General features: G+C 34.0%; 5 protein-coding genes, 1 long non-coding RNA gene and 1 pseudogene across 6 annotated transcripts; 5 read left to right on the forward strand and 2 right to left on the reverse strand.

The window, feature by feature from the left end:
* Window positions 1-4,528: 4,528 nt before the first annotated feature.
* Window positions 4,529-5,845, reverse strand: LOC115950113. Its single transcript, XM_031067362.1, has one exon. The coding sequence runs from the start codon at window positions 5,843-5,845 to the stop codon at window positions 4,529-4,531; it is 1,317 nt and encodes a 438-aa protein (XP_030923222.1).
* A 21,789-nt stretch (window positions 5,846-27,634) lies between these two features.
* LOC115995124 lies at window positions 27,635-34,179 on the forward strand. Its single transcript, XM_031119560.1, has 4 exons — window positions 27,635-28,188; window positions 29,312-30,833; window positions 32,060-33,207; window positions 33,621-34,179. The coding sequence occupies exons 1-4, from the start codon at window positions 27,807-27,809 to the stop codon at window positions 33,740-33,742; spliced, it is 3,174 nt and encodes a 1,057-aa protein (XP_030975420.1). The 5' UTR covers window positions 27,635-27,806; the 3' UTR covers window positions 33,743-34,179.
* A 4,191-nt stretch (window positions 34,180-38,370) lies between these two features.
* LOC115995202 (probable mediator of RNA polymerase II transcription subunit 26c) lies at window positions 38,371-41,607 on the reverse strand. The gene is made up of 9 exons (XM_031119663.1): window positions 40,692-41,607; window positions 40,544-40,612; window positions 40,371-40,453; window positions 40,195-40,268; window positions 40,026-40,075; window positions 39,703-39,736; window positions 39,484-39,602; window positions 39,116-39,206; window positions 38,371-39,013 (listed from the first exon to the last, which is right to left on the reverse strand). The coding sequence occupies exons 1-9, from the start codon at window positions 41,103-41,105 to the stop codon at window positions 38,895-38,897; spliced, it is 1,053 nt and encodes a 350-aa protein (XP_030975523.1). The 5' UTR covers window positions 41,106-41,607; the 3' UTR covers window positions 38,371-38,894.
* Window positions 41,608-55,077: 13,470 nt separating this feature from the next.
* Window positions 55,078-63,345, forward strand: LOC115950114 (annotated as a pseudogene).
* A 6,869-nt stretch (window positions 63,346-70,214) lies between these two features.
* Window positions 70,215-71,653, forward strand: LOC115993938. The gene is made up of 3 exons (XR_004093100.1): window positions 70,215-70,257; window positions 70,388-70,476; window positions 71,469-71,653. It is a non-coding gene; the product is annotated as an uncharacterized LOC115993938 (long non-coding RNA).
* Window positions 71,654-74,108: 2,455 nt separating this feature from the next.
* On the forward strand, window positions 74,109-74,909 carry LOC115950115. Its single transcript, XM_031067363.1, has 2 exons — window positions 74,109-74,361; window positions 74,485-74,909. The coding sequence occupies exons 1-2, from the start codon at window positions 74,109-74,111 to the stop codon at window positions 74,907-74,909; spliced, it is 678 nt and encodes a 225-aa protein (XP_030923223.1).
* Window positions 74,910-92,454: 17,545 nt separating this feature from the next.
* LOC115995009 (monooxygenase 2-like) lies at window positions 92,455-96,750 on the forward strand. Its single transcript, XM_031119404.1, has 5 exons — window positions 92,455-92,764; window positions 93,919-93,981; window positions 94,079-94,259; window positions 95,021-95,246; window positions 95,878-96,750. The coding sequence occupies exons 1-5, from the start codon at window positions 92,547-92,549 to the stop codon at window positions 96,453-96,455; spliced, it is 1,266 nt and encodes a 421-aa protein (XP_030975264.1). The 5' UTR covers window positions 92,455-92,546; the 3' UTR covers window positions 96,456-96,750.
* The last annotated feature ends 47,429 nt before the right edge of the window (window positions 96,751-144,179 follow it).

The following is a 144,179-nucleotide window of genomic DNA, read 5'->3' on the forward strand; positions in this document are numbered from 1 at the left end:
TGGAGGGTTACCTTAGTTGCTGGAATACGTGCTTGAGCTGTCTTCATCATATTAGAGGAGAAGCTTCTCCTCGGATCACCTTCCGTTCGTCCCTCATTTATAAGTCTTTCAGTGGAGAATCCTGATAACCACTTGCTTCTCCTCGAATAATTCAGCTGTCCCGGACAAAAGCCCAAGGCCCAACATGTCATTCTGGGCCTTCATCCCTACATTTATATTTATAACATAAGGAACTTTATTGTAGCCCAGTCTGCAAGTATTAAATATAAATAAAAAGAGAAAAAAAAAATGTATTACCCAAATCTATGTCTTGTTGAATATGCGGCTAATGTGCCTTTGACATTTTTTAGAGCTCCCACATTTTTACACATTAGCATTATTTTTTTATTTTTTTATTTTTTTGAAAACAAGGCATTCATTCATTCACTAACATGTAAAAAATCTTGGTACAAAGCCTCCACCGCAGGTGGTGGTGAGTCCTCTAACCAATAGACTACATCACTAATATTTTTTGCATACTTTGCTAAAGAATGCGCAACCATATTCCCCCCTCTCTTAATACAACTTATTGAAACCAGCTGCATCCCATTTAGATAAGCACAAATATCCTCATATACATGCCCAAGCAAGGAATTATGGTAAGACAAACCTGAGATGGCTTTCATTACTGTGCTGTTATCACCCTCAATTACAAGCTCTGAAAATCCAGCTTCTAAGGCAAAAACAACTGCTTGTCGACACGCCAAAGCTTCTGCCTCTTCACTATTTCTCACATAGGGCCCTTTAGCTGACATTCCAGCCATTACTTGCCCTTGTACATTTCGGATTATTGCTCCAATACCAGAACTTTGCTGCTCCGTGAACACAGCTGCGTCAAAATTCAACTTATACATAGTCTGAGGTGGAGGCTTCCAATGGTGTCCGTTTGAAGTTGTATTCGAAACAAACAGCTGCTCCTGCGCCTTTCTGAACTCGTCCAGGTAGTCTGTTGCACGTCTGTTCAGCCAGCAAGGATTCTTTATCTGTCCTCCATGCACCATCGTGTTCCTCTGATTCCACACAGTCCAAGCTTGCACCACAAAAAGCTCTAGCCCAGCTGCATCAAGTCTATTCATCAAAGCCTCAAAAAGCTGCATAAAATCATGAAAGTTAGTAGCACATTTTTGCATCATAGTGGAACTGCCAGCCCACACATCTTGGGCTGCTGGACATTCCCAAAGAGCATGAATCACGGTCTCTGGAGCTCGCTGACAGCAAAGGCAGAAATTCTCTCTGATAATATTTCTTTTGGCCAAATTTACTCGGGTTGGCAGTATCTCATGACAAGCCCTCCACACAAATACCTTCACTTTGTTAGGCACCCTTACTCTCCACAATTTCTTCCATAGTTGCTGCCCAGAACTTGTTGAACTTTCAGCCCATTCTCTAAGCACTTTTCTAGCCACATGATACCCGGATCTAACAGTGTAAACACCTTCTTTATTATGCAACCACACCACAACATCATTCACACGCCTATGGCTTAAGGGAATTTTACATATCGCCTCCGCATCCTCTCTATTAAATAGTGTCATGATGGTATCTCTCCTCCACCCATGTAATTCCAAATCTATAAGATCCGAAACCCTCCAATCCTCCACACCCTCATGAACCGGATGCAGCACCCTATTTGATGGGTAATTAGGAATCCATTTATCCATCAAAGCTTTTATAGATTCACCATTTCCCACACGCCAACAAGATCCACTTCTCAAAATTGGCATGGCAGCCATAATGCTTCTCCATACATACGAACAATTGGGAGACGCAGCAGCATCCAAAAAGTGGCATCTCGGAAAGTATCTAGCTTTGAAACATTTGAATAAGAGAGAATTTTGGTCCTGCATTAACCTCCAGCCTTGTTTAGCTAGCATAACATGATTGAACAACCTTAAATCCCGAAATCCCATCCCTCCATCCGCCTTTGGTTGAGTTAGGCTACCCCAATTCTTCCAATGAATCTTTCTTCCATTACCCACTTGTCCCCACCAAAATCTAGCACACAAAGCATTCAGTTCCTCACACAATTTAACTGGCAACTGGAAAACCCCCATTGTATATGTAGGAATTGCTTGTATAACTGCCTTTATTAATACTTCCTTGCTTGCTCTTGACAACATCATGCCCTTCCACCCTTGTAATTTTTTCCAAACTCTATCCTTTAGATAGGAAAAAGTTTGATACTTTGCCCTTCCCACCAGTGTAGGTAGCCCCAAATATGATTCAAATCTGTCCACCACCTTCACCCCTAACAATGACACAATCTCTGCTTTTTTCCCTTCTTGAGTGTTACTGCTGAAATAGATCGAGGATTTCTCCATATTAATGCATTGACTAGAAGCATTAGCATATGTCTGTAAAACTTCATTAATCACTCCAACCTCTCCACTAGTAGCTCGACAAAAAATTATTGAATCATCAACAAACATTAAATTTGATACTCTAGGCGCCCTACGACATATAGAAGCTCCCCTGATACGCCCCTCCAGCTCTGCTTTCTCTAATAATGAAGTGAAGCCTTCTGCACATAATAAGAACAGGTATGGGGAAAGGGGATCCCCTTGCCGGATTCCTCTAGTTGGCCGGATATCTCCATATTCTTTTCCATTAATGAGAATGGAAAATGAGGGAGTAGTTACACACCCCATCACCCACTGAATCCATATGTCTGGAAATCCCAATTTAATCATCATGCCTTCTAGAAAATTCCACTCAACACGGTCATATGCTTTACTGATGTCAAGCTTTAATGCCAATGATCCTGTTTTTCCTTTTTTTCGAGAATGCATAGAATGTAAAACTTCATAAGCCACCAGCACATTGTCAGTAATAAGCCTTCCAGGCACAAAAGCACTCTGTGTAGGAGATATAACAAATGGCAGAATCTGTTTCAACCTGTTAGCCAGAACTTTGGAAATAATTTTATAAATTACATTGCACAAGCTAATTGGCCTAAAATCAGACATTCTCTCAGGAGATTTAATTTTAGGTATCAGAACAATATTAGTGTGGTTTATATCAGGCCCCATAACACCAGAATGTAAATAGTCTAACACTGCACTAACTACATTATCACCCACTATATGCCAAAACTTTTGGTAGAAAAGAGCATTCATACCATCAAGTCCAGGCGCCTTTGTTGGTCCCATTTGGAAAACCGCTATCTTAATTTCCTCAGCAGTAAAATCACTGGACAATATCTGTTCCATATCTGGGGTCACCTTATGCTCCACTGTGCTAAGACAATCAACAACCTGAGTACAAGTACCTGCATGAAACAAGTTCTCAAAATAATTTATTGCTACCTGAGAAATATCTTCCACCTCCTCCACCCAATCTCCATCAGAATTTTTTACACCCTGAATATAGTTTCTCCTCCGCCGTTGTGACGCTTTAGAGTGAAAAAATTTTGTATTCTTGTCTCCATACTTAAGCCAAGAAACTCTAGATCTCTGTGCCCAAAAAATCTCCTGCTTCATCAGTAAATCATCCAACTCCTTGCTCACCTCCAAGAATTCTACCCTTGAAGCTTCCGTGGTCACCACCATGTTCAAATTTTCCAATCTTTTTTGGAGCTGTTTGATGTCTTCATTGTTCGGCCTAGCCTTAGAAGATCCCCAAGCTCGTAAGTGATCCCCACAATTTTGAATTTTGTGCTTGATATCTACCAACCCGTGCCCTCCATTATGCTCCAACGTCCATGCTTCTTTAACAATAGCCTCACATTCCTCCCAAAGCAACCATGTTTCCTCAAACTTAAAACCTCTCCTTCCTTGTCTACTATTCTTCTCAAATTTCTGTGTGTGGAGAACAATTGGCAAGTGGTTTGAAGCATGAGGGGCCAAATGCACCACTGAACTCAACTGAAATTTTTCTCTCCATTCCCTCGTTGCAACAGCTCTGTCTAACCGGATTCTGGTGTTTGCCTCTCCTGGTCGCTTATTATTCCAAGTATAAGGATATCCCTTAAAGCCCAAATCCTCCAAATGACACTCCTCCATTGCAGCCTGAAAATCTTCAACTTGGCTTACTTGTGCTGGCCGTTTACTGAGCTTTTCAGAAGATTGGAGAAAAGCATTAAAATCTCCGATACATAACCAAGGACCCTCTACAAAAGACTTTAAATGGTTTAGTAACTCCCAAGACTTATGTTTTTGCTGCGCTTCCGGCCATCCATAAAAGCATGTCAGCCACCACTCAAACCCGTCTTCCTCCTTCACTTTTGTCAGCACATGATTATTGGTGAAATTGATCAAGTCCATCCTAATATCATCCTTCCACAATAAAGCCAACCCTCCACCCGAATCAGGTTTCTTCACAATGATTTTATTTTGATAAGGCAATTCACCATACAAATTTTCAAAACCCTCCTTATCTAGTCGTGTTTCCATAAGAAAACACACATTGGGAGCTTGTTCCCTCACAATCTTGCGAAGGCTACGACCTGTCCAAGGGTTCCCAAGTCCTTGGCAGTTCCAACTTAGCAGCTTCATTGCCTTCGGCAAGGGTGGTCAGCCACCCCCGCCGATTCGCCGTCATTAATTCGACATAGTTTCTCCCGCTTCACTCTCTGTGCTTCCCCTTCTTCATCTGACATAGCAGCCTCTGTTTTAGTAAAGCTTCCTCTCTTTCCAAGCAATGAAGAATCCGTGGGCCTTATAATACTTCCAAGCCCATAATCCATCCTCATAATCCTGGTCCACGTTGACTTCAGTTTAGGCTGTGCTGTTCCATGTAGATTCGGCCCAATCTGCTCATCCACTATAATAGCATTATCTCTATCTGATTGTGACTTTGGACTCTCATCAGCTATTGCCATGGTTGTAGTTATAGAATTATTATCCATGTCCACCACTTCTTTATTCCCAGTAGCACTCCTCTGCTGAATATTCGGGTTCATCTCATGCACTTCAACATTATCCACATGATTTGAAGTATCCACTCCTAACTTCTCGGACTCCACCACCTGAATATCGGTATCCACTCCATGATTTTCGTTTGTACTCCTCATCCAGTCGTGCAAGTCAGGCTCCACCGTACTCCGTCGTGGCGGTGATCTTTGCCGGCCTCCAGTAGCCTTTAGCCAATCTCCATATTGGTAGTCTACCTCCCCCCCCTGTTTTTCTGCTACAAAATGGCTTGCACAGTGACGTAAGTCATGCCCAAGAATACCACAGTAATAACAAAAAACTGGTAACCTTTCATATTTAAATTTTACCCAAGTGCGTTCTCCATCTGAATCTTCAATGAATCCTCCCCGCCTCAATGGTTTAGAAACCGGTATTGCAACCCTCACCCTCATAAAATAATTCGGTGTATCATGTCCCCTCTGTTTCTCCACATCTTCCACCATACCCAGTCTACTGCCAACCGCTACTGCCACTTGTGAAGACACCATATCAAATGGAGCCCCCCAAATTTGGATCCATAAGGATGCATGATCTAATTTGACATTACTCGCAGTCATCCCTTTATGCCATCGCTTGAGTAGAAGCAATTGGTTATCAAAACTCCACGATCCCCCTTTCAATACACGGTTTAAATCAAAATCTGTTTGGAACTTGAACTGGAACAAATTTGATCCAACCTCAACAATCTTCAATTCAGTATTCATGCCCCATGCTTTCCGTATTGTACTCATAGCTGCCCTTTTGTTAAAAGCCCTGCACGTCAAAAATTTTCCAATGAGACTCAAATTGCAGCTCTCAATCTCGGCTAATCTACCCTCATTAGATATCACAATAATCTCTTCTTCCTCAGATGTTAGTTTCATGTTTTCCATGCTATCAATCACGTCGTCAGCCATTAGGAATCGAATAAAAAATTGTAAAAGCAAGCCCTCAGTGTTAAAACTGAGGGAGGGAGAGTCTCGTTTTTACAAAACGAGAGAGAGAAGCTCCTACGTGAGAGGAGAGGCTAGGGTTTTGTGGCTCAGGTTAATTGTCTATATTATTATTAAACATTTATTACTTGTCATACCATTATTTAAATAAACAAAAAACAAAAATTTTGATTAGAAATTTAATTAAAAAAAAAAAAAAAAAACACTCTCTTTCTCCCTAAAAACAAAACCTGATCAAAAACTCTCTTTCTAATGCACTCCCATCTCTTCTAATACAACATCAACTACCAAAGAATTTTTTCTCAAAAAAAAAAACACCTACCAAAGATTAAAGAAAATCACTGCATAAACAATATACCAAGGATGGAAGAAAATCAGCCACCAAAGATTAAAGAAAATTGGCCAACCCCCACCGCATATACCAATGTCAACCATGATTAAACCATTATCAATATCATCCATATAATCTAACTATAGATCCAAATAACTTAACCATCACAATATAAGAAACTTACATCAGAAACCCCATCGAAAACCCGTATCAAAATCCACGATCAAACCAAAGATCCAAGCCCATATCAGAACCTCCATTAAAAGTCCAGATCTAATTTGCGAGGAAGACTTGGGCAAAGATTGAATCGTTAGTTGCCAATAAAATAAAGCATATAAACAAAGAAGAATCACATGAAGGAAGTACTACTGCCTGAACCTTACTAATCAAATTGTGAATACATCTATTCGAAAGATCAAGAGACGAAACACTCTCCAATTGATGGTCACCCTCATGGATACTGCCTGGATTATCCTTTCCATACACTCCTCCACAAAAACCCAATGCCCATGAATCAAATTTAGCGGTGAAACACAAGTTGTAAATTTCAAGTCTTTATATATATAAGAGAGAGTCCAAAGCGGAGTCTTTTTTTTTTTCTTAACCCTAAAGTGTTTTTTTTTTTTTTTTTAAGGGATAAAACCATTTTTCGTCCCTACATTTTCACACGATTCTCACTTTGGTCCCTAACTTTTCTTTTAGCACTTTTAGTCCCTATCCTGAAAAACACATCTCGTTTTAGTCCCTGACGTTACATCAAAGACGAAAATTGCACAGCTGGCAAACGGAAAAAATTAAAAATATTAAAATAATGCACCCTGTGTCCACGTGGCTTTCCACGTCAGCCTCTAAATTAAAAAAAATTAATTTATTAATTTTAACTAAATAAAAAAAATTAAAAACAAAAATAAAAACCAAACCCAGCAAGAATAACAAATTTCAAACCCAGCAAATTTAAAACCCAAAAAATTAAATTCAAACCCATATTCCGAAAATCTGTATTTGATTTTTGTGTTTGATGTTTTGTGTAAATTTTAACTAAATGGAAAAAAAAAAAAAAAAAAAAAAAAAAAAAAAGGAAAAAACTGAAATAAAAATAAAAACCCAGAAAAGTAAGAAAATTCAAAATCCCAGAAAATTCATACCACTATCACTACCAAACCTCCATACCCAAACCATTGACTTGATTCATTACTTTAAACCCAGTACTCAATTAAACTTAAACCTACCCAAAAAGACTCAAAAATCTTTCCTTTTTTCTCATATCATTGCTTTCACTTTCCTCCCTTTTCTCAGCAACCAAACAAAGATAACATGACTCAACATAACAAAACAAAAAAGCAAGAAAAACAAATGCGAGAGACGAACCAACAACCACCGAACAACCAACATCCTCGGAGCTCACTTCTTTTCTCTTCTTCCTACCACCGCCACTCTGTTCCGTCACCGTCGATTCCTCGGCCGACCCATCATGGTTCCCGAAGCTCTCAACAAACCCATTTGGTTTTCAGAGACCCACGCAAGACCCAAGATCCATACCCTTCAATTCTACCAAGCCACAAACCCACCATCTAAACTAATCCAACCCGACCACCATCAAATCTAACCCAGCCAACCCATCAAATCCAACCAACCCACAGCGAGCCAAGACCACCCATGGCAAGCCACGACCACCCCACCCACGGCGACCCACGACAAGCCACGACCACCTCACCCACAGCGACCCACAACTACCCATGAGTAGACACTAGACCACGACGATCTGAATCCCACCGGACCATGGCGATTTGAATCCCACCTACCCAAAGCCTCCACGCCGATCTGTGCCACGTCGATCTGAGGCCCAAAAGCCAATATTGAAAGAGAGGAGAAGCTTTCAAGGTGAGGGGAGAGAGCGTGGGAGAAAGAGAGAAACTCTGAAAGTGAGAGGAAGAGAGAGAGTGAGATTAAAAAGTAATTTTCTGGGTTTGTTCTTGTTCTTGTTCTCTTTTTGGGTTTTGAATTTTTTGGGTTTTTGAATTTTCTTACTTTTCTAGGTTTCTATTTTTATTTCAGTTTTTTTTTCTTTTTTTTCATTTAGTTAAAATTTACAAATTAATTTTTTGTTTTTAAAAAATGACGTGGCATTTGTGGGTATTATTTTAATATTTTTAATTTTTTCCGTTTGCCAGCTGTGCAATTTTCGTTTCTGATGTAACATCAGGGACTAAAACGAGACGCATTTTTCAGGATAGGGACTAAAAGCGGTGAAAAAAAAAAGTGGTGAAAAAAAAAAGTTAAGGACCAAAGTGAGAATCGTGTGAAAATATAGGGACGAAAAAAGGTTTTATCCCTTTTTTTAATGAGTCTTTTTTTTTTGAATTAAATCAAATTAAAAAATATAAATAAAAAATGCTGATGTAGAAAATTGTAGAGAGATCAGAGGCTTCAGTATATATATATATATATATATATATATTGATAATACTAACGGTCATATTATGAACTTTCTAAAAATAAGTAAGGTCAAACATAAGTCATTAATGCCTTTATATATATTTTTATAAAAGTCATTAAGCTCTCTCTCTCTCTCTCTCTCTCTCTCTCTCTCTCTCTCTCTCTCTCTCTCTCTCTCTCTCTCTCTCTCTCTCTCTCTCTTTTTGAGCTAACCTCCTCCTCCACTGACCCACTCAAGTCACTGGAGCTACACGTTAATTTTAGCTAGTTAAATTCAGAAATATAATTTAGTTTTAGATATAAGTCTAACACTGATTAAGGCCAAAAATATTAAATTTTTTTACTGGTTAGAGTCCTCTGTCACTTAACAATGAAATGGGGGTGTTCTAGTCTGAATGAAAATTTGATCAAAATTTAGAGAATTGAAGCTCAGTAAGAATTGGGTCAACGTTAATTGTTATGATGATTTTAGAGTTGCATTGTTTAAGAAATAAGAGGCACACATAGGATATGGCACAACAGCTTCTTTATTTTGGATATACGAAAGGCCATGATGATCAATAGAAAATAGTGTGGAAGATATAAAAGGAAAAATTTCTCGATCAAAATACTCCTCCACGCAAAATGCATTTCCTGTGGTTTTAATTGTGGTAGTCAGTAAATAAAGGGAGAGAGTATGAGTAATTTTGGAAAGTTAAAATGAGGAAAATCATAGCCATGCCTAAATCATAGGGGAAATTATAGTGTACTTCCGGAGTACCATAAATGCGTATTCTCTCCTCTCACATAAATGGTGAGTCCTACTAATTAAATTTATGGTGGGACTCATCATTTATGTGAGAAGGGGGAGCACGCATTTTTAGTACTTTGGGAGTACTTAATAATTTTCCAAATCATAGATGTCTTTGATCTCTTTAAATTAGAGAAAATGAATAAAAGTTGCTTTAAGGCCACTGTGATTGAGTCTACCTCCTCGAGCTCCTTCTTATTCATGCAACAATATCACAATTGGCCCATCAAAGAGGGTGGCATCAAATTTGCAGTTTTTTTCCCCTCTTCTTCTCATCGTTTAGATGACTGTAAATGTAATAAATAGGGAGAGAGAGAGAGAGAGAAATGCTACTATTAATTATGCAAGATGAGGTGGAAAGAGGTGATTTTTAACCATTAGATCTGATAAAAATCAATGGTCATAAAAATGTGTAACTTTTATGAAGTTACACCAAGTGTAACTTGAATTCTTCTCATGTATAATTTAGGTTAAACATTGAAACTCTCTAAAACATCAGTAAGTTTCAAAACTATTGAGTCTTGGTTTTCAAAAAAAAAAACTATTGAGTCTTGACTAGTATTTTTTTTTTTTTTTTTTTGAGAAACAAAGTATTGTCTAGTACTTCTATTGTTATGTGCAAGGAATAGGATGAAATAAATTATATATTTTTTTTTAAAAGGAAATAAAATAAATTATACTTGGACAATACAGCAATAATGAGTAATTTTCCATTTTGGATTTTTGGTCACTAAGAATCATGTGCCTTGTTTCCTAAGCCCTCGTTTGGATGAAGGGAATGGAATGGAATGGAATGAAAATGAATAAAAATAATATTTTTAGAATATTTTTCTCTTCTCTTATTTGGGAGTTTTAATTGAGAGAATAGAAAGTTCATTCCCTTATTTGGAAATTTAAGTGGAAGGGAATGGAATGAGTAGGAGAGAACATTCATTCCTCTCTATTCCTTTAAAACCTCAAATTTTCATTCCTCCCCGAAGTTTGGAGGAATAGGAGGGAATGAACCTAGATTTAATGAATTTTTTATTAAAACTCCCAAAATACCCCTATATATTCAACATTTTATTTTAAAATAGGAGTCTAATAGTAATATTGTCATAAAATGATTTTATTCCACTCTCTCTATATTACTCCCAAACAAGATTACTTACATTCCATTCATTTTCATTCTGTTCCATTCTTTTATTTTATAACATCCAATCAAGGTTACTTAATTCCATTCCATTATTTTCCATTCATTTCCCTTACTTAAATACATTTCATTCTATTTCCTTATGATCATTCCATTAAATTCCATTTTATTTCCTTATGAAGTCCTAAACGAAACCTAAGGCTTCGTTTAGGACTTCATAAGAGAAGGGAATGGAATGGAATGAAATGAAATAATCATAAAGGAATAGAAAGGAATGAAATGGAATAAAATGTATTTAAATAAGGGAAATGAATGGAAAAGAATAAAATTAATTAATCTTGATTGGATATTTTAAAATTAAGGAATGGAAATGAATGAAAATGAATGGAATGTAAGTAATCTTGTTTAGAAGTAACATAGAGGAAATGAAATGGAATCATTTTATAATAATATTACTATTAGACCCCTATTTTAAAATAAAAGGTTGAATATATAAGGGTATTTTGAGAGATTTAGTAAAAAAATCATTAAATCTAATTCCATTACCTCCTATTCCTTCCAATTTCGGAGGGAATGAAAATTTGAGATTTTAAGGGAATAAGAGGAATGAGTGTTCCCTCCTACCCATTTCATTCTCTCCCACTTAAACTCCTAAACAAATGGATGGACTTTCCATTCCTTCCATTAAAACTCCTAAATAAGGGAATGGAAGAATATTCTAAAATTATTCTTTTCATTCCTTTCTATTCCATTTCATTCCCTCCTCCCAAACTAGGCATAAGTGAATTACTAGTTTATTAGTACTAGATTGACTATTGCCACACAATAATTAATCACATGCATACCCTTAACTCGAGGACAATAAAATTGCATTAATTTCAATCTATTTTTTGTCCCCCCCCCCCCCCCGAGTGCATGATTGATGACAATTGACAATTAGGGTCCGTTTGGATACAGCTGAAAATTGAAAACTAAAACTGAAAACTGAAAAACACTGTAGCAAAATAATTTTTAAATGTGTAAATAGTACCGTGAGACCCATTTTTAATGAAAAAGTTGCTGAAAAGTGAAATTTGTGGGTCCGTGAATAGTACATGATGTGCACTGATTGGCTGAAAAAAATTTGAAAAGTCCAACTTTGTGGCTACTGTTCATTGAACAGTGCATGAACAGTAGCCGCAAGTCTCAAAAACGCGTGGAAAAAAAAAAGGAAAAACGCAGACGCAAACATTTCAGCCGAATCCAAACGTAACCTTAGAACTTGAGGACAATAAAATTGCATCAATGAAAAACTTTATTTTCCTTTTTTTTTTTATTATGTGAACTTTATCTTCCTTTAAGAGTTTGGAATCCATCTTGTCAAAAAAAAAAAGTTTGAAATCCATACCTTTTTTTTTCTTGTTTTTGTTTTTTAACTTATGAAAAATGAGGGAAACAAATTCACAAGCGACGGAACAATTCATAAATTGTTGTAAACATTTTATGTTTTATAAATTACAGAATAGTCAAACATAAAATACTGTAAAGAATCACATTTTATTTCAAGCCCATTTATGTACTACGATCCTTCTTAAGGCTTTAAGAATAAGATACGTTTAATTGGGCCCAGATAATTTCTTTCTTTTTCTTTTTTCATTTTTTTTTTAAAGATAGTTTATTTGGATGGGAATTATTGCTGAAGAATAACTATATTCTTGTTTGCCTGACCTGGAAACATCGGTCTCTCCACTTCATGTTTTAAACATTTTTTTTTCTTCTTTTGGTTGTCACTTGACATTCTACAAAAGAATATGAAGTAATTAAAAAAAAAGATGCGAACATTTCATTTTCTTTTACGTGGCTATAAAGGGAAGTGGATATATAAAAGGCTTTTTTCTTTTTCTTTTTTTTCTTTCAAGTTTATAGATATAAAAGGAGTTTTATATTGTCCTTTTTTGTACAATACTACAGCTAACTCACTAATGAGGAAGTGTTACTGATGTAACAGATTATTAGTAGTAGGTAAAAAAATGATATTAATGATAAACCGAGATAAGAATTAGTAAATATTTGCCAACTTAATTATGGTGAAAATTGTTGTGGAATTTTTTGTGTGTGTAACATTACTCAGACTCACTAAAATAATGAAGAGAAAAACTATAGATACAAAAATTTCTACTGAAATTTGAAAACTATTGATGTGGCATATTGTTAGTAGAAAGTAAAAAAAAAAAAAAAATGATATTATTGGTAGACCCAAATAAAAACTAGTAAAAACTTATCAACTCAATTATTGTAAAAAAATGTTATTAATTTTTTTAGTGTATTGCTCAGAAATGAATGATATGTTTGCATCTCTCTCTCAATATGTTTGCATAATTTTCTTCTAGTTTTCTTCTACTTTCTTTTTATTGTACCCTAACGAGAAAGAAGAAAGAAGGCTAAACCACACATGACAAAAATGTAATGACATGTTGGAAAGCAATAATTCTAAAAATGGGTTGACATGTCGATAGCAATAATTCTATTACTATTAACAATTTCTTTTCCACAGCTTTTGAGATGGTATGTTGTAATTGGTTATATTAAAAAAAATTAATAATAAACTCATATAAAAGTTATATGAGAGAGAGAGAGAGAACGGTGGAGGGTGAAAGAATTTAATGACTTTTTGTTTATTTTTAGAAGAGAATTTAATGACTTGATGATATGACATTAGTCTTTCTTTAATTTAATGACTTTTTGTTTATTTTTAGAAGAGAATTTAATGACTTGATAATATAACATTAGTCTTTCTTTAACTCTTATGGAGTTACACTAGGTGTAAGTTGAACCTCCTCTCTCTTTCTTATGGAGTTACACTAGGTATAAGTTGAACTAGGGATGGCAATGGGGCGGGGCGGGGCCGAAGGATGAGATCTTCGCCCCTGTCCCGCATGGATTTTTCTTGCCCCATCCCCGCCCCGCCCCGCATGACGGGGAAAATTTCTTACCCCATCCCCGTCCCTTAAGGCCCCGCGAAGACCAGCGAAACCCCGCCCAATACCGTAAAACTTTATTTCTTGTTAATTTTCCCTACAACTATTACCATTTTTTCAAATAAAATGACATGTTTCAATAAAAAAAATATACTTGAAATTATAAATAAATTTATCCTATCAAATCAAACTAATTTTTAGCAAAAACTAAATAATATTATCTAAATGTTTAACAAGACAATATCACAACAAAAATCTCATAACATGATAAAATAAAATTTTAACAAGCTTAAAGAAACAGTGTTGTTAAGCAGCCAAATGCCCACACAAAATTACAAAAACAATGACACAGACACATTTAGAGCCACAGAGCCGTAACTCATTAAAAAAAATTATATTATGTTCATGATGAAAAGTAAGTTGAGAAAGACCGTATGAATCATGAATGAAATCATCAATTCAATAGTATATAAATTTGTTTCCAATAAAGACAAAAAAAGAAGAAGTTAAAATTGGTACCTTATTTCCAACTTTGCTAGAGAGAAAAAAGAGATAGAGCCACGTTAGGTAGAATAAAATAAGCTGATGATATTTTTGTTTAAATAGTAGGGTTTTAGGGTACAATAAAATTACAATTTAACCCTTATTAATGCGGAGCGGGGCGGGAATGGGGCGGGGCGGGTTTAAAAAGTGTAAACCCATCCCCGCTCCGCCCCGTGGTGTGGGTCTAAAATCTCACCCCATCCCTGCCCCACCACCTTTGCGGGGCGGGGAAAACCCGCACGGGGCGAAGCGGGGAGGGGCGGGTCAAGCGGGGCGGGGAAAAATTGCCATCCCTAAGTTGAATCTCTCTCTCTCTCTCTCTCTCTCTCTCTCTCTCTCTCTCTCTCTCTCTCTCTCTCTCTCTCTCTCTCTCTCTCCTCTCTCTCTCTCTCTCTCTCTCCATGAACTCCTCTAATGGACACACATGACTCAGTCCCCAAAAAAAAAAAAAAAGTCATCGAATTGGCTTTTTTAAATTCTTATATTTACTCTACTTTTCCTAACATTTTTCAATCTTGTAATCCATCAAGTGGTTCACCAAATAATTAATTGGCGTTCAAATTGTTGCCAAATGATTTCGAATAATCATTGTACATGCAATCAGTTAGAATGTAATTAGTCTCTTCATCATGATGGTTATAACCATTGTGGACCATCTTGTTTGTTTAAATTCCTTCCTTCATATTTCTAGACCAGTTCCTTTAAGAAATTGATTGTTCCTTTACATGCTCTTTTGGGTCTTCAATAAACGCCACTTTATAGGAAAGTTAGAGTAAATTTAAGAAACAAGGAATTAGGTACTGGCGTTCAGGCTTTTAGGCTAAAAAGGTTAAGGTGTTATCTAGTTGTCACAGGAACACCATTACAATTTACAATTTATATATGGTACCTTGGAACACCTTTTTTATTTTGGGTTATGGCAGGAAGAGGTTCTATTTGGGATTGTGAGTTATGTGCGTCCATTGGTGGAGTTCACGGAGGTCTAGGTAGAGAGAGAGAGAGAGAGAGAGAGAGAGTTTAATGAGATTTTTTTTTTTTTTTTTTTTTTTTTTTTTTTTTTTTTTTTTTTTTTTTCAGAAAGAGAATTTAATGACTTAATGACATAACACTAGTCTTTTTTTAACCATTAGATTTAATGGAAATCAATGGTTTAAAAAAAGGTTTAACTCTTATGAAGTTGCACTAATTGTAACTTGAACCTATCTCATATATATATAGACAAAACTTAGGTACAATACTTTAGGTGCTGTTCCTTAGGTTCTTATCTTAAGATTCAGACCTGTGGCTACTTAACTAAAAAAAAAACACTTTCATCCATGAGAAAAAATTCACATAGTAGAATTTTAAAAGAGGAACCTAAAAAACAGCACCTAAGTACTATAACTAAGTCTTGCTATATATATATATATATATATATGTATATTCTTTTCTTTTTTTGTCTTTAACATTGTTCTTTAAAAACAATACTAGTAAAAGAATTATATAGCTTTGTAGGTTGAAGCCATAATTTAAATGAAACTACAAGTTGTGATTTTGTAATTGGTAGACATAGCAAAACGGGTTAGAATTTGCTCCCAACCTAACTTGAACTCAAACTTTTTGACATGAAGCAAAATGGGTTGACCCATCACCCAACCCTTTTTTTGCACGTCAACCTGAGTCGACCCATGACTCGAACCATTTTAGGAAACTATTTTTTTGGTTAAAAAAAAATTAATTAAGACAATATTGGTTCAATTATTTGTTGTGAGCTTTAAGGAGACAATTGAGACCTTTACATAACTGTATGCATATGATTTTTTTTTTTTTTTTTTTTGAAGAAGAAGAAGAAGAATGGTTGAGGCATTCTGTAATGAGTAAAGATTTTTAGATACAAATAATAAAGTACATGTCAAGATAACTTGGTTACTTTAGAGTTAAAAACATACATTTAAAATTATAGACATATATAAGAAACATTCATAAATATGAAAAGAGTGAACCCAAAGTATCAATGAAATTAGCATAAATACTTATACCTATTTTTTAACAATTCATGTCCAAAATAAACAGCTTTTCAAAATAAATTATGATATTTCTTGGAGTATTTGTTGCTTAACAATGACATGATAGTCATAAAAGAGACCATGTATAAATAAATAAACAATCAAACTTTAATGTATATTCTAAAATTGAAATAGAGTGTCAATCACAATTGATAATAGATTATAAAATTAGTTTTCAAGATTGTAAAAGTAGTAATTTTGTTTTATGTTTTAGGATGTTGATATTGTGTAGAAATGAAACTTGTTTATTTGTTTTGCTTATCTTTTATGCTTTTTTTTTTTTTTTTGGTTAGTAACGTTGGGATTTGTATAATTTTAAAATTATTAAACAAGTATTAATTTGTTTAGTTAAGCTCATTTTTTTATATGAGTGGTGAGTTCAAAGTAATATAATGTATTTTACATCAAGTAATTTTTTACATGGCTTTTCAAATGGCAAATACATTTTGTTTTCTTAAAAAAAAAATTATATGAAAAATACAGGTTAACCCAACCTGAAACCCGATTGACTTGACCCAACCTGCCCGTTTGCCACGTCTAGTACTTGGTAGTAAACTAGAAATCTATATATCACTATGTGAATCAAAACAGAGTAAATGTAAATAACTTTTAGATCAATCGAATTGACTATGGCTAGTTCTTTTTATATTATTATTTACCACTAGTAATTAGCCTGTGCGATGCACACAAAATGTTATATTAAATTTTTAATTATACATCAAATATGACATGAAATTATATTCAATATTGCATACAAAGCCACGTGGATTGCATTGGTATCATGTATTCCAAAGACGAATGAAAGAATTGCATTGTCTAAAATACCAAATTAATATTTAAATAGAAACTTTGCAAACATATGATGCTGAAATAGTTTATATCTCTTCAATTGGTTCAAACTCCTAAAAAGACATATGATAAAAGATAGCATATAACTAAAGAGTATTATAAAATACTTGAAATTTGTAACAACTGTTCATAAGCTCACTACATTGTAAGTGACTACTAAATAACCATTCTAAGAGCACATGCTAGTATATCATCCTAGGTTTGTAGACTTTTGTATAGCCCTTAATATTAAAGTGTTGAAACCCTTAAATTCCTTTTATCGAAACTTTCAATTCCAATTATACCACGTATTTCTTTGAAGTGATTAAAACCCACCATGGCCTTTGCAGGGAGGGAAATCACCAAATATACATGGATAACAAAGAAATTTGGTTTCCAAGACTATGCCTATATGGATTGAGGGGGGAAAGAGGGAGAGTGAAAGGAAGTAGAGTAGAGTTAGCTAAAAATAGGATAAAACTCACTTGGTATGGTATTTCCTCGTATAAAGTTCCAAATCTACACTTAGAAAATCCCATCTATAAAATTAAAAGATAGTACCAATCAATTAAGAAAGTATTGTTATAATCGCAGTATGAAATCAACACATCTTTTGTAAAAACTAATAACCAAGTATTTAGTCAAACATTTAGAGGACACTTCGACTTTTCCCAAGTAAATAAGTGGAGCATGCTCTAATATGCCAAGATAATGAGGGCAAAGGAAAAAAAAGTTTGGACTGATATAATAAATGAATTAACAATATGTGGCCGAAAAGTTAAACTATATAATGATATGCAAAAGCTAAGCTGAACGGTAAATAACTATATTCTACAAGATTCTAAATTCTTGGATGTCTTCATATAGAAGCATCTTCGTAATTTTTTTAAGAAAACAAATGAATCAATGGTTCAAAAATAGAAAATTATGTATCAAATAATTCGAGTATAAAATTCAAAGAAAAAGGCATAGAAACTAAAGATTTGGTTTGAGAATAAACAAATAAACTAAATAGTTTAAAAAAAAATTGTTTTTAATAGAAAACAACTCTTCTTAACTGAAATTTGGAACAAATTTTACCTGGATTGATAAATACATGATAATTATAAATTCCAGATTATTATTCCAAAGGTAAACTTATAGGTGCAAATTTGCCAAACAGGAAACATTCATCTGAAAGATCAATATACAGATCAATTAGACAAAAACAATAGAAATATTATGCTTAACATTAAGAGGGAAAAAAAAGGGCCAGAGTGGACAATCTTGGTGTCTTTGAGTGCATTGATATCCACCAGCCATGAACTTGAAGGGGAAGTATATCTAATCCATCAACAAAAATGGGAAGAGATGAGGAGTTGAAACATTCAATTGGATAACGATTTAAGACTATAACTGAAGAAGAGAACCAAAAGGTTAGAGTAAATCTCAAACGACAACCAAGTTTTAACTTTTAATTACCCATATGAAGGAAATCTTAAAATCCCAAAAGAAACGGCAATAAGTATAATTTAGAGCCGATTTTTTTTTTGGAGATTTTCAACATGAATTCAGCACAGGCCTTTGTGGGTGTTATTTTGGATGAGTATAATTTGTAATGATCTCTCTCCTCTCACGAAGGGAAACACGACCTAATGTGGATTTGCCTAAAAAAAAACGTGTGGATCCCATATTTACTTTGATTCAAAGTTTGCCAAAAATCTATTCAAAAAGTTGTTACTTTCTGGCAAAAGCTGGAAAAAAAGTAAGCAGTAAAAAAGAAATTAAAAATAAAATAAAAAACAGAGTAACACAATCACGATGGAAAGGAAATTAATGATTCGAATATTCCCCTCCCTTTTTCTTTTAGGACCAAAAAAAAAACCAACACTAACTTATTCAAAAGAAGTTTAATAAATTTAAAGTATATATATTTCATATAAGGACCATTTCTTTAGGAAGAATAATGGAATCACAAAACTGTAAAGTCTGTAATGCACTCAGCTAACTGCCATAACTCATAAGCAGGACTTGATTGAATTAGGTAATAGTAAATAATAGTTCTCCATGCTACAATCTTAAAATTGGGTCCCAAATCCAAAGGCATCAATCCACACCCATGTGGTACTTTGATTGTCCAAATCATTTAAGGGTTGGAGATCTTTAAAATCTTCTTCTTCTGTTTCTTTTATCTTAACCAAATAAATTAATGTCCAAACACTGGTTGTGGCCCACAACAAGAAGAAAGATATGAGCCAAGTGACTTTTTGTGTAAAGAATGCCAACTGCAAAATTATTCTTGTATTATAATACAATCAAACATGTCGCCTAAAAAAACAAAACAAGATATTCATTTTTGGCGTGTCACTTTGTTGAAATTTATCGCCTGCCACTTGTGTTTGATTGTATATCAAATCAGAAACAAAGGAAATCAAACAATCAGGGCATGTATAAAATGAGATGAATGTGCATGATTGGGATTGCGATTGTGCTAATGAAGAGTATTCATCCTTTATCTAACAATTGGACTCCACAATTTTGCTTACATTTCCTCCCACAAGTCTTATCATTTTCCAAATGAGTCAATCATAGAAAGGTAAGTTATTCAAAGTGCATATGCAGAAAATTGGAAAATAGGGTAAGTTACACTTGTCATATTTAAAACATGACATGCGTGTTTTTTAATGAAATCTTTAATTTCTTTTATATTGAAAAAAAATAAAATTATTGAGAAATTAAGTACAAAATCAATCATAGATAATTTTCAGCATATAAAAGAACATTGAGTACTATTTTGAGCGATTATAAATGATTAAATTAAAATGTAATAAGAAAGAATTATTTTCAGTCTTATATAATATAGACTAATTTTATTTTTCGTTTATTTATTTTATTTTTTACTTTTAATATATTTGCTTTTCTTAAATAATCAAAATACTTTTGGTTCATGTTTTGAACCCAAAAAAAAAAAAAAATCTCAATTTCATTCATATCCTAAACAATCTCAAACTTAGCAGAGTAGTAGTAAATTAGGGACTTAGATTGAGTCTAGTGTCCAGTTGCACTAGACCCAACTCAACCCTTCTCCTTAAACCAATACTCTAGCTGGTCCAAAATAAAATCAACAAGTTCCTTTGCGATGATGAATCAAATCCAAAGGCCTTTATCAGAAAGCAATGGTTAACAATTCTGGTCCCTTTGATCACGCATCGCATCACATCACATGGCAGGTTTGTTTGGACTGGTGACAGTTCTGGTCCCAAGAGATATCTTGCACGTTTTAGTGATGAACTTTGGACTGGTGACACAAAAATAAATTCATTTTTGAAAATTTTGGTAAAATTTTAAAGCAAGTTTGGTATGCACAATCCAACATTTTTTGTGAGCAATTATGTCAGATTAATGTAGGGTGGTATTGGTCGATATCAACGTGAAACAAGGAGCAAAAAATCAAAGATCCCAATCCAATCGTAAGAACTTGGAAAAATAAAAGATGGAGCGGTACATGAAACTTATGGGCCTCATTGTGATAGTGAGTAACGTCGAGCCCACCACATTTAATATGTCCCTCATGAAATGTTGACACGTTAGAGCATCTCCAACAGCTTTTCCAAGTTTTTGTACTGTTTAGAAAATGAACAGTGACATTTAGGTTTTACCTATCTACTTTTTCAAATACACTTCTAACAGATTCTCTATCTCATTCTCTATCTCATTTAAATATTATTTTTTCATTCATTATTTATTCTTTTTTTAACAACTACACATCTTCCAATATTTTTTTATACAACACATCATTATTATAATAGAAAAAAAATATATTTGAAGAATGAACAGTAGCCCATCAGACTTGATGGGCTACTGTTCATTAGCCAAAAAAAAAAATCATGTTTGCCGAAACTATTGGAGCATCTACAGTGCACCTCATTCTCCAAATTTTAGCTACTAGAGCCAGATGCCCAAACCGTTGGAGATGCTCTTAGTCATTAGAATTTGGCTTTTTTAAAAAAATAAATAAATAAATAAAATTTGGCTTTTTAAATTATTCCCAAAAAAAAAAAAAAAAGGGCTTCTCAAAGGAAGATATATGATCCTTATTAATACTTGTAAGGGTGAGTTATTGTTTTTGCTTTTTTCCCCCTTTTTTAAAGAGGAATCATACAAAGTATTTCAACATAAAAAAGTGATGGATTTGTTGGAATTCACAAAATCTAAATCTACTAGATTTGAAGAGCATACTTTCTAGACTTCAAATTAACTAATTGGATTGATTGGGGCATTCTAAAGGTTAAGTTAGTGAGTGTTTGGATCCGGCGTTTGCCTTTTTTTTTTTTTCTTTTTTTTTTTTCACTCGTTTTCTACTTTTTGAGACAAATAACACTATTCATCATTGTTCACAACACTGTTCACGGGACCCATGGTCACTTTATTCAGAAAAAATATTAAAAATTAGTCCCACGGTACTATTCATACATTTAAAAATTATTTTCCTACAGTGTTTTTAGTTTTTAGTTTTTAGTTTCAGCAAAAATAAGTTGTATCCAAATAGACCCTTAGTGAAAAGAATTTTAGAATTGAATTACAGAGCAATTGAGGTTTAGGAAAATCATACCTTTGTTTGTTTGTTTGTTTGTTTGTTTGTTTTTTTTTTTTTTGGGCTTAGAAGGGGTATTTATAGGTTTTTATTAAGTAGGGGTTGATGATTAGTTTCCTCTAAGTGAGAGAAACCTAACAACACGTCATCCTCTCAAGTCGGCTAAAGGGACAAGTTGTTAGACACCCCCCCCCCCTTTAAAACCACATTGTAAGGTAATGACTTATACCACTGCATTCAATACAAAGGGTGAAGAGGTAGTGGTTGGCTGAGCAGATAATAAAGTTCATATGATCGATCAATCACATTTCTCAAGCGCTCTTATTGAGATTAAGGGAGTTTTGTTATTGAGGAAGGGGCATTATCCGTGAAAGTTAGCTAATGCTTCCCTAAGATTCAACGATCCCTTTCTTTAAACATTTATACTTATGATATGATCAGCACCCAAAGTATGTTGATTGGCTAGATGAATGGGGTTACCACATAGTTGTGGTTATGGACCAAGCAAATTTTTAGACGAGATCAAGGTGGTTGATATCGTACCGGTACATATACTGATATCGAAATGCTAATGTTTCATACCGGTTTCAATATCGACCGGTACATAAATTTTTTTTTTTTTTTTTTAGTTTTGTAATTTTTGAATTTTTTTTAAAAGCAGAACGGTAACTTATTAGTATTATTTGTTTTCTTAGTATGCAATGAACAATTAAGTTTTCTATTTTTTATTTTGTGTTTTTTTTTTCTTTTAATTGATGCTAAAGTCTAAAACCATGAATAATTTATTCTGAATTGAGGTAAAATTTTATATTTATTTTAATATATGTATACACACACACACAAACGCATACATATGTGTGTGTGTATATATATATATATATATAAAATAATGGTAAACTCGAAGCAGTACACCGGTATTAACCAGTACCAAAATATATCGTTCCACTAGTCAAATCAATATAGCCTCCGGTACGAGATTGACTCCCTTGGACAAGATGCTAACTCAGATCGTGTTCGAGGGCAGGTTGGGCTTGGACCTTGAGGACATTTCCCCCTCCAATATCCTTTTATAATCTATAAAAGATAAAATTGATAAAGTGTATGTCCAACAAAAAAATTTCCTTCTCTTTTTATATTTGCTATCTAGTCTCACTCAATATCTAATATGTTATTGTGAGAGACCAGGAAAATTAGGCCTCTTAAAAAAGAGAGTGATTTTTGGAGTGCTTTTTAGGGCACCTCTTTTTTTGGGTAAGTGATATGGAATCGCCACTTGTTTTTTATAAAAAAAATAAGAAAAACTAAATACATGACTAAATTATTCTCTTCATTGATTGAATAAAAAAAATACATATTTGGAAAATTGAAAAATTACATGGCTTTAAGTCCTAGTTACATAATACCAAAATACATGGTTTTTTGTCCTAGTTACATTCTACCCAAAATAAAAAGTAAAGACAAGGCTAGATCTACTTAGCCAAAGATCTAAATCTAGAGATTAGGTTACGGAATGGGAAGGTGTTAGGCACCCATTCCTGCCAAACAGAGTCTAGTCTTCTAGACTCTTGTGACCAATGTACCTTTTTATGCATGTCATGAATGATATGTTGAACATGTGACACCAAAATTAAATCACACAAATTATTTATGAGTGAAGTCTCTTCTTTTGAAAAGAATTAGATCTGTTTTTGATTGGTAAAAAAAAAATGGATTTTGATTTGTCAAAATACTAGATCTATTTTGTGGTATGTGGAGAAAAGTGGTTTTTGGAGATAAAAAATTTCAAATCTGTGTTTATTACATAAAATAAAGTCTTTTGATTTGAAAAATATCAAATCTATTTTTAAGAACTAAAAAAAAATGGTTTTTTGATTTATAAAAGATGAGATCTATTTTATGATAATAAAAAAAAGGGTTTTTGACAATAGAAAAATTAGATCTATTTTTATATGTTTAAAAGAATGAAAAAAAAGATTTTTTAAGAAGAGAGTTTTACTCATAATTTAAATTCATGCAACATGAATTAAATAAACCAAACACAGACACAATCATGTTTTATCATTTTCTTTATTTCAAAAATCTGCATGCGTTAAAAAAAAAAATTCAAATCTGTATCTAAGGAAGATAGAAGTCATTTTTTTTATTGAAAAATGTTCGGATTTGCATCTAATGAAGACACAAACCAGTTTTGATTAAGAAAAATCCAAATCTACATCTAAGGAAGATGCAGATCCATTTTATTTTGAAAAAAAATTCAGATCTACATCTGAGGAAGATGCAAATCTATTTTATTGTGAAGAAAAAATTAGATCTACATCTAAGGAAGATGCAGATCTATTTTATTTTGAAGAAAAATTCAGTTCTACATCTAAGGAAGATGCATATCTGTTTTATTTTAAGAAAAATAGTTAATTACATGTAGATCTTTAAAACTAAGAAACAGATTATAGCAATAATAAAGGAATCAAGAAAATATTTTCAAAAACTAAATTAATAAGGTAGAATATGAATATTTAAAACAAGTTACATCTAAGGAAGATGCATATCTGTTTTATTTTTAAGAAAAATAGTTAATTACATGAAAATCTTTAAAACTAAGAAACAGATTATAGCAATAATAAAGGAATCAAGAAAATATTTTCAAAAACTAAATTAATAAGGTAGAATACGAATATTTAAAACAAGTAGACATGCATCATCATGATAAGAGAAGCATAAAAACAAAAGGATTAAAAAGCAACCTTTTGCATGGAGCGCTTCTTGTCCTTGAGAGGATGTTTTAGGGTTCAAAGAAATTTATTCAATTATCTTTGAAACCTAAAAAGCCTAGCTTCAACAGAAAATCAGAGAGGGGATAAAAAAATATAAGTAATTTGAAAGCCTAAAACATATACCTCTTAAAGCATAAAAAAAGGTGCTAAATTATGAGATTTAGTCTCTATTTATAGAGGCAAGAAGACTATAAAAAATAGGAACAGACGATTAGGATGTGAATCCGGACACATCCTTTTGCGAAAAAGATCGAAAAAGGTGTGCCTTATCGTCACTTGAAGGTCGTTGGGCCAAAGCCCAAAAGGGGAAAATTTGGCCCTTTAAGAGTGCTGTTTAGCACTCCAAAAGTGCTGAATTGGCTCTTGGACACCAAACACTCTTTCGTGTTCGGGTGCCGTTTTGATTCCTCTTCTAGGGTTTTTTGACAGGTCCTTGCACTTAGACACGTTTTCATTCTCTGTCTATGATTTTTTTATCTCTTTTCTGGATAATTCAGGCTTTTTAAAGAACAACTATCTTGTAGATAAATACCCTAAAATAAATCTTGATAAAGTTCAGATTATCCACAATTTTATTATTATCCAATCATCCATTTTATTCCTATGCATGCATCCTTGTTTTAAACACTAATTATCAACCAATCACAAAATTATTTAATTAATTTTAATTGTTTAACAAATCAGAATTAATTTAAATTAATTATGTGTGGTTGACTCTACCTAAACACAATGCATGTTGACCATGCAAACTTAATCATGCGATATCTTTCGATCTGGTGGTCTGATTTGGAAACCAGACATATCGTTGTGATTGTTAGAACTTCCAAGATCATTTTTATTATATGCAATGAATGAATTGATGTATATAATGTAAAGAACAAATTGATACAGGTAATGCAAAAACAAATGAATGTATGTAATGCAATCATAATTTTTAGGGTACGTGGATGGTCATTCAAGTCATTCTCCTTGATTAAATCATGGGTGCAAAATTGAATGTCTACAATTATGTTCCCATATTGTAAACAAAAATGACAGTTTTTTGTTGGTTTTAGTTGTACTGATAGGTGGTAAAGTTTCTATCCCACCATTTATCAATATTTGCTTGCTTTTTTGTTTCCTTTTTTTTTTAATTGATGGTATGTGTAGGGATAAGGGCCCAAGATCGTATACTGGGCCTTGGGTTTTATCCGAGAATCTAGATAGGTCCGAAGAGGAGCAAATAATTATTAGATATTCCCAGTTCAGGTCTCATAAGTAGGGGGCAAATGAAATGTTGTCCGAGGAGGAGCTCCTCCTCGAACTTGATGAATATAGTTCAAAGTATGTAATCCGGCAATTAAAATGATCTTCCAAGAAACTCCAATGATAGGGACATGCTTCATGAACATACGAGAAAGAAGGAGACCTAGAAATATCTAAGGGAAAACTGCCACCACCGTATTAAATGCACTGGAACGACTTTTTTGGCTGCATTTATGTGGAGATGACATCTAAACAATGCTACCTTGGCTACCACAACTCACAGAGAACCAGAAAGGGTATCTGATGAGATAGGTACTCAAGTGAAGACTCGGATGATCAACAGGTGTAGGATGAGGATGGTCCGGAGGAGGATATATAATGTAAAGGACTCTTCGTGAAGAGGGGGATAGGAAAAAGATAGAGAGAACACTGTAGCAATCTAAATTGTCTCTGTATCCAACTGCGATCAATATATATAATTGTGACCTCCTCGGACTAAAAGTCCATTGATATCAATACCTCTTATTTGTGCTTGATTGTCATTTAATTCAATACTAGCCGTTGTTCAACTCATTAGAGCCTAGTTCTTTGACCCACTCTCTACAAATTTATTGTATTGGGCTCATTAAGCCGAGATCCCATACACTTTGAGCTTGGACCACAAATCGGGACTCTACAGTATGTATATTTTGACTAAATTTGCCCAATTTCTTAAATGAGTTAAAATCTCCATCAAAATTTTACTTTACTTCCTAACATTGGGTACAAAAAAAAATATCATAGACGTAAGATTAAATCTTGCCTTTATTTGTTTATTGGTAGACTCGGACTAGCCCCACGTTACTAAAATGTAAATAAGGATGGTGATCTCATAAAAGCTAAAGGTTTTTTTTGATGGGGACATAAAAGCTAAAGTTGTTTTGAAAGTAGAACACTCTTTGGATGAGCTTGAAATTTACATTTATGAAATTTATCTAAGAAAAAGAAGTAATATTTATTACTAAAAAAAAAAAAGTAGTAATTGTTACTAAAAGTTAAAATATTTGAACAACTTCTTTCATAACTATAAAAACTTCATCTTTGAAGAAGAAGAAGAAAAAAAAAAGGTTTGATCATTTGGGTTTTTACCCATGCCACCAATAGAATTTCTTCTCTAATAAACAGTACCTAGTCACGACACCACAAATATGCCTCGCATTGGCCCAATACTAATTTTAGGGTGAGTAGGCTAGCTTTTGTCATTAGGTTGCATGGAAAAACGTAATGGGCTCGGGCCAACCAGTTTCAGCCCTGGCCAGTAGGGCTGGGCTTGGGGAATACATTGGCACTTGGCATAAACTTGATTCCCCAATCTTCATTCTTCATTCCCTTTTATAGCTGTGTTTGTAACATGGTTCGCAATGTTATATTTGGGGAAATATAACAATATTTTTAACATCTCAAAATAATTATTATCAGAAAACCTTCTTAGTATTTTTAATATTTCAATTAATTTTTCATTAGTTACACAAATCTGTTCTAGGCATTCAGCTTATCCCGTCCCAGGATTCAAAACTTGAATCATGGAACATTTTATGGTAAGGTGCTAATGGAAACAACTAACTTATCACATAATTACAACACAAAAGTTTTCATACTTTTTCATGATTGTGTAGGTGGTATTTGGTGATTGATGTTAATAAAACAAGCGTGAGGCCATCTGGGCACTAATGGGACTGGTCATTACTTGAATTCACAACTCTTAAACTCGTAAATGTGATGGGTCATAAGATCATTCTATCACTGAATCATCTCTCCCCATGTGATATTAGTAATATTCCATAAAGTAAAGTAAAGTTCGATAGAAAAAAGATGGGCATTCTAACTCCTGAGCCAGAGTTTAGAACCCTATCTTTACATGTACATTAGTATTTTCCTATATTTGAATGGAGGGAGAGGAAAGAAAATGAGAAATGAAATTGTTTTAAATATAAAATGGGCCTCTCCTCCAGTATAGCAAAGTTGTTAAACCCCATTATAGTTAAAACATTTGGTCCCTGGGCCCAATTTATCACACACACTGAACGCGTGTGCACTGCACGTGCGTTAGGGTTTTAGGTAACCTCCATCTTCTCCACCTAAACCCTGTCAGAGTCTCTCATTCAAATCCCAAAAACCCAGCAGTTCCTTCTCATATCACCATGAAATGATAAAGACCCATTTCTCATCTCACACCCAAAACCCTAAATTCCAAACCCAAACCCCAAATTCCTCTATCTTTCTCACTCCACCGCCATGAGACCTCCATTACTTTCTCCAAAAACCCTCTTACTCTTCACTTCCTCTAATTCGTCTGCACTACTTGTAAAGATCTCTCATTTCTCAACCTCTCAATCTTCATCATCGCATTACTCGTCCCAGTCCAATTTCTCTGCAAGACGCCACGACGAGGAGTCTCGAAATGTGAGGGTCTCAGTGTGGTGGGACTTTGAGAACTGCAATTTGCCAGCTGGAGTTAACGTCTTCAAGGTTGCGCATACGATAACCGCGGCGGTGAGGACTAATGGGATAAAGGGTCCTGTTACGATCACTGCATTTGGAGATGTTTTGCAGCTCTCAAGGTCTAACCAGGAGGCGCTGTCATCTACTGGGATCAATCTCACGCACATTCCCAACGGTTTGGTGCTTTGATTTCTTTAGATAATGTGGTGGATTGAGTTCTTGTAGAGATTTTTGGGATTGTTGTTGATTAGTGATTGAGTTTAAGTATGTGGGATAATGTTGAATTTTTATTGAATGGGCTCACTTTGTGAAGTTCTTATATCGTGAGGAAAATAGTATGCTTTTTTTCTGATGATATGGTGTTAGTGTATGAAACTAGAATTGGAGTTAATGTTAAGTTAGAAATTTGCAGAGATGCTTTAGAATCTAAAAGCTTTCAGCTAAGTATGGACTAAAATTGAGTACATGACAGTATGAGGGAGACTAGCTTGAGGTAATTTGGTCATGGGTAGAGGAGAGTGATTAATTCACTTATGAGAAAGAGTTAGTTGATTCAAGTTGAGGGAAAGAGAAAAGCATAGAAGAAGACCTAACGTAACATGAGTAGAACTAGTTAAAAGGACATGTCAATTAAGAATGTGATAGAGAGTATGAATTCTGATAGAATAGAGAAAAGAAAATGTGGCTGATCTTGACTAGTTTGTTGAAAATCCATAGCCAACCCCAAAGTTTTGGAACTAAGGTTTAATTGTTGTTGTTGTAGTATTAGCTAAACGTGTCTGCAGAAGGATTATATTTGGAGTTTCAGCTGATATTGAAATGAAGTAGCCACACCCATACATATATGCATAGTGGTAAAGGAAGAGCAAATCATTCATAACTTATTAAGAACCACTCATATAATAAATTTGAACCCTTGCAACTCAATATTCTTCAATTTTGGTAAAATATTGGAAAATTTTATATCCAATTTAAATTATAAAATTTTCCTTACACCTAATAAACACAGCAATGAGATGTAAAATTTTGATTATATTGTTATCTGTACCATAAGTTTCATTGTCAAATATGAAGGTAGTAGTATATTATTCTTAGCTAGGAAAATGAGAATTAATTTATTGATGATGTATTTGTTCCAAATCTTTTCTCTCTGTTGAATTTTAAAATATTTTATGCATGTCTTTTTAGTGGATGAGCAGGAGATATATTGTTATCAGTATCATAAGTTTCACTTCAATGACATTTTAGTACATCCTAGTCCAAATAATTTATGTTCATCTTTACATATATGGATGCAGGTGGAAAGAACAGTGCCGACAGGTCTCTTCTTGTAGATCTCATGTATTGGGTTTCGCAAAATCCTCCACCAGCACATCTCTTTTTAATTTCGGGCGACAGGGACTTTGCTAGCATTTTACACAGGTTAAGAATGAACAACTACAATATACTGCTTGCAAGTCCAGAAAGTGCTCCCAGTGTTCTCTGTAGCGCTGCAAGTATCATGTGGCATTGGCATGCTTTGATTAGAGGGGAAACCCTTACTGGGAAGCACTTTAACCAACCCCCAGATGGTCCATATGGTTCTTGGTATGGCCACTCTAAGGTGCGTCTTGAAGATCCCTTCTCAGTTACCGAGCAACCTGCATGCTCACGGGCAGAGGACTTGCCTGAACCTAGTTCAGATTCTAAGCCTCGTCTTGTTCCAAAGACAGTGATGAAGCTGATTCGTCATATATTGAATTCTCACCCCAAAGGAATCTCCATTACTGAACTTCGTTCTGAGTTGGGAAAAAGTAATGTGAGCATTGACAGAGATTTGTATGGATATAAAAAGTTTTCTCGCTTTCTTCTGTCAATGCCACACATTTTAAAGCTTCAGTCTGGGGGTGATGGTCAGTTTGTTGTGCATGGTCTCACCCCTAAAATTCATGAACCATTTGAGTGCAATCCAGTTGTGTTGACTGGACCTGTTATTAATAACGGAATCCAGGACCCCATTGCAACTTCAAAGTCAAATGGCGAGGACAAATCTATTGCTGGAGGTGTAAATGGGAAGCCAGCATTTCCTCATTCCTCTGAATCAAATGTGAAGGAGGCTTCTAAAAAAAAGCAAGAGCCTTCTTCACTTGACAGATCTATTACAGGAGCTGAGGGGATGTCACCATTGCCTCCATCCCCTGACCTAAACACGGGGGAGCTGCAGCAGCATTCTCCATTGGATGAGAAGGTTGTTGAGAGTGAGGGTCATTTGCCTTCTGTGGTAGATCAGGATTCTGCTTCTGAAGTGGGTTTGTTCAGAAGAGTCTGGAGAAAATATTTTGGCAGTAGTGATGGTGGTTCCAAGAATAAAAGTCAAAGCACTACAGAAAAATGCTCTACTTCTGGTGTTAGCTCTGAGGAAAAAAGTCAAAGCACTACTGAACAGCATTCTGCTTCTTTAAATAGCTCAGAAAAGGCAAAACTTGAGGAGAAACATGCAAAATCAACAAGTCAGGATGCTAATCCAATATGCCAGGTGCCACATTCTTCTGCCAATAATGATTCAGATATGGACAGCAAAACTGCTATAGGTTCTGAAGCATACGGTGATACATCAAGAACAAATCCAGGTTTCTTCAACAAGATTGTAAATTGGTGTAAATTTTGGAGAACTGACCAAAATTCTGATATATTGAGTGATCAATCCAGCCAAAAACTGGACCAGATAAATGATTATTCCAAAAAGCATGAGTTATTTTCTGAGGATTCTTTTTGGAGTGACATGGAATCTTTTATGGGAACACCCAATGCTTCAGTTATTGTCTCCCACTCACGGACCAGGTTTTATGCATTCACTTATTTTTCTTTGTTTTTATGCAGTTTTCTTCCTCATGCTGCTGATGACAACATTTTATCCAGCTTCGGCTGCTGTGTAGTTTAAATATTTGGTTTTGTTCTTCGTTTTCTTATCATTGGCATAATATGAACTAGTCAAGAGAAAATGAGAGAGAGAGAGAGAGAGAGAGAGAGAGTTCAAATTAAACTACATATAGTGACTAAATATATCAGATGCTTGGTCCTTCCGTTGGGATTTGTTTACAAGATTTTTTTTTCTTCATATAGATTTGAGTTGAGGTGCATTAGATGGAATGATAGTTAACAAAAGGTTTACAACTCCTGCCTTTGAGTATAGAAAGTTCTCTTAAATAATTAGGATATAAAAGAATTACAATTGAAAAGAGAGTAGTCTATAAAATCTACAATGAGATGCATATTTTTTTTTTCATGATCAGTATCAATGAGATGCGTACTAATTCAGAGATTAAAAACAATGATCTCAAATACAAGGATTTCGGTTCAATAACCAAGACCCCCACCCCCCCTCACTAAATGTGTGATTGTTTCCCTTCCTTCCATAATATCCACATTAAATAAAGAGGGCTACATTCCAAGCAAATCAACTACCTTGTTTGATGAACCAATTCCTCCATCCCACAAGTGGGTCCACTACTCTTTAAGGCATCACCCAGTGAACCCCAAACACAGAATAAATGTAAGACTACAACTTATGAGCAACTGCACAATGCATTATTAAGTGATCCACATTTCCACCACTACATTTGTGTGGGTTTTCTTATCATTTCACAGATCAATTTTTTTCCCATCTATGCAAAGAAAGCAACTTCTGAAGCCTTGAATCACCAAATACTCTTCCAAGGAAAGCTCATTACATTGGAACCTCTTAGAGCCTCAAAAATAACTATGATGTGAGGGTTTTCATTTATCATGTTCTGGCCAATTTGGTTTTCTCAACAAAACTGCAACTTTTGGTGTAGTTTGTATCACTTGATGATCTAAATACAGATCTCAGCTGATTGATGTTAATTCTGAAATTGATATTTATTCTTTTGTGTTCAATGATATTGTTGAACCTAAAAGTGCTCCAACCTTACTATTTCCTTAAATGCTATGCTATGACAACTTCTTCTGGTGTTTAAACTTGGTAATTTTCTTGCATTTAATTTACCATTTGCTAATATTATTCTGCTATATGTGATTTGTGTCAGGGAAGAGATGGCACAAAATCTGCAAAATGAAGGGCCTCTGTCTCATAGATCTCTAACTGAAAGTGACCTCCTTCACTTGGTGGATTTGTTAATATCTGAGAGGAAATGGGTGGTGGAATGCCCCTCTCAGACATCACCTTTTAAACTCACTTCTTCCATTGGAAAGAGTGCTATGATTCAATCTCGCAGATCAAATGGGTTGAGCTCAATATTTTCGGGCACATCACCAAAACATGATGGAGAGTTAAAGTATCAAAATATTCTTCATACTGGAGTTTCTCCACTCATCACTAACAAGAAACCTTCTGTCCGGTCTAGAAGTGATATATTAGCTGATTGTCAGAAGCTTGTGACTGAGATATTAAAGGAGTATCCAGAGGGATATGACATGGGCTCCTTCAGAAAACTATTCCTTGAGAGGTATGGCTATCCTCTTGACTTACAAAAGATTGGATACCATAAGCTGGGCTCCCTGTTCCAGATAATGCCCGGGGTGAAAATAGAGTCCTCTTATATCTTTCCATCTGGTAAAGCCTCAAATCGTTCTGGCCTGGAAATTGGTGTTCATGATGGTCAAGAAAATAATGCTAGTCATTCAGTCACTACTTCAGATAGTGAATTGTCTGATGCAGCAAAGAAGGATGATGATTTTGACTCTCCGTGGGAAGAATTAGGGCCTGTTGCCAATGCAAGTTCTGCAAGAAATGACATGGAATCCATATTAATGAGGAAAGCCATAGAACAAACAGGGAGGCCAAAATATCCTGATTATGAACCTTCTGTCTCAGATGATGACTTTTCTGATTCAGAAGAGGAGACCTCTACTGCAATAAGTAGGCCAGAAGGGCAAGTGAAGAAAATAAACGATGAAGATAGCTCACTACTGCAAATCCTTGATTCATGGTACAGCACTAAGGAAGGTGACATTAGAAAGAGCAAGTTAGAGAATGTTGATGGCATGGTTGATTGTTCAGCAGATGGTTTGAAGTCATCTGGTTCATCTACAGTTGGAACCAACAGTGAAACTTATGCAGGAAACTACGTAAAGAAGAAAAAACCTCAGAGGACCTATTCTTTTGTTTCTGATCCAGTTGATACTAACAAGGACAAGCTAATTGATGGAATATTGGGTTGCCTGAAGAAATCAGGTGAGTCAAGGATGCAGAGCTGAAGGGTTGTAAAAGCAAAAACAAGGATATGATGCATCCTAGGTGTTCAATTTGAATGTTAGAAAAGTATGATTTTTAGGCTATTGAGAAAGTTATATTAGAATTAGATGGGTCATAATCCTCATTATACATCATGCATGTTGCAGATGTATTATTTTATTAAGATTTTTGATCCTAATAAGGTAAGAGGTGCAATGTGAGATCATTGGTGATACAAAGAAGTAGATTTTTGCCTTAAATCAAGGTTAGGAATGACATTAGAGAAGTGTGTCATACCTTGATTACTTTTAATCCATATCCACCACTTCCATACTGTCCGTATGCAAAGAACCCTAAGCCTTTTCATATGCCTCTAATCTAAAGCATTCTCTTCATTCTTTTTGATTGACCAGGTATGGTCTGCCCAACACAATTCCTTTCAGGTAATATCACAGGCAACTCAAATCTCACTAATGCCTACTTACACGAGTGTCAAGGCATGACTTTAATATGGAGGCAATTTCATCATCAGTAACTCATCATTTACATTTAGTTGATCATCCTGTCAAGTAGGATTGCTGCATATGTTGGACTGGTATGGTTTTTGGAGCAAAACTTTGCCTCATGCATGACATTCTCCTTTCATTCAAGGAATTGCACTAGTTCATGCATTGACTTTATTTTTCCTCCACATTTTCAAGTATTATTTTTTCCCCTCTGAATTTATTAACCGATTGATGTTGGCGTTATGGCATATATAAGTTATAGGAAAATTATTGAATACTTCAGGAGTATCATAAATGCGTATTCCTCCCTCTCACATAAATTATGAGCCCACTATAAATTTAATTAGTGAGACCCATAATTATGTGAAATGAGAGAGTATATATTTATGGTACTCCAGGAATATTCAATAATTACCCTAAAGTTATAACCCATGCATTATAATGAAATTTGGTATCCATAAGTACATGGAGTAATTTTCTTCTCCCCTTCCTCCCCTCCCTTTCTATTCTTGAATTTACCTTTTAAGTTATTGGTGCTGATCTTCATATATTGCACCAAAGGGCTATATTAGCTCTTTCTTATTTTAATTCTATTTATGAATGCCTGCTATGCTTTCACATCAAGTTCTTGCTGTTATTTACTTATTTCAAAAGCAAACTCGAAAATTTGGGCAAATGGTGTTGATCATTAAACATTAGGGCGGACACTTTTTTTTTTTTTTCCTTTTTTTGTGTGGCAATAAGTTGAGATGCAAACATTTTCACAATTTTTCTTTTCAAAATTTGCTAAGATGACATATTATGATTGGATCTAATAAAAATGATGTTTACCTAATCACAATTTGCAATGTCAACAATTGTGATAATTGATTGCAAAAAAATTGTGCTTTTAGCATTAATCTTTCTTTCAACCAAGTGTTAAGTGACTCCAATGTAGACTCATATCAATCTCTTAAATAACTAATTTATTTTTAAAAAGAAAAAAAGAAAAGAAAAGAAAGTTTGTAATTCTCTCTCTAAAGTCTTACCCTACCAACTCAAGTTATTCAACCCAAATTGTGGATTTCCTAATTTCTAGCTAGTAATTACTAAATTTGTAGCTGTTCTTTCCCTGCTTTTCTCCCAAAATTTTCTTATGTTCTTTCGAATGAAGAATAAAGAAAGAAAGAAAAAAGAAATAAAAAATAGAGATGTTGGAAATAGTAATCTGCAAAGAAATTGTAGTGACGAAAGTTGTATTTGTGTTGTTGAAAACGTCAATTTAACTTTTACTTCTCTATTCCGCTCGCTGTCTTTTCTTTTCTTTTCTTTTTTCCTGCCATTATTGGATGTATGTACTAACAATTCCCCCCCCCCCCCCTTTTCCCCCACTAGTAATAGTAAATGGATTGGTAAAAAAAAAATCGATTTTTTTTTTTTTATTGTCCATTTGTATTTGTAATTCTCTCTCTCTCTCTCTCTCTCTCTCTCTCTCTCTCTTCATAATATTTGGTAAGAGAAATTATTTTTATTGATTTATTCAGCTTAAAAAATTAGTTGGACAGAAAAAATACAATTGTACCTGAAAAGATATATATATATATATTTTAAGTTGTACGTAAATAAATAACTTAATTTCAACTTACAATAAAATTAAACATTTGTTCATTATTCATATGTTGATTGAATATAACGGCAAAAATTCGTATCCACTTCAAATATGTAGATTAAAATTTTCATATATTTTGATTCGCAATTTAAATTACTTTGATCATGAAAAAAAAATTCATATTACTCTTTTTCTAGTATCCCAATCCAAGTTAATATTTCATTTATAAACAGAAAGTATATTTTTCTAGATGATAATAAAAAAGAACCAATTTCTATGATAAATGAATGTTAATATAGGTTTGGCTCACTTCCAATTTTGCATGCAATATGTATTCTAAAATTACCAATTGTCAGTCTTGTGTCCCCATACAATATACAGAAGTACTAGATAGAAGCTTCACTTCTAAATATAAATATTTAACTCAAGAGAATTCAATTTATTTCAATTTGTAATAATAAAATAACCCTATTGCCCAAATGAGGTAATACTTGCACTCATCAAAACCCTCATTTTCAACGGATGTAACTTAGCATGTCTAGTTAGAAAAATCAAGCAATATCAACGGAGTAATTTTTTTTTATAGCAAAACTTGCATTAAAGTGATTTAAAATGAATTTATTTTCATTACCTTATTTTATTTAAAAAAATTATTATAAAATTCAAAATAAATCAACAATTTTGTAGTTCAGTAAAATTACTTGATCTTCCCTAATCCCCATGAAAAAAATATATCAAATCCCCCCTCCTCTAAACTTTTGTAAGGTTAAGATATAAAAATAAATAAACTTAGATAAATTGATAATAATAAACTAACAGTATAATCTCAATAATACAAATTTGATAAATATATATATATATATTTATATATTTTTTTGGAAGCAAAATTGATCGAAATTCAAATGGCCTAACACATAAACATCCACTAGACACCTAATCACGTGAGCTCATGAAGGTTAAGCAAATGCAATAATGTATTGTTGTCACTTTGGGAGAGCTGTCTTTTAATATCATGCGTCAGCCTCAAATATTCTCTCTCTCTTAGCTGTGCGTGCTTTTCCATTTCAAGCTTTCAAGGATCTTAACAAATCCAAGACCTGGTGCAAAAAAAAAAAACAAAAAAAAACAAATCCAAGACCCCTTCTGTGATATCACCCTTTTAAATAAACACTTTTTTTTTTTTTATCATAACCATTAACCAACCGGCCTCTTTTGACTTTTTAAACTTCAATCTCAATTTCTTGGAACCTTCACTCCCAATATTATAAACTTTATTAAATAAATAAATCAAATACTAACTTATACTAATTGAAGCCAGAGCAGCTCCAACCAAACCCCATTACACAAACCAAGGATTGGGATCCGGTGTAATTGCTAAATGCAATTCACCAAGTCCTTCACCTTCTTTTTTTTTTTTTTTTTTTAATTACTTTTTTTACTTTTTTATCTTTACTTTTTTACTTTTTCTCATTTTTTATATTTAATGGTTGAGATTTAAAGTTACATTTTTGCAACTTTAAATCTCAACCATCCATACCAATTGCATGCACCTTAGGTATTGCAGCTAATTTCAATCCAACCAAGCCCCACCACCAACACCCAAAACCTTGACCCTTCACTTGCTATAAAGGTCAATTGACTTATGGGTTGGCACCATTTGTATCATCACTCATCCCATGTGAGCTGCAAGAGACTAAATTCATTGGGTACCAAAAAAAAAAAAAAAACCAATAGACAGATCTTCCATCTTATCCATTCCGGATTATGTGGTAGTTATCCAGACTTTGCGTAAAGATGCTCTTTTTGTATCATATCTGTAGCAAATAATTATTAAGTACTCTTATAATATTATAAATGTGTATTCTCTTTTCTCACATTATTGTTAATCATACTAATTAAATTTATGATGAAATCCACAATTCATATGAAAGAAAGAATTATGCATTTATAATATTTCCAAAATATTCAATAATTTTCCCTTTTGTAGCCTAATAATATTAAAGTTCTATCCACACTATTATGAGGGATTTTTTTTTTCTTTTCTTTTCCAAAAAAAAAAAAAAAGCTTCATTTTCTGGTTTTCACTCTTTACTGCCCCTCCCAATCCAAATTAAAAGGAAAAGAATTTTTTTTTAAGGGAATATAAAAATTATGTATAAAAATTATCCCAACCCATATAATATATATTCATCCTGATATTTTTGGTTGAAGGAATGATAAAGTAAAGGATGGATAATATTGAAAAGATGGAAAAATGAAAGGAATATAATATTTTTATTTATTTTTTCTTTTATATGTTTGATAAGAATGATAAAAAGAGTGAAAGCATGAAAGAATCTATCGTTTGGTTGAAAGAAAAAAGGAAAAGATTAGAATTATAATTTGTACAAAATATTATTACGTCCTTATTATATAATTTTATTTAATAAAAAAATAAAACGTTATAACCCAAAAATACAAGATCAAAAACCAAAGCTGACCCTGAAAAAAAATAAAAAATAAGAGTAAAAGAAGGTAAAATGGATTTCAACGTCTCCTATGAAACCCATAGAAGCTTGGCAAGTAGAGCTCGCATCATTCAAATGGTCAATGCAAATGACAACAAGGCGAAGCAAAATGACCCGACCTGATGACAGTAGAGAATGAGGACCATTATTTGTGTCCCCTTTTGCACTCAGTTCAAACAGACAAAAAATGTTAACTTCCTCACTTTACCACTTTCCATCCTCTCTCATTTCTATTCAACCAAATGAGAAAAAAGGCCCCCATCTCATCTATCCTTCATTTAACTTTTCTATCATCTCTTTCACACCAACCAAAAACAGTCTAAATATATGCCATACTTTGTTCTTCGATTAGATTTATCCGCGTGACTATAATTATACACAAGAATGGGTATTGACTAATAATTCAATATATCACATGATTATGTTGCATTGATCAATAAGCCGAATTGTTGAGCTATATTGATCAATAACTTACAGGTCAAATTTAACTAAGGAACTTATGATACAACACCATAAAAGACTAGTCATTAAGGGTTTTTTTTTTTTAATTTTTTTTTTTAAATTTTAAATCGATATAACAAGATTTGAAAATTTAAACTCAGTGACATTTTGTACCCAACAAAACAAACGTGCTTGCTACCAAGTTGCGCTATATCCCTTTTTCAATGCTCCAATAGCCACACTAATGAATTATCCACCTACAAACTCACCCAATTTTACAACATGCTTTAATGTCAACATATAATTGGATTTCAACACTAACACAAGAGACCACCTCTTGCACTTGCTGAAAAAGTGAATTTAGTGCGCCAATAATTGACACTTAAGATTGTTGTGGATTTGGGCGTGAGTGTATGTGCCCCACTAGAGTTTCCCGCTATTGAAAACCTAAAAACTTTTTAACACTTTGAAATCAGTATTCCCAAATAAGTCATTTTAATTTTTGTTATTAAGTAAATTAACAAAAAAAAAGTGTTATTGTTTTTGTTTTCTTAACTCCAAAAAACAATGTAAGAGGCACAACCGGTTTTGGCCTTTCCGGCCTCCATCATGTACCCTTTAGTATGTATGATTTGCCGTATTCAGTCACCAGTGCCTCCCGTGAGAACCGCCACCACTACCACCTTTGTTCTTTCCAAAGAAGGCATTCTTGGGTTTTGGGATCTCATGGATGTCCATCACCTGAATCGTTCTTTGCCTTTTGGCTTCACCAAAGTAAAACACACAAACACAAACAGCTTCAGCATAAGCCCAAATTGATGAATCCAGTAAAATTAGAGTAGAAGCAGAAAAGAAAATAAGTGAACCATTTTCAGCTTCCTTGTAATTCTCTTGAAGCCTTTTTCTTGCTGAAGCCAGTTTTTCAGAGTCAACATCCTTTTGTTGTTCTCTTTGTCTCTGCAAAATCCCAATGAAGTGATTCAAATTCAGTTAAATAACATTCACAATCCATTTGGTTGGCAAGAAATTAAAAATATCTCAAACTTCACACTATTAGGGAGCATCATGGGAAAACTTACACCTCCCATTCAATTAAGCTAAACTAAACTATTTGATGCAATTGAGTTTAGTTTCTCATATTTTTGGAATCAAATTCTTCAAAAACTAATTTTCTTACTCCAAATGATAATCAACCAAACATTAGAGCTAGAGACTCTTAATTTGGTATTCATACATTTTGATGTGCTGAGGCAGATACAGGTGCTGCTCTAGCAGGAGGAGCTTCTTTCCGAGGAATCACTTTCGGCTTTGGCTCAGATTCTGAATTATACTTATCTGACCCAGAACTCCCATCTGTGCAAGCAAGTTGGATCATTCAAACTCCAAACAAACACACACACACACACACACACAAAGCTCAAAAGTTGAACTTGGAATCTGATTCTACACTCACTGTGTGGATTTGGAGAGTATGCAAAATCAGGAACCTACAAAAGAACAGAATATTAGAAACCTCTAAAACGAAACCCATTTTCCAACAGTTTTTTTTTCCTCCCAGACAAAGCAAATTAGTTGGTTCGAAAATCACAAAAATAAAGAACAAAACTTAAATTCAGTTCCTTAGATGCTATACGTTACGTTCCCCAATTAATTGTCCTTTAAAATATAACAATGTTTGAACTGCAATGACAAATGCAGCAAGTGTTTGAATTTAACTGGGAAACCGTACAACACCTAAACAAACTGTTCCTACAAAAAATGAAAGATTTCTTCAACCTGGTGATAACCATTTTGAGTAACTTTCTGCTGAGGTGAGTCTCCATCAGCTGCCAACAACAACAATTACCAATTTTAACTTACTTTCTATAATGCAATTTGCACTCATTTACTTACCCAAAGGAGAAACTGAAATTAACTTCATTCCAAATAGTACAAAGAGTGTTACCCATTAAAGCAGAGGAAGTGTGTTCCCCAGGTTGATTCAACTTCACCCATTCATCCACAATATCCTTCCACTTCCTAACAACACAAAAACAAAAATAAACCAATTCAGCAAAAACCCATTATTCTTCACATCTCATTATCCAATGACTTGAAAAATTTTTGGTTATTCTTCAAGACCTGACTAGCAGCTTCACCAATCTCCTCACATCATTCGATGAATTCTTTCTCAATCGATTCACATGCCTCCCTATATCAGTCTCCTAAAATAGAAAATTAAAATAATTACAAATCTAACACTAAAAAAATTGAAAAGATAAAAAAGATAAAGAATGTTACATAATGAAATTTACCTTTAGCTCTTGGAATGTAATATCCATATCAGCTAGAGTTTGAAGCAATTCAACCAACGATTCCTCAGTCTGTTACACACAATTAAAACATTAAAAACAAAAGCAAAAAATAAACATACTAAATTTAAATAAATAAATATAACCAAACCTGTTGAGGATCTTCGAGATGTTCTTTAATTTCGAGAATCCTCTTTTGCTGATCTTCGAACAAACCACAATACGGATCCAAATCCTCGCTGCCGTCGTCATCTCTCACCGCCGCCGCCGCCGCCGTCGTCTCTGTCTCCGTCGTCGTCTTCGCTTCATTACCAATACTATTACTATTCTGTTGTCTCCGATTGAGATTAACGGCGTTACCGTTATCACCGTCATCTTCATCGCAATTCTGACAGCGAGACTGAAACGACGCCGTCGCAGCGTAGAGCCTCTCAACGATCCCATCTCTCCGTTGCTTCAACTCGCTACCATAATCCATAGACGCCACCGAAATCGCCGTCTCTATAAACGTCCACACATCCACACCTGAACTCTCTAGAATCGTTCTGAAATCATCTATATCCATTGTTTTTTTTTTTTTTTTAATTTATAAACTGGATCTGAAACGAAACGATATCGTATTGAGGATAGAGAACATAGATCTAGGTTTGTGTAAGGAAGAGCTGAACTGGGTTCTGGAGCTTCAACGAGATTGATTGATAGATTTTTTTTTTTTGCAGGTGTGAAAGGGTTTTTTGTGAGTTGGGGACAAATTGGGGTATATTCCACAAATGAAAGTGTTTGAAGATTGTGTTTTGTTTTTGTGTGAATGTGTTTTCTTTTGCTTCTTTTTTTTTAGGTTGACCTATGAAGCGGTCATTGTTTTGGTTTGGGTTTGGCTATTGGTTTTAGTTTTTCTAAAATTCTCAATGGGTGTCACAGAAGAAGCTGGGTTTGAGAGATGGACAGACAGAATGAAAGGGAGAGAGAGAGTGAATGATGGGGGGTTGGGGTTTACTTTAGCTTTTTGATGGGTGAATGAATAGTTATGGTAGAAATGATGTGTTGGGAATGTGGGCTTGTGGGGGTTTCGAGTTCCACGGACCAAGCTGCGTTTGACACCCGTTTTTTTCGTTTTTTATTTTGAATTATGTATATTTACTTTTTTTTAAGAACAAATAAGTCTACAACACGTGTTTTTACTTTTGCCATATGTTCGAATCGTGTTGGTTCTATTGCATTCGAGTGCTTGAACCAAGTTTAAGTCTAAGCATGCTTTTGTCCACCTTAGGTAGAAAGTAATAAATAAAACAATTTGGAAAAGATTGACTAGAAAATGAATCACTCCAATTAAATTTCGGATTTCCTTTCATTTTTAGTCTGATATGCATCACATGTCATTTATTTGATTTTTAATTACAAGAATTAAAACATTTAAAAAAAAAATAGAAAAAAAATTGGAGAATTTAATGGGAGGAGATCTCATCCCAAGACAAAATAAGTGACAAGTGTATCACAATACACTTTTGATGTGATGATCACTTCACAAATATAAGTGCTTATAAAGAATGGAGACAAAAACCGAAATTCAGGTTTCCAAAACGGAATTTCTCACACACACACATATATATATAATATATAATATATAAATGACACGCGTGTCTCTTATCTTGTCCTAACATTTAAAAAAAGAAAAACAATTATCTATACCAAAATCAATTAGTGGCCAATAATAAACAAAAATTATCCTGGAAGAGAAGCAATATAGTCAAGTTCTATATATATATTTATTTTGTAATACTTTTCATGTCTATTGACATTTTCTATATTAGTTAGTGCATTATAAAAGTGGTATTAGCTGCGGAAGAGCTAAAGGTGATGTCATATCACAATGGCTCATGTCAATTCTTGTCAAAATTATTGTGTGCTTAACAATAACGTTTAGTTATCCCCTCCAATATTAATCCAAATAGGATTTCTTTTGGCTTTGTGATTATCCAATGACTAGTGAGTAGTGACAATCTCTAACACCCGCATTAGGTTGTCCGTACTCTGTATGATAAAATATTAAAAACTCATTTTAATTTCATTCTATTTTTAAACTGTAAATGGGAGCAAGTAAGTATGTGATTTGGTTTTTTTATTATTATTTCCTAATGAGTTGATTAGCTCCAGTTTCACCATTTCTAGCTAAAACATTGTATTCAGAATCTAGTGAGTGAAACTCACGTAACACGTGTTGCTATCTTTTAGGGAATTCATCAAATTTCACTCCTAAACCCTTTTTTTTTTTTTTTTTGGGCTGAATACTCCTCAACTTTGACATAGTGTCAATTTAATCATTTCATTGGATTTTCAATATGAACAATTATAACTCCTTACCTAGAGGTTCAACCACGTGATATGTACATGACACTGGCAGTAATGGTGTTTTCAATATTATAGGTAATATGGTTGAATTATTTGCAAATCATGTGATTAAGAGCATCTCCGACAAGTTCTCTACCCCCAAAATTTGGAGAATAAATCCACAAAAGTTGCTCCAACATCTCTAAATCACTATTCATTAAGAAAAAATTGTTTGCTAATGAATAGTGGTTCTCTTCGTTTGATGACATACTATTCATTAGCAAAACAATTTATGAGAATAAAAAATTCAACCAATCATGGTTGCACCAAGTAGCTTCACCAACTTACATAAATATTTTTGATAAAAACTGTTTTTTTATTTTTGAAAGGGATAAAAACAGCTTTTAGATAGAGACATCAATTTATTTGTTCTTATCAGTTTCTTTAAATAAAATAACAATAAGTGTTTTAGCAAAACATATCTAAGTTTCAGTTGATAAAGACAACAACTTATTTATTCTTATAAATTTCTTTAAATAAAGTAACAATAAGTACCCATTTGGATACATCCGATAAGTTGTGTTTTGGCGTTTTCAACACTGGAACCGGTGTTGTCAGTGGGTCCCGTGCACTGTTCATGGGACCTATAAGTTGTCTAATTCAGCAAATTTTTCTTCAAAATTGGGTTCCACAGTACTATTCACATATTTAAAAATTATTTTGCTACAGTATTTTCAGTTTTCAACAATAAGCGATATCTAAACAGACCCTAAGTGTTTTTAACAAAACATGCAACATGCATCTAAATTTTAGTTAATACTTAATAGACAAAACAACTTATTTTTTCTTATCAATTTCTTTTGATGAAGTAACCATAAATGTTTAAACAAAACATGGAACATACATCTAAGTTTTAGAAATTTAATTCCTGTCCCAACTAAAAATCTATTATCAAAAATTTTATACTATAAAGAAGCAAAACAAGGGACACCTATTTATGTTCTTGGTTTCTCTTAGGTAAGTTTTTTTATTATTTTTCTAAATTCTCAACTTTGAACTATTTTGTGTGTTTTAGGTTTTGGTTATTCTATGTATTTAGTTTGTAAGTGTTTTGTTTTTTTCAATTGACTATCACTATGAAAAATCTTGTTCAAAACATGTCTTTCATGTGCTGTAATGCAATTTGATTTCAAGTTACTTTTAATTATTGATTGTTAAGATTTTATCATTATTTATCTATTTTTATATTTTAACATTATATTTGTGCTTTATGTTTTTTTTTTTTTTTTTTTTTTGAGGAACTTTTTTTAATTTCTTAGTATGCGGAATTCCTCCTATATCCTTTTAGATCATATAATTTAAGGTAAGATTCCTATGAAATTTTCATAACTGTATTTTTTTTTAAAGTCGAACTAAATTCAATTTAGAATTCCTGATATATCAATTTACATTATAGATAATATTTTGGTAAATTAGATCCACCGATCCAAATTCTTATGTAAGTCTATATTTACTTAACTTTTTTCTTTTTTTTTTTAGTTTGGAATTTTGGATATTTTTTCATTAATGAATTGGGATTTTGGCTTAATTTTGTTTTCAAATGTTTTAATTATTAAATTTATTATTTTTTCATGTATAATATTAATATATATGTTTGTAAAGGCTAAAGCACAATATAATTAAAGGCATTACTCAAGTTGTATAGGTTAGAGTGTTAACCATTTAAATAAAATCAATACTGAAATAGATGATTGAAATACCAAAATAAGACTTAAATATGAAATTTGTTTTTGGTGTACAAATACAATTGATTTTTTAATCTTAAGTTTGGAATTAATTATTTTAGCAAAACCTTATTTATGCAAGTATTAGAAAAGATTATTTAACTGCTTGAGTTCAAATCACCCTCTTCATTAATAAATAAGGAATTATAAAATAAAAAAAATAGAAATTTTTTTATTGATTATTTTAATTAGAGATATTATCTAAAAGGAAAAATATACAAATTATGCATTTTATTATTATTATTATTATTATTATTATTATTATTATTCATTTAGTTGAAAACGAGCTCTAAAATTATGTAATAGTAACTCATTTGGTTATTATGGGGCCCAATAGTTTGTGGCCCTGGCCCATTTATTCATTGGGGTTTAAGGCCCGAGCCGAGAAGGGTTATAGTTCAGGATCGATAATACAAGTACAAAATAGCCTTGGGACACAGTCGAGGACGATTCAGTCCTCGACATGTCCGAGATCTCACAGGAAGGAAGGGCAAAAATGGTATAGAAAACAGCTTGGGAAAAAATCTAAAATAAAATATCTGTGTCAATAGAAAATGGTACGCTGGAAAGTATAATGACCAGGGAAAGTTGCCCTTATTGCTATTCAATACTCTGCACTTGACAGAGTCATACTCTCCAGCTTTTACAACCACCCCCAACCACTTTGGGTATGGGCTGATGGGACAAGTATCAGTCTTGGAATGCCGATCCTACACGTGGACGAAGGATAAGGAACACAGGCTAGTATAAAAGGAAAAGTAAGCAATCCAGAGAAGAGGCTGGAAAAAATGGCAAAAAACTAGAGCCTCCCAGCCCACCTCCAGGAGAAAGACTCCTAGGGAGAAAATGACTTAATCATGTATGAATATCACGAAAAACCCACCGTTTGGTGATTATGGGGCCCAATAGTTTGTGGCTCTGGCCCATTTATTCATTGGGGTCTAAGGCCCGACCCGAGAAGGGTTATAGCTCAGGATCAATAATACAAGTACAAAATAGCCTTGGGACACAGCCGAGGACGATTCACCTCAGCATGTCCGAGATCTCACAGGAAGGAAGGGTAAAAATGGTATAGAAAACAGCTTGGGAAAAAATCTAAAATAAAATATCTGTGTCAATAGAAAAGGGTACGCTGGAAAGTATAACGACTAGGGAAAGCTGCCCTTATTGCCATTCAATACTCTGCACCTGACAAAGTCATACTCTCCAGCTTTTACAATCACCCCCAACCACTCTGGGTATGGGCTGATGGGACAAGTATCAGTCTTTGAATGCCGATCCTACACATGGATGAAGGATAAGGAACACAGGCTAGTATAAAAGGAAAAGTAAGTAATCCAGAGAAGAGGCTGGAAAAAATGGCTAAAAACCAGAGCCTCCCAGCCCACCTTCAGGAGAAAGACTCCTAGGGCGAAAATGACTTAATCATGTATGAATACCACAAAAAACCCACCGTTTGGTGACTGAGGTCTAGCCTTTTAAACCCACGCTCTACAAATGATATTTTTTGGGCTTTTTTACGTATGAACCCAACACTATTACAGGTCGTTACGAATCGTGTCCTTACAGTTATTATTTCTCAAAAACACACACACACACACACACACACACATATATATATATATATATATATATATATATTTCCCCCTCTTTTAGGTAGGAGTATTTTTAAAGCTTCTCTAATTCCCATCATTCATTCACATTCACTGAATAAAATATTAGAATTAATTTGTAGGGAAAATAAAAATAAAAATTCTTATTCTTAATAAGGGTTTATGATGATAAAAAAATTGCCACAAATTTTAAATCTTATAAGTTGGAAACTAATTAGGTGTACCGTTCTTGTCCAAAAAAAGTGCAACGTTTGGAACGTTACTTCCACTACCTAAGTCATGTGTCATGCATGACTTTGTGAGGAATGTCATTGTTATTTACATACAGAAATGGTGGTATACTAGTGGGTGTCTCTTAACTCTTCTCCTTTCTCTTTCAATCATTCTTCTTGTGTTTGCTCTTGTACGTAGTAATAAACATCAACACGATCGAGTACAAAAATGTTTGGAGCATGGAGGCGCAATATTATTACTAATGTATAACACCCATCAAACCGGTCACCGTGGTATGTACTCGATCTATTTCTTGCATTATCATAACTGGAAGAAGGAAAAAATAAAGTCATGGTCAATTAATTATGAGTTTATGACAACAATAAGAAGACCATACCCTGATGTAGACAACAGGGTTGATTACTTGATGAACAATATGTCTGTGTTATATATATATATATATATATATATATATATATATATATATATTGTTCCTGAATAATATTTTGTACTTAATTTATTGAGGAACAAAAAACAAAGGGACCCGATCGAAAGGTAGATTGAAGAATGGACAACAAACCAATATGTTTGTATTTGATTGAGAGAAAAGAAAAGAAAGTTGGAAAGGTAAGGGATGGAAGGCTGTTTAGTCTTTCCTGTAATTGATAGAAAATAGTTGGGAAGCATGTGAAGGAAACTTCATTGAGTTCATTCCATTTCCAATTCCAACCAAGCCAAGCCCTACTTTTCTTATTTTACTACTTTCTTTTATATATATATATATATATATATATACAAAAGGCCTAATTAGCGTGTCATGAAATTAATTTGTACAAAATGTACTTTTCAATTTATTACTAGTTCATTATCACTGGTAGTTTCTGTACCCTTTGATTGACTCCAGAAATGTGATTAGTTGAACCACAATTTGGATAGTCATCATAAAAATGAATGCAATCTTCAAATTAAAAAATTCTTCTCTACTAGTACAATTGATTCTTGAAAAAAAATACCTTACTAGATTCTCAAAAAAGGAAAAATACCTTACTAGGGTGAAAAAAAAAAGTACTACATGAGAACCCAAAAAAGTAAGAACAAAGCATAAATACTAAAAAAAATGTTGCTTAAGGCTGGAGTTAGCAATCAACCAGATGGTGTAACAACAATAAAAATCAACTGCAAGTATGTCACCGCAATCCAAAAGCAATAAAAACATTAATAAAAGTACTCAAAAATTTGGTGATGAAGTTAAAAACTTTTGAATAACTTTTTGAAAGACAAACCATTTTGGGGTAATCACACCCAAAAGAAATTTTAGTATAAAAGAAATAGTTATAATAATCTAAACTTACAAAAAATTTGTAATCCAAAAGCAATAAAAGCAATAATGGTAAACAAAGAGTTGGTGATGAAATGAAAATCTTTTGAATAACTTTTTTAAAGACAAAAACAACTTTGGGGATAATCAACCCCAAAAGAAATTTTAATATAAAAGAAATAGTTACAATAATCTAAACTTAAAAAATATTTGTAATGCCAAAGCAATAAAAGACAACAAAAGCAATACTCGTAAGCAAAGAGTTGGTGATGAAATAAACTTTCGAATAACTTTTCAAAAGCAAAACCATTTTGGGGCTAATCAATTTTGTAAAGTTGTGATATTCAACTATATTTTGTTAGCTTTAATTTCGTGTCAAATTTGATTGTATTCCATCAATTTTTCCCCTGTATGTTTGTGGGATTTAATGTAAGGGTTGAGTGTGAGTGTTTGGTGAAGATTTGTGAAAATAGTGAAATTCGCAACTAAATCATGACTAGCTCGCGAGTGAACAACTCGCAAAAGGTCACGTGAGAAGCACATTATGGAAACTAAATAGTCAAGTGCCAGGAGGCATTTTGGGAGTCATTTTGCAACTGGACCAAGTCGAAAGTGACCCACGAAACTCTTTGTTTGGCTGTTTTTTAAATGTGCTTTCCTCACTTCTTTACTCGCATTATATAAGCCCTCATTACTCATGAAATGGTAAGAAGACTTTCAAATAGAAAACCCTAGAAATACAATTGAGAGTTAAAGATTGTAAACCCACAATTATCTACACAATTTCTATTAGTTTTCCTCTACTCCTACCTCTCTAATTACAAATCCTTGAAAGGTTTTTAGCCCAAATACTTACCCCACCCAATCTAAGTATTGAGAGAAGTTTGGTGCGTGTGGGAAGCACTGGAAGAAGTCATTGATTGGTGGATGCAATTTGGAACTAATTGTGAGATCCAGGTAACTAGTGAAGACATGATTTGGTGAAGTCCGTTGGAAGCTGGAACTCGAAGGGTTCAAGTATATTAGGTAGATTAGGCTTGGAGGGTCTTTTTGATATCCTTATATTCCAACTTTATTCACTAGTGGATCATTTCGGCTTAGAGGGTTGTGGAGGGTTTTTCGCTGAAAACTTCAGTTTTCTCTTTGATAACATGTCTTCATGTTATCTTGTGTTTACATCTCTTTTCTCTTACTCTTTGTGCTTTACATTTATTGTTTATTGTTTATGTTTATACACTAGAAAGTAGTTCCAATTTATTGCATTTGATTTACTCTTATTCCGCACTTAGTTAAGTAGAATAAAAGCAATTCAACCGCTAGTTTAAATTGGGGGTCTAAACAAGCAATAGTAGTTTTATTATTGAAACCTCAGCAACACAAGCCATTTGCCTCCCACCATAGTGGTTTTAGAACTCAAATTCTTCTATGAAACCCCCTTCATAAACAAACTCATCCGCAACTTCTAACACTCATGTACATTAAAGAACTCTTTGGAGGAACACATAAAAGAACTTATTGTAAAAGGTATGTAAATATGTGGTCTGAATGAGAAACTTTGTAAGGAACTCAAAAGGAGAGTACTTGAGGGAGAAGGTTTTCTAAAGTTTTGGCTCAAGAAAATCAGGCTCTCACATGGATAGTAGTATGACAACCCCTCTCCTCTAAAATTCGTGCAACAATTATTTCAGCAAAAGTAGGTTAAAATGTGGGTTCAACAATATCAGTTTACTATTATTGCAATTTTGCTCAAGAGCTGGTTGAGCAAACTTTTTGTTTGAGTTTCAATTCAGTCGAGTAAATGTCAAGTGAGAGTCACATGAACTTTTTGTTTTTTTGAGTTCACTTGAACAAGTCTTTTGATTCTTGATTTCTTCAAGTTGCTTCTTGACTCAACTCAATTAAATTATTGGCAAAACTACACTATTGGTCTCTAAAGTTTACTTGATGTGCACAATTGGTCCCTTAAGTTTCAAGTTTCAACCGAGTGCTATTAGTTCCTCAAGTTTCAAAACTGAGCACTATTAATCCTTTATTAACTACCATTAATATTATTGTCTATGCAGCTAACAGAATAGTGATGTGACTTTTTTAAACTAATGTGGTATTTATTTTTATTTATAAAAAAAATTAGACATACCATAAACCCATAAAAGAAAATATCTAACCCAGTTCAAGTGGGCCAAATCAGATCAAAAGTCCGAATAAAATTAACGAGACCCCAACACCGTCGTCCTCCTCCACGCAATGCTACCTTCCTCTGCTGGCGACAACATCTTCTCCCCCGAGCCTTAGCAACATCATCATCCTCCACATCCATTTTGATTCATGGTTGAGCTCACACAGCAAAAGAACTAAGGGCAATTGGTCAAAAGGCTATAAATTTAATTGACCTTCAACAAGGGAATCTCCATGAATAACCCTCCATCAACTACTGCCTTATCCAATACAATGAAAGTCTTCTCTACAAAATTCACCTCCAATTATAGTTGGTGCCACAAGAAATCGAAAGCACATATGTACATAGCAAGTACAATCAAAATGGAACAAACCCAACTGAATAATCTACAAAACCCATGTCCAGAAATCATCAATCGAAAAATGCAACAACAGATTGAGTTGGTGCACATAAAAATCATATGTTGCACAACCAATATTAGTATCATGGTGCTCTAGAAATTTCCTCATTAACACTCATATCACCAAAAGAGTGTTTCCTATCATGTCCCAACTGCCTAGTGACAACACAAACTAGATGGGTTGGCCAAAGATGAGAGGGGAGGTGCAAAGCAATGGCTCTGCGAAGATGCGAGCACAACCATGAATCAAAGTGATTGTCAAGGATGACGGCGCTGCTGTCACGTGGAGAAGGACGATGGTTTTGGACTATCACTCTCTTGTGTTAGTTTTAGATTGATAATTTTTGTTTGATTTGGGTATTAACTCATTTGAACTAGGTCAATTATTATTTGCTATTATGAGTTTATGACATGTATAGTTTTTAAATAAAAATAAATAGCAAATATCAATTAAAACAATGTCACGTCACTATTTCATTAGTCATATAAGCAATAATACTAACGGAAGTTAACAAAGGATTAACAATGTTTAGTTTTGAAATTTGAGGGATTAATAGCATTCAATTAAAACTTAAGAGACTAACTGCGCACGTCAAGTAAACTTCAAGGACTATCATTGTAGTTTTGCCTAAATTATTTGAATAGAACTCTCATAAACACTTATTTTAACATAGAAATTAACCAACATAACTTAAAACCTAACAACTACAAACCCCAAAATAAACCCCCTATATATATTTATGAGAGGAAGCCGGGGTAGGAGCCCAACTCCAAATAAGTGTTGGGAGATGCATAATCTTGACACTTGAGGTGGGTTTGTGGTATTGCTGAACTGTTGAACGGATATAAAAAAGTCAAATGAAAACCACTTCCGTTGATTGGTAAGATGAAACAAATAAAGGTTGTAGCTAATTCCATTGTGTATCGTACTTTTAGTCAATAAAAGAAAATGTTGGTAAGAGGATAGCTGTCCATTTGCTTTGAAATGGAAATGATTCATCAATTTCATGATAGTATTTTGTTTTTCATAAAGTAAAATGTGTGTGTATATATACATATACAATTTTTATATATATATAAAAGCCACATCAATTAAGATTTTATTTATTTATTTATTATTATTTTCTTTCAAATAGAATTCTACTTTAATTTAATCTAGATATATATGTATGTAAAATTTCCTCATAGAAACTTGAACCTTGACTTTTACCTCTACACCCCATAAGAACTTACACTTCTGGAGTGATCATTGCTCTACCACACCAAGAGTGCACGGTGGTAGATTCCATTTATTAGATATAATTTTTTTTTTTTTTTTTTAGCGTGCTTTTGGATTGGGCATTTTGCCCAATCCATGCATTTGCTTTTTTTAGTGGGTCTCATAGGTACTGTTTACGTACCTACAAAAGTTAGCAAAATACAGATTTCTAGGTAAATTTGGGTTTCACAGTACTATTTACACATTTAAAAATTATTTTGCTACAATGTTTTTAGTAATAAGTTTTCAGTTTTCAACAAATAAGCAATATCTAAACACACCCTTAATGTGACACTAAAAAGTGAATACCATCTTCATCACTTTGAAAAGGACCATCTCTATTTTAAAAGTAGATGAGGATAATTATTTTCTTGACTAGAAAGCTCACAAATTTAAGAGTCAATGAGGATTAGATAATCTTAATGAGAACTAAGTATATACATGACTTTCAACATTAAATCTGCCTAGACAATCTTAATCAAAGGAATTTCTAGGACATCATATTTCCAATTAATGGACGTTGAACAAAGAACAAAGTGTTCAAGTTAATACAAGCGATGAGGAATCAAAAGAGATCATGAAGCATGAGAGATGCCTTTGTATTATAGTCATGAAGATAGATCGTATAACATTTTGGAATATTGACTTGCAATTTGCGTTGTAGCTAATCTGATACGAAAATGCTAGAATATTTTTTCTTGCAATTTGCCCATGAAGAGCCTTTGTTGAATTAAATCTTCCGTTCAGCCTAGCTTATCGACGTATTTGAACTCCAAATTGGTGCTATAGGACTTGCAAGATCTTGACTCTTGAGGTGCATTTGCAATATGTTGCTTGAAAAAATATAAAACCTAAAACGTAGTCCATGCTATGATTTGCTAGTTGGAGGAGACCAAGTTACCATCTTATTAATTGATTACTTAGAAAATACTTAAAAACCTTGTAGTAAAAAATTGAAATAAAATCCAAATGGGTATTGAGAGAATTGCTCCATCATACATCCTAGTTTTTATGGCGCCCAAAAGAAAAATAAGAAGAATAAAGTTTAGTTACAAAATTAATTGTAATCTTAGGCTATGACCTTACTTAATATCTTTTTATTGAAAGTGAATTTTAACAAATTTATCGTTAAATTACATTTTTTTTCTTATATTCTTCATACTTGCAAAATTTCTACAAAATTAAAAATCAATAAATCGTTTAGACTACAAGTTTTTGTACTTTAAAATTATGTATAAAATATAAATTTATAGATCATAATAAATAATATGCGATTGACACAAAATTTGACATATGTATTAAGAGCGTAAAAAATATGCAATTCAATAGTTAGATTTATATGTAGTAATATTTATTTTATTGAGTAGAGTTGTAATTTAAGGTTACAACTAATTTTATAACTAAACTTTGACCAAATAACAATTATTAAGATGAAAATGAGACTTAAAGAGTGATCTGTCTTTGACTAGGAAAAAATATCTATTGCCTACACCAAAAATGTCGTACTAGGATTTGGTTTTGGGGGAAGAATGTTCTTTACAAGCCCCATCCAAGCAAACATTTTAATTCAATTAATTGTTGGAGCATTCTTTTCTGATATTCTCCTCAACATAGAAGCGGATTCAGCCTTTTGAGGAAAAACTTTTTCCCATTTCCTCTGCCATGCTTGCATGAGATGCTATAATATATGAGCACTGTTTGTTACACACGTGAGTTTTATAACTAAAGATGTGGGCCGCTTCAACCAAGACTTCAAGTTTGAAATCATAATTAAGTTGAACCCAGGTTTTTTTTTTGTTTTTTTTTTTTTTTTATTTTGGTTATAAAACACCAATGTTAAATATAGTAATTAAGAACTTGCATCCAATGCCAAAATAAATAAATAAAGAAGTTGCTATTTGGTAACCTTTGACTGATGCCTATGTTTAAACATAATACCGACTGGGTGCTTTTATTGGTGATTATATTCTCCAAGCATTTGGAACTTTGAATGGAGCATAGTGAAAAGAATATTGTTCTGAGTGTTTTTCTATTTTTTATATATATAAAATGAATATTATGGCTCAACTGAATAAGAAAGATTTATTCGGATGGAAATATCAAATACCTGTTGAAGATTAAGTATCTTTCTCTGCGTACATGCAAAGGAGAGGGGATATATACTCCTAATTGGTTGCGAGCATGATGCTTACATCAAGAATTTGCAGGCTTCTCAAAAAAAAAAAAAAAAAGAATTTGCATTAGCACAAAGCCAAAGCATGAAAGCAAACAGACACGCGTACGGATATTTATTATACCATGATTACCTCAATTAAAATTTTAAATATTGAACTGCCATGTCACAAAAAAAAATAAAAACATTATTTTTACACTAATTTTAATAATTTTGTTTTATAAAATTACACTTTGTCCCCCTTATAATATTATTAATTCTTTTAAGAGTAACGTTACAAGTCTACAACCAAAAATTTATTTGCAACATTTTTACAAATGATAGAGGTACAATTTAATTCTTACTGATTTGTATTTGGTTCATCACTTATATTATCTTTTTGCTTACTAATAGCTACTCACTATATCAACAATTTGTAAAAAAAAGTTTATAGCTCTAGCATATTCTCATTTTAAAGGCCATAAAAAAAATTTATATATATATTTAAAAGGGTAAGTGTAAGACTATGTGTTTATTAAATTATGAGAAATGCTAACAGATGCCCTCAGGACAATGGTTAACAATTTATTTAAAGAAAGTTTTTATGGGAAAAAAAAAACAATTAATGTTTTGACAACTTTTTTTTTTTTCTATAAAAGTGGTGTCAAAATTTTCATAAAATAAATTATTAATTATTGCCTTAAGGACACTCGTTAGTATAACCCTTAAATTATATATAGAACGCAAGTTTCTATTTGTAAATTAAAAGGTATACAGTTATAACTATAGTGTCACATTTTTTTGAAGAAATTATTCCATACACCTTCCTCAAACACCTTCCTACGCCGTACACCTTTAAAATTTTTTTAGGCTACTTTCAAATAATCACTTCCAGAACTTACAATGAGTCATTTCCAATTTCTTTTTGCCCCTTGGTGGTTCCCCAACCTTCTAACATGCCATTTAAACTTGTTTGCCTTTTTAGTTTATATATACACCCTTCAAATTAGGTTTTCAATTTCAAACTCAGCAGAATTATATTACTAGTGACTTTTCATTTTACTTTAAGGATTATAGAGTCAACTACTTTTCATTTGGTGGGCAAGAAGAAAGTTATTCCATAGTAATTCGCGTTTCAGTTAAAAGTTTTGATCTAGAGTTAAAATTTTCTTGGTAAAGATAAAAGATTTTAATAAAATGTCATGGTTATTCACGATCTTCAATGGTTGCAAAATTAATATACGTAATCCATTGAGACCCTCAATGTACTGTGTTTGAGGCACTGTGCGATAAAGATGGAGGAAGAGGATGTAGTGATTGTAGGGGTAGGGATAGCTAGTTTAGCAACTGCTGTAGCCTTGAAGAGAGTCGGAATTCGAGCTTTGGTGATAGAAAAATCAGAAGGGCTGCGTGCCACTGGTGCAACATTAAGTCTTTACCTTAATGCTTGGTCTGCTATGGATGCCCTTGGTGTCTCTCACAAGCTTATTAATCTTTATGCTCCTTGCAAAAGGTAATGTTAGAATTCTTTCAATCTTTTTCTTTTTACAATGACTATATTTGTCATCCTGAGAAGAGTTTGTGTGAGTTTATGCTCCCAATAACTTTGGTTTTTGTTATTAATTCGTTATATAGTTGTTAATGCTAAAACTTAGATATAATTCCTTAAGTGTTGTGCTTTAGGTTCCTTAACTAAATTCAACCACATAGTTCTTTTCTAATAACAATTAAATTAAACAATGAAGATTGTAGCTCATTGGTCAATGAAACCACTTTATTGAATTTATAATAAGGGAATTTAGGGATAACACCTAATTAAGAAACTATATCTATGTTTTACCTTATTTGTTATTCTTAGAAGATCTTTGAGATCAAATGTTAAAACACATTTAGCTGACATGTGTATGTAGAACAAATTTTGGAACTTTGAACAGTTAGCATTTTCTGCAGCAAGCTAGGTGCATGCATTTCATAAAGTGGAAATCTTGGACAGAAACAATCATACACCACATTGATAATTTGTTGTAACACAGACAAGGTTGTCATAGTAAGTTTGGGTACTTCATCATCAAGATGTAGTTGACTTCTTTGATTTGAGTATCATATAGAGTAGAAATGATAATAGGGTTACTACTAATTTTATTATAAGAGTCTATAAAACTATGTATCAACTTTAAACCCAAAACAAAAAGTAATTAAGAAAATTATTTACGATGCTGCTGATTATTTTGCTAGAACAAAATCTAAGGTCAATCTTAGGTTGAGCAGAGTACGTATAGTGAACTATGTAATCACGAAAATTAGAACAACTAGTCGCTAACCCGTGTGATGCACGGGATAGTTAAATAAAAATAAAAAAGTATTTATTTTGCTTAAAGTTCTATGACTTGACTTAAAAAAAAAAAAAAAAAAAATTGTATCACTTGAAAATGAATGAAAATAAGTAATTTTTTGTTCAATATAATGGTTTAGAAAAATTCTTTTTCTTTTATATCATTGGTTTCACATAATACATCCCGGCATGGGCTATTCTATGGTGACGACTTCACATAATACTCAACTGCAATTAAATCTAATATCTATTACCAATCTAATATATGTTATCTTGATAGTAGATCTACAAATTGCATTATCATATTCTTAAAGCTTGCCACATCATTATTATTATCTATATATAATATAAAAATGAAGTTTTTGACTTTTTGTGAGACTTACGTTAGAATTAAGATTAAAAAATAATTATTTTTTTTTTTAATTAGACCTCACGTTAGAATTTTTTTTTAAAAAAAAAAAAAAAAAAAAAAAAAGGACTCACTTTAGGATTCAAAAAAAAAAAAAAGACTATAGGATTAAGGAAAAAAGAGAGAGAGACTCCTGTTAGGACTCTCTCTTCCCTCCTCAAATTTTCTGCAATTTGGTACTATAAAATCAAAAGAATTAAATCAAATTAAAAAATATAAATAAAAAATGTTGATGTGGAAAAATTGTAGAGAGGTTAACCAAAAGTCAAAGGCTTCGGTTTTATATATATAATATTAACCCGTGCGATGCACGGTATAATTTAATAAAAAAAATATATTTTTTGCTTGAAGAGATAGTGACTTAAAAATGAATGATAATAAGTAATTCAATTTATATATAAAAGTTCATAATATATATATATATATATATATATATATATATATATATATACAAACTTCACCTCACAATACCAATTGAGAATACACTTTGATCATCAAATATAATTATATAAGAATTGCATTTAGAGAGAGATTATGATGACTACACTAAGGACAACATTTTTATAAAGGAATTTATGCTTGGAAGAGCATAATATTTACTTCAATGATGCAATCATTCTTTTGAAAATATGTAAGAGGCTCACCAAAATAGAAAGTGGCACACAAAAATAAACAACAATTTCATATCAAAAGATGCAATACAAGCACACAACAATAACTGCAAGAAATTGATCATGCAAGAATACATATATTTCACTGGACTTCCACTTAAAGTTGAACTTACCACAAATCCTAGTATCAAGATTTTTAGATTCTTGTAAAGTAAGACCAATATCAGTTAACCAAAAAAATATTGTAGGGAATGAAATCATAAATTTAAGAGACATAAGTTATCCTACAATTGTATTATGACTATTTGATAATTTAGTAAGAGCTAAAACAATAATATAGAAAATTAAATAACCTCAATTTTCATCAATCAAATTTTGTCAAAAGCATAAACGGATAACAAACCAAATCTAAGTCCACCACTTCATAAAATGGGAACTAATACACACCAACTTTTCCAACTTCAACACAAAACTATCAAAAGCATAGATTATTTTGTATGAGCAATACACACATAAGTAGTAGTTATTATTCTATAATGTAAATGCTACAAACTAACTAAATAAATTATGAGATATGTAAAAGTAGACCAAAATTTTTTGTTTAGTAGGTTGCTTTATCTCTTGACATAAAGAATATACTTTTATATATATATATATATATATATATATATATAACAATTAGAGTTAACTTGCACAATTGCTGATTTTTTTTTTTTGAGGGAGAACAATGGCTGAACTTATGCTTCAGATATTACTCACACTTCATAAATTAAGATTTGAAAAACTTCCAACAATATCCAAAAAATATAATAATAATAGTTCTTCATATATTAATTCTTTCATATAATACCTTTATAACTCCTGCACAATCAGTGTTCTTCAAAAGAATGAGCCCTCTAAAAAAATAAAGAGAAAAAGAAAGCTTACCTCAAGGAACACTACCAAAATCATTACATTGGAAAGCAAAGGTCGGCAACCGTGGAGAAAATCATGCATTGAAAACCAAAGATTTATTGAATCAAGACCGTGATATTATTGAATCAAAACTTTGTCACAAATTACAAAAAGAGATATGTCCTTAGGATTAATACCATTGCGTCTGACATTGGAAAAAGAGTTAAAATTAGTATCTTTAATTTACTTCTACCTGAGAGTCTTTAATCACATGAACATAACCCGCCAGGCAGCATCTTTCAGAGTTAAGGAAATTGATAACAACTGCAAAATCTCCTTCAACCTCAGTCACATTAGTGTCAATCTTCAGAGCAAAGACAATGGCTCCCTTCAGGGTTTTGAGTTTAGGGTTATAAAATAGAGTCGGGGGTTTCACCGTTTAAGTATGAATTATTTTTGTTATTTAAATAATAAATATATAAGGTATAAAATCTAAAATAAAAAGAAAAAGAAAATAATGGTGACATGGAAAATTGTGAGATCTTTAGAGGTTTCAGTTATATATATATATATATAGATATAGATTATTACATTAATGCTGCAGGTATCCTATGTCTTACCTCTAGAGATTATGAAATAATAGAATGGGTTTGAACTATATTCAAAATAGCAGTTCATGTAGGTCTTAGTTTAAATCTTCATTAATTTGAGAAAAATAAATAAAATTATGCGTTTGATCTCTAAAATTCAGATCAAATTCTTCTATTTTAGTACCTGAAATTTAAGAAGTTCATTTCCATTTATCAAGTTAGTCCTTCTATAGTTTTCTGTATTCTAAATGCCCTTTTGTGCTTGCACACATACTTACATGTGTGTAAATATATATATATATATACACACAAATACTACTTAACCTTTTTTTTTTCTAAATTTAAATTGTGTAACCTTGTTCATATTATAATAGGGCATACATAACAAATGTCGATACTGGAGCAACTCATGAAGTCTCTTTCACCGGAGCTGATAGGTGCAAGACCATTTTGTGATTTTTTTACCAGACCATTTTTACAATAATATATATATATATATATATATATATATATATATATTTTCAAGACCAAGGAAGTTTAGGTATTTGTAATTTATTCAAATGTTTTTTCTACTTTCTGATATATAGAAGTGGAGCAGTACTTAGAGTGGTGCACCGTAAAGCCTTATTGGAAGCTTTGGCAAAGGAATTGCCAATGGATACCATCCGTTTCTCTTCCAAACTCACCTCCATGAGAACCAAAGCACAGAAAGGGTCATCGATTGATCTCATTCAAATGGAAGATGGAACCACTATCAGAGCAAAAGTAACTACCACTAACTTGTCAGTTCAACTTTCAAATACCTAATGCAAATATTACAGTAGTTAGAAACAAAAAAGAAAAAAGAAAAAGTCTAACATAGTACCTAGCACCATGAAAAGGATTATTTTATTTTATTTTATTAGAGACAACAAGAAATATGCTGTGACCTGGTTGAATGAATAGAAATAACTAGTCGTATTAGAGACGACAACCCTCCAAGAACAAATAGAAAAGAAAGGAATTCTGTAAATATTATCAGCTTGCCTCTTATTCCATAACTCTTAGTTTAAATACATCAACCACGACTAACTCAAATAAAAGGATAACCACAATTAAAAAGACAACAACCAACCTAATAGCTAAGTCTATCCAAGATAATAGGATGAGTCTTATCTCCAGGAAGTTTATTGATAACAACAACTAATGACAACATCCTAATTCAAATACGAAACTATCAATTAATTCAAATATGACACTTGAGGCATTTATCTTCAGCTGCTTTGCTTTATCTTCGGCCACTTCTAGAGTCCAACTTCAGTTGCATCACTTGTTCCCTTAGCTTCCACGTGTGTTGCAGACATAGCAAAATATCAGTTGAATTATAAGAGTCTCTTGACTCTTATGTGTATGTTAATTAATGAGATGCATTTTTTATTGCTACCATATATCTATGAATAACTAAGGTGGACTTTATCAAAAAGTTAAGAGATTAAAGTTTCAAAATTTTTTACAATTATTAACGTAGTTGAGATTGGTGCATAATGAAAATAGTATCAATAGTAGTTCTATATAAAAGTGATATTGTTTTAAACACACCTTGCCATTGGATTGTGAAAAATGTTGTGAAATATGTTATGTTCCTATTTCCATAGTTATTAAACAAAATTTTGCATTGAATATGAATATCTTTTGGTCATTGGTTTAATCAATAGATTATTATTGAAAATACATATTATATTAAAACATTAATTCAAATCTAAATTTGATGAATTATATTAATTTATTTCTTCATCGTGTTGCATTTTAAAAATAATCAAAATATAATGTCCCAAAAAAATTTGGTAAGCCAAAAATATGTATATTTGATTGATTGTGTGGATATAAATTTTCGGGTTTATTTGTATGTAACATAGTAATATTTCTAATTCTATATACATATAAGTGCCCATTGGCTGTTTGTTCTTTCCTTTTTGTCTCAATTGATTTTTTTTTTTAATTAACAAAATTAGTTTTTTTCATAAAAATAATAAACTAATTTTTGTCTTTTTATTAATATATAAATATATATATATATATATTTATATAAAAGTAAATAAGCTACTGAAAACTAAAAGGTTTCAAACAGAAACATAATATATAAAATTTTTAACTTGAAAAATTCTCAGAAAGTTGAAAGTTGTATTATATTAATACGTGTTAGTATAAACTTATTTAGTTGATCTTACAGAATATTTTATAAATGGTTAATTATTACTTCACATCAAACAATGTACACTCTTTTATACCATAGTGTGCGCACGGTTGGATTTGAAGTAATCATTCATTCCTCTTTACAAATACAAGTAATTCTTGGTTTCTAGTATTTTAGTAAAACTATTTATCTATCCCATATTAGCATATTCTCTGAGTTGTTATACTTTCTCATTACCTTTACTTTTTTCCAATTTGGAAATCAATCAAAGGCTTTGATAGGGTGTGACGGGGTACACTCAGTGGTGGCAGCAAGTTGTTTAGGACTCACTGTGCCTATCAATTCAGGCAGATGGGCAGTGCGTGGGTTGGCTAGGTTTCCTCAAGGTCATGAGTTAAACCATGACTTCCAACAATTTGTAACTGCTGGTGCCAAAAGGGCTGGCTTTGTTCCTCTCAATGATAAAGAGCTTTATTGGTTTCTCACAGGCAAAGCTACTTGGATAGGTATGCCTTTCTTAAAGCTATATATGATTTCTATATTAAAAGATAAGCAAAAATTCAAAACTGACTCTCTAACTTTCAGTATTTTTCATTTCAGCCCTCTAACTTTCAATTTTGTCATTTCAGTCCTCTAATTTTCAATTGTTATCAATTCGGTACTCCATTAGACCTTAGTTACTTGCTGTCGTTAAGTGAGCCAAAACGACGTCTTTTTTTTTTCTTTTTCTTTTTTTTTTTTAATTTCGGAATTAAAAGAAAACAAAAAAAAATTGTTATTAAAATTTTAAAAAAAAAAAAAAACATTTAGGTGATGGAGACTGAGATGAAACGAAATATTGAAATCGAGACCAAGATATTCCCATTACCTGAAATCAAAAACAAAGAAATATTGAAAGAGACCGAGATGAAACCGAGTTGCAGAGATTGAAACCGAGACCGAGATATTGAGATTGAGACAGAGATGAAGGTGATGGAGTTCTGTAACTGAAGGGTGTTGCAAGAGGGAGCTTTGGAGACTCATTAGTGTCCGATTCCATTGCCATGGATGGAGCGGGCACAAGAGCTTCAAGCAAAGAGTAGAAGCCATTGCCTTCAGTTTCAGGTGCCATAGCTTCAATATAAGGTGGAGGAGAAGCATATTCTGGAGAAAGAGTTGTCTGATCCATATTCAGGAGCCAAGGGCTCTTCTTCCCCTAAATGTTTTTTTATTTTTTTAATAATAGTTTTTTAATTTTCTTTTCATTCCGAAAATTTAAAATAAAAAAAAAAATAAAAAAATAAAAAAAATAAAAACCGACATCGTTTTGGCTCACTTAACAGTAGCAGGTAACTGAACTCTAACAGAGTATTGAATTAACAATAATTGAAAGTTAGAAAACTGAAATGACAAAACTGAAAGTTAAAAGACTAAAATGAAAAATGCTGAAAGTTAGAGAGTTAGTTTTAGATTTTTGCATAAAAGATAAGTTGGGAGAAACTGGTTGATAAACCAGTTACACATGTTGCGCTAATCTAAAATGAATTTTAAACTAATAAATCTTGCACTTCTCGGATAAATTAATAATTAAATGAAATTTTTTTTTCAAGACAATGAACTTTATAATCATGTATGAATTTTGATTTTAGAGTGATTTAACTTGTACACCAATTTTAATTTACTGGTGAATGTAATATCCATGTGTTACATCTATTTATTATAAAATAAAGTCAATAATGGTGCTTTTAGGTGTTAACACTGACAGCTTACATTATATTGTGATGTCTATACAATTGTTTGATAGTAAGCTGAAGCATTCCATAGCATCAATTTAATTTCAAGCTTAACACCACACTCAAGTTCGTAACTAAAATCTTTTATGTAATGAGTAAGTGTAATTTCTGTATTTCTCATCTAAAAATGTACAGATGAGGCATTTATATATAAGCTTAAAGACCTAGACAATGAGTTTGGGGCCTTGGGCCCATAATACATTCTTACTTGTTCTAACATTTTGCATTGTAGGTAAAGACATGGCAAGGGACCCGAAAGTGATCAAAAAGAAGTGATTGATAAGTTTGCCCAAGACTTGCCTCAATTGTACACAGTGATAGTGCAGCACTCTGACCTTTCCACTATAACATGGGCTCCACTATTGCATAGATTTCCATGGGATATCATATTTGGAAATGTAAGCAAGGGCAATATTATAGTGGCAGGAGATGCCATGCACCCTATGACTCCTGATCTAGGCCAAAATGAATGTGCAGCATTGGAAGATGCTGTTGTTTTGGGCCAGCAATTTGGGGAATTGATTGCTCAAAGATCAAGGCTTGTGCCATTAGAGGTGGCCCAAGCTTTAACAAAATATGCTCAGAAAAGGAGGTGGCGCGCAGCTGGGTTAATTGTTACCTCATATTTGTCAGGGTGGGTGCAATTAGGTGGGTCTGGATGGTTCATGAAATTTTTAAGGGATGTGTTGTACTCTAGGCTTCTTCAAAATAAGGCATTGGATGTTATACATTATGATTGTGGGAAGCTGCCTTGTGTTGTGTCTCCTCATGCGGTGAACTGAAAAACCAAGTTTTTCTTGGTGAGATAATTAAGCCTTTACATGAGTTTTGTACTCTATTTAGCCTTGCTAGATTGATTTACTCTATTAGACTAATTAAGTGTGCGTTTGGAATGCACGTTTTCCATGCGTTCTTGCGTTTGCTGAAAAACAATGGGTCTCATCACTGTTTACAGGACTCGCAAGTATTTTTTTTTTTTTAAAAAAAACTTTAAAACTGAGTCTCACGGCACTATTCATGCATTTAAATACTAAGATGAATAAGCTGAAAATAGAGTAAGCCTATTCTAATACTAAGCTGCCTTATTGTCACAACAAATTAAGGTGGATGCTGTAAGACAAAATTCAGAGTGCAGCGGAAACAAAATAACATAGACATACCTTCAGCCATAGTTGTTTAAATGTTTAGAGAAAAAGAAGACTCACTATATGATAATAGTGTTTATAAAAGGTGTCTTCTAGTCTATGACCTTTACTTTACATATATCCTTTTAATTGAGACAGGCTATATACATAGGCTAGACTAGGGACCCTTTTAAATGAAGATTTCCATAACTCTCCTTCCATCAAGGAGCTTAAAAGTTGTAACTTCATGGTATTTATTAACCAAATGGGTTACACCATTTGAGAGTTACCAAAGGATGTTACATCTAACATGTAACTTTCACAAATAGGAAACTTAAGACATGAAATAAGAAACTTAAGACATGAGTTTCATCTTCACTCAAATGTGGGCCACATAAAATTCTCTTTAAGGAGATATAATCCTACAGTTGTCTCTGTCATTTTGTAGTGAATTTTTCCATCTAGGTGTTCATTGTTTTGGCTTAATTTTTCTGGGTTTATGTCATCATGCAATGTTATGATGTTATTTTGTGGTGAAAATGGTGTGTTGTTGCTATGTTAAGTATGTTTCATGGATGTTTAGGCAAAATTAAAAAAAAAAACCTTTGTATACACTTAGTGTTATGTGAAAAATATAGCTATATGATATGGTGTGTTGGCAGTTGGCACTATGTAGGATTGTTTGCAATGATGTTGAACTGTGTGAGGTGTGCGATTTTTGATTTTGGTATAACATCAAAGAATGGGTATATGATCAAAGAATGTGGGATTTTTGATTTGGGTATAACATCAAAGAATGTGCTCAATGATTTCTTTCTTGTGTTCTTTCAATTTATTATTTTAGATGCAATAAATTTTTTGCTATTCTTGATCAATGAAAAGTTCTGTCATTTGTATTAGGATTTTTTTGCTATTTTTGCTAGGTATAACATCTGAATGGACAGAATGTATTTGTATTGGAATGTATTGGGAATTTTCTATTTGTAGGAATTTGTTGTGTGGTTTTCTTGTAATAGAAGTTCTTGTGGTCTCCGTAATTTGTGTAGGGAAGTTTACATTTTTGTTGTCTCTGTATTTTGTTATGTTGCACAAAACCATAAACAGAAGCACACAAAAAGGATTTCTTGAGGTCATTTTAATGAGATTAAGCTACATGTCAAATTAAGTATTTATGTATAATCATGTACTATTGTTATAATTCTAAGTGTTTTAAGTTTTGATATAAATGTTAGTTTGGGAATTTTTTGTGTGAAGGGAAGTATATATATATTTTTTCTAATTTTATGGAGTTACGTAGGGACACAAAGTTACGTAGAGACCTAACATATTTCACGGGTATCATGAACAGGGATATAGAAATTGACTCACAATTTTTGGGAACGTCTCAAAATACTCCTGTGTCAGTTTCTGATTCTCCACCTCCACCTCTACCTCAAGTTGAAAATGTCTCTTCTACAAAAGGAAAACGGTGCTCTAACTCTAATGTAGGGGAAGATAAACTCCTAGTGGCAGCATGGCTCAATACTAGTGTTGATGCCATAAACAGTAATGAATAAACACAAAATACCTTTCGTCAAAAATTTTAGTTATGCTTCATGCAGTACAATACATCCGGTACCACACGTATTGTTATCTCCTTGCTAAGTCGTTGGGGAGCGATTAGTGAAAAGACAAATAAGTTTGCTAGGTATACGGCTTAAATTAACGCACATCATCAAAGTGGTATAACCGAAGAAGATAAGGTATAAATTATATTGCAATAGTGTCAATAATTTGAAGATATTAATCATGTTATATTTCTTTTAATTTTTTTTTTCGATTACCAATGCGAATGCTTTGTATTTAGAGAAGCACAAGAAACCCTTTTTTCTTGACCATTGTTGACTCATGTTAAAGGACCAACCAAAGTTTGCCAATCCTAACAATGCTAAATCAAGATCATCCATGCCTCCAACTTCGGAGTCAATATCTATTGGCGAAGGGGATTGTGGGTCCAAACTTGGTGACACTTCCAATTTTGAAAGACCTATTGGTAGGTAGGCCGAAAAGGCCATCCGAAAGAACAAAGCCACCGGAAAAGATGTAGGGAAATATTTGACCAAGAAATTGAAATTGATTGAGGATGTAACTCGGTTGGAAGAGGAAAAAATGTTTATTGAGAGGGAAAAACTGCGATTGAGAAGGAAAGCAGGGAAGAAAAACTTAAGATTGAGAAGAAAAGAATCATGATTGAGAAAAAAAAATTTGAGATGATAGAAAGGTTAGAGGCGGAGAGAATCATGATGATAGATACAAGTGGCTTGACCGGAGCACAAAAAGCTTTTTATGAACAACTCCAAGAGGAAATCTTGGCAAGAAAAAGTTCACGTAATTAATGGGTTTGATTGTATTTTGGATGTAGTTTAGGCTTTTATGTATTTTGTAGTGGCTTATGTAGGCCTTTATGTATTTTGGTAATAACTTATGTATATTGTAGTGGCTTATGTCACTTGACTTTAATCTTAAACTAGATGTATGTGTTTGTGTTGTGACTGGAAGTGCAATCTAACAAAGACTTTGAAGTGCAATCTTTTTTATCTTTTTTTAAGTTCCATTCGGTCTTGTGATAGGCATTGATATAATTCTTTGATCTAATGAAACTATTATTTGAGCCATTATGAGTGTTACAGCCACTATAAGTGTCTATTATATATCTTGCTGTTACAGCCACTATGAGTATCTTTGATCCAATTATTTCTATTCATTGAACATTCCTAGTATCATATTCTTGGTTTTGAGATGACAAGTCTTAGAATAAATATATGAACAATGAGCATTCATAGTATTTCCAAGTTGTTTTTTTTTAGATGTATGTGTTTGTGTTGTGACTTGTGCGTGAATTGGTTATATTCATTTTGTTATGGCTTATGTCACTTGACTTTAATCTTGCATCTATAGTAATAATTGCTTTCCAATTGTCTTGAAGGTTGCATCCATGAATCACTATTTGTTTCACAAGTTCCTTCTTGATGACTCAGATAAAGATGTGATAATCGAAGAACTTGTTATGGAAACATCACAACCTAAACGTCGTCGTTCTATCCGACGTAATCATTTGGTAGGCCATGAGAGGTTTTTTCTTGATTATTTTGCTCCCATATCAATATATCCACCTGCTTTATTTTGTAGGAGGTTTCGAATGAAATGTTCTCTTTTTCTTCGTATTCAATCTAAGGTAGAAGCTCATGACTCTTACTTTGTCCAAAAAAGAAATCACTACAAGAAAACTAAGCAATTGCGGCGGGTGCAAAAACCGCCGCTATATGTTGCCTATTGTGGTGCTTTTTTGGCCTGCCGCTGTACATGAGATCTATTGCGGCGTTCCATATGCCCGCCGCAATAGCTCTAGTATTTTGCAGCATACTACAGCGGTGGGCTGATGACTCGCCGCAATAGACCTGTTTTAGCGGCACTCAACTTAGATATAGCAACGGGTCAATGAACCGCCACAATAGCTCAAGTATTTTGCGGCAGACTATAGCGGCGGGCGAATGACCCGCCGCAATAGACCTATTTTAGCGGCATTAATCTTAGATATAGCGGTTGTACTCCTTTTTGCGGCGGGTAGGACCGCTGCAATAGACATTTAAATTTCCCTCTATTTTTTCGTCTTCCCATTTAAAGATCAAATTGTAAATTACACCCGATTGGTATGAAAATTGGCATGCATGTTAAGAACACATAGAAAGTGTGATCCAACGGTTGGATTTTCAAAATTTAAATTCAACAATAAGTTATTGGTTGGTGTAACATTTTTTAGAGTTACATCAAGTGTAACTAGAACCAAACGATATATTTTTTAATTCGATGTGAATTTTGACAAATGTACCGTTAGATTACATTATCTTTATATATTTTTCATGCATACAAAATTTCAAGGTGATCAAAGATTAATAGTTATGTCATCAATCAATTGTTTAAATTCAAGTTTTTGTAATTTAAAATAACGCATAAAAGATGAGTTTAAAGATCAAATGGTGAATTACACCCGATTGGCATTAAAATTGGCATGCGTGTTAAAAACAAATAGAAAATATGATCCAATGGTTGGATTTTCAAAATATGAATTCAAAAATAAGTTATTGGTTGGTGTAACATTTTTTAGAGTTACATCAAGTGTAACTTGAACCCAACGCTATATTTCTTAATTCGATGTAAATTTTGACAAATCTACTATTAGATTACATTATCTTCATATATTTTTCAAGCATACAAAATTTCAATGTGATCAAAAATTAATAGTCATGTCAACAATCAATTGTTTAAATTCAAGTTTTTGTAATTTAAAATAACGCATAAAAGATGAGTTTAAAGATCAAATGGTAAATTACACCCGATTGGCATGAAAATTGACATGCATGTTAATAGCAAATAGAAAATGTGATCCAACGGTTGGATTTTCAAAATATGAATTCAACAATAAGTTATTGGTTCGTGTGACATTTTTTAGAGTTACATCAAGTGTAACTTGAATCCAACCCTATATTTCTTAATTTGATGTGAATTTTGACAAATCTACTGTTGGATTACATTATCTTCATATATTTTTCATGCTTAAAAAATTTCACGGTGATCAAAGACTAATAGCTATGTCATCAATCAATTGTTTTAATTCAAGTTTTCATAGTTTAAAATAAGGCATAAAAGATGAGTTTAAAGATCAAAGGGTAAATTACATCCAATTGGCAAGAGAATTGACATGCATGTTAAGAGCAAATAGAAGATGTGATCCAACGATTGGATATTTAAAATATGAATTCAACAATAAGTTATTGGTTCGTGTGACATTTTTTAGAGTTACATCAAGTGTAACTTGAACCCAACCCTATATTTCTTAATTTGATGTGAATTTTGACAAATCTATCGTTGGATTACATTATCTTCATATATTTTTCATTCTTAAAAAATTTCACGGTGATCAAAGATTAATAGTCATGTCATCAATTAATTGTTTTAATTCAAGTTTTCGTAGTTTAAAATAAGGCATAAAAGATAAGTTTAAAGATCAAAGGGTAAATTACATCCAATTGGCAAGAAAATTGACATGCATGTTAAGAGCAAATAGAAAATGTGATCCAACGGTTGGATTTTCAAAATATGAATTCAAAAATAAGTTATTAGTTGGTGTAAAATTTTTTAGAGTTACATCAAGTGAAACTTGAACCCAATCCTATATTTCTTAATTCAATGTGAATTTTGACAAATCTTCCATTAGATTACATTATCTTCAATGTGAATTTCTAAGGTTTTTTTTTTTTTTTTTTTTTTTTTTTTTTTTTTTTTTTTTTTTTTTTTACGTGAGTCTTTCTTTTTACTTTTCTTTGTATTGAAACTTAAAGTGAGTCCTTTTTTTATACATTAAAAAAATCTAATGTGAGGTCTAAAAAAAAGAAAAATTTATAATTATTTTTTGAATACAATACCCAGCCAGCAGCCACCTCAAAACATTTCAACCCAAGCATTTCAGTCAAAAAAAAAAAAAAAAAAAAACCATCTGGACCAAAAAAACCCAAACAAAAAAACCTTCACCGATGAGCTCCGTTGAGCCAACCGTCGCCGATGAAGTTCAACAGTGACGCTTCGGCAAGCTAAATCATCGCCGTTAAGCTTCATCGGCGAGCTAACGCTCAACGGCAACGCTTCAACGTCGCGATCGGTGAGCTGAAGAGTCGCGAATGCGACGCTTCGCTTGCCGACCGTGACGCTGAATCATCGCCATTGAGCTTCATCGGTGAGCTGACGCTCAACGGCGACGCTTCAGCATCGCGAACACGACGCTTAGCTCGCCGGTTCGCGACGCTTCGCTCACCGATCGCGACGCTGAAGCGTTGTTGTTGAGCTTCATCAACGAGCTGAAGCTAAACGACGACGCTTCAGCGTCGCGATCGCAACGCTCAGCTCACCATTGAGCTTCATCGGCGAGCTGAAGCTCAACGGTGACGTCGATCGTGACGCTCAGCTTGCCGTTGAGCTTCGTCGGCGAGCTGAAGCTCAACGACGACACTTCAGCATCGCGTACGCGACACTCAGCTCGCCGATCGCGACGCTGAAGCGTTGCTGTTGGTTTGTTGAATTGATTTTTTAGCTTGTTCGTGCTGGTTCAGATTTCCTGGTTTCGTTTAGTTTTGATTATTATTATTTTTTTTTTTTTGGATTTGAATTTTAGGGTATTGGAAAAAGATTACTGGAGGAGTATCCAGATTTATGCCACGCTTTTTTGAATTTGTTGTAAGTATTCTATTCTATTCTATTCCTAACTTTCTTTCTTAATTCTTGTTTGTTTTAGGCATTTTTATTTTTAAATATGTTTAGGTAAATGTAATATATTTGATTGAGTTTTTATTTTTACGGTTTCTGTTCAATGTGTTTCTTTTTTTCTTTTCTTTTTTTTGATAAACTGTTAAATGTATTGTTGATATGTATAATTTTCATAATTGGAGAACACCACTTTTGGATGGTGTACTTAGTTATTTGCCTTGTCCAACTGAAGTCAGTAGCTATGCTCTTGGCCAAAGTAAGAATGAAGAGAAGGTATTGGGTTGATGAAAATAAATTTTTGTTCTGAATCTTCTGTACTTTCATCTCTTATCTAAAAAATATTTTGTACAATCATCTGTTTTATAACCTGACTGGGGAATTGATATATTTTATTCTCGTAAAGGTCACATTGTCTGGAACTCCAGATGGGCCTCTTGTGGTGTTAGCTTTTAAATTGGAGGAAGGGTGCTTTGGTCAGTTGACATATCTGAGGTATGCCTGTCTAAGAGGTATATTTTCATTTTCTTGATAGTCCAACTATCTTATTATTTTATTCATGTAGTGGCAATGTTAGTACTCAGACATGTAGATGAGCCATTATACTAACTTGGTTTTTTATTGTATTTTAAATGAAGAATCTATGAATGTGTCATTCGGAAGGGTGATTTTATACATAACATAAATACAAGAAAGAAGGCTAAGGTCAGTTCAAGATGTGTAATTTATTAGCTTGTTTATTTCCGGTTGAAGTTTCGCTTATGGGCTTGAGATCTTTTGTTTTGAGTTATCCTGTTAATTAATCCATTTAGCATCTTTTAGTGTCATTTGAAAGAAGATAATATGCAAATGTCAACAAATTTTTGTTTCTCAAAACTTATCCTTCTATAATGTGTTCCTGCCTGAAAATATTGCAATTTGTAACCTTCTATGGTACACCATATAAAAATAATTTTTGGAAAAACTTGAATCACATTGAGTGGTGAATATGATGCTCCTCCTCCCCTTGTAAGAGGAAGGTGGAAGGTTAGGTCATGGTTCAGAACCCATCAGTTTCATGTGTAACTTACCAATCAAAAATGAATTTTCAAATTGGACATCAATTTTGGGACATCCCTGTTGGAACATCTTAAAATTGGAAAAGGGACTAACATTTTGACAGAGGAAGTGTATGGGATAGACTGGTTTTGCATATGTTATGATCGTTTCAATATGTACTGCAAGGTGACCAAGCTTCTATTTTTATCTGATTGCAATGCTTGTTATTATGGTTCAATATGGTAAGACATGTTGTATGTGTGTTATGCACTTGTGCTTTTATGAATGATATAATCTGGACAATTACATCCATTAAATTTTGAAAAATAGTTATATTTTGTTAATGAATTTTCCGGCATGCCCATTTTATCATGCTATCAGCGCTTTGATACTAATTGAATTTCTAAATTAAATTTAATAGTTAAGGATATATTATCTTCCTGGTACAGATTCCTCGCTTGGTTTGGATGCATTCTGATGAGATGGAGGTTAGTTTTGCTTTGACATTCATCTTAGTAATTAATTCTAATGATATGATTGGGATTTTTTTATACATGAAATCAAATTTTGCGAACCAACTATCTCTACAATGTCTTCTACTTGTCCCCATGCTGTGGCTTAGGTGGTAAAGGGGTAGGGGTGAAGTTGGGGTAGGTTGCACTCTAATCTTTTAGAACAAAATAATATTTGTGTTAAATTAATAGATTGGGGTTTCAAGTCATATGTTTTCTATCCAAACTAATTTACTCTTTTTCTTCTTCCTTCTTGGCTTTTTGTTGTTGATTTTCTTTTTTATATCTATAGGATATTCAAGAGGCACATGCTGGGCAAATAGTTGTTGTATTTGGTGTGGATTGTGCATCAGGTCCCACTTATACCTTTGCACTTGTGTACACAATAATTTATGTTTCTGTGTTGTTTTCCATAATTGTCTGAATAGAATGGGGGTCGAAGTGAGAAGTGAGGAGCTAGTGCAAGTTGAAGTTTCTAAAAGTGAGAGGAAAATATCAAAATGGACATTCAAGCCCATGACCTCTAAGTAAAATGACATTCCCTATAGTTTGCAACTGAGATGTCTAGGGTTCGAGTCTCCCTTCCCCGACTTGAAATGTATGAAAATAATAATGGTTTTCAAAATGGGTATAATTACTTAGACTGCTAATATTTGAGATGAGGGCATGAGGCTTTGAAACCTGATGATTATGACTTTTTTTTTTTCTAGTTGCTTTTTTCTTTTTCTTTTATGATTTTTCTCAACTTATGCATTTTTTGTGTGATTAGGATATACATTTACTGATGGGTTAGTTAAATCCACAATGACTTCTATGAATGTCCCTAAACCAATGATGTCTTTAGCCGTTCAACCAGTTTCAAAAGATTCAGGAGGACAAGTGAGTGGTTTGTTTAAGTGTGCCTATATGTGTGCATGTTGTATTTGTTAGTGTCCAATGTTACATGACAATCTTCTTGTTTTCTTTTTTGATAGTTTTCAAAGGCTTTGAATCATTTTCAGAGAGAGGATCCTACTTTGTGTAAGTATAAGTTTTCATGTAGATTGTTAGATTTGGTTCTCCATTGGGAAAAACTAGACTTTGTTTAAGTTACTTATAACCATGACTTGGTGCAGAAACCTTAGCTATTACTTAGTCCTAAAATTTTTTCTTTGCTTGATTAGTAATGTGGGACTATATGTCTTTCAAGATGAATATCTTAGGACTTTATATATTTACACTATACTAGTTGGAAAATAGTATTGGCAAGTTTGTCTGCTTTGCAATTTGTTTTCTTTTGCGTAAAAGAAATTAACAGTTTTTATGTATCAAAATTTTTAAATCACAGTTGTGTGTTGCCTAAGTGCTTAAGGACATTTCAAAAGTTTTAGATTATTACTGTCTTCTGTGATATTTTGCATTTAATTTCATAATTAGATATCAAGGTAAGATTATGTAGACCTGTCTTGGCTTCTGTCTTTCATCATAATTGTTGGCCTTTCTCCCTGAGTACACCACCGTTGTACTTAGTTTTGTTTTTTTTAATAAAATTTTTGTATAAAAAAAAGAAAAGAAAAATTGTTGGCCAACTTATGCTTGAATTATATGGAACTCAAAGCACCTTGTTATTTAAGGATGCTTTCTACGTGACTAAAGGTTGAGGGTAAACTTACAAGTTTGACATGGATATGCTACAGATTACACAAGGGATTTCCCTTTTGTTAAAATGAATTTTATTTCATAATCTTTAAAAACAATATAAGATATGTTGTTTTGAGAACATTTTAGAATTTTATTTCACACTTTAGAATTTTGATTATAGTATTAGATTAATTTCAGCGATTGTTTTATTCAAATGAACACATCTTTTTTTTGTTAATTTTAAGATGGTGGTTATAGACAATGTTATGTATTTGATAATATATTTCTATGTTAATATTACATTAGTTTCAAGACATTTGTGGTTTTAATTAATTACATTTGTGGTATTGTGTTAGTAGAGCTAAAACTATTACAGGTCCTTTGTAATAGGTTTGTGAACCATTTATTTACTAGCAAACAGCAGTTTTAAAACCCATTGAAAAAAAAAAAAAAACCTATAGCGGCGGTCAAAGACCGCCGCTAAAGGTTCACATTTTACGTTTTAAATAAATACCTATAGCGGCGCTTATCGCCTGCCGCTAAAGGTTGAAACATATAGCGGCGAGCATGCACTCGTCGCTAAAAGTACATATAGCTGTTTTGATCGATTGTCTATAGTGGCGCTCTTTGCCCACCGCTAAAAGTCAATCCCACAAATTCTAAAGACGTATTGTGGCAGTTTTATGCCCGCCGCAATAAACCTTCACCCGCCGCTAAAAGGTACATCTATAGCGGTGCTTTTTGCGACCGCCACAATCTACCTATAATGGCACTGCAGCACCGACGGGACGGCCCGCTGCAATAGCACCCACCGCTATAGGTCGAATGTACCTTTAGCGGTGGTTTTTGGGGCTTTAGCGGCGGTTCTGGACCGCCGCAATAGCCGTTTTTCTTGTAGTGAATAGTGTCAAAAAACTTGGTTTATCTTCATTACAAAAGATAATTGCTGCACTTAGAATGCTTACGTATGGAGTATCAGGTGATTTGATAGATAAATATGTGCAGATTGAAGAAACTATTGCATTAGAAAGTTTGAAAAAATTTGTTACTGCAGTAATTGATGTTTTCTCTGAGGAATACTTGAGAAAGCTAAACAATGAAGACATTGCTAGACTGTTATCTCACGGCGAACACCGAGGTTTTCCAGATATGTTAGGTTCAATTGATTGCATGCATTGGAAGTGGAAAAATTGTCCATCTGCATGGAAAGGTCAATATTGTGGTCATATTCATGAGCTTACTATTATTTTGGAGGCAGTAGCATCATATGATCTTTGGATATGACATGCATTTTTGGGGTTACCTGAGTCAAATAATGACATTAATGTGTTAGAACGATCTCATGTATTTAATGAACTTGCTGAAGGACGTGCTCCTACAGTACATTACTTAATCAATAGTCATGACTACACAATGAGATATTACCTTGCTGATGGCATATATCTAAAGTGGGCAACATTTGTAAAAATAATCCCAGCTCCACAAGGACAGAGGTATAAATTATTTGCAGCAGCCCAAGAGGCGTGTAAGAAGGATGTTGAGCGTGCATTTGGAGTGCTTCAAGCACGTTTCGCAACTGTCCATGGACCTGCACAATTTTTCCATCTTGAAACATTCCAAAAGATCATAAAAGCGTGCATAATTCTCCACAACATGATTGTTGAAGATGAGTGGGAAGATGAGCGGGATGATAATGAAGTGGTAGACTTGGATTATGAACAAAATGATGGAGTGGATAATCCTCCTCTGCAAGTTTAACATGAACAAAGTGATGAATTTTTGTCATACATTAAGAGGCATGGACGCATTAGAGACCGAGAAATTCATTTTCAACTCTAGCCGGACCTTATTGAACATTTATGGCAATTGCAAGGTGAGTTGTAGGAACTTTCTTTTTTGTATGTTGAGAAGCATGAGTTATAGGAACTTGTGCAAGTGTGTGAGTTTTATTGTAATTTGGTTTGAGTTATGTATGTGAGTAAATCTATGGACTACATTGTTTCTGCTATATATGTGTTCTATTTTATATGTTTTCTTATAAAATTCCTCCATTTCATAGTTCACATTGTTCCAAGATTACTTCCGGATAATTGAGACGATAATAGGCTATCATGATAATTGAGAAATTGTTTTAGTAAAAAAAAAAAGTGTATAAGTATAATTTGGGGTTAAAAAAATCACTTGTTAACACTAGACGATTATTTGCTATCATGTGGTAACGGCGGTGGCGGTGGAATAGTCGGTGGCGGCGGAATAGCCGGTGGCGGCAACGACAGCAGTGGCGGTAAAAGAGTGGGTGGCAGTGGCGGCGGCGGTGGCAGTGGCGGTTGTAGGTGGTTGTAATTGTTATTTATTGTAGTGGATATATTATTTTATTATGTTAAAAACTAAAATAAATCAACTGTTGCAGCATGTATGTAGGTAAAATAGATAAAGTAACTTTTGGTGGAGTTAAAAAGTTAAATTTTTAGCTCCACTGCTGTGGATGCTCTTAAAAATGAATATATTAGATCCCAAAGCATTAGATAGAAATTAAAGCAAATAAATAAATAAATACTTATTTAACTAACTCATGTGAGATTGCACTTAAAAAGAGATAGATACCATAGATTACAACAAAACACTCAACCTTGACTCTAGAAATTTGGATCCAACTTTCAGTATGCTGAATAGACTTAGAGCACCAGCATCAGTGTGCTAAATGCTAAGCCTGTTTGGTAGAGGAGTTTGAGTAATGTTGTTTGAGTATTTTTGATATACATGTGGATGAAAAAAGTGTATGAAAATGTGTGTAATGTTGTTTAAAATGTAAAATTATGTGTTAAAACACACCTACCAAACATGGCCTAATTTTTAACATATATCACGCCAAACATTAGAAAAACACTTTTATGAGATGTGTTAAATGCTAAATAAATTTGATATTGGCTACGGTGAGATTCTAAGCATTAACATCAAATGTTCTAAAAATATGTCATTTTAACATATTAAAAATGCTACTTTTATATTTAAGGTCTGTTTGGATATCACTTATTTTACTGAAATTGAAAACTTATTGCTGAAAGTACTGTAGATAAAGGTAAAAGTTAGTTGAAACAGTATAACTGACCTATAAATAATATCAAAAAATGAGACCCATAAATAATAGCAAAAATAATATATTCACGTTCTATTTATTTATTCGTTTTTCTCCCTTTGTCTGTCTTCCTCGTCTATTTTTCACTCTCTCTAATATTAACCCCTCTCTTCTCTTCGTTCATTCACACTCTAAAGTCTAAACTCACCACCACCAAAATATAAATAATAATTAAATAAATAAACAGAACACCAACACCATCAACACCTTAAACCCACCACCCCAAATCACAATCCAAAACAAATCACAATTCTCATTAAAGAAAGAAAAAAAAACATCACAATCACTTGGTTTGAAACCCACTACCATCGGAATTAAAAAAAAAAAAAAAAAAAAAAAAAAAAAAAAACAACAAAAACAAAAACAAAAACAAAAACAAAAACAAAATAGACATAATACCAACACCACCTCAAACCCACAACCCACCACCACGAAAGCCAACTCTATCAGCCACAATCACATGCAATCCAAACCAGAAAAAAACCAGCCAAACTCTATACAAAAATAAAAAACCAACCAAACTCTATCACATGCGATCTCCACCAGTCAATCTCAAAGGTGAGGCCAATCTTAACGGTGAGGGCTGATCTCCACTGAGACGGCTGATTAGCGAGGATAGAGAAAGATGCATAAGAGAGGCGATGAGAGTGAGGAATAAGAGAGACCGTAAGGAAGTGAAGAAGAAGAGAGACCATATAAGGAAGAAAAGAGAGGAGAGTTACTGACAGAGAAATAGGCAAGAAAGGATAGATAATCAAAGAGAGGAGAGAGAAACTGAATTAAAAAGTATTTTTATTTTTTTAGAATTTGGAACCGTACCATTCCAAATTTGGAATGGTACTGTTCATATGTTAGCATTTATTTTTTGGAACCGTATTGTTCATATGTTAGAATTTGGAACTGTACCGTTTCAAATTTGGCTAACTTATTTTTTGCCAATTTATTTTACTATTTAACTTACTTTTGCTACTATTTATGGGTCTCACTGCACTTTTTGATACTATTCATGAATCCCACTGTACTATTTCAACTAATATTTACCTTTATTTATCGTACTTTCCGCAAAAAGTTTCCAATTTTAGCAAAATAAGCGGATTCTAAACAGACTTTAACATGAGAGGCTTTTTCACGTTTGGTATGCCAAATGCCAAAAATCTCCTAATGCCAATGCTTTAATAATAGGAATGAGTTTTTACCCATAATTTGAAAAGGGTTTGACTTACCTCTAATACTTTTTTAACTAGAATCTCCTTTTGTTTTAATGAGAAACTGTCACATTACCCACTAACTAAATAAAAGGTGGAAATTAAAACCCACTTCCACTTGCAATTGTGTATTTAAAACAAAATGACACTTTTAGTTAAAAAAGTACTAGAGGTAAGCCAAACCCATTTAAAAACTATGTAGCACAATGTCATTCTTTTGAAACTATTTAGTAAAATGCTCCTGAATTGAAACTCGATTTTAACAAAATCGAATTATGTGTGAAACTCAATATCCACCTCTAACTTGATTTTGTTAAAATCATGTTCCAAAAATAATGGTATTTTGCTAAATAATTAAAAAACAGTGATATTTTGCTACATAATTTTCAAATTAGGGCTAAATACCCATTTTGACCATAAATATTTGGTTTTTTAATTCAAAATTTTCTCTCTCTTCAGAACTATTGGCAACTTGAAATTAATTAATAATTATTGAAACATTTTCTCTCCTCTATCTCTTTACTGAACTTTGGGAACAAAAAAAAAAGAAAGCATAAAAAAAATAAAAAAAGAATAAAATAATTAAGAGTATTTAAATAAAATGGAAAAAGAATAGAATATGTGATATTGTATTATAAAGTGGTGTATTAAAATAAATAAAGTAGCATTTTAATGTGTCAAATAAACAATATAAATATATATATATATATATATATATATAGATATATTTATAGAGCATCTCCAATAGATTAGCTAAAGTCATTTTTTGGAAAACAAATTCAAAAAATCAGCTCCAACAGATTTTTAAAAGAAAATTTTTTTCTTGAAGCTGCTACAATAGTTCCCTTGATCTAGAGAACACTGTAGCAACTCTAAATCATTATTTTATTTTTAAAAAAAATTCTTTCTCTTTCCTCCTTTCTTCTTTGTTCATCTCTCTCTCTCTCTAATGCTTCTTTATCTCAATGGTTGAAAAATACAAAATATCACAATCAAAACAAAACACACAATCAAAATATTCGAATCATGAAAATGTTCTTTTTCATAAGCCTACTGAAATGAGAGAGAGAGAGAGAGAGAGCCATTTGGGCCGTATAGTGGTGGAGAGGAGGACAAGTGGCTATGGAGGCAGAGAAAATCGACGATGAGGCTTTGACCAATGTGAAGGATCTCCATGGGTCTTTCATCTTTGTTCTCCACCGATTCTCTATCTCTCTGGTTGAATGAATGGTTTTGAAACCTGTACCGTTCAATGAACTGTAAAATGAAAAGGTTTAAGGTTTTTGAGATCAAACTAAAGTCAGATTGAGGTTTAATCGTGATGACGTCATAATTAATTTAATAATAATTTAAAATATAAGTAAATATATTATAGTAATAAAAATAGACTAAAATAATCAAAATAAATATAAAAACCATCTTTCAAATGTATTTTTTACATCACAACTTTCATTATAATGTTTCAAAAAACAAGATAATATTAACAATCGTTAATAATAACAATAATATTATTAATAAACTAGTAGTTTATATTATACTATTATCAATGTAAGATTTATATTATTATAGGCTAAACAAATATTTACAATATTGTAAGCATTTATTTAATAAAAAATGCCAATCTTAAATACATAATATAATTTTCTCAAAAAAATCATAATATAAAAGCAATAAATGAATTTAATATACCAATAGGTGGGTTTGCAATATTAGGAAGTAATGTTAATGCAACAAAAAGTTTCACAATTTCTGTTACAACTTGTTTTATTACGTAGCGAATTATGTGTGACGAAGAAAAAATTGTGGGTTTATAGGGTTCACATTTTCACCACTCATAACTCTTCATACGAGACAAGTTTTGAAAAAATATATGAAATTTTGTATGGCACCAGCGTTACTACCAATAAATAATAAAAAATAATAATAAAAGAAAACTGAATCACATCATTCAAAGTCACGTTAATACCAATAAATAAAGTAATCACATGAAAAAAAAAAATTTAATTACAAATCATTGAAGGGTGGAGACATGGCCACATGTCCAACTTTTCACATGGGAAAAGGATGTAGTGTCTACCAATGTACGTGCCACAGTGTTAGACAAGACAACTCATTGAAAATTTAAAAGGCTTGAAACTTGTCCTATTTTAGTAGTTTTGGGTACTAATAGTATTTCCATCAAAGGGGTGTAAAATTTTTAGTATATACCATTTCAAAACTCAAAATTTTATTTTTTGACAACTCATTTTATAATACACTCAATATCAAAAATTTTATATTTTTTACCATTTCATTTAAATAATATAAACTACTCATTAAAAAAATAAGGGATAATTACACGTAACCTACCTATGGTTTGGGCGAAAATCACTTTACTTACCCGTGGTTTGAAAAGTATCACTTAACCCACCTGTGGTGTGTTTTCGTCACTCTCCGTAACCCACCTCGGTCTCTGCCATTACAAAAACACATTTTAACTCCAAAACAGAACATAACGCGAATCAAAACATCCAAAACTCAAACACTTTTTGAGAGAGAGACCCGAGGTGCGATCAGCTTGTTCTTCATGGTTTGGAGCGTCTTAAGAGGGAGAAAACACTTGTTTTGCATCATCGAAGCTAGGCAAGGTATGTGTGACTGCTGTTCATTTGCATTTGGGTTCTTGATGTCATTTTTTTATCGTGTCCCACCCACGTAGTTAGGTTTTGCTGTTCCTCTGCACATTAAAATTTTTTTTGGATGTTAAATGTGCATTTTGTTATTTATATGTAGAATCGCTTAGGATGTAGCTAATGTACTGCTATGGTTGTTTACATAATGCATATACCTGAAAGAATCAAGTTTATTTGTCAATGATTGCACTTGTTTGTAAACTATGTGTAATACCCGGAAAAAAAAAAAAAAAGGATTTAAAAGGAAGGGTATTTAAGTAAATTTGTTTATGGGGTCAATTGTTATAATTAACATTGCTAAGGGGTTTTTTAGAAAATAAGGTTGAAACCCTAGCTATAAATATAAGTTTATTAAGTCAATGTATATGGAGAGATATTTTGAGAGAGGAGACTACCTAGAAGACTGAAGTAGAGAATGATTGACTATGCCTTTGAGGTAAGAGCTTAAAAATCGCTTTCTTGTCAAATCTAAGTATTATTTAGAATTAAAGTATTTTTTTTTAATGTGAGTATTTCGGCCAACAGTGTGACTTTCTTTAGACATGGCTGCATGGGTCTGTTCTGCATAATTTTCTTAAAGGAATAGTACCGGATTGATGGAGTTTGAAAAAAAAAAACCTAGAGGCGGCAGTAGCATATATATATATATATATATATATATAACTCCATAGAATAATCCCCTTGTCATAGCAACGCTAGCTTCCTTCTAATATTATTGTTATTATTATTATTAATATTATATTATTATTATTATTAGTTCATTGGTTTGGTAACTGAGGCGTATGGTGAAGTCAGCAAGTGATCATGGAACATGGGCTAGGCCATGCTTTTGACCCTATATGACAATATTTATCTTAGGTTTTCTTAGAGGCAGTAGAGGATACATACAAGGACTTTTACTTTGAGATAATAAAAAGAAATTATTAGATATTTCTAGCTGTCGTTCTGTTGGCCAGATACTGTTATAAGTCATTCTTAAATTATTTGATTATTGAGTAAATGATACCTGCAAAAATTGTTTCAAGTGATGATATCTAAGGATTTTTAGAAGAAGTGTTAGGGTGAAGTTTCTTTTGGTATGGCTTTTGGAGGTAAGTAACCTTATCCTAATTGGTTTTATTTTACGTATTTTAACTCCTGAAATTTGTATACAGTCATTACAATTTTATTTCTATTGTATTACTGATTTCAAGTAAAGAATTATCACAAATAGATTTGATTACTGAATATATGATGTATTTTATTTAATTGTTTTAAGCTATACTGATTCAAAGTAACGAATGAAGAATTTTCACAAATACCTATGAGCAGTGAATATAAGATTTATTTTATTTAATTGATATTTGTTAGCTATATTGATTTAAAATAAGAATATAGAAATATCACAAATATATTTGATTATTGAATATATGATTATATATACGTATTTAAATAAGATATATTTTTGTTAGAAGCTATGATTTTATACATATGATTATGGACAATTTGACTATGAATTGATTTTAATACCCAAACCAATGGGGGGTTATTCATTGGTACTCTGATACCCAGCCAATGGGGGTTATTCGAGACTCTGATACCCAAACCAATGGGGGTTATTCGTTGGTATTCTGATACCCAAACCAATGGGGATTATTCGTTGGTACTCTGATACCCAAACCAATGGGGGTTATTCGTTGGTATTCTGATACTCAAACCAATGGGGGTTATTCATTGGTACTCTGATACCCAGCCAATGGGGGTTATTCATTGGTACTTTATTTTGATACTCAAACCAATGGGGGTTATTCATTGGTACTTTGATACCCAGCCAGTGGGGGTTATTCATTGGTACACTGATGCCCGGTTACAGGGATATAGCGTGACCATAGTCATAAGATTTTTAAGAATATAAATTACGTTTGAGTATTTAACTATTTGAGTCACTTAAACTACTTATGTATCTTTGGAAACTATTGTAAGCTATAGCTTCTGATATATGGAAAATTGACTAATTTCTAAACCATCTATGATATATATTGTAAGGTTAAATTATGTTATCTATTTGCAACTTATTATTTTAAGACTATGAAACTTCTTAGTTATTCTTGGAAAGTCATAGTATATTATAACTTTTGAAAACTTTTATTACATCTTATTACTTTACAGATTTATAGCTTGATAGAACTTATGAGGATTTTGGTTACTTATTGAGTTGTCAACTCACCCCTTTTTTTTTCCCTCCAATTTCAGATTATGAAGAATAATAAGTTTTAGGAGTTTTGATGTTGTGAAGTGAGCGGGAAAAAGAAGTTTAGTGATTTTGGGATTGAATGGTCTTCGAATAGTTTTATATTTATTGGCCAATTGGCATTATGTACATAAGGTTTGGATTTTGTTCCTATTAAATATTGGAGATCTATTCATAATGAAATTGTTGAGGTATTTTGGATTTATTTAATTTATTTAATTTTGAGGATAAATTTTAGTTACTAAGAGAGCCTTGCACACTTGTAAAGGGCTTACTTTATAAGCGTGTGGCGGTTGTCACGTGCCTATCTTTATAGTTGGGTTCGGGGCGTGACACTATGGGTAGTGTGGTCCCTATGAATTTGTTGGGAATCTGGTTTTGCACGTGCTTTATGTGGTCCTTTGTCCGTGTGTTGTTGTCTCTTTTGGCTTCTTGTCATTTTCTGCATGTCAATGTGTAAACAAACTACTTATTTTAATTGCAGATGGTTGACTTCACATTTGACATTGAAATTCATGTTGGGGGACGTTTTGTGGAGGAGCCAACCATACAATATGTGGGTGGGTCTGTACGTTTACTGACCGAGATTGACCCTGACAAGTTGAGTTACTTTGAAATTCGGGATTTATGCCATCTAGTTGGTGCTCCTAAAGAACACAGTAGATATAAGTATTTACTTCCTGAAGGTGATCTACAACATGATTTAAGAGACATAGAAACAAATGCAGATGTCCTAAACATGACTACCCTTCATAGGGCATGGCCTGTTGAAAAAATCATAATTTATACTAACATAGATGCGGAGCCACTGGCAGTTGAGTATCCTGATGGAGGGGGAGTGGCAGATGGTGTAGGTGGTGATGTATGTGGTGATGCAGTAAGTGTTGAAATAGATTTGGATAGTGATTATAATGAAGATGATGAGAATGATGATGAAGAAGATGTTGAGGATGTTGAGATTGATGCAAGAGATGAAGAACAGAATGTTGAAGGAGATGATGATGATGATGATTGGCTAAATGAAGGCTTAGAGGGGGATGACTTTGGTGATGATATATTTACTGCTCAAAACTCAGCTCCACAAGGTTCTGCTCCCAATACAGCCCCAAAATCAAGTAATGCATTCCATGCAGACCCTGAGTGGGCTGAGCCAGCGTTTGAGGAAGACCTGGTAAGCATGGATGGATCTGATGATGAGCAGGTACCTGAGCAAGTAGAGTTTAATGCTAAGAGTGACATGAGAAATGTTGTACTAAAGAAGGAGATGAAGTTCCCTAATGCAAAGGTGTTCAGAGCCGCTTTGAGGGAGTATGCAATCAAAAAACCTATTGACATCAAATTTAAACTTAATGAGAGAACCAAGATATTAGTTCACTGCAAGAATGGGTGTGGGTGGAGATGTTATGTATCTCAAATAAGTGAAGAGCTAACATTTCAAATTAAGACATTGACTAATGACTGTACTTGCCCCAAGTCTTTTAAAAACAACCAAGCAACATCAGCTTATGTTGCTAAGAGGTTCATTGAGAATTTTAGCAAAAATCCAAATTAGGAGGTGAGTGGTGTAGACAACCATGCGATGTAAAATTTATCTGTTGATCTAAGTGTAAACCAAGTGTATAGGTCAAAGAGAAAGGCAAAGAATTTGATAAATGGAGATGAGCAACTGCAATATGGTGTACTTAGGGACTATGCACAAATGATAAACACTGTAGACAAGGGGAGTAGGGTTATACTGCAGATAGAAATGGCTAATAAGACTTCCCAGCTAAAATTTAAAAGGATGTATGTTAGGTTCAATGCTCAGAATGTAGGATTTTTAGGTGGATGCAGGCCATTTATAGGTTTAGATGGTTGTCACATAAAGCATAGATTTGGTCGGCAAATCTTATCTGCCACTGCCAAGGATGCAAATGACAACATTTTTCCAGTAGCCATGGTTGTTGTGGAATAAGAAACCAGGGAGTCTTGGATATGGTTTTTGGAAATTTTTGGTGATGATATAGGGAGGCTAGAGGAGGTTCAGTTGGTCTTCATTTCTAATAGGCAAAAGGTATGCAAGTTTTGTTTTGTTCAGTTACACTTGAATAGTTTACTTTGTTTGCTGAACTAACTTTTTTTGTTTGTTTGTTTGCTTATTTGCAGGGGCTTATACCTGCAATAGAGACACTATTTTCTACTGTGGAGCATAGATACTGTGTAAAACACATTAACAACAATTTCAAAGTTAATCACAAGGGATTGGAGCTGAAGGATGCATTGTGGAGGTGTGCTGTTGCCACAACAGTAAGGGAGTTTGAGAGATGCATGCAGTACATAAGAGATTTGGATGAAAAGACATATGAGTATCTTGCAAACATTGCACCTGCACAGTGGACAAGGTCACACTCCACTCCTAGATCCTTAACAGATTGTTTTGTAAATAATTTGAGTGAGTCTTTTAATGCAATGATATTGAAGTCTAGGGAGAAGCCTATCTTGGCAATGTTTGAGTGGATTAGGGTTAGACTTATGACTAGGCTTTACACAAAAAGGGAAGGGATACAGAAGTATGCTGGAAAGTTGTGTCCAAGCATACAAGATAGATTGGAGAAATTAAAGGCTGAAAGTAACTCATTTAGTGCTACCCCAGCTGGCAGTTTCTTTTATGAGGTAGGCAATCAGTATAAGAGGCATGTAGTTGATTTGGTGAAGAAGACATGTAGCTGTAGGTCTTGGGATTTAAATGGCATTCCTTGCAAACATGCCATAACAACCATTTATACAAACATTGAGACACCAGAAGACTATACCCACCCATGCTACTTCAAAGAAACTTACATGGAGATATACAAGGAGGTACTTCCTCCCATGCCTGGCCAGTCAGAATGGGCTGAGACTGGACAGCCTGCTCCCCTGGCACCTCACATATACAAACCACCATGCAGACCACCCAAGCAAAGAAAGAGGGCTTTTGATGAGCCTAGGAACCCTTACAAAGCAAGTAGGCTGAACAGACTTGTAAGATATGAAAAATGCAAAAAGGAAGGGCATAACTCAAGAGGGTGCAAGGCTGGCATCACTGGGGAGACACCATGGCAGAGGAGACAGAGATTTCAAAGAGAAAAAACTGTAAGTAATTAGGATTTAAATGGCCAAAAAAAAAAAAAAACTTGTTTTTAAACTTACAATAAACACTGTATTAAAACTGAGTTTTGTTGCAGAGGGGTGCCTACACCTAGATTTGCACCTCAGCCTGCACCCCAGCCACCATCCCAGCAGCCTACGCAGACCTACAACATGATGTCTGCCACTCAGCCTTCATCCACACAGCAAGGAAATCAACCTAGGCCATCTCACAGGAGAGCAAGATGGTTCTCTTTCTCATAACTAGAGTTTCACACACCTAGGGAGACCTAGGATACCTTACCAAGTTCTTCACAGGTAACTTAGTTGAGTAACCTCTTTCTCTTTCCTGGATGGTTGTGTAGACTGGGATATTTTTTAACAAGTAGATCTATTTTTTATTTTGTAGCCCTCACATGCAAATAGGAGCACTAGTGGTGTAAGGACTATAGGCCAGCTTGCTGCACAAAGGCTACCAAAAATGAATTCAGTGGGTGGAAAGAGGAAAGAGTAAAGGCAAGAAATGAATGAAGCTAGTGGGTAAGCATGCCAGCATCGGGAGTAAAGCTAGTGGGAACATATGGGCCTTTTTGTTTTTTTGTGAAGACCACTGTTGGCTTTTTGTAATTATCAATTAGTGTAAAAAACAATCACCTTATTTTGAGCAATTATATGTATGTGTATAGATGTATATATATATATATATATATATATATATATATATATGTAGCTGGCCTTGGAATGTACTTTTTTGTAATTAAGGTACAATACACTCCAGGTTGTTATATGGAAGTTGTGGTATTACAGTTTGTATGGAACAATATTTGTCCAAACTAGATTATATGAAAGTTTATTTATTGCTACTACAGATTGTGTCCAAGTAGATTTTTCCAATATAGTGTATGGAAGTTTTTATTGTGGAATGGTTGTTATGGTATGCACAACCAAATTATATGGAAGTTTATTTATTACTACTACAGATTGTGCCCAAGTATATTTTTCCAATATAGTGTATGGAAGTTTTTATTGTGGAATGGTTGTTATGGTATGCACAAGTCATTGATAATTGACCAATACTTCTTTCATTATATGCCCACAGACTAGTGGCATGACCAATATTTCTTCCATTGAATGGTTGTTATGATATGCACAAAATACTCAATAATTGACCAATTCTTCATTCATTGACACATCAAAACATTACATCAGTAGGCTAGTGCTATTACAATACAAATTCATTAACACCATTGCCATAACTATCTCTACTTACCAATTAACTACTTCAGGGCAACAATCTAGGTCTCTTCACTCCAGAGAACTCAATTGAGCCAAAACACAACAACATAACAATAACAAAAAATATCCATGACAAAATTCATGCAAACTTCTATATTCTTTGCTTCTCTTCAGCAAACATGGCTTTTTCCTTAACTTTTGCACAAATAGCTCGAGCCTTTCTTTCCCTCTCCTTCGCTTTGGCTTCCTCTTCAAGAGCCTTTTCTGCCATTTGCCTAGCTTCTTCTGCCATTTCCAGAGCTATCCTTTCCCTCTCATTAGCAAGTTGGAGAGTATTCTGACGCCTAGACATCTTCCCTAGAGCCAAAGGTGCAGTTTCATTCCCACAAGGACAGGTTGGGTTATCAATCCAAACAAAGAAAGGACATTTAGGACCAACCTTGTAACAGCTACAACCTAAGAACCTCCTCCCAAAATTGTACAAACTCAAACTTGTTCTCAAAACACAAGTCTGCTCATTGCATATATGTCCACATGAACCCGAGAAATTACCACTTGATGAAGACATATCAACATAACACGATTCTTGGGAAGTACAAATTTAGACTTTCACACAGTAAGTTCGCACTTGAACAAAATCTGAAACCCTAAATCAAGAACAGACCCAAATGCAGATGAACAACAATCACACATACCTTGCCTAGCTTCGATGATGCAAAACAAGTGTTTTCTCCCTCTCCAAACGCTCCAAATCACGAAGAACAAGCTGATCGCACCTCGGGTTTCTCTCTCGAAAAGTGTTTGAGTTTTGGGTGTTTTGATTCGCGTTATGTTTTGTTTTGGGGTTAAAAGGTGTTTTTGTAACGGCAGAGACCGAGGTAGGTTATGGAGAGTGACGGAAACACACCTCAGGTGGGTTAAGTGATACTTTTCAAACCACGGGTAGGCAAAGTGATTTTCGCCCAAACCACAGGTGGGTTATGTGTAATTATCCCAAATAATAATAAAACAACTACACAAAACTATAGCAACCAGCCAACCCCCTCCTCCATCACCCCTACCATTGCTTCACTTGCCATAACCACCATTATAGCAACCACAACCCACCACAGCCACCACCACAACAAGTCACAACACCACCATGACAAGTCACAACACCACCATTGTAGCAACCAAAACCCATCACACACACAAACCCAAGATCGGTGACCCACGACCCACACCCCACGCCGAACCAAAACCACTACCACAAACCACAACAGAAAACCCACCACAAAACCTCCATCGCCGCAACCACAAAACCCACCACCCACCCACCCCGATCTCAACCCCAACTAAAACCCACCACCACTCACCCACCTTGTTCTCAACCCCAGACAAAACCCACCACCTCGAGCTCAACCCCAGCCAAAACCCACAACCTCAATCTCAACCCCATTAAAACCGTTGTCGAGCACCACTGATACCCACCAAATCAGACCCATGAAACCCACCAAATCATGACCACAATCACCGACCACAAACCATTAAAGCTTAACGGAGATCAAATGCTCATTAGAACGGAGGCAGCGTGATGAAAAGGGATGGGAGATGATGTTTGGGTTATGAGGTAGAACCAGAGAACAAGAGGGAGAGTCTGAGAGTTTGAGGGAGAGTATGAGAGTCTGAGGAGAGAGAGAATTAAAATCAATAAAATATTATACAATACTGCTACAATGCGCTCTCAAAAATGAGAGTGCACTGTAACAAGATTGTAAATTTTATAGCATATAAGAGTTTTGATGGAGTTGGTTTTTGGGGGTTAAGATGCTAAAAAATAGCATTTAGGAGGCTTAATGAGAATGCTCCAAACAATATGAAGAAGGAAAATTCAGGGCCTGTTTAGTAGAGGATTTTGAGTAATATTGTTTGTAATTTTTTGAAATACGTGTGGATAAAAAAATGTGTAATGTTGTTTAAAAACTGAAAATATGTTGTTTAACTATTCTACCAAACAAGGCCTCAAAATCAGAAGAAGAAGAAGGAAAACTTAGAAGAAGAAAGTGTAAAGAAAATGTTTGTTCTTTCATTTCTATTTTATTTTATGTGGATTTAGTGTGTTTTGGCCTTTTTGGGATTGCAATTTCAGAGTTGAGGGTGAGGCATGGTGAAAAAAAGACAAGAGTTCAAGAGAGAAAAAAATGGCACAAATTGGTAAAGACAGTGTTTTACAAGAGAAAAGTCGTTTTTTTTTTTTTTTTTTTTTTAAAGCTTTGGCTTGAATTGTGAGACTCGGTCACGGTTCTTAAACTTGTGCGGTTTGACCACGGTTCATACAGTATACTGGATTTTTTTTTTGTGTAAAATGGCTTTTGAGGTTTGTAAGGTTGAATTTTATCAATCATCTTGTTGGCTTTATTTCATACCAAATTTGCTTGTATTTTAGCAATTAGTAACCCTGTATTTAGGTGGGAATAATGTAAGGGTAGTGTGTGAAGAAATACTCAAGATTGTGCAAAGTAGCAGGGACTCGCGACTGGATCTCGCGGGTGGCTCGCGGCTTGCAAGCCGCCAGAAGTTACACACGTGCCAAGCATGCCAAAAGTTGAAGCATCATGCCAGCTGGAGCACTACAGGACAAAAAGTACAGACTAGCCATTCAGTTACCTCATGGCTGGAACTTGTAGCTCAGTCAAGTCGCGAGGCCAAGCCGCCAACCAGCTCTGTTTTGAAAAACCTGACTCTTCGCATTCCTTTCTCACCCTAGTATATATACCCCTTATACCCACGAAATGTAAAGAGTTTCCAGAGAGAATTTTGAGAAAGAAGCCCTAGAGAAAAACAAGATTGACTCATCCCCAATCTTCACATAGAGACTCTTCAAATTCCTTTATTCTCACCCTCTCCATTGTTACATTCTTGAGAGGTTCATTACCAAAACATTTTCTCACCATACTCACATCTGTGAGAAGACCATTTAGTGTTTGGGAAGCAGTTAGGAAAGGACCAATTTCACATTGGTTGATGCTATGGTCTATAGCGGAATCCGGTAAACTAAAAAAGAAATAGGTTCGGCTTAACCTCGTTGGAGTAAGAGCTTGGAGCTTGGAGGGCTTAGGTACACTGGGTAAATTAGACTTGGAGGGTCTTCTGCTGTGCATGTATCCCAACTACATTATTTAGTAGATTATTTACCGCTTGGAGGGTGGCGAAGAGGTTTTACACTGAGGGCTTCGGTTTCCTCTTCGATAACACATTGTTTGTTGTCCTTGTGTTTGCATCTCTCTTTCCTTAATTTTTGCCATTTAATTTTTGCTGTGAATGTGATTTTAATTGGTTTAGATTGTTTATCAATTCCTTGTTAAGCTTATGTTCATATTCCGCACATTAACTGTTTGATATTAAGCTTGAATTAATAATTTGTATATTGGGGTCTAAACGTTCCTAGTGTTATAAACGCTATTTGAACTTTCGAGGTTAAAAGAACCGTTCCAAGAGGGGTTCCCAATTAACTGGGTTGGACCGTATGGTTCAGTTTTGATTTCAAAACTATAACGAGTCTTTGAGTCATAAAGGAGTGTGTGTGGTGGTCGCAACAATGGGTTGTAGATATGAAAGGGGTGTGCCCGTGTGGGGGGGAAAATGGGTTAATGATAAATTTAAAAAAAAAAAATTATGATCAGAGTTTTTTTTTTCATTTTTTGAAAAAATTAAAAAATGGGTTAATGATAAATGAGTGAATAATAATAAATAAAATTCACTAAAAATATTATAACAATAATCCTGAAAAAGGTAAAATTAATAAATATTTTTAGAGAAAATTTAATGAGATAAATTCAATCTAAATTGCATAAATTTGATAAATTTCAAGACTAAGATAGATTTGATAAATTTAAAAAAAAAAAATTTGCACAAGAATAACATAAATATGATAAATTTCAAATTATAATAAACATTAACAACTCATTATATTGTTATCTCAAGTGCTTCACGAGATCCATTGAAAAAAAAAGACAACCTACAATTTTAAAATCTTTACGCATTAGGAGATTTTCCAATATATGGTTCTTGAGAATGAATAAAAAAATATTAAAAAATAAAGAATGTTTAAAGAAAAAATAATATATGAATGGAGAAATAATATTTAAATAAAATAAAGAAAAAAAAAAGAAATTTGTTGTTTAATATATAAAAAAAAAAAAAAAAGGTAAATAATGAATAAATGCTCTGCTGACTTATATTCATTTGAATAAATCCAAAGGAATTGACTTTCTTTTAGACGATTGATTGTACCCTTTCGAGTTTCCACTGTATGTGCAGTCAAAAAGTCAAATGGTTTTTTTTTTCTTTTCTTTTTTTTTTTTGGCAGAAAAAAAATCAAATGGTTGACGTACAGTTTTAGTGAACAATTTGGCATTCGGTTCCGCTTGCCGTGCACGAATATAGTGAAATAACTATAAAAACAAAAAGGAGAGGTTGCTCACATAGTCACATGTGCAGCCTCTCCTTTGTTTTGAATTTCTTAATCAAAGTTTTTCTTTAATGTCATGGTGTTGACAGTCGAAACATAAGTATCCATATATATTCCTTCGTCTAAGAATTGAATACATTATCTTTTGCACAACCATCCAACATTTTTGACTAGTGACCAGGCCGGCTCAAGGCCTAGGCAAAAAATTTTCTTAGGAAAAAAAAGGCCCCATTTTTCATAATTAAAAACTCAAATTTTTATAAAATTTATATATATTTTCTAAATATTGTACATTTTTTTTATTAGTGATGTTAAGGATATTACAAATTTTACTAATAGTTTACAAATTTTCATGTTATTAATCACAAAAAAGTGATATAAACATTCATTAGTTAAATTGATGAAGTTCATCAATGAGAGACAATGTCACATTAAATTTTGAACATTTTATAGTATTTTTAATTAGTGTATTTTTCTTTTTCATTTCTATTAAGACTCTCAAATTACGAGACCAGTAGAACCTTAACTCAATTGAAACCCTAAAATATTTCAAAAAGATGTTGTAAATGTATTAAATCATCAATTATAGATTACTCTCCCCTGATAGTTTGAGACTTTGATTTTTGTAAACTAATATCCTACAAAGCCACACACCAAATAATATCTATCTCTCTCTCTTAAAATCAAAATATAAAATATAAAATTAAATTATAACTTTACTTAACTATGCATCGTTTTATATCCAAAATAAAGTATCTTTATCAATCACAATATATTTTTATTTTTTTATTAATATTTATAATTCAACTATGATATTCAATTCTCTATATGAAATTAACATTAGTCTAATTGTTATTATTTATGTATTTAATGTATCAAATTAACCTTAGTTTGATTAGTATTAAATAATTTTATTTAATTAATATTTACATATTAAAGGTCCCACATAAATTTTTTACCTTAGATCTCAAATTATGTTGGGCCATCCTTAGACTAGTCTTTCTTTTTACTCGTCATTTTTTACCAGTACCTTCTAGGCTTCTACACGCAAATACATTTTTTGTAAAAGGTTGCGGGTCCAATACAGATAATGTTGTGAACTTGTCTTTGAAATTTCTAAAAGAACCATCCTTGGACTAGTCTTTCTTTTTACTCGTCATTTTTGACCAGTACCTTCTACACGCAAATACATTTTTTGTAAAAGGTTGCGGGTCCAATACAGATAATGTTGTGAACTTGTCTTTGAAATTTCTAAAAGAATTGGTATATATATAGAACACTCAGACCCACCATTTTTCCTTCATGCTTGAGATTATTTGTGAGAGAGAGAGAGAGAGAGATTCAGCAAGAGAGAGAGAGAGATGGAGGAGCATGATGTGGTGATAGTAGGGGCAGGTATAGCGGGTTTGGCAACAGCAATAGCCTTGAAGAGAGTAGGGGTTAAAGCATTGGTGTTGGAGAAATCAGAAGGGCTAAGAGCCATAGGTGCAGCCATAGGTCTTCACCAAAATGCTTGGCTTGCCCTCGAAGCCCTCGGCGTAGCTCACAAGCTCACCACTACTATTCCCCCTTTGAGAAAGTACTGTACTTTCGCACCATTTTTATATCATGAATTTCCTTTTTCCATTTCAGATAACAATTATGTGTTTCTATGCCATTTTAAATTTCTTCATGAAATTTGTAGACTTCCTTTGAAGACACTTTGCTCACTTTTATTTGCACACACTCTCACTTATGGAAGCATTCACGTCAGTCCGTTTAAATATTTCATTTTATTTTAACATAAAAATCTACTTTTATTATTTCAGACCATTATTTTTACAAAACATTAGATTATCTATTAATTAATATATACCATTTTTATTTAAATAATTAATTAATTATTATTATTATTAACTTTATTTGTTCTCACAGTCCCTCTTATCTCTCTTTTCTCTTTACATTCTCTCTCATTTCTCAACTCTCTTCTCTCCTGACCACCACAAAACTTCCATGGTTGGGCCTCTATGGTCAACGTTGAAGCTCACATGGTCACTACAAAAGCGAACCTCCATGGCAGGACCTCCGTTTCCTTCATCTGCTGTGCGCTGTCGATGCTTCTTCTTGTGCTACAGCTATAGCCGCTGCTTCTTCCTGTGCTACTGCCGTAGCCTGTAGTCGTTGCTCTTTTTCTTCATCTTCTTCTTGACCTCTTCTTCTTCTTCTTCTTCTTCTTTGATGATTCACATAAATTTATATATGGGTTTGATGATATGGTTTTGAACTTGATGAATTTGACGATTTGTTGAATGGAGGAGGTAAAGAAGGAAGAGAGTCAGAGGAGAAGAGAGAGAGAGAGAGAGAGAGAGTCTAATGTGAGCATGACATCAGAAGCAAGAGAAAAAATCAATAAAAAATAAAATACAAAGCTACAGTAAGTTTGGATTAGCTTTTCTTTATTAGCTTCTAGCTTTATTTATTTATCTACAATATATTATTTTCAAGTTTGCCTTCCAAAAATATATTTAAAGCTTTTTTTTATTATAAAAGTATAACTGTACTTTCCCAAAATAAATATATATAAAAAAAAAAAAAAATCCAAAGAGTGCATAAATCACATCTCCATTACACACTCTAATAAAATTAATATGAATAAGTGGAAATACATTATGGCCAGAAAATATGTGATCATGTACCTATCATATAATAGTTAAGATTTTGATCTGAATTTTTTTTTTTTTTTTTCTATAATAGGGTGAACGTAACAAATATTGATACCGGAGCAACTCAACAGGTCGCTTTCCCCCAACCTGATAAGTATGTTACTTAAACCGTATCTTTCATGTTTCCACCTTCAGATCCATCTCCCAGTTCACTAAGCTTGACCCATTATTTCTCTCTTGTGGTGGCGCAGGCATGGACATGAATCTAGCCCAATACATCGTAAAGCTTTATTGGAAGCTCTGGCAGAAGAATTGCCAGTGGACACCATCCGTTTCTCTTCCAAGCTCAAGTCCATTGTAAACCTGCAGGCAGAAGAAGGCTCATTCTATGCTATCATTCACATGGAAAATGGAGTTAGCATCAAAGCGAAGGTAAATTATATACTAACCACATTGTTAAGGATAACTTTTTTCCTTAATAACTTGGCTAGAAGTGATTAGATCAACATCACTTTCACTTGAGTCCACCATTAATACAATTTTTATTTTGCACTAATCATGAAAAAAAAAGAAGAAGTAGCAATTAAAAAAAAAAAATGTGAAAAATTGGGTGCCTAGATTCATTGATGTAAGCACAATCCCTCAAAAAGGTTATTTTATACAAATGAAAAATTCCTTATATTACCACATAAATCCTTGTAAGTAAAAACTTTTCTTTATAATCTATTACCATATAAATCTTTATAATTAAATCCTAAATTTATCATGAGTCAAAACTTAACCTTACTAACGTGTTTGGTGGCCTAGTAGAAGGGGCCTTAGGCCAACAAGACTTTATTATGTGCAAAGCGTCTTAGATTCGAGCCACTGCTCTCCCACTAGCGACATGTTAGTGCTCCTTATATTTTATTATAAATGAAGTCTACGCCTGGGAGTGATTAGGGGCTATTAAGGTAACAGTTAAGTAAAGAAGTCATAATAGTTTCCCCTCTCCTAACTATTTTTTATTTACCAAAAATAAAACCTTAAACCTTATGTTTTATAATAAAGAGACTACAATGTTATTGAGTATAATAATATTGAGACGCACCTCTTAGCCTCAACTATGGGCCCATATTATACCTCTTAATTAGTAGAGCTTACACTTTACATGCTTAATTGTTAAATTTGTTTCTCTATTTTGAATGTTACAGGCTCTGATAGGTTGTGATGGAGTTCACTCTGTGGTGGCCCGTTGGTTAGGACTGACCACTCCTGTCAATTCAGGCCGATGGGCCGTGCGTGGGTTGGCCATATTTCCTGAAGGCCATGGGCTAGACGTTGACGTCCAACAATTTGTAACTATTGGCAAAAGGGCTGGCTTTGCTGCCCTCAATGATAAAGAGGTCTACTGGTTTCTCATAGGCCAATCCTCAAAAGGTTAAGCCTCTTCATAAAATCTTTTATTGATACTAATCTTGTCAAAGGTTTTCAAAATTGAGTCCATGTTATTGAGTACAAATTCAGACTAGCTACCTTGACTTGAATTTTAAGTGATTATGCTAGTTTTCCTAACCTCACGCAAACTTTTTACTATGATCATTAATACAAGTAGGCTACTCCACCCCCAAGCAAAATAAACCTAGTGGAAGTTTAGAGTCATATTTACCAAAACATGAGTATACAAGCGTGAGTGGAAATCTCACATGAAAGAAACAAACAAATAAATAAAAGCTTGAAGAATTAATATTACATAATTGGGTTATAACTTAATAGGCTTAAGTGATCTCTACCTATTATATTAATGCCCGTCAATCAAATATTTTCATTTTTGTGTCCATGTTTACAGCTATTTGATACTCTAAAAACAAAGAAATGACGGACAACATCATTTGGATTGATTGAGTCAAAATTGCCAATGAATTTGTAAATTGTATTATTAGTCACCTCACCAATCTATTACCAATTAAAAGGAGTGAGTATTTTTTATAAATCATTGGTTGTCCCAAAAATTTAAACTGAATTCAATAATTTTAACTATTATAAATTCTAACAATCATTATCATTCCAGGTGAGGACATCCCACATGACCCTGAGATGATAAAAAAAGAAGTTATTAGTAACTTTGCCAAGAACTTCCCTACATCATACTTGAGAGTTGTCCAGCATTCAGATCTTTCAACAGTGACTTGGGCTCCCCTGTTGTTTAGATTTCCATGGGACGTAATACTTGGAAACCTGAGCAAAGGGAATATCACAGTGGCTGGTGATGCTATGCATCCAATGACACCTGACCTAGGACAAGGTGGTTGCTCAGCATTGGAAGATGCTGTTGTTTTAGGAAGACACATTGGGAACTTAATCATCAAGAACAAAAAGCTTGTGGCAGGAGATCAAGTTGCTGAAGCCTTAGAAAGATATGTTAAGGAAAGGAAGTGGCGTGTTGCTAAGTTGATCGTGGGCTCGTATCTAGTGGGCTGGGTGCAACAAGATGGGTCTGGATGGTTTATGAAGTTCTTAAGGGATTCAATACTCTATAGGCATTATTCTAGATTGATATCTAATGATAAGCAGTATGATTGTGGGAAGTTGCCTTGTGTTTCATCATCAAATAATGAATTGGACAATGACCCAAGAAAAATTTACTAGCTAAAATCCCGGATCAAGTGATGCGGGAGTGTAGGGGCAATTTATGTGGCAGCTATACGGGTGACATTTGTCTTTTATTTGTCTTTAATATTCATTCAAAGTTAATTATAAGTCTGGTTGGTAGTTGTTCTAGCCTAATAAATCTGATGTGATGTGAAGTCAGTCTAAGGAGTTGTTATTTGTATTGGAAGTTATCAAACATTTAGTTGTAAGCATTTATTCAGGAGAAGCATATTCTGGAGAAAGAGAGTTGTCTGATCCATATTCAGGAGCCAAGAGTTCTTCTTCCCCTAAATGTTTTTTTTTTTTTTTTTTTAAATAACAGTTTTTTAATTTTCTTTTAATTCCGAAATTTATTAAAAAAAAAGAAAGAAAAAAAGCCAAAATGAAATTGTTTTGGCTCACTTAACAGAAGCAGGTAACTGAAGTCTAACAGAGTATTAAATTAACAGCAATTGAAAGTTTAGAGAACTAAAATGACAAAATTAAAAGTTAGATGACTGAAATGAAAAAGGTTGAAAGTTAGAGGGTTAGTATTAGATTTTTGCATAGAAGATAAATTGGGATAAACCAGTTACACATGTTGCCCTAATCGAAAATGAATTTTAAACTAACAAATCTTGCACTTCTCGGATAAATTAATAATTAAATGAATTTTTTTTTTCAAGACAATGAACTTTATAATCATGTATGAATTTTGATTTGAAAGTTCAAATATGTGTATAAACACCCTTGAACGTTTAGACCCCCAATTTACAAATTACCAATTCAAGCTATATGTCAAACAACTAGTGTGCAGAAAATGAACATAAGCTATAATATAGAATTGGATAAACTATCTAAGCCAAATTAAAATCACAACCCACAGCAGATAATAAAAGACAAAGATAAAAGGGAAGGAAGATGCAAACATAAAGACAACACGCGATGTGTTATCGAAGAGGAAACTGAAGCCCTCGGCGTAAAACCTCTCCGCCGCCCTCCAAGCGGTAAACAATCCACTAGAAAATGTAGTTAGGATACATGGACAGCAATAAACCCTCCAAGCCTAATCTACCCAGTGCACTTAAGCCCTCCAAGCTTCTTGCTCCAACGAGGTTACGCCGAACCTTTTTCTTTTCTAACTTCCCGGATTCCACTACTAGACCATAGCATCAACCAATGTAGATTGATTCTTTCCTAACTGCTTCCCAGGAAACCAAACAGCCCTCTCACAGTGATGAATATGGTGAGAACAAGGTTTTGGTAAAATACCTCTTAAGGATTTGACAATGGAGAGGAAGAGAGTTGAGGAATTTGAAGAGACTCTAATGTATAGATTGTAGGTGAATCAATCTTGTTTTTCTTTAGGGTTTCTCTCTCAAAATTCTCTCTGGAAGCTCTCTTTCATTTGTGGGTATAAAGGGTATTTATACCAGAGTGAGAGGAGAATGTAAAACGTCAGGATTCACAAAACAGGAGTGGCTCGCGGCTTGACCTTGCGACTTGACTGAGTCGTGAGATCCAGTCGCGAGATAACCGTATGGCCAGTTGTCTTGTTTTGTCCTGTAGTGCTCCAACTAGCATGACTGTTCATCTTCTGGCATGCTTGGCACGTGTGCTGCGTCTGGCGGCTTGAAGCCGCAAGCCACCCGCGAGAACAAGCCACGAGTCTCTGTTTTCTTACACACTCTTGAGCAATCAACACTCTATCTCACTGACTACCCTTACAACAAACCCACCTAAATACAGGATTACTAAATGCTGATATACAAGCAAATTTGGCACGGAATAAAGCCAATAAAATGGTTGATTAAATTCAACCTTACATGATTTTAGAGAGATTTAACTTGTACACCAATTTTAATTTATGGCGTAAATGCACTTTTAGTCCCTACATTTTGACATTTTTCCATTTTAGTCCCTACATTTTATTTTTTCCACTTTTAGTCCCTAAAACCAATTTACGCCTTTCGTTTTAGTCCTTAAAGCCTCATTTCGTCACCAATTAACGGGGAAACTGACGGGATTAATAAAATATTATTTTTTTACACGCTGGTGAATAAAATAAGGAAGGAATAAGATTAATAACTCACGTGAGTATCACGTGAAGCACTTACCCTGAATTTACCTTCCACTGGCACGCAGGTAATGAGATAATCACATAGCACTTTACACGTCCAGCCCCCACACGTGTGTACTTACCCACCCCTCATCCCTGGTGCGCACCTTTTCTCCCAAATCAAACTTAATCCCTAGTGAAGTGAAGTGAAGTGAAGCTCTGCCTCTGCCGAAACAGCCACCATCATTAACCTAAGGAAAAATTACACTTCTCTCTCAAACCACCATCATCATCAACCATCTCAAGAAAAATCTCACTTCTTTCACAAAGCCCATCTTTGAAAGAGAGACACGAGAGACACTAACTTGATACCCACACGAGAGACACTTCTTTCTCAAAGCCCATCTCCGAAAAATCCCACTTGATACCCACACTGTGGTGCCTGGCAGTGGAGAAAATGAAAACTTAGAGGCCTCTGTCTTTGTGAAAAGGTCTTCTCTCTGCCCTTATTTATAGCTTTACAAGAAGCTTGTTGGCTTTTTCCTAGTAGGGGCCACAAAGTTTTTGTATATTTTGGCTTTTTAACTGTTTGTTGGTCCTTGTCTGCATGTATTTGTTTGTGGTTTACATTGTGGTCCTTGTGTTTCCCATGTATGACAAAAGTGCTTTCTCTATTTCTTTTAGTATGACAAAATTATTGAAATGTTGTATTGTTAATTAAATATTTGATTAAGTGTTGTGTTGTCTTTTTGTATATTTTGGCTTTTTGACTGTTTGTTGGTCCTTGTCTGCATGTGTTTGTTTGTGGTTTACTGTGTGGTCCTTGTGTTCCCCGTGTATGACAAAAGTGTTTTCTCTGTTTCTTTTAGTATGATTGTTACTTAAATATTTGATTAAGTGTTGTGTTGTCTGCATGCATAATAGAATATTTTATTAGGAATGAGTGTTGTTTTGTTAAATATAATATATATTTTGTTCTGTACCTAGCATTGTTTAATTGGTTTTGGTGTTATGTTGCATGCAGAATGGATAACCTATTTAGTATATCCGTGCATCATGGTGGCCATTTTATTGAGAATGGTCGAAAATATGTGGGAGGTGCAGTAGATATAGTTGATAATTGTGACCCTGACAAGTGGTCTAAGGTTGAGATAGAGAGTATATGTAGGGATTTTGGGTACACATCTATTAGCAGGCTATGGTATAAAATGCCTGAAGTGGACCAAGAACTGGCAGACTTCCATTTGATTGTTGATGATAGTGATGCCATGTACCTGACAAAATTAGTGAGGAGTCATCAAGATATTCATGTGTATGTAGAGCACCCAATACATGAGCCTATATTAGTTGATGAAGGAAAGGATGCTAGTGAGGGTGTGCAGCCATTGGCATTGGAGCAAGACTTTACAGGTTATTATGACAATAATGATGGCAGTGAAGATGATGGGGATGATTTTTATGATAGTGATAGTGATAACATGTATTTTAATGATCAAACTTTTAAAAATGAGGATGAGTTTGAGGTTAATGCTGGTGTTCCTACTAAGGTGGCTGCTTCTTAAGTGGGTTCAAGAAGAGTAGGTAAAGAACCTATCACTGAGCATCCACCTGAGGTCATTCATATAAGTGATAGCAGTGGTAGTGTGGGAAGTGATGATGGGGGAAGTGGCCTAGAAGATGATGTAGGGTTGAACCATGGTGTTAGGGACTTTGTTGAGGATAGTAGTGACAGTTGGGATGGTAAGGATGATGCTGAAGTTAATGAACCAGGCCAAATGGGTGCTGGTATAATGAATTCTGATTATGAGAGTGAGGAATTGCACAGTCTTGTAGAATCATCATCTGATGATGAGTTTGGGTATGATAGTGATGATAAGTCTGAGGATGATAACAAGACACATGTGGGAGATGAAAGGGAACAGAAAAAAGAGCAAGTGAGGAAGTTCCCTATGTTTAAGCCAGTGACTAAGGCTGAGCATATTTATTTTGAGAAAGATATGCTATTTACTACACCTAAGCAATTCAAGGAAGCGATAACAGATTATGCAGTTTCTGGTGGATGGGGGATCAAATTTGTTAAAAATGATCTACAAAGGGTAAGAGCTGTCTGCCAAGAAGGGTGCAAGTTTGTTGCATATCTAACAAAGGTGCCAAGGGAGAGGAGCTACCAATTAAGGACATTGACATTGGAACACACCTGCTCTAGAACTTATAAGAATCCTAGGTGTACTTCATCATACATTGGGAAGAAGTTGATGAAGAAGGTGAAAAGACAGCCTGATATCAAGCTGAAAGACATCCAAGAGGCTGTCCATGACAAGTACACCCTAAAAATAAGTGTAGGAAAAGCAGGTAGGGCTAGGGATAAGGCTCAAGAATATGTTGATGGGGCTTATACACAACAGTACAACCAGCTGTGGGAGTACTATGAGAAATTAAAGAGAGCTAGTCCTGGTAGTACCATACTTATGAAGGTACATACCTTCCATGATGGTGATTTAGCAGCTGAGATGGATTTAGTGTGTGGGGTGCCTTATTTTGAGAGGCTATACATATGTTTAGAGGGCTGCAATAACTGGTTTTTGTCTGGATGCAGGCCATTCATTGGTTTGGATGCCTGCCATTTGAAGAACAGGTCTGGGGGACAATTGATTACTGCAGTATGGTTCTGAAAAGGTTTCACAAGGAAAAATTGGCAGCCAATAGGTGGGTAGCTTGTTGGGCAGGACAAACCCAGTTTGAAGTAAAAAGTGGTCTACAAAGTTTCACCGTTGACTTGGCCACAGCACACTGCAGTTGTAGGAAGTGGAATATGAGTGGCGTACCTTGTGCTCATGCAATAGCTGCATATTTTTTAACAGACAAGATGCTGAGCAGTATGTTCATCCATGTTACCATGTCTCTACATACAAGGCCTGCTATGAGCCAATCATAACACCAATCAATGGACAGAATATATGGAGACCTAGTGGTGTTACCCCAGTTCAGCCTCCCATCAAAAGAAGACCACCTGGCAGACCAAAGAAGAAGAGAGCAAGGGAACCTAATGAGCCAACAAGGAGAGCCGGCATCTCTAAGCAATGCAAGACCTGTGGTAAGTTAGGGCATAATAAAAGAAGTTGCAAGGGTGAGATTGGAGGGAACTCCACAAATAGAATCGGTTCATCTAAAAAGGTAATATATGTACGTATGTGAAATACAATTGTAGATGAGCTTGTCATAGTAATTTATTTGCTTGGCCCCAAAAACAAAACCAAAAAAAAAAAAAAAAAAAAGTTCTGGCCGGTTGTCATTTACATTTTACAGTAAACTCATGCTTAGGTGACCTGCTCTCTCTCTAGCCGGTTGGTTTCTCATTTAAATTTTACAATAAACTCACGCTTACATATGTGCTTTTCCATGACTCTCATTAGCCATTGCATGCCCTGTGACTTGTTCATAACACATTTGATATGCTTGTTAGAGAATGGCTTGCTTTGCTAGCCATTTATTAAAATAGATTTTTCTAATCCTATGAACACACAGCATTAATCCAACTATTAGTTGCTATTTGTAGGCCAGCATGCATAGCTTCAGCTCCACTCCAGGTGCACCACCTCAGTCTAGTATGCATAGTCGAGCCACTCCAAGTGCACCACACCAATCCAGCAAGCCCAGCTTCAGGCCAGGTGCACCATCTCATGCCAAGACAAGCTCAGCCACTCAATTTGCACCATCTCAGACCAGGATGCACCAATCCAGTCCAAATGTAACACCTCATGCCAGGACCAGAAGCACATATACCCAGCAGCACAGCTCCACTAAAGCTGCACCACACCAGTTAGGCAGCACCACATAGAATCTACGTGCACATCAAAACTCCAGCAGCAGCAACCCAAAGCCAAGGCAGAAAAAGGCAAGGGTGGTTACATCAGAGACTGTAAAGGCTTCTAAGAATGCATCCAGATACATGGAAGCAATCAGACATGGTGGGAGTTAGTCATCATCTGTGCATGGTCCAAGAAAGTGAAGAGAGCACAAGTTCATTTTTTTGCTTGTTTTGTGTATTTATGGTGATAGGGTTAATTATGGAACATTGCCCTTTATTTTGTAGAAAGTGATAACTGTGACTGTGGTCTAGTGCTGATATTTGTAGAACTGACTGTGTTCTGATATTTTGTAGTGTTGCTGGAAGTGTTTGTATTTGTTTGACTGTGTTTGCTGTAAGTGTTTGTACAAACTGTGACTTAGTTGGCACAAGCTGAAAGTACAACTTTTTGTACTTTGACTATTAATATGCAGCAGAAATTTGTGAGTTGTTACTGTGTGCTGTGTGCTGTGAGTTGTGACTGTGTGCTGTGTGCTGTGAGTTGTGACTGTTTGCAGCAGAAATATGCAGTAGAACTATGACTGTATGCAGTAGAACTGTAGAAATATGCAGTAGAAATTTGCTACAGAAATTGTTATTGCAAAAATTTGCTGCAGAAATTTTTTTTCCAGAAATTTGTTGCATTGTAGCAAAATTTGTTGCAGAAATTTGTATTGCAGAAATTTGTTGGATTGCAGCAGAAATTTGTATTGCAGCAACCCAACAAATTTGCCGCAGCAATTTGTATTGCAGAAATTTTGTGCAGAAACTTGTTGGATTGCAGCAGAAATTTGTATTGCAGCAAGAAATTTTATGCAGAAACTTGTTGGATTGCAGCAGAAATTTGTATTGCAGCAATCCAACAAATTTCTGCAGAAATTTGCCTGATTGCTGCAGAAATTTTTATTGCAGCAGAAATTTGCTGCAGAAATCAAACAAATTTCTGCAGAAATTTGCTGGGTTGCTGCAGAAATTTGTTGGTAGAAATTTGCAAAAAGTTTGGTTCATCAAGTTTGGATAGTGTGCCTTAGTCAATCTGTCAAAAGATTTTACCAGCCTGAATATATTTGCAGTTTTGCACACCTGGCTCTGTGGCTGCCATGGAACATAGCAAAACAAGGCATGCCCAACAGTGGAACCAGAAGGGTCACCTGGCCTTTGTCTATCTATCCCTAATATTGGAGTCTGATGCTATATAAGTTGCAATATCCAAAAAGACAAAACAATATAATAAGATTTATAAACTTTTTGGATATAGCTTGGTCAAAACTCTTTAATTCATAATCTATTCTTTTTGTGGCTTTGGGATTGTTTTTTGTCACATTGGTAACATTTGGTAACATTGCTAACACATGGAATTTCTGATCTTTTAAGTAGCCTGTCTGTGCCAACATGCCTTGAATTGTCATCATTTACTCTCTTTGACTTTGAAATTATAAAATTTCATATTCACATCTCTTTTTTCAAATTGGTTATTTAACTTTGTATTTTTTATTTTATTAAACTGAAACCAGTATGAATACAGTTCATAAACACATTCCAGCAGCCCCAAATTTTGATGAATACTAAACAAATGTCAAGCACACACAAATTCCATATCATTCAATGTGGGGAAAAAGTTACAAAGGAGAGAATGGATCATTATTAATATTTTACCATTGAACAACACAGTTAGAAAACAGGGGTATTCATTTCATTCCAGGAATGGTACAAAAAAAAAAAAACCAACGGGTGTTTCCATGCTAACTGCCTAACCAAAAAATTTACACACTGCCAATCTGCCAGCCCTATGCATTAGCAATTACAGGATATTGAAACTCCCCTATCTATGTAACATGCTAACCAAACATAAACACTTCCACACTTCCCAGTTGCTGCCTAATCAAACTTCCACTACTTGTCTAACAACCCATACAATTAAAGACACAAATCTCACATATCACCAATAAGAATGCCAAAGCCACAGTGTAAAACTTCTCTCTCCTGTAGCATCTTGCAACCTCGGCCTCTAGTCTGATAATCCGTTACCTTTGCTCTGGGATGAGCACCTTACCACGTTCACATATCTCATCATCACACCATTGGAAGAATTTGCACTTTCGCCCAACCTGAAATGCAAACCAATTTCTTTATCCATCAAGCTACTTAATGACCAATAAGGACTGTATAATACAATTGCCATGAAATTGACAAAACATTGTTGTTTATATATAACCATAGCAATCCAATTTTTAAGAAACTATTCTTTATCCATCAAGCTACTTAATGACCAATAAGGACTGTATAATACAATTGCCATGAAATTGAAAAAACATTGTTTTTTTTTTTTTTTTTGATAAGCGAAAAAACATTGTTGTTTACATATAACCATAGCAATCCAATTTTTAAGAAACTATTCTTTATCCATCAAGCTACTTAATGACCAATAAGGACTGTATAATACAATTGCCATGAAATTGAAAAGGAAAATATTCTCCACTTGCAACAATTGTCAAGGAAAATAATACAATTGTCAACAAAAGGAAAATATTCCCCAGTTAATTCTATAAACATTACCATACTGATGATAATTCTCCACTTGCACACTGGTTTCCTCTTTATAAGTACAAACATACCATTAAATTCTCCACTTGCTTAATAATTTGGCATGTTGCCAGCCCAGGTAAACATATAAAGTAACTAGTCTTATCAGCAGAACCATTATCATACAATTGCCAATCTCTTAGATAAATAAACAGTGTGATTCCTTGAATTTTCCCTAGCAATTAGCTACCAGGACACGGTTACAACATCTACTAGAAAACTCACAGATATATCAACACAATTCCCCACCATTTTTTACACCACCAAACAGCTTAGTAAAACAAGAAAAGAAAAAACCCAAAATTATTCCTTCCAAACCCAGGAAAACGAAATAAATGCAAAACACGAAAACCCCAATGCAAAACACAATTCCTCCCTTTCTCTTAACCCCAATGAAATAAAAATAAAAATAAAAATAAAAACACGAAAACCCCATGATTCAAAATCAATTTTCCTAGATTTTCCCTTGTTTTATCAGAAAATAATAGACATTGGAAAAAAAAAAAAAAACCAAAAACAATGAAGAGGAAGTAAACCCCATCTCACTAAAACAGAGTAACATCAATAACCCACCAACAGTAACAAAGCTTGCAATACCCAGTAGAAAAAACATGATTAATTAAAAAAAAAATACTCAAATATTGAAATACCCAGTAGTTTATACAGCCATAAAACCTTCTGCCAGGGTTTTCTGGTGTCCACGAAACGACTAACACTGGTTTTTCACCACAGTAGCACCTAAATGGAGCTCTCCTTCTCAAGCTTGAACTGGATGAAAAGCTTGCTTCCATCTGATTAGGGACTTCGAAATGGTTGAAGATCTTGAGATGGTTGATGATGATGGTGGTTTGAGAGAGAAGTGTAATTTTTCCTTAGGTTGATGATGATGGCTGTTTAGGCAGAGGCAGAGAGCAGAGCTTCACTTCACTTCACTTCACTTCACTAGGGATTAAGTCTGATTTGGGAGAAAGGTGCACGCCATGGGTGGGTAAGTACACACGTGTGGGGGCTGGACATGTAAAGTGCTGTGTGATTATCTCATTACCTGTGCGCCAGTGGAAGGTAAATGCAGGGTAAGTGCTTCACGTGATACTCACGTGAGTTATTAATCTTATTCCTTCCTTATTTTATTCACCAGCGTGTAAAAAAAATAATATTTTATTAATCCCGTCAGTTTCCCCGTTAATTGGTGACGGAATGAGGCTTTAAGGACTAAAACGAAAGGTGTAAATTGGTTTTAGGGACTAAAAGTGGAAAAAATAAAATGTAGGGACTAAAATGGAAAAACGTCAAAATATAGGGATTAAAAGTGCATTTACGCCTTAATTTATTGGTGAATGTAATATCCATGTGTTACATCTATTTATTATAAAATAAAGTCAATAATGGTGCTTTTAGGTGTTAACATTGACAGCTTACATTATATCGTGATGTCTATACAATTGTTTGATAGTAAGCTGAAGCATTCCATAGCATCAATTTAATTTCAAGCTTAACACCACACTCAAGTTCGTAACTAAAATCTTTTATGTAATGAGTAAGTGTAATTTCTGTATTTCTCATCTAAAAATGTACAGATGAGGCATTTATATAAGCTTAAAGACCTAGACAATGAGTTTGGGGCCTTGGGCCCATAATACATTCTTACATGTTCTAACATTTTGCATTGTAGGTAAAGACATGGCAAGGGACCCGAAAGTGATCCAAAAAGAAGTGATTGATAAGTTTGCCCAAGACTTGCCTCAATTGTACACAGTGATAGTGCAGCACTCTGACCTTTCCACTATAACATGGGCTCCACTATTGCATAGATTTCCATGGGATATCATATTTGGAAATGTAAGCAAGGGCAATATTACAGTGGCAGGTGGTGCCATGCACCCTATGACTCCTGATCTAGGCCAAAATGAATGTGCAGCATTGGAAGATGCTGTTGTTTTGGGCCAGCAATTTGGGGAATTGATTGCTCAAAGATCAAGGCTTGTGCCATTAGAGGTGGCCCATGCTTTAACACAATATGCTCAGAAAAGGAGGTGGCGTGCAGCTGGGTTACTACCTCATATTTGTCAGGGTGGGTGCAATTAGGTGGGTCTGGATGGTTCATGAAATTTTTAAGGGATGTGGTGTTCTATAGGCTTCTTCACAATAAGGTATTGGATGTTATACATTATGATTGTGGGAAGCTGCCTTGTGTCTCCTCATGCAGGGAGCTGAAAATCTAAGTTTTTCTTGGTGAGATAATTTAGCCTTGACATGAGTTTGTACTCTATTTAGCCTTGCTAGATTGATTTACTCTATTAGACTAAATTAAGATGAATAAGCTGAAAATAGAGTAAGCCTATTCTAATACTAAGCTGCCTTATTGTCACAACAAATTAAGGTGGATGCCAATATTTGTCTATTGGGTTAGCTTTCTATACCCTAAAATATAGGGATATTTGAAGCGTAAATTCTATAGCTCAAAAGTTTTTAATTAATATCCTAATTCGAGAATAATTTATTATATCCACTTACCATCCGAATTAGAATCCAAATTAGATGTGCACATTACAAAAGCTCTCATTACTATGTTGCACATTGTAAATACTCTAATATATATAACGTATGTGTCTGTAATATGTGTGTATCTACATATTTTTGCAAGTGTATAAAGACATATTTATATTAATTATAAATGCTCATTGGAAATCAAATTTTGGGTGCCACTGATTTTCTATTTTTAGATATAATAGAATGATGAGAAAATACATATAATAATCTTGATTAGTCCCTTAAAGATTCATAACTAATTCTTCATTTTTTTTGGAACTAATTGAAATTTTGTTATTGTTGTATGAGTAATTATTATAGGTATATGAGCTCTTTTAGGTGATGTAGGTGGATATTTGATATGCTTTCTACAAGGAGAATATTCGTACAAGACCTTATTAATATTAAATTAAAAGAGAAATTACCCTTGTCTCCCTTGAGATTTGGAGAAATGACATTTCACCTCAAACTTAAAGGAAAAAAAAAAAAAAAAAACACTTTCCCTCTATTGACATCCGATTGACCCACCTTTTTTAAATTAATATTAAAAATGTTGTGTAGTAACATGCCATATGCTTAAGGGCAAGGCAGGTTTCTAAAATTATCTTATTTTGTAATTAAAATTCAATGTTTAAAATTTTAATTAAAGAGTATTTTAAAAATATTATGTGTAAATTCTTCTCTTTTCTTTTTTCAATGAGTTATGGAGAGATTTGTTGTTGCAAAATTTTGGTGCTTCATAAATTTTGCATTTTTATTCTAAATTTATTTTACTTTTTTATTACTAATCATAGTTAAACTTTTGTTAAAAGATTCTTATAAAAATTTAGAACATTTCATTACTAATATAAACAAAAGGGTAGATTGTTAATTTTTTTTTTCAAACCTCAAAGGAGCGGAGTGTGCTAAATGCTAAATTTTTAACATTTATCACACCAAACATTAAAAAAAAAAAAAAAACATTTACGAGATCGAGATGTGTCAAATGCTAAATGAATTTGGTATTAGCTACAGTGAGATTCTAAACATTAACATCAAATGTTCTAAAAATATGCCATTTTAACATATCAAAAAGGCTATTTTTTTAAATAAAAAAATAAATATAACACACCATTTTATAATTCACCATACATCACATTTTCTATTCTTCAATTCTATACATTAAAATATGATATTCCTGTTCTATTTATTTATTCATTTTTCTCCCTTTGTCTATCTTCCTCGTCAGTTTTTCACTCTCTCTTTCTAATATGAACCCCTCTCTTCTCTTCGTTCATCCACACTCTAAAGTCTAAACTCACCACCACTGGAATATAAATAAATAAATAAACAGAACACCAACACCATCAACACCTCAAACCTACCACCCCAAATCACAATCCAAAACAAATCACAATACTTATTAAAAAAAAAAAAATCACAATCACTTGGTTTGAAATTCACCACCATCGAAATTAATAAAAAACAAACAAAACAGAATAGAACACCATCACCATCAACACCGCAAACCCACAACCTCAAGTCACAATTCTTATATACAAAAAAATAAAACAAATCATAATCACCAAGGTTTGGAACCCACCACCACCAGCTATAGGCTGTAAATGCGACTTATACAGCACAACAATAGCTCTTGTGGGTCTACAACTGCGTTTTTTAATCGCGGCTATAGGTTGAGACCTATAGCCACGTTTTCTTAACCGCGGCTATAGACCATGTTTGGGCCGCGTTTTAAAAATGTGGCTGTACAGTTTTGGCTACGTTTTAAAAACGCAGCTAAAGCCTCCTACAACTGTGTTTTTGAAACGCGGCTATAGGTTTTTTTTTATTTTTTTTTATTTTTAATTTTAAATTATGAGTGTTTTTTCCCCAAAAATTTCAAAATCAAACACAACATACTCACAATACACACCCAGAAAATTTAAAATCAAACACAACATACTCACAATACAAACACAACATGCTCCAAAATATAAGAACACAAACGAATGAATCTCCTCTCATTCAACAAATCAAACCAAATCTAACACTAAATCCATTCAAGGAACGCAAAAGCACAAGCTCATAAACACAAAAGAACAAGCTCAAGTACACAAACCCATTTAAACATAAACACAATATCAGCAACACAATAGCATAAATTCAAGTACAGATCCAAAAAATTCAAAATCAAAATTCAAATCCAAATCAAGGCATAGGCCCAAATATTGCTAGAATATCCACTTCATTCAAAATTTTCAACATTTCCTCCATTTTCTTAATAACTAAACATAAAATAACCAAAAAAAAAAAAGCCTAGATCTATAGACAAATCAATATGCTTAAGATGAAGAAAAAAAGAAAGAAAGAAAAAGAAGACGAAGAAGAAGTAGCTGCAAAGAAACAAAGAAAAAAAATAGTTGTGCTGCAGTGAAGAAGGAAAAAAAGAAAAAAGAAAGAAAGAAGAACCTGGCGTGACTTGTAGAAGAAAGGAGCAAAAAAAGAAAAAAAAGAAGCAGCAACTCCAAAGAAACAAAGGAAAAAGAAAAAAAAAAAAAAAAAAAAAAACAACCACTGAAGAACCAGGAGTGACTTGAAGAAAGGAAGAAAAAAAAAAAAGAAAGAGAAAAGAAAGAAAAGATGAAAGCAGGGATGTAGGTGGGAAAGTGGGGGTACATGGGAAAAGAAAGAAAAAGTTTGTTTGTTTGTTTGTTTGTTTGTTTGTTTTTTTTTTTTTTTTTCATATAGCCGCATTTTTAAAAAACGCGGCTATAGGTCATCCTTAAAGAAAAAAAATTATTGGGTTGGGCCTACAGCCGTGTTTTTTGAACGCGGCTATAGGCTTAACCTATAGCTGTGTTTTTAAAATGCGGCTATAGGCTAGCTATAGCTGCATTTTTTAAACGCAACACTAGGTCATAATTTTTTTTTTTTTAAAATATATATATATTTATTTATTTATTTATTTGGCTTGACCTATAGCCGCGTTTTTTTTAATGCAGTTATAGGTCATCCTTTAAAATAAAAAAATTTATTCGGCTGGACCTATAGTTGCGTTTTTTGAACGCGGCTATAGGCTAGCTATAGTGGCTCTAGGTCAGCTATAGCCGCGTTTTTTGTAAATGCGGTTAAAAAAGAGTGACTATAGCCCGCGTTTTTTGTAGTGTCACCACCTTAAACCCACAACCCACCACACCACGAAAGCCAACTCCATCACCCACAATCACATGCAATCCAAACCGGGAAAAACCAACCAAACTCTATCACATGCGATCTCCACTAAGTCAATCTCAAAGGCAAGGCCAATCTCAATGGCAAGGGTCGATCTCCACTAAGACGGCTAATCGGTGAGGAGAGAGAAAGAGGCATGAGAGAGGCGATGAGAGTGAGGAAGAAGAGAGACTGTGAGGAAGTGAAGAAGAAGAGAGACCATGTGAGGAAGAAAAGCGAGGAGAGTAGCTGACAAAGAAATAGGCAAGAGATGATAGATAATCAACAGGGCTGGCCCTAGACATTTTGGGCCTAAGGCGAGAACTAAAATGGGGCATTTTTTATACTTATGTATTAATTATATTAATATTTATTTAATATTTTTATATTATAATATATTTTATTTAAAATCTATTTTTCTTTCCTTTTGAGATGCAAACTAACTAATTAAATTTTTGTATCATTTCATTATCTTCTAATTCTTTTTGGTGAATTTCTTGTTCATTTGTGATACTTTCATCAAAATTTTGTGTTATATTTTGTTTATTACTAATAACAAATTTATCCATTGATCCTTTTTGAGACTCAATTAATTTTTCTTCTTTTTTTCTTTTTTTAAGTTTTTCATATCCAAATGCATATTTTCTAGTAGACATTTCTAATCAAACAATATATTTATAAATACTAAAATAAAAAATAACTTTCAAGTGTAGAGCAAATGAAAAATAGATTTGATTTATATAAAAAATATTGTTGTAGTTTCACCGAATAATAACAAGTTTTTAGCAATCTCAACCTGCTTAAATAAAGACTTATTCATTATATTACCAATCACTAAATATATATATATATATATATATATATATATATATATATATATATATATATATATATATATAAACACAAGATTAAAATAAAAAAAAAAAATTAATCACAGCCATAACAAAAACAAGCCCAGCCCAGCTAAGAACCTGCTAAGACCCACCCACAAAAAAACATAAAACTAATCCTATTACATTTACACCTATAACCAAAAAAAAAAAAAAAAAAAAAACACAGCACAGCCCAGGCCTCTTAACAAATCTAAAGTAGAATAGAAAGCGAGCCTAAGCCTTATAAGTTGTTAGTTATACCTGAAGCTCAAAAGTCAAAACCCATTATCCAGCCAAAATCAAAACGTAGCACGGCACTAATGGTAGTAGCCAAAAAAAAAAGGGCAGTTGGTGTAGGAAAGGAAGCTTGAGCCAGCAGCCAGGTAGTCGGATGATTTAGATTAGATCAGAGGAAAGGAAGCTTGAGCCAGGCAGTTGTGAGAGACCGCGCCTCCGACCCGTTTTATGATGTTGGGCCAAACCAACGTGAATGGGTAGTGTCGTGTTATTGCCTCTCAAAATGGAAGTTCGACTAGTTATATTTTTCCCTTTAGATTAAGGGTTTTACAATGGAGTTGCCACCTATTTAATTATTAGGATAAATAAAAAAAAACCATAATTGAAAAATTCCTCACTTTATTAATTTGTAATTGAATTTACATTGATCATAGGAAAATTACAAAGCTTTGGTCCTAGATACAATCTAAGATAAAGTACATGGCTTTGTTTCCTAGTTACAATCTAAAAATCAAAAATTACATGGATAAACATTTGATCTACTAACCCTTAATCTAAACTCGGAGGCTATGTTACAAGGTGGGAAGGTGTTAGGCATCCACCTTACCCGATGAAATCGGTCTTCTAGACTATGGTGGCCAACATTCATATCACATCATCTAATATGTAATCAATCAATTTGCATGTTGAATTTAATGTGTGTGCATGTGATAAACCCTAATTCAATTTATTAAGGATTGAAAAAATAAATTCTAGTGAATGTGTGTGGATAGTGATAACCTAGATTCAAGGATTTGAAAGAATTATTAAATAAACATGTTTTTCATATTTTTGATGTGGATTTAAGATTAAATCTAGTGATATGCATGAACATGTGATGAACAACCAAGAACATGTGATGAACACATAAGAACAATTAAGAACATTTAAACATATTAAAGGGAATTATCATGCTTTAATCTTAAATTCTTATCATGGCAACATAAACAAACAGTTAGGGAAAGAGATTATACCTTCATGCAAGATCCATATGGTGGAGGAGGGGATTCTTGATGAAGGTCCTAAGGTGGAGGAAAAGAAGATCTAGGAGAGGGAGAGTGAGTCTTACTCAATACCTTGAATCTCAGGAAGACCAAGATATGACAAGACTACTCAACTTCACTAGAACTCAAGAGAAAAGAGGGGGTTTTTTTGTGTGCTTTGAAATGAAGGAGATGAGGGGTTTATATAGTAGTGGTGAAAGAAATATGAATGGAAGGCCATTTAATGAGGGTTGACAAAGAATCATGAACCTAAACCTTATTTTAGCCTTTGGGGAAATTTGGTGCATTAAATGTAGAGATTGATGAGAGTGAGGAGCAAGTAAAGTTTGGTTTTCCCATAACTGCTGTAACAGTCTGTAGAGCCAACTTCGAAAAATCATATCCGACTCAATTCTGATCGGAATTATCTTATTCTTGTGCTCAAATTGAAGCCCCTGGATGTCTAGTTGCTAGGAAAATTAACCTCATTCACAGATTCAAGATATTCTGAGAGATATTGATGAAATAGTGAGCAGAGGTCATTTGTTAAAAAATGGTTTCAGCACAATTAACATTAATAGGTCCTAAATTAGCTCCCAATTAACATTAAATGGCTCCAATCACTCCCATTTCAGACTTAACTGGTTCCAAAATTACTCTAATTAAAAGATAATTGTACAAATTACTCATTGAATAATTAATGTTTAACTATTTAGTTAATTAGATGTGTGCAACCCTACCATATAATGTAGTCCTAACCAATCAAATTATAACATATCATTGATCTCAAATTGATTATACTTATAACCAATTGAAATCAACTGTTCATAATCATATATAGTCAGACTCAATTTGTGATGGTGCATCTCAGCCATTAAAACTTGATTTGATGATAACTTTCAATTTGATGGTTCGATTCGGGCTTATGACCAGTCAATTTAATCGTTACAACATCAAGATCATTTTGGTGAAATGAGATTAAGGATCTAATGAGCAAAATCAAGATGCATATTTCCAAGGTGAAATTACCCTTTTACCCTCCATGTGAGGTTAAATGTAGGTTACAAAATAGGGTGTCAATAGCAGTCAGGCCCAACAATAGTGGAGAGAAAGAAAGAGAGAGGCGGAGAGCAAGAGTTGAGAGAAAAAATGAGAAAGAGACAATAAATTTTTTAGGGATTTGAGGTTTTTTATTTGTTTTGATTATTAATTGTTTTGTGGTTAATTTTTTAGACTGAATTTGTAGTTTATCTTGTTGAATTTTGGTTTGTCTAGAGGCTAATGATGTTATTTTTAGGATAATTGATTTTATTTGGACCAAAAAAGTTTTTTGTACTATCAATGATTAACTGGGTATAACAGAAATTTTGTTTTTTGGTCATTAGGATGTTTTAGATTTTTTTAGATTCATCTGAAACCAATTTTTTTTCCTTTACTACCCCTTCTTTTCTAAAATTTTGGGGCCTCCCTTCCACTTGGGGGCCTTAGGCAATTGCCTAACTCACCTAGTGGAAGGGCCGACCCTGATAATCAGAGAGAGGAGAGAGAAACCGAATTAAATAGTATTTATATTTTTTTTAGAATTTGGAACCGTACCTATCCAAATTTGGAATGATACTGTTCATATGTTAGCATTTAAAACATTTAATATTAGAGGCTTTTTAGCGTTTGGTGTGCCAAATGTCAAAAATTTCCTGATGCCAATGCTCTAATAATAGGAATGGATATTTACTCATAATTTGAAAATTATGTAGCAAAGTGTCATTGTTTTGAAATTATTTAGTAAAATTTCCTTGAATTGAAACTCGATTTTAACAAAATCGAATTATGTGTAAAACTTGATATCCACCTCTAACTTGATTTTGTTAAAATCAAGTTAAAAAAATAATGACATTTTGCTAAATAATTTCAAAACAGTGGTATTTTGCTACATAGTTTTCAAATTAGGGCTAAATATCCATTTTGACCATAAATATTTGGCTTTTTTATTCAAAAATTTCTCTCTCTTTAGAACTATTGGGAACTTGAAATTAATTAATAATTATTGAAAGATTTTCTCTCCTCTATCTCTTTAGTGAACTTTGGGAACAACAAAAAAAGAAAGCATAAATAAAGAATAAAAAAAGTAAAGAAAGAATAAATTAATTAAGAGTATTTAAATAAAATGGAAAAAGAATAGAATATGAGATAGTGTATTATAAAGTGGTGTGTTAAAATAAATAAAGTAACTTTTTAATGTGTCAAATAAACTTTTTTTTTTATATTTTTTATAGAGCATTTTCAATAGATTAGCAAAAGTCATTTTTTGGAAATCAAACCCAAAGAATTAGCTCTAACAAATTTTCAAAAGCAAAAAATTTCCAAAATCTTTTTTGAAGTTGCTACAGGTGTTCTCTTGATCTAGAGAACACTGTAGCAACTCCAAATCATTATTTTATTTAAAAAAAATACCCGGTTGAATAAAAAAAAATTCTTTCTCTTTCCTCATTTCTTCTTTGTTCATCTCTCTCTCTAATGCTTCTTTATCTCAACAGTTGAAAAGTACAACATACCACAATCAAAACAAAAACACAATCAAAATATTCGAACCACGAAAACGTTCTTTCTCATAAGCCTAATGAAATCAGGAAGAGAGAGAGAGAGAGAGAGAGAGAGAGAGAGAGAGAGAGAGAAAGAGAGAGAGAGAGCCATCTGGGCTGCATAGTGGTGGAGAGGAGGACAAGCGCTTGTGGAGGCGGAGTAGATCAACGACGAGGCTTTGACTGATGTGAAGGATCTCCATGGGTCTTTCATCTTTGTTCTCCAACAATTCTTTATCTCTCTAGTTGAATGAATGGTTTTGAAACCCGTACCATTCAATGAACCGTAAAAGAAATAGGTTCAAGATTTTTGAGGTCAAACCAAAATCAGACCGAGGTTGAACCGTGATGACGTCGTAATTAATTTAATAATGATTTAAAATATAAATAAATATATTATAGTAATAAAAATAGACTAAAATAATCAAAATAAATATAAAAACCATCTTTCAAATGTATTTTTTACATCACAACTTTCATTATAATGTTTCAAAAATCAAGATAATATTAACAATCATTAAAAAACAATAATAATATTATTAATAAATTAGTAGTTTATGTTATACTATTATCAATGTAAGATTTACATTATAAACTGAACAAATATGTAAAATATTGTAAGCATTTGTTTAATAAAAAATGTCAATCTTAAATTCATAATATAATATTCTCCAAAAAGAAAATCATAATATAAAAGCAATAAATGAATTTAATATACCAATAGGTGGGTTTGCAGTATTAAGAAGTAATGTTAATGCAACAAAAAGTTTCATAATTTTTGTCACTACTTGTTTTGCTATGTATATAATCTTCTCAAAAAAAAAAAAAAAATCATAATATAAAAGCAATAAATGAATTTAATATACCAATAGGTGGGTTTGCAGTATTAAGAAGTAATTTTATTTTTCTTTTTTTTGAGAATGAAAGACGTAAACTTTATTAACTGAAGCAAGCCAAATCAGCTTGTATAAAATGCTAAATGTGTAGTGGAACATCCTCCATCCACACTAAAAAGTCTAGTATGTTAATAGCATTTCTAGCTAGACTATGTGCTAAAGAATTGCCTTCTCTTTTTGTATGAAAGTAAAGCATTGTGTCAAATCTTTGGGAAACCATTCTAACATCCTCCGGTAAAAGACCTGAAGGAGTTAAAGGATAATCAAACTCTTTCAATGCTTTAATAACAGCCATAGAATCTCCCTCAAGGATAGCTCGCCTTACACCCAACTCACTTGCGAAAACTAAGGCGGTTGCTGCTGCCATAGCTTCAATCTACGTCGCAGTGTAAGCTTAGGCCAAACTCTTTGTACAAGAGCCTAACACCAACCCGTTTTCATTCCTGACCACCATCCCTATCCCGGAATTGTTTTCCTTTAAGAACACCGCACCATCGAAATTTATTTTAGCCACGATCACTGTAGGAGGCAGCCAATTTATTTGTAAACGGCGACTGTGAGGCTCAACCTGTACTTCCGTGTCCGACAACCTGGAGTGGTAATCAGCCAAAGAATTTCGTGCTACCTCAGCAACCTGGTGAAGCGCTATTGCAGAAGCTTGAACCCAGACCAGATTGCGTTGATGCCAGATTGACCAGACCGTGAATGCGAAGAGCTCGAGCTGTTTTTCTTCTTCAACTATCCATGACACCAGCTGTTTAAAATCACCCAAACCAACATGGCTTCTAAAATCCCATAAGGTCAAATCAACCCACACGATATCAATCTTTAAGCAAGACTACAACGCATGTAATGGGCTTTCCGTATCACTTCTGCATCTGTCACAAGTTGGGTCGGTGATGATAGTTCTTTTCACCAGAGCTTCCTTCTTTGGCATGGCATTATAGCAGGCCCTCCATATAAAATTTTTCACCTTTTGAGGCATTGGCATAGCCCAAACAGCTCCCATAAATTTTTGTCTCGCAGCGGTGGTACTTGAGGTGTGTCCAACTGATCTGCTTCTTCCTTGAGGAATCTATAGCCTGATTTACTATTGTACACACCATTTCTCAAAAAAGGCCAATAAAGAACATCCTCTGTTACCTTCTTGCTCAGTGGGATTTTTTTTATCAGCTTTGCATCATCCTCCACAAACAAACCATCCACCATGTCTGTGTGCCATTGTCTTGTACTGGGATCAATGAGGCAACTCATTGTGGAGTGTTTGTAATCCTCAATGGGGCATGTGGGCAGGTATGGAGGGTGTTTTCTTGGTAGCCATCTATGCTGTCATATATTTACTTTCTCACCATTCCCAATCCTCCATCTTGAGCCCCTTTTAATGACTTCCCTTCCTACTAAAATAATCTTCCAAGCATATGACTGCATTCTTGAATCCAAAGCCTCCATGATAGTGGTATTGTGGAAAAAACATGCCTTGAACACCTTGTAAAAGAGTGAGTCTTGATTGTGCAGAAGTCTTCGTGCTTGTTTTGCTAGTAATGAATCATTAAACATGGCTAAGTCTCTAAATCCCATCTTGCCTTCTATTTTTGATTTTGTCATCTCTCCCCACTTCACCCAATGCACTTTCCTCCTATCACCTTGTTGTCCCCACCAAAATCTCTTGATTAATACTTCAATTTCATTGCATAAACCAATGGGTAACTTAAAACAGCCCATAGTGTAGGTTAGAATAGCTTGGATGAGTGCTTTTAACAATACCTCCCTATCAGCTTGAGATAGTAATTTCCCTTCCCACCCTTGCAACTTCCTCCACACCCTTTCCTTAATGTAGCTAGAGCTAGCTTTTTTACCTCTCCCTACAAATGACGGGAGCCCCAAATATCTCTCATATTGCATAATTTCTGGAACACCCAAAGCCACCTTGATTTCATACTTCACATCATTGTAAGTGTTTTTGCTAAAAAATAGTGATGTCTTGCTCCTATTAACTTTTGTCCTGAAGTCATCTCATACTTATTCAAAATTTCCAAGACCTTTCCACATTCTTCCATAGTTGACCTACAAAAGAGTAAACTATCATTTGCAAAGAGTAGATGGGTTAGTTTTGGTCCTCTCCTACAAAGAGAAAACCCATGTATATCGCCATTACATTCTACTCTCTTGATAAACCCATTCAACCCTTCCGTACAAAGCAAGAATAAAAAAGGGGATAGTGGGTCACCCTGTCTAATCCCATGGGTAGGTTGGATCATGCCACAAGGTTCACCATTAACTAACTGGACAAAGTTTAGCTATAAAATTAGTTGTAGCCTTAGGTTACAAACTTACTTAATATCTTTTTATTGGATGTGAATTTTAACAAATCCACCATTGGATTATATCTTCTTCTTATATCCTCCATGCTTGCAAAATTTCAAGAAAATTAAAGATCAATAGCTATGCCATCAATAAATTTTTTAAATTGCAAGTTTTTGTAATTTAAAATTATGCACAAAATATAAACTTATAGATCATATAGTAAATGATATCCGATTGACATAAAATTTAACATGTGTATTAAGGGTGTAAAGAACATGCAATTCAACGGTTAGATTTTCAAAATATGTTATAGTATTTATTTTATTGAGTGAGTTTGTAGCCTTAAGCTACAACCAATTTTGTAGCTAAACTTTGTCCTAACTAGAATCGAATAGGTGACTGTTTTGACACACCCCATAATCAAATGTACCCATTTGTCATTAAACACCAATTTTCTCATAAGTTGTTCAAGAAAATTCCAATCCACCCGATCATAGGCCTTACTCATATCTAACTTTAAAGCCATAAACCCATGAGTAGTAGACTTATAATTTTGTAAGCTATGCAAAGTCTTAAAAGTTACAAGAATATTATCAGATATAAGTCTATCCTTTGTAAAGGCCGATTGGTGTTCAGTGATAGTGTGTGGCATTAATTTTTTTCAAACAGTTTGCTAGGACTTTGGAATAAATCTTATACAAAACATTACAAAGGCTAATGGGGCGAAATTGATGAGCATGCTCGGGGTTATGAATTTTTGGGATGAGAGTAATAAAAGTGTGGTTTAGAGGAGTTGGCAAGATACCTGAATTCAACCATGCCAATATAGAAGAGGTAACATCATGGCTAACTGTGCCCCAAAAATGTTGGTAGAAAAGTGGTGGCATTCCATCCAGTCCAGGAGCTTTCAAAGGCACCATTTGTTTTAAGGCAGCAGCTACTTCCTGCTCACTAAAATCTTGGCCTAGTATAGCATTCATATCCTCATCAATGATGGTAGGTATACATGATAGCACTTCTTGGGACCCATTCGGCTCACTTGCAGCAAATAGATCCTAGAAATATTTTACTAACACTTCGGCTATATCACCTTGCTACTCCCTCAAATTACCTTCCTCATCTCTAATTCCTTCCACCTTATTTCTTCTATATCTTCTAGTTGCACAACTGTGGAAGTACTTTGTATTCCTGTCCCCTTGCCTTGCCCATAATAATCTCGACCTTTGAGCCCACATGGTAGACTCCCTATCTAGCAATACATCAATCTCCTTTTTCAGCTCCAAAACCTGAAGATTACTACCACTAACCATGGCCTCAGATTCGGCCTCTGTGAGTAGCTTCCTCAATCGGTCCAACTCTCTTCTCACATTCCCAAAAACATTTTTGTCCCACCAAGTCAAGTCCTTGCCACATTTTTCAACTTTAGCCAACTCATCACCACTAGACCCGAGAACTCCACCACTATTCCAAGCTGAAAAAACAACTTCCTCACACCCCCTATTCGACAACCACATCTCCTCAAAGCGGAATAATTTTTTCCTCTTAGGAAAATCCAAATCCGAGAGAACAACATAGAGAGGAATATGGTCAGATGAATCGCACCTTAAATGATAAACCTTTGATCCTGGGAATTTCAAGAACCAACTACTAGTAGCCAAGCATCTGTCAAGTCGTTCCCAAATTGAATTGCCATTTTCAAAGTGCCTACTCTAAGTGTATTTTGAGCCCCCATAACCCAAATCCATAAAACCACACTCGTCAATCACTTCCTTGAACATCTGCATTTGGGTGTATAAGCTAGTTGCTCCACCTAATTTTTCATCTAGTCGGATAATTTCATTGAAATCACCACAACACAACCATGGTCTCTCCCTTCTTGAGCTCAAAATTCTAAGTTTTTCCCACACCTCCTGTCTTCTTGCTATGTTAGGTTCACCATAGAAACCTGTAAACCGCCATTCACTTTCCATATCTTTGTTAATGACTGCATCAATATAATACTTATCCGACCTCTCAATTGACAGATTGATTGATGATCTCCAATAAAGAACCAGACCACCACTTCTGCCCACTCTTGGAACCACCCACCTATGATCAAAATTAATACTATTTTGAATAAATTCTAGCCTTGCTTCATTTGTTAGTGTCTCGGCTAAAAACATAACAGAAGGATCTTTTGCCCGTACAAGTTCTCCGAGCTCTCTTCCTATACGCGGGTTCCCAAGACTGTGACAATTCCACACTAGCCAACTCGTTGCTTTTGGCGGGGCTGATTATCAGCCTCCACCAATATGAAATTTGTGTGATCATCACAATGCGAAGTTTGGACACGTTTGGTATAAAAACCGAGCTCTTCCTCAATTCCCTCTATTTTTCTTTTCTAGCCTGAGAGTCTCTGCCTTTTACCTGTACTAACAGTAGCAAGTTCTCTAATTTTTCTTGTCCACATTGGGAGAACACGTCTATTCTCAAGTGACGAAGAAACCCTAGCCGTGGCATTAGGTGCACATGGCTTGGTAGGCAACTCATTAGAATCACTTAAAGCCTCACATGCATTTGATTTGTCGCACAATTCTTCCACCGACACAGCCTCCCCAAACCTAAGTAAAACCTCATCATCTATATATATATATAAAACCGAAGCCTTTGCTGACACCACAATTTTCCACGTCAGCACAATATTTAAAAAATAAAAAATAAAAATAAAAACATTATAACTCCTCAAAACCCTAGCAACCTTACCCCTCTCTCAAGTTAAGAAATATAATGACTATTCTATTTTCTCTCATGCTCTCTAACAATCTTGACATATATATCAATAAACTTTTGTTGATTCTTATGTAGAAAGTATAGTTTTACTCGACAAAGCCAACAGTGCAGGTACTAAGGAACAACCGAACAAGCAAGTGATGAGCAGGTAAGATGCATTTGGCTCTTTATTTTTTATTTTTTTTATTTATATATATATATATATATATAATTCGTTCTTATTATGTATTTGGCATTCATTATAAGTTGGATATGAGTATGAATATTTATCATTCTTTATAATCTTATTATTGACTGATTTACCATAACGGAGTGGTTTTATATTATAACATTCAAGTTCTACAACGCACGGTATAGATTTTAGCTTATAAAGCTTAGCTTTTGTAAGGTTAGTTTTGTTTATATATTAATTAATACATAGTACTTTGTTCACCGTTGAATACTCATATAATCAATTTCCAATTCAGTGTTCAAGAATTAAACCAAAATTCTAACTGCACTATCATAAAATATTATTATTAGTATGAATTTTATGGAGTTGTGGTGTTCAGGAATTAAATTTTAAGGCTCAGTTGCACAATATGTGTAAATTCTTCAGAATGCTACTTTAAATAGTAAATCCATGTATCTCTTACATTTGGTTATTAGTTAGAATTGTTTTCAAATGATTATACCAATAAAGGTGAATGTGTATAAATTTTGTTTAACTATCCCGTGCATCGCACGGGTTAACGACTAGTTATCATTAAAGGCCAAATCCACCTCAATGTGCTCCAATAAATCACCAACAATTACGGGATTGGCTGGAATTGCTGAGCTGGTTTCAGTTTTTGACAAGGACTTAATTCCTTCAGTTTCGATACACACTGATGTCCTCTCCTTTATGTTTGTGCACCGGTTCAGCTACCCTGTCGGACTATGGTGGCTGGCCTGAAGTTCGGACCGTGGAAGTAGCATGGTTGGCCTTCTTTTTTTCTGCATAAAAACCTGGGACGTTGATCACATTCTTTCTTGCCACAACAAATGGCGGAGCTCGGAGGTAAGGACCAAAAGCTCTTTGCTCTGGTTTCAAAGCCCCTTCGCTCTTAATCTAAGGGTCACAGTCCCTATTGTCATGAGTTAGCTGACCACACCAATAGCAGATATTTGGTAATCTTTCATACTTGAAAGATACCCATACTTCATTCCCATCGGTCAAAGAGATAAGGCAGGGATAGATCAATGGATACATGAAGTCGTATAAAATTTCTAGCATCAAATAGCTTAGTATCCGAAGGTCTGGTCACATCTCCTACAACTTCACAAATTTTACCCCCCTTTAAAGCTCATGTATTTAAGTGGAATGCCATGAATTTGAACCCAGATGGTTGTTCTATCAAATTTAATATCCTGCAAAGGAGAACTACCATCATATTTTTGTATGACTACCAGATGCTTGTCGAAACTCCAAGGGTCGCTCACAAGAATTCTGCCAACATCCTTCTCATTGTTGAATGTAAACAGAAGTTTATGGTCACTAAACCTCTTGATTTTAAATCCATTTCTAGCCCTCCATGGAGGCGTAAAGGTACGAGCTATAACCTCCATGTTAATAGCCCTCTTTGTCAAGAACTGTGTAGCAATGGAGAACTCAGTGATACTATGATCAGAAGTGAGACTACAACCTGGACCGTCTCTTTCGGATAAAGTGAGCTTTTTCCAAGAGTGAACCAGATTGTCCATAGTGTTAATCCCCTCAAACTGTCTCCCTAATCCCTTGAAAGAGAACCCTAACAACCCTAGGAAAATCCTTGCAATTCCAAGGAGACTACTAAACACCTTCTACGAAGGGACAAACAATTCTACACTGTAAGGGAGGCAGGAAAGAGAGCTACGTCCCTAGGCAGAGAGAAACTAAAAATCTTTAGAATTATTGTTTCCATCCCAATATTAAGAAGTAATGTTAATGCAACAAAAAGTTTCACAATTTTCGTTACAACTTGTTTTGCTACATAGCGAATTATGTGTGGTGAAGAAAAATTAGTGGGTTCATGGGGTTCACATTTTCACCGTTTATGACTCACTGCATGAGGCAAGTTGTAAAAAAATATATGAAATTTTGTATGACACCAACGTTACTGGTTAAGGAGACTAAATTATAGATTATAAATAAAAAATAAAAAATAAAAAATAAATGAAGACTGAATCACATCATTCAAAGTCATGTTACTACCAATAAATAAAACAATCATATGAAAATAATAATAATAATAATAATTACAAACATTGAAGGGTGAAGACATGGTCACATGTCCAACTTTTCACATAAGAAAGGGGTGTAGTGTCTGCCGATGTACGTGCCATAGTGTTAGACAAGACAACTAATTGAAAATTTAAAAGGCTTGAAGCTTGTCTTATTTTAGTTTTGGGTACTCAGCAATAGGAAGAAGGAAAACTCAGAAGAAGAAGTACGAAGAAGGAAAACTTAAGGTCCATTTGGATACAACTTATTTTATTGAAAACTGAAAACTGAAAACACTGTAGCAAAATAATTTTTAAATGTGTGAAAAATTACTGTTCACTTTGTTTTTTACTGTTCATGAACAATGAATAGTGACACAGGCACTGATCTTAAAAAAAATAAATAAATAAATAAAGGAAAAAAAGAAGAGAAATTGCACAATTGCTGAAAACGTAGATGCAGGACGTGGATCCAAACTCCACCTTAGAAGAAGAAAGTATAAAGAAAAGCTTTAGTGATTGCAATTTCAAAGTTGAGGGTGAGGAGTAGTGATAAAAAGACAAGAGTTCAAGAGAGAAAATAGCACAAATCGGCAAAGAACGATGTTTTACAAGAGAAAAGTCGTTTTTGCTTCTTCTTTTTTTTTTTTTTTTTTTTTTTTTTTTTTTTTTTAAGCTTTGGCCTGAATCATGAGACAGTCACGGTTCTTAAATCCGTTCGGTTTGACTGCAATTCACAAAGTCCTCAAAATTTTTTGTGTAGAACGGCTTTTGAAGTTAAAATAATCGTTCTAAGAGGCAGTTCTCAGTTAACGGATCAGACTATATGGTTTAGTTCGGATTTGAAAACTATAATGAATCTTTGAGTCTTAACTCTCTCTCTTTTTTTCTTTTTTATTTTTTTTTATTTTAATGATGAAAGTTTGACTCTGTTTGATGAGTCTTTGTGTTTCAGATAAGATATTTCCTATTCTAAACTTTTTTTGGAGCTCGTTTGGTAGAGGAATTTGATTAATGTTGTTTGAGTACTTTTGATGTACGTGTGGGTGAAAAAGTGTGTTGAAATGTGTGTAAAGTTGTTTAAAATGTGAAAATGTGTGTTTGAACCACACAACCAAACAGGGCCATATGTAGTGGAGAATTGAATTGGAATTATAAATTAAAGGAGTGTGTGTGGTGGTCACAACAATGGGTTCTAGTTATGAAAGGGGTGTGTCCATGTGTGCTAGAAAAAAATGGGTTAATGATAAATGAATGAATAATAATAAATAAAATTCACTAAAAAAGAATAACAATAATCCCGGAAAAGGTTAAATTAATAAATATTTTTAGAAAAAATTTAATGTGATAAATTCAATCTAAATTGCATAAATTTGATAAATTCAAGACTAAGATAGATTTGATAAATTTCAAAATATATAGATATATATTATAAAAAAAATAAAAAAATAAAAAACTTGCACAAGAATAACATAAATATGATGAATTTCAAATTACAATAAAACTAACAACTCACTATATTGTTATCTCAAGTGCTTCATGAGATACATTGAAAAAAAAAAAAAAAAAAGACCACCTACAATTTTTAAATCTTTACCCATCAAGAGATTTTAAAATATATAGTTGTTGAGAATGAATAAAAAAAGAATAAAGAAAAAAAAATTAATGAAGAAATAATATTTAAATAAGATAAAAAAAGAATAGAGAATCTATTAGTAAGTACATTTTAAAAAATATGTAAATAAAGAGTAAATAAAATAGTTCACCCTTCAAAGTTAGAGATGCTCTAACGACTCTTATATATTTGAATAAATCCAAAGGAACTGAATTTCTTTTACACGATTAATTGTACCTTTTCCAGTTTCAACAACATATGTGGAGAATCTAGCCTTTTGCCCTTGTTTGGCAAAATATTTGGCAATATGCCCCTGTTTGCAAACTATATAGGGGCGTGCCCTTGTTTCGGTACTCGATGACACTAAAATCAAGTTACTTAAAGTACTCGGTTATGTTAACGCCAAGTTTTAGGCAGGTTCCTGTGACACTAGCAGTCCAGCTTAGCTTTTGGGCAATAAAATATTCCTGCATTACTATTTGTAACTCAGCAATGGGGAAACCGAGTTACTGACGGGATTTCAAATCACTTATTATCATGTGAAGTTGAACCCGATGGATAGAAAATCGAGTTATTAATGTTACTCGGCTCTGGCATAATCGAGTTGCACTGCTAATGCTCTGACGGGATTTCAAATCACTTATTTGCATATGAAGCCAAACCCAATTAACGGGAAATCGAGTTATTATGTTTACTCGGCTTTGATATAGTCGAGTTTTTCAGCTATTTACTTCCCCCCCCCCCTTCCACAAATCAACTTCTAATTAAATTCTCCCCATCATTTTCAGATCAGCTTCTCCTCATTTTCAGAATTTTCTGTCAGAAGTTGGTGTTAGTTCTCTATCATCTCAGGTGAGAAACTCATTTTCTCTTTTGAAATACATAGAGAATTTTATTGTGTAGGTAAAAGTAGTTGTAGATATTATAAACTTTTATCAACTATAATGTACGTTTTTTGTTAGAGAAGAATTTTCATTTAATAGGTTGTATTACTTGTTCTTTGGTATTTTCTTGAATAAGTGTTATGTGAGTAGATTAGGGTTATATTAGTTGTTTGGTGCCAGAAGAAATGTACAATAATCTATAGAAATGGTGATGAGTGTTATGTGTGTACATTGAGTTATATTGGGGAAACTGCTGGTGTAAATTTCATTGACAGAAAATGAAAATCTTTAGATTTGCTAAAACTAATTTATAGTTAATCTTTAGATTTGTAAAACTTGAATGTACATACTCATCATGGTCAGACATTAACAACAACACTTTGTATTGCACATAACGTGTAGACATTAACAACAACGTCTAATGTTTATGGTCAAATGTGAGTGTTAGTATTTCATTTTTAGCATGTAATAGTACAGAAATTTATGAATGTCTTTGTCGTGTACCAGCTTATACAGCATTACATTATTTACCAACAGTTGATGCACACTGTTAACTTGATGATTTGATGTTATTGTATTTAGCGTCAATGTCTGGTTCTGGCAACCCACAACTCTATAGGCCTCACGATGTGTTCACTGTTATGGGTCGTTGTTGGGTATTGGAAGATGAGTTTAGCTATCCGATCAATTTGAATCTGTGAAATAGTGCTTACATTCACACTACCATGAAACAGGAGTGGGCTTGGTTATTTCTTGAATAGCAAATGTTTTATGATGAGTTGGTTGGTTTTAAGTTGCCTCGGTGACTCGCATCGCAAATGCCTAGAGACATGATTGACGAACTTCGTAAAGCATTGAACCGCATAAGAGAAGAAAATAATCGAATGAAGATACGTCTTAATCGATATCGAACCCAAGTCGAGATTCGAGAGTCAGTGGAGGGAGGATGGTACGAGCACGCACAATTCATGCAATCACTTCTTACTGATCCCATTTATCAATCAAATGTGGAGATGTCAGATGAAGAGTAATCGTGTCATGGTGTAATTAGACTTTGTTGGAGAACTATTTTGCTTAATTATGTTTTAAATGTATATGTGTCACTGTTATTGCATTTGTACTATGTAAACTTTATTATTGATTGTGAGGAGCATGCACGTTATTCGTAATCTAGATTATTCCCACATAACCCATAAAAGTTAAATATTCTCACACATGATGTTTTTCAATAAGCACCCACAACATAACACAGAAAACTTAAATAACTTACACGATGGTACCAATATGCATGCATTGCATATTGAACACTAACACTACTAACTTTTTTAACTTAACCTTAGACATAACACACATACCACATAGGCATTTACTTAGACAGGTAGTCCTCGTAGTTGAAGACATTGTTATGTTCCGCCGGAGTGAGTTGCTTGTTTGTTGCGACGGTCAACTCTTCCGCCAGTTGTAGTATGTGATACCTAGACCTACGGAGTATCATTAGATTGTTTTTTTTTTTTTTTTGGTCATAGCACGCTCATATTGGTACAAGTTTTGCTATGGCAGTGTGAGCGAGCTATAGTCAACAAGAGGCGCTCCGAGTCGCATGAGATCATTGTGCAAAGCGTTGGACTCATTCACGCGAAAGTCCCACTCCCGCCGCAGTCCGGCATAGTATTCCCTCTTGTCGAAATCTCTCACCCTCTTATAGTTATCTGGAAAACGAGGTAGCATCCAATTGCGCATTGACATTGGAAGATGTGACTTCAGATCAGCATGTGTAGATGTTTTGCAAGGGTAGATGTAATTGTAAATGGGACTTCAGTAGGTGTAGATGTTTTGCTAGGGTAGATGTAAATGGGACTTTATATAGGAGTTTTGCAAGGGCAAGTATTCATGTGGATGTGACCATATGTAAGGGTAAGTATTCACGTGAATAAAGATGATATGACTCGACAGTGTATTGTTCAGTGAGGTGTTGAGAAGCACATGCAAAACTGCGAACATGACTTGGCTGTACAGTGGCCTCTGTTGGTGCATGTGGTTCACTGAGGTAGCTATTTGATATGGCTATAGCTTATACTACAGCAGCGGGCTAGTGATTTGTACTGCAAAGGAGGTTGCGTATTTATTCACATGAAAACTATTCAGCATTCTTGTGCTTCATCTGACGTGACTTAACAAGACAGTGCCGAGCTGTGTTAAATGTATCATAAACTTTTCAATGAGCATCCTTGAAAACGGTGCATTGCAAAAAGATGCATATCTGTGTATTAACATGCGTGTAGGTGATATGACTGGATAGGGTTCAACAGGGCGAAACTGTTGAGCAGCACATGCAGCACTACAAATATCAGTGTAGCAATGGTGGACAGCTTACCCCTAAAATTGATGCATAAATTTTGAAGGGATGCTTTGTGTTTTCACGTGAGTGTGGATGGGTACTTGTGGTTAGGGTTCAATAGTACTGAGGTTGCGTATTTATTCACGTGAAGACTATTTAGCATTCCTGTGCTTCATCTGACATGACTTAACGAGACAGTGCCGAGCTGTGTTAAATGTATCATAAACTCTTTAGGGATGCTCTGCATCCTTGAAAATGGTGCATTGCAAAAGGATGCATATCTGTGTATTGACGTGCGTGTAAGTGATATGACTGGACAGGGTTCACGTGAAGACTATTCAGCACTCCTATGCTTCATCTGACATGACTTGACGAAACAGTGCTAAGCTGTGTTAAATTTATCATACACTTTTCAGGGATGCTCTACATCCTTGAAAACGGTGCATTGCAAAAGGATGCATATCTGTGCTATCCACCATAGCTACACTCACTGCTCCCTATGGCGGTATTTGGCAAGTGGGATTAAAGAAAGCTGATAACAACATTTGGTTTTGTAATGGTTGGCAGAATTTCGTTGAATACCATTCTATCTGTTATGGTTATTTTTTAGTCTTCAGATATGAAGGAAATTCAATCTTCCATGTTCTTATATTTGATAAGACTGCACTAAGATTCAATATCCAACCAGCAAGAACTGTAAATTGGAAGATCATCAGGTAGAAATAATAGACTTAGATGAAGATGAGACAAACATATCCCTTAGATGATTTGCCCACAAAACATGAAGTCAGAGACTAGTTTGTATTATGAAAAAATTTTCTTGTACATACAGAGGAAGAGAGAGTGAGTGGTTAGTCTAGTTTGGATGCGTCTGTATGTAATGTATCTATATAAAGTATTATACTAGCAGAACTACGATATACAGATATGGGTATATAATACAGCGACTCATGGTATCATATATATGAATTATTTGTATTGTTGAATTATAGCTGTGGTTGGTATGTGTGATTTGGATGAGTCTGTATGTATTGAATCTATTAAGTTTTCCTACAAGTAATGTGCAATAAATCCAAGTTGGGTGATGAGTGTTATGTGGGTAACATTTCAAATTACACAGACAGAATATTGGAAACATCAACATATGTAAGGTTTTTCCTACATTACAAAGCAAAGGACGTTGTCAAAAACAGAAAAAAAGAATTATACATAGCAACAAAGAACAACAGGGAAAGAATGAGCAAGTGATTTCATATACACTTAGCCAATTCGTTGAAAACATTGCAACATACTGACATAGCAATGTAATACATTACCAGTTTCATGTCATGCATGGTGGAAGGGAGTATTATCTTGAACAAATGTGAGTGTCTACACCTCGACAGTGATGGTCCCAGTTGGGGCCCACTCTACTCTGGCATTTGGTGTGTGTGGTTTGGTTGAGTCTATATGTATTGAATCTATGAAAATTTTGTATTAAATTTTCATATATAGCAACAAAGAACAGCAGGGAAAAAATGAGAAATTGATTTCATATAAACTTAGACAAAACTAATGAACAGTTAATCTTTAGATTTGCAAAAGTTGAATGTACATAATCATCATTTGTCAGACATTAACAACAAAATTTTGTATTGCACAGAATGTGTAGACATTAGCAACAATGTCTAATGTTCGTAGTTAGAAATTTTTGGAAATCATCATTGCTTGAATCTGAGAAGTTTGAAATATCTCTTCATCATCTAACACAGTAATTTCATTAATAGACTTCATGACTCGCTCTTGCGCCTTCTCCTTTAGATGCTTCCTAGCTTTTTCAATTGCGTGAAAAGGGTCTAGTCACCTTTGCATTTTATTGTTCTCTTGTTCAAGACGAGCAAGTATGTTGGCAAGTTTATCTCTAGGTAACTCGGCTGAGCGTGCCTTAGGAACTCATAACCTGTGCCATCGACAATACACCTCCAACTTGCACCTCTTCTCGTATAGGGTTGACCAAAGTGGTTCTGCTATGGTGAACTTTGTTGCGGTGGTATCTATACTTAGTTTTATAGGTTTGCCAACCATGATGTGCCCAACGCTTCCAAGACTCTCATACGTGTATATTGGAATATTAACGAAATCTCTCTTCTTTTCAACCCATTTCCCTCCATAGTGGCCTGTGTATATCTGTAGTTGTTGATCTGCTGGAACTTGTGATGATCCACATGTTGAAGTAGATCCAAACTTGTTTCGCATTTTACGATTTGGCATTGAAGCGTTGCAACTCATAGCTTAGTCAATCTACGAAGTTAGCGGGGTAGAGAGAAGATCATTATTGTGGTACATTTATAACCTCATTTCATGGTCCAAGCATTGCAATTCAAAGTTATTAAGGCTTGTCATGTCAATACAGGCTGGAAAAACACTATATGAACAGGGTCATAAATGTTCCCAATGTCATGTGTCTAGCTTCATGTGAGGACCACACCAATTTAAATATGAAATTGTTGTCTAATTTTCCTCCATCTGTTTAAATTTAACCAGGATTAGTTGTAATTATGCTCACTGTCATAAAGAAGTTAGGTGAAAGTTAGTTGTGCTCCTTTTTCTTTTTTTTCTTTTTTTTTCTTTTTTTCTTTTTTTCCCACACCCACGTATTTTTCAGGTTCACCTCCTCTTCTACAATAATCAAAACCCAAAATCATTCCTCGCCTACTCAGCTAACGATGCATGTTCCCAGTTACCACATCAATTCAGGCACCTTAACATACAACTCTCTTCTTCAATGAATGCTATGGAATTTCAAAAGAATCCCTCAGTATTAATGATGCATGTCTTTGGGAATTTATGTATCTTATATAGGAAGAGGTTCTCCATCTATTCTGATTTTACTTTTCTTTACAAGTTTAATGGTCTTGGTTTATACTTTGCAAACTGAATTCCAACCATTCCTCAAGTTTGATTACTCCTTTCTTTCATCTACCTATACTTTTGATCCTTTTTGTCAAAAAAATTTATTGTTTTCCTATGATTGACGTTGCATGTTTATTTTTCATTTCATAACAAGTTGCAAGGAAACTCACACTTTTAATGGTGATGGTTTATGCTTCCTAAGGGTTGATTACTTCTTTCTTTCATCTGCCTATACTTTCGTTCATTTTTGTGAAAAAATTATACTGTTTACTTATATATTTTTTCTTTTTGTTTTCCTATCACTGATGTTGCATGTTTATTTTCTGTTTCATAGGAAGTTGCAAGGAAACTGAGAATTTTACTGGTCCTGGTTTATGCTATGCAAAACGAATTCCAACCATTCCTAAGTTTTGTTTATTCCTTTCTTTCATCTGCCTATGTTTTCCTTCCTTTTTGTGAAGAATTTTTATTCTTTAATTATATAATTTTTTTCCTTTCCTATGATTTATGTTGCATGTTTATTTTCTGTTTTAGAACAAGTTGCAAGGAAACTAGGGAATTGTTTGGATTGAATTTGAGAGTTCTGATAATGCATTAATATTTCCATGATATATTTCAAAAAACTTGTTTATATTGCACACATAGGGCTGTCTCCCCATACTTTGCGAATCGAATTTCGAAACACATTTGGTTCTACTTCTTCTTCTTCCCTTGATTGTGTAATAGTATATTTTGTTTTAGCATAAAAATTTGTCGGTAACTTATATGATAAAGGGTCTGTAAACAACTTATTGTCTTGACAAAGGTCATCTATGTTTTTACAATTTATGTCCTTATTTGGTGTGCTTTTTTCCCCCATGGGAGATTGTCATAAAATTGGGATATTTTGTTGCCAACAAACTGAGGCTTTTTAACTACTTATTTCCTTACCAAAGGTCAGCTCTTTTTTATTGTTTATGTTGTTATTATTATTGGTCAATTATTCGGTAGTCACAATTTCAAAACACCCTATTATCCCGTCAATCTATTTGCAAGTCATTAAAAAATATGAGAAGTAGTTAGCTGTGATTTTCCATAGTATCTGCTTATTTTGTTAACAAATGTCAGTTTTTTTTCCCTTGTTTATGTTGTGATTACAAAAGTATGGTTAGTATTTAACCCTGATAATGGAGTACAATAATAGGTTATTCTCTTGAAAAAGGTTAGCTACTTTTTTACTGATAGTGTTGTTATTACACCTGCTAAATTATATGACTTCTTGTTAATATGCTTTTCTTTAGAGCTTTGAACATTTTTGTTTTTATGGTATTCACAAACTACCAGAACTTTGTATTTTCCCAGCAAATAAATTTTCAAGTAATTAACAAATATGGTGAGTGGTTAGCGATAATGTTGTGTTAGTGGTTCAATAATTATGGAATACTAGTCGCTAACTTGTGCGATGCACGGGAATGCTATTGACAAATAGATTTAATATTTCTTTTATTCTATAAAGAGTAATCATTCTGTAGCAAATTACATTCTATTGAAAATTAAAATTAAAAAGAAGAAAAGAGGTATAACATCATTTTGAGTTGTAAATCTATAGTTTAATATCATTTTAAACTTTTTTTTAATGGTATAATGTGTTTGGGTCTAAAAGAGTATGTGTAAAACCAACGGTGAAAAGTTCTTAAGAGTGGAGTTTCTCTGGATTGAATGTGTTTAAGGTTAATATTTATGCACTTTTGTTTCAATGGCCAATTAGAGAGGGGTTACGGTCAACAAAGTTTACCAAAATGAAATTTTACACCAGTTGACGTTTGTATCACATTTTTTAACACCAAAAAAAAAAAATTATATATATATATATATATATTGAAAGAAAAAGTTGAACAATTATTATATATGATCCTTTAATTGAAGAGCCATTCTAGATTTAACTTGCTTCTAAAGCACAATCAAATCATTTCCCAATTTTCAATTTCATTATCAGTTGTCTCAATTTCATACTGCTACCACGCCAAACACATTTTTGATGCATACTTAGATGCATAACATCCCATAAAAAACTCATGCCCAATTGACATTTGGCCACAAAAGCAAACAACCCTAAAAAAATCTGCAACTACTTCACACGATTGGCTTTAGTATTCTTGGAACCAAATACTTACTAATCATCAGATCTTGAATAGCAAATTGTTGCGCACCCCGAATACTTTTATCCATCTGATAACAATTTCCACAATTACTACAATAGGCCATTGAAAGAAAAAAAAAATTTATATAGCAATAGTAACTTCAAAAGCTAACATAGTGATGTTTGAGGGAACATTTTAATAACCAAAATGCAAATCAAACTAAACTCTCTAGATAAATCACTACTATAATAGTGCATGTCCTCCCATTACTTCTTGCAAGCCAATAGTAGCAGCAAGAGTTACCACGGTTATTTCCTTGATTTCAACAAATCCCTAAATTGCCAGCAAACCTATATGAAGACAATAGGATAAGCGATTAGTAGAAGACAATAGGATGAGAGATTAGTTGAAAATTACCGAGAAATATGTTCTGCTATCGAGCCATACCTCTAAATTGAAAAAGTTGCATCCATGGTCGTACCCTTGCACCATCCTCAAGTTTTCAAGAAATTAAAACTTACTGACAACTATGTGGAATCGGAAGATGGAGGGAGACTGGACTGACAATAGTGAAGAGGCCTCCCTCAGATCTCTCTCCAACTCTCTCTGCATCATATTCGATTTCTCTCTCTGTGACTCACGGATGCTCCCTAATCTCTATCAATATATGTTCATTTATCTCTTTCTCTGGCAGTTTTTTTTTTTAATATATATCTTGTGCCAACGTTTAGTAGACTTTTTTTTTCTTTTTTCTTTTTTAAATAGTTTAGTAGATAGTGAAACTCAAACGTTTGTCGATTATATCTCTTTCTCTAGCAGATATATGTTCATTTATCTGTAATTATTTCTCAAAAAAAATGTTCATTTATCTATTTATCTGGCAGTTTTTTTTTTTAATATATATCCTGTGCCAAATGTTTAGCAGACTTAAAAAAAAAAGAAAAAGAAAAAAGAAAAACGTTTAGCAGACAGTGAAACTCAAACATTTGTCGATTATATCTCTTTCTCTAGCAGATATATGTTCGTTTATATATCATGTAAAGTTTCTTTTTAATATATATCCTCTGCCAAACGTTTAGCAAACTTTATCAAAAAAGAAAAAGAAAAAATGTTTAGCAGACAAAAGATTAAAAACAAAAGGAACGGAAGAAAACAAAAGGTTTCACAAAGGTTTTGATTAAAAAGGCTTTGGATTTGTGCTTTATGGTGGAATTAAATGTGTAAGAAGTGGGCTTTATGATAGAGATAGGGCTAGGAATTATAGATTTATTAGTATTTTAAAATTGATAAAAACTATTTTAAAATTGTAGGATAAATTCAGAAAATATGATGAAAATGACATGGCTGCTAATTTGACTCGACGTGAGCGTAGCAATATTAATTGCTACGCTTCAACTTTTAGTATTATATAGAAGTATATTATTTGAGATAGTTATGGATGAAGCACGAGCTAGATGGTCAAAAAGGCATTTCATTTTAAATTTAAAAAAAAAAAAAGAAAAAAAAAAAAGAGCTATTCGAACTTACTATAGAAATGTATTGTAGAAGTGAAATGGATCCTGGCAACCTATTTGATGTTCCTATTTCGTATGGTCCTGGTACCTTTGCCCTTCAACGTAAAACCATCAATGGAAATCTATTTGAGGTACCTAGAGAAGTTTGGTTCTGGTATCTGTACCTTTGAATGTCATGATAAAAATTGTGCTACTAAGAGATTGAAATCGGGGAAAACAGTGGGAATTATCAACAAACAATTAGTGAAGGCTCCTATTATTGGATATGATTTTCATCTCGGTAATGTGGAAAATACGCTAGTGTTGTCTCAATTGAATGTGACAAAGAAGTTATAGATGACAGCTTATTTGATGTTCCTGTGGATGCGACGGTAGAAGAGGTGGCATCTGATTTTATTCCAAATAGTGTGATGGCAATACCTCTTTGACTCTGTTTTTGTCTATCTTTCCGTTTCTTATTTGTTTCAATCACATACTTAAAGTAAGTAAGAATCTAAGTAGAGCTTCAATTATTTGGGTACCTTACAATAGAATCTTATTTTTTTAAAAGAATCTAAGAATCTTATTCTCCGATTATTTGGAAAAACAATTATTTGTCCCATGAAAGAAAAAGATTTTGATTTTCGTCTTTCCATGAACCAAAACTTTTTCTGTTTAACTCTGTCTATTTTTATATCAAATTGCTCAAGAAGAGTTAATATTAGTATATTTTCTAAAACCTTTACCATAAAAGAGTTTCTAGAAAATTTTTCATTATAGATAATTTATTTCAAAACTTGATTTAATTTAAAAAACAAAACAAAAAACTACAAGAAAACACTCTATGACCGGATCTAAATGAAATTTATGGAGGCATTGCAGGCTGGAGCAAATGTATGCATGATTGGCCAATTTGGTGTTGGATTTTAAGGGAATTAGGTTGCTTGAAGTGGTAATTTACGCTACTTTTTTCCTAATGTAATTTGCACAACTCTTATTTAGAGGGTATTATGTAAACAAGTATTTCCATGTAATTTACGGTCTTTTTTTAAACAAGCTTCTTTTGTAAACAAGTATTTCCATGTAAACAGACTTCTTTTGTAAAATAAATTATATTTATCATTTGTGTAATTCTATGTGAAATTCAATTTACATTTTCTCTTTTATCAAGCATTACTTTACTGCTCTATGGGGATGTTACGTACATTTTCTCAGTTATAAGGGTAATTAATATCTTTGAAATTTAATCTCTTTTTAACTTTTGTTATGGATGTGTAGTAACTGGCTAACCATTATTGATTCCTTCACCGTGAAATAATTATATTTGAAATTTCAACTCTTTTACACTTTTGTTATGGATGTGTAGTAAGTGGGATTTTTTTAAACATGTAGATTTTCTTATTTTGATAAACTTTTAAATAAGGAAGGGTCACACAAATTCCCCACCTTAATCTTTTAAATTTCCCTACAATTTAGCCTTTTATTTTCTTGGACAATCAGATATTTAGTGCCTAAATATAAGGATATGGATGGAGAAGTGGAAACACAAAATAAATGGATAATCAGTGACAGGAAATAGGAAACATAGGTATTAATTATTAAAATAAATCTATATAACGTTCATCCAAAAGTATAAACGTGTATGAGTATAGCAAATTTAATCTAATTTTAACTATAAACTAGCCTTTGAGCACTTATTTTGGGTAAGGGTTAATTTAGAGCATTTATTGTAATTTGGGATTACTACATTTTCCAATCACAAAAATATAACCTAGGGGTGTGATGAGTATTATGTGTGGTGAAATAATTGTCCATGACAACACCATACTTTTTTTAAAATTTTCTGTTGGAAAATGTAGTAATCCCAAATTATAATCAATGATTTAAATTAATCCTTACCCACAAAATAGAACAGCCTCTGCGTACGCGCGTGCTCAGAGACTAGTATCTGTTTAATCTACTTTTATGATCTCTTTTTATTTTTTTGGTATAGCCATTGTAGAACTAATCGATAATGCATCTGATAAGGTAGGTTCCTTTCTGTTATCATTTCAATGACTGTAGTTTTGAGAGCAAATATGCATATGTTATCAGTGAGGTTACCTTGTCCACATTCCAGTTGAAGGAAAAAAAAAATGATCATTCAACATAAAAGTCATCACACATTGTCTACTGGGGATATATTATCATAAAATTAAAACCATGTTTGTGGACCTTGAAGAGTACATCTAATAATATACAAATACTTGAGAATCACATTAAAAAACTTTCATATAATCTACCCCAGCTACAAAAACTACTCTCCCCCTTACGCTACAATCCTTACTTCCCCTGTTTGTTATGTATTGCCAAAGGCAATCATCAAGAGTCAGAGGGTGGAGGAGGTGGAAAAGCACTCCTATACTTGACAAAATCCGCTCTCAACATAGCAACCTCAGCAATAAGCCCATCTAAAAGCTGTCCATGAGCTGCTTGAGTCATTATAAATGTCTCCATCATCGCACGAAGAGACAGAGGAGGAGGAACAGTGGGCTCTGCAATTGCACTGTCAGCATGTACCCCATCGTCACCATCGTCAGCAATAGCAATTGTAGGATCAACAAGTTTCTCCTCAGCATGAACAACTCCAGCAGTGGACTGTACTCGTGGTCTTTTTGATGAACCAACACCTGGTCCAACATTCTTCTTTTGTGTACTCTACTGTTTGAGAAAGGTGGCTCCTATAAGGGTAATGATGTGGATCAACTCTAGGGAAGGAAAGTTTTCTAACCCTACATAGTCTAGAACCCTATAGATGAAAATTGGGAAGAATAAACCATGCTTCTTACACTTGCTCCTATGCGCCTCAACAAGCGTTTGATAGAATAGGGAAGGAAAAAAAATGGAGGCATCAGTGACGAGGGCGTACAAAAAGAAACACCTCGCTATAGGAATAGTGTGGACATGGGAGATGGGGAAGATGTTGTGACAAGCTATCCTAAAGAAGATATAATGAAGCTCGGTTAACTCACTTGAGTTAATTCTTCGGTCAGATCCCCATGTCACTGATCTCCCACAAAGATAAGTCATAACATCAGATATAGGAGGATGCTTTGAGTATGGATAAGTAGGTCTAATGACACGAGGTACATTAAGAGCATTGGCTACATCATTCTTAGTTATGACAAAACTTTGGCCTCGAATCCAAGTACCCAAGTTATCATAAGAACGAATTTGGAAATTGGAATAGAACTCTCTAATCAGGGCAGCTGGAAGGGGTTGTAAATCTTTACATAGAGACAACCAATTCCTAGATTGTAGATTCCAATGGATAGAAAGAGATAATTCATCTAGATTGATTTGTCGTTCTGGCCAAATATTCCTATGCTGGATTACGTTATGAAACCTTTGCTTGTTTGTAACCATTTGAAACATTATTTGATCAAACATAATTGCAGGCTTAGATGAGGAGATAGACACTCTTTTGGCTTTGGTTTTAATGGTTTTAGACTTCTTAGGAGCCATAACTAGGATCTACAAAGGCGGAACGAAAGCACAACAAAAAACCAATATTCAGAACTGTGTTGGAGACACATAAACACAATGTACATATGCATGACAAAAAGACTACATGATGCATGGACACAATTGGGGCATCAATTAATGCATTGAAATGATCAATTTTCTGTATATACTCATCATTTAGCCATATAGTCAAGTTATTTGAAAAACATGTGAACCCACAGTGCACATTGTGTAGCGGGTGTAAAACTAGTGACTACCAATCAGTCCAACTTACCACAGTGGTCAATTTCAGGCAATTATACCCAATTCAACAAAACCCCAAATTCCATGAAGAACAAGATTGGCGAATGAACCAACATGCATAACTAGAGGCTAGTATAATTTGAATATAAACGATAGAGAACGTGTCGCTAACATGCATACACAACAACCCACGAACCAATTCAGATCAAAACTACTCTTATTCCTCAAAATCCCCAAATTCCCAATATGAAGACATGAACCCTAATGTGAGTTTTTTTTCACAAATCATATGTTCTTTGCAATATATCCATAGAAAACGTGTGTACAACATCCATACAAAAAAAACCCATTACATGTTTCACGTCAACATCCACACCCATGAAAATCCCCAAATTCCATATAAACACATGAACCCTAAATTCAATGGGCTTTTAAAAATCAGCTATGTTTATGTAATTAAAGGGTACAAATCGTATGAACAACATGCATATGTAAAAACCCATGAACCATTTCAGACCACAGCACCAAAATCATGAAAATCCCCACACTTGCATAGTTTGAGATTTCAACTTTTAAAGGGAGATTAATGCAGAATTTTCAGTTAATTTGAATGGGAAGCAAGGGTAAAAGAGTCTTACTACAGTTGAGGATTGATGTCTGGACCCCAGGAAGTTGCTTTCGAGGCTGAGGAATCGAGTGCAATCGACTACTGCTTCTGTGGGGAGTCGAGTGCAGCAATCCAAAAACTTTATAGAAAGCACTGACCTGTTGCAATAAAAAGAATCCATGTTACTCGATTTTAATATAATCGAGTATTATAATACTAGCTAACTAAAAAACCAAGTTTCATAAATGAGATCGATCTAACACCAATTGATTACCAATCGGTTTTTACAGACAAGTTCCTCTGGACTAATGCATCTTTTGTTAATACTCGACTTCGTTGATGTCGATTTTTATATAGTAACTTACTTTCTCGGAGAGCGAGTACTATGTTGTCGTGGTATTTTAGAAATGTTTGCATATTACTCGAAATTACTAGTATCGAGTTATATTAAATGTAACTCGATTTCGGTGAAATCGAGTTAATCGAGTTATGTGCAATACCATGTTCCATGCATGTTTCTTTTGTTGTCAACTACAGCTCAGTTTTATCAATACACCAGGTAAGTTATCTTTATTACAATGTTCATGAAGCACTTGTGCATGTCATACCCCATACAACTTTTGCTTTTGAGATTGCCCCTGCTATAAATATGAATGCCACCAAGTTTTATAGTTTTATAAAATCATACTAAACATAACACAGTGCTTGTAATAACTACAATTTATTGAAGTGTAAATTAATTGTTTGCTTGACCAGTTTAGTGAAACCACATCTAGTACATAACATTAATGCCACTAACAAAGTGCATGACCACATAAGTACAAAACTTAGTATCAACTTCCAGGCAAAAAATGACCAATCCTAGACCGTCTTCTCGTCATGTGCCCATTCAACTACTATCGTTCGGGTGCTTCCTTAGGTGGTAGGGATCACCTTGGCTGCGCAACGTACGTCCGTTATCACCCATCCACCTTGGCTGCCATACCTACTATAAACAGTTCAAATATGTTATGTACACTGGACCTATATAAGTTATTAACAAGCAAAATAGCCACAACAACACCCAGATTCATGAATTACGACGAATAATGTGACAAAACAATTGAACAACCTCATTTCACGATAGAAGAGTAAGCATCATATTTAAATACCAACAAGGGACTCATTTATATTAAAAGTATGAACACCAACGTTGCTTTCATGACTAGTCCAAATACTTACTATGGCAATAGAGAACAATTGAAGCAATATTGAGTTGTTAACAGTCACGTAATGATTTATATGACAAAAGTTGTAGGAGAAATGGAAGCTTTACCTATGATGCATCTCAACCGCTCGTTGACTCTGCATTTCGAGTAGGACATGTTCTACGGTTGTGCCCCTCTTAGCGACACAACCCACATCTTGACTTAGGTCCATTCTCAATCCATACGGAGCTCGGAAACTCCCTATCATTATTCACGTCCATCTCATTGTGGATTCGTGTGGATTTTGGCCGACCTTTGTTCCGGATCAATCGTGGGTTGGGCATCACTAGTCTAGTTTCTTCCGGATCCGGCCATGCTAATCTATCTTTCAACGGTTGGAATACTGGTTCATAGCTATGGTACCTATGACTCACGCTATAGCAAGGATTAATAAATTGTTACGCATCGTGCTTATACTTAGCACAAATTGCTATTACGTGTGAAAACTGGATCTTGTACGCTTCCCATTTCCTGCATGTGCATGTCATACCCCGAAGATCAACCCTATGTGTGTGTTGTTCGCCTCCATTACTTAGAGGATTACCCGGTGTGTCAACCTGATATAACCGCGCTTATGCGCACATCCATGTCACCATATGGTCCTTTGCCTTCGCTTGATTTATTTCGAACTTGTCCATAACATACTTGCACCATTGTTGACCCACTTCCAACTGATCTAGAGTGAGATTACGACAAGTGTCAAAGTACGAGTTCACTTTGAAAAAGGTGAACCTCACCATTGCCGTTATTGTCAAGCTGCGTGCATCTTTTAGTACTCCATTAAAGCACTCCGATAGTTTGGTTATCATTGCTCCTTATCGACGTCCTCCATCATGTGCAAGTGTCCATTTTTCTTTGTTTTTAGCTTCGAGGTACCTGTGTGCAGCCGGTTTGACATTGCGAATTAATTCCAGTGTGGCTTGAAACTTTCTGACTTGATTCGCACTTGCTGCCCTACATACCAAGTTCTTCAACTCCGGAATTTTCCATTTTGTGTTACCGTTGCTGAGGAGGCAGTACCGGTGATGGGCCTAGGGAGGCTACAACCAAGTCATACTTGTGTCATCAAAGCAAGCTTTTATCCCCGAATGTCAGTCAGAGATGATGCAAAATTGGTTCAGTCCGTAACAAATCATTTCAGGCATGCCAAGAACCATCCCCATGTCTCCTTGCTCTCACTCTCAACAACGGCAAATGCGAGCGGATAAACCTTGCTGTTAGCATCCATTGCCATTGCTATCAACAACTTCCCCTTGTACTTGCCACAGAGGTGTGTTGCATCGATGCTTATTACTAGCCTGCAATGCTTGAACCCTTCAATACACGGACCAAAAGCCCAAAAGGCACAATTAAATGTGCAAGTTCCCGACACACCACGGTGGTCGCACTTCAACTATGTCACTGTGGTTGGATCTGCATCTTTTAACGCTGCTAGAAATCGAGGCAATTCTACGTATGACTTATCGAAATCCCCGTAGATGGTTGCAACTGCCTTATGTTTTGCATCCCAAACTTTATAGTGAGATGCCCAATGGTCATGCTTCGCATGCAGAAGACTACGTAGGGTTGCTATTGTTCTTGAAATGTCTTCCCGTATGTATGACTCAAGTGTGATGGCAATGAACTTCAAATCCAGCATCCTTCCATCGTGATCCACCTGGAGTGACGAGCAAGTGTGGGGACCCTTACATGTTGTGATCATCCACATCTTGTGCCTTTTGCTAGAAATTGCTCGAATTGACCATGGACATGCATCGTTTACACACGTTACAACCAGTCTCGAGGGGTCTAACTTCATGTACTTAAATTTCTTATTGAGCCCTACAGAGAACATGCTTAATGCGTGCTGAACTGCAACTTTATTCTTGAATACCATCCCCTTGCTTGGTTCATCCCTCGGTCGCCAACTCATTAGACCTGTTTGTAGGGAAGGTGATGGGTCGTGAATGTCATCCCATGTGTTTGACGTGAACCATTCGGGGTTAGGGTTTGGCTTGGGCAAGCATCCACATGTTTTCTACTTCTAGTTCATCTAAAAATTCCTGATTGTCTACCGGTCCTTCATTATTAATGAACTCCTCGTACACATCTAGAGTGTCATCCATTTCAATTGCCTCGTCCAAGTAGGTTTGGATATCTTCATTTTCGTGAGTATACCCTCGACCCTAACGGGTTTGGATAGACCTTAACACTCCGGCGTCTTCAATATTGTCCATAGAAACTGCATTGCATGGTTGAACGGTGTAGGGCAAAGACGTCTCGCCTGTAACTGAAGGGTACATAACGGTTACAAGAACTGCTTCTTGCTCTCCAGCTCTACTGGCATACTACGAACCCCCATCGACGTTAAACCCAACAGTGTCAACAGTTACATACAAGTCAGAACCTATGAATTTCCTTGCCTGCTTTATCACTCCCCACATTATGTCCACATCATCGTCGCATTTTAATAGAATTGAATTGTAGAAAACTTGGGTACCCACCAGTTGTTGCGGAGCCTGAAATACAATGGAGATATCATGAGAATCCTTGTCTAACTCTAGCGTTGATATTTTCTTCCGTTTAAGTTTTCTCATGTGTATCCCATGTTTCACTGCAATAAGTGTCTGCTTTTGGTTCGGACTTCGGTATGATAGCCCATGCAAATCATTAATACATGCCTCCCCGTCGTAGTAAACGTAGAAGTAATGTGGACTCATAACGAACCTGAACCACAAATAGTAATAATTGTATCATGTTGTGTAATATTGTGAAACCATAGGCTAACTATACATGCCTTATGTTTGGGTGTTCATGCAGCTAAACAAACCAAAGCAAATTGTGCTAAAGATACTAAAAAATACTATTCAATAATTGTATCATCTAGTCCATCGGACTTCATTTCGAAAACAAAATTGTTCACACAATGTGCAAAACAAATACACTATATTGTTAAACAGATGAGAATTTAGAAGCATTACAAATAAGTGAGATATTTCCTAGCATGCAACATGTACCCCATTATAATGTTTTAGATACCCCCCATTGAAGACCCACAATATTCAAAGAATTTGAGTTCTCATAAATTTTACCACATTATTATGTTTAGATACCCCCATTGAAGACCCACAACATTCCTACTATCCAAATTGCATTTTGTGCCCTGCTTATGTATATATATGTGTGTGTATATATATATATATAATGCAGTGAAGAAAAAAAACACTGTATTTAAAATTTCAGAATTTAAATTTCCATTCAAAGAATTTGAGTTCTCATAAATTTTACCACATTATTATGTTCAGATACCCCCATTGAAGACCCACAACATTCCTACTATCCAAATTGCATTATGTGCCTTGCTTATGTATATATATGTGTGTATATATATATATATATATTTATATATATAATGTAGTGAATAACAAAAACACTATATTTAAAATTTTAGAATTTAAATTTCCATTCAAAGAATTTGAGTTCTCATAAATTTTACCACATTATTATGTTCACATACCCCCATTGAAGACCCACAACATTCAAAAAAATTGTATTGTTCTAAATTGTTATCAGTTATTACCTATCAATAGTGTGGTGACAGAATGGAGAAGACGTGGACTTGGGACAATTAGTGTATGGTGAAGTTGGTCAATTCAAGTTGAAATTGGCAGTAGAACGCATGACACAATGGTAGAACTCGAAGACCGGTCCACA

This window comes from Quercus lobata, chromosome 6 (genome assembly GCF_001633185.2).
Source record: "Quercus lobata isolate SW786 chromosome 6, ValleyOak3.0 Primary Assembly, whole genome shotgun sequence".
NCBI classification, from domain to species: Eukaryota; Viridiplantae; Streptophyta; class Magnoliopsida; order Fagales; family Fagaceae; genus Quercus; species Quercus lobata.

What these genes read in the sequence shown, in the direction of transcription:
- LOC115950113 (XM_031067362.1), bottom strand. Translation starts at nt 5,845, where the DNA reads ATGGCTGACGACGTGATTGATAGCATGGAAAACATGAAACTAACATCT.
- LOC115995124 (XM_031119560.1), top strand. Translation starts at nt 27,807, where the DNA reads ATGAGACCTCCATTACTTTCTCCAAAAACCCTCTTACTCTTCACTTCC. An exon ending in GTCTCCCACTCACGGACCAG is followed by an intron (nt 30,834 to 32,059) that starts GTTTTATGCATT and finishes GATTTGTGTCAG; the next exon opens with GGAAGAGATGGCACAAAATC. An exon ending in GGGTTGCCTGAAGAAATCAG is followed by an intron (nt 33,208 to 33,620) that starts GTGAGTCAAGGA and finishes TTGATTGACCAG; the next exon opens with GTATGGTCTGCCCAACACAA.
- LOC115995202 (XM_031119663.1), bottom strand. Translation starts at nt 41,105, where the DNA reads ATGGATATAGATGATTTCAGAACGATTCTAGAGAGTTCAGGTGTGGAT. An exon ending in TTACATTCCAAGAGCTAAAG is followed by an intron (nt 40,454 to 40,543) that starts GTAAATTTCATT and finishes TTTCTATTTTAG; the next exon opens with GAGACTGATATAGGGAGGCA. An exon ending in ATACTCTCCAAATCCACACA is followed by an intron (nt 39,603 to 39,702) that starts GTGAGTGTAGAA and finishes TTGCTTGCACAG; the next exon opens with ATGGGAGTTCTGGGTCAGAT.
- LOC115950115 (XM_031067363.1), top strand. Translation starts at nt 74,109, where the DNA reads ATGCTTACGTATGGAGTATCAGGTGATTTGATAGATAAATATGTGCAG. An exon ending in TTGTCCATCTGCATGGAAAG is followed by an intron (nt 74,362 to 74,484) that starts GTCAATATTGTG and finishes TTAATGTGTTAG; the next exon opens with AACGATCTCATGTATTTAAT.
- LOC115995009 (XM_031119404.1), top strand. Translation starts at nt 92,547, where the DNA reads ATGGAGGAGCATGATGTGGTGATAGTAGGGGCAGGTATAGCGGGTTTG. An exon ending in GCTTTCCCCCAACCTGATAA is followed by an intron (nt 93,982 to 94,078) that starts GTATGTTACTTA and finishes GTGGTGGCGCAG; the next exon opens with GCATGGACATGAATCTAGCC. An exon ending in CATAGGCCAATCCTCAAAAG is followed by an intron (nt 95,247 to 95,877) that starts GTTAAGCCTCTT and finishes TTATCATTCCAG; the next exon opens with GTGAGGACATCCCACATGAC.